The sequence below is a fragment of the Macaca thibetana genome, chromosome 6, assembly GCF_024542745.1.
Source record: "Macaca thibetana thibetana isolate TM-01 chromosome 6, ASM2454274v1, whole genome shotgun sequence".
Classification (NCBI taxonomy): Eukaryota; Metazoa; Chordata; class Mammalia; order Primates; family Cercopithecidae; genus Macaca; species Macaca thibetana.
The window spans coordinates 138,920,783-139,049,733 of NC_065583.1; the positions used below are offsets into that span (position 1 = coordinate 138,920,783).

The following is a 128,951-nucleotide window of genomic DNA, read 5'->3' on the forward strand; positions in this document are numbered from 1 at the left end:
TCTCCTTCTCCCTCTCCCTCTCCCTTCCTTCCTTCCTTCCTTCTCTCTCTCTTTTTCTTTTTTTTTGGTGTCACTCTGTCACCCAGGCTGAAGTGCAATGGTATGATCATAGCTCACTGCAGCCTCAATTTCTCAGGCTCAAGCGCTCCTCCTGCCTCAGTCTCTGGAGTAGCTGGAACTACAGGCACATATTACCACTCCTAGCTTAAAGCCTGGTAGTTTCTCGTAGGTAGGATTCATAACTAATGTATTGCCATGTCCTAGCACATAGAAGGTATGGTATGCAGAATTCTAAGATCACTCCCAACCCCTCTGGCATCCATATCCTAGAAAATCTCTTCTTCTTAAATATGAATGGGACCTGTGAATATGATGGCTGTCACTCTCTGATTAGATTACATTATATGGTTAAGGTGAAGGACTTCTGCAGCTATAATTAAGGTCCCAGATCAGTTGATCTTGAGTTACTCACAAAGGAGATTATACTGGGTGGCCCTACCTTAATCAGGGAAAAGCCCTTAAAAGAGGACTGTGCCCTTCCTGAAGGAAGACAGTCCACTGCTGGCTTTGAAGCAGTAAGCAGCTGTGTTTTAAGGGGGCCTATGGAGGGGCCCATGTGGCAAAGACCTGAGGGTGGCCTTTAGAAGTTGACAGCAGTTCCCAGCCACCGGCTAGCGAGAAAACAGGTGGCTCAGCCACATAGCCACAAGGAAGTGAATTCTACCAACAATCCAAATGAGCTTGGAAGTGGATTTTTTCCATAGTCAAGCCTCCAGATGAACACTTTAACTGTAACATATGAACAGCTGAGTAGAGGACCTGCTTCAGCCATGCCTGGACTCCTGGACTCCTGACTTGTGGAAACTGAGATAACAAACGTATATTACTTTAAGCCGGTAAGGTTGTGGTAATTTGTTATGCAACAACGCCTAATACAGTAGGCATCTTAAATGTTTGCTGAACTTACTTTAATCAGGGAAATATAATATTTAAAAGGAATATCTTCTAAAGTTTTAGCCAATTTAATGAATGTAGATATCTTAAAGAATTGCCATCTTCCTTTGGATCTTCTAGCCATGCAATCAACTTCACACACTTCCAACTTTTCATAAATACCAGCTTCTGATCATCTGGAAACAGGAAGTGAGATTCTCTCCAGCCATCATTTGGCATTCTTGGGAGATAGAATGGATAAAAATTGATGTTGAAATGAGACCACCATCATTTTTCAGTCTGCTCACCATGTACAGAGCTCAGGATGATTAGAAAATGTAAAACACATGTGAGTGGCTCAAACCCCTTTAGTTAAATCACATTTACATAGATCAGTTTTCCCAAGAGACATAAGTTAGCTGAACTTAAGCAATTAAAAAAAAAAAAAAAAAAAAACTAAAACCTTTTGCTAAAGCCAAAAAACATGGATGAGTTAAACCATATCAGATGGAATGGTTTGTTTTGAAAAGTGTTTGGTTTGTTGCCTATATACATGCATGCTTTTTTAAAAGGCAGATAGAAAAGCAGAACTTGCAAGACCTTAGCTGCTGAGGTGAAAAGTCGGTAATACTTCCACCACAGCAGTTGATATCATCGGTCTCACCAGCAGGTCACAGATTTGTTGCTTGCTTTCTATGACTTTCTTGAACCATCATAGGGACCATGGCAGACAGAGGGATGGTGAAGAGGGGTGAAAACAAAACTGGACTCAATCTCGAGCTTGGTATTCCACTGAGAGCAGGTTTTCTGGGCCTTGAAATACCACCTCAGAGGGACCTTCCTTGATATTCTGCCATGTTGAGAACAAGAACAAACTTTTTGGCCCTGGAACCTCTTCCCTCCCAGTGCCAACATGTTCAATTTCATTTGCCCTTGGCTAAATGCAGCTTCCTGTTTCTAAGAAAAGAGGCAGAAAGGGGCTTTTGAAGGCCTCACAGACAGTCTCAGAAGGCTTCATGGGCAGCAAACAACTCTTAGCAAACAATATTTTGATGAGTTAAGTGTAAACGGCTCAGAGACATATGGATTACATTTTTTGGGAAATACACATGGGCTTACAATGTAAAACTGGGTAGTGTGGGGGTGGGGTGGAGAAGGGAATGCTTGGAAAAATGTGGTTTGGGTCTTGCCAATTGCAAAATATTTGAAACAAATAATTTGAGATGTTTTGCCCAACCTACAGCGCGGTTGGATTCGCCCTTTCCATCTATTTACGTGTCATTTTCAGACTCGGCTCATATACCAATACTGGTTTGGGTCTTGAGTCGATTTTTTAAAATGCAGTTATTTTGAAAGGTCATGCCATGTGATTTCTGTGTAGCCTCTGAGCATAAAGGGTGGGGTGGTGGAGGGGAAGAACTGGGCATTTAGCAACCTCTCTGCCTGTGGGCCAAACTGCTGCTCAGCTCTTCTGGTATATTCTACTTGTGGAGGTTCCAAATCCAGGCTGTGCTAGTGAGATGCAGCAGCCTCAGTCTCCCCACCTGTAAAATAGGGACAGTAATACTTATCCCAGAACCCATGGCAATTGGGATGCTGTGTGGTGTGGAGTTGGGAGTGTGGACCCTAGAGGCATATATCTGTGCATATTCCAGCTCTGCTGCTGGTGTGAGCTTGGGCAAGTTCTTCAGCCTCCCCGCACTTTTGTTTCTTCATCTGTATAATGAGGAATATGTTAACATCCACCACATAGGGTTACCTTGAGAATTATACAGTTTAACCCAGTGCCCAGCACACAGTAAGTATTCAGCAAATGCTAACAGTGGCTCTTGTTGTTTATAATTTCTCTTGTTCTATTAAGTATATGAATATAGTAGAAAATAAGGCAAGTTCACCTCCAGGCTGGGGAGAGGAATAGCCCCTTACCCAAACTGTGAGAGTCTCCTTCAGCTTACCTTCTTTTTCTTATTGTTTCAACTTATAGATTAATTATCTAATTTTGTGACCCAAAAATAAAAGGTAGATTCCTTGGTCTAAAATTAGACTGATCTTTTCCCTATCCTAGGAAGGATCCGTTTCTCCCTTCTATTTTACCACCATCTAGCACCCAGAGACACTTGGTTTAAGAGGCCAGCTAGCTTGTACTGGAGTGTGAGGGAATTCTGAGGGCTCAGGTGGAAGGAAAGCATGAGTCCAGAGTTTCGTTGGGTTAAAGCATTGCTTCTCAACCCTTCCTGCACATTCGAATGAATTGAGAAGCATTACAAAAATCATAGAAGTGTTGTGTGTGGGGCTTGGGTATTAGTACATTTTTTAACTCTCCAGCTGCTTCTATTGTGCAGCCAGGACTGAGAACCACCCCGGCTAAGACATTCAGTGGCATTGCAGGTGCCTCCCTTGGTCGTTTCTGACTCACCCCTTTTAACTCACTGGCCCCTCGGACTCTGATTTCTGCCCTTCATGCGTGGGTGAGCTTTCCTGTGGGGCTTGCCTTGAGGTCTGCAGGAGCAAGGCCACTTCCTCTCTGAATCCTAGACACAGGCTTTGGGTCAGAACTGCCACCCATGTGGAACCGCCTTCTGCCCCTCTGCTCTGGGGGATCTTGTCTGAATCCATACCTTCTTTGCCTGCCTTATGCCTTCTAGCTACTATTCTTCTGCCCCTCCTTTCTTGATCAGCACAGTTCTGCTGCTTTCAGTCCTTTTTTCCACTAACCATTGACTGCCCTTTGCTCTGTCAAACATAGTTTTGGAGGCTGTGTAGTGTAGTGAAAGAATAGGGAATTTGAGGTTGGACCTGGGTTTAACTCTATCCTTGATTGCTGACAAGTTACTTAACCTCTCCTCATTTGTCAGCTAGGAATAATCTGACCTGGGTGAGACTGCTGTGAAGATGAACAGAGATAAAGGAGGGGTGATGGTGTGGTAGCGGTGGCCTGGTGAGAATGACCAGGAGTGATGGTGATAATGAGAATGATGATAATGGTAATGGCGGTGTTGAGGTGAGGTGAGGGTATTGATGTGGTGGTAGTGCTGATTTTGGTGGCAGGTGATGGCTATAGTGATAGGGGTGGTGGTGATGATGGTGGTGGTAGTTGTAATGGTGACTGTGGTGGTGGTGGTGATGATACTGGTGATAGCAGTAATGGTAGTGATGATGGTAATGATGGTAATGATGGTGGTTTGATGGGGGTGAACATGACAGTCGGGTGGTTGTAGTAATTATGATAATGATTTGGTGGCAGTGGTGGTGATGGTGGCAGTGGTTTAGTGGTAATAGTTCCATCAAGAAAGCAGAAGGCTGGAGGAAGCATCAGTGTTCTGATCAGAGGAACCACACGGGAAGCAGAGATAGAAGGTCTTTGCATTTGCTAAGGCCATGGGAGTAACTTGTTATATCAATTAGCATTTGATCAGGAAATCAGAGCTACTCTGTATGACATGGAATAGGGGATTAATCATAGGGATTAGACTTACCCATTATGAAAACTAGTAAAAATGTCTAGGCAAGGCTGTTGCCTCTGTATCTGGAGTTGAGTTTGACATTTCTTCAGGTCAGCAGGGCTTGCAGATGGGACAGAAAGCTGGATGGAAGCAGGAGAGCAAGAATGAACTGTACCATGTCTCTGACTCCTGCAGTGGTAACACAGTGACCTGCAGGAAAAGCCGATGCCTCTCATCACAGGGCTGGACATGCACCTGGCTCAGGGCTCTGGGCTGGAGGAGACCCAGGGAGTCAGAGATCCTGGAGCCCTGCTCCGTCAAGGTGAGGCAGCAGGTCTGAGATGCGTGTGAGCTGCCGCTGCGCTGGGTCCCTAATTAAACCTCCTGAGTGGAATGGCTACTGCTTCCCTTCTGCCTTCCAATCCTCTCACAGATTTCTCTTGTTGCCAGCTTTAATCTGGAACCGTAGAGGAAGGAACTCTGGGAAATGTGGTTCCTGCTTAGTTCTGGTGGCACAGCACAAGTCACTGCTGAGGGGTCCCCGTGTGGATTGGACGGGTTAAAAGCTTCAGCACCTGTAGTGGCCTGTGCTGTCTACTCACTCTGACATTTCAAGCCTGGAGAGGCAAGGGGGACAAGATCTGAGCTGAGGGCCACGCCAGGGAACTGGACAAGGAAGGCCTTGGCACTCTCAAGTCAGGGAATAGCCTCGCCGTTTCATCTCATCCCTGGATGCTGGAGTACATTGGTCTTCCCCTCCAACCTCTAACCACTGAAAGAGACCCTCTCTTCTACCAATCCTTGACTTTGGAATCATGGGCTGAGTAAGGCTGAAACATCTGGCCATCTTGGGGACCCTGGTATGCCCCTAGTCTCACTTTGGTGTCTCTTCAAGTCGCTGTCTTTCGTAGTGTTGACCCTACTCTCTGTTTCTAATATCTGCCTGCTACATTATCCAGCTGGACTTCTCAGGTCTCCCTGGTGACTGACCTCCTTAGACCAGGGGGCTCCCCTAGTGCCTCTAGTGCTGACAAAGTGCCACCTTGCGACAGTTTCTGCCCTTTTCCTGGTTCTCTGGCTTCTGAAGCCTTCATTTATCCACAAATAGAATTGTGATTGATGCTATTCTTACTCTTTCATTTGACAATTTTCCTCATCAGATATGCATTTAGAATTTAACTCAACTGTGTTCTCTTCTATTTTGTCAGTCACTGCTGTAACTTACATGGAATCACAGTTGGGTGGCAGGGACTGAAGTAGTTAGTTCTCACTTATTTACTGTGAAATGAGTAGTTTGAGATTCAGTCAGTAGTCAGAATGATATTCTTCACTTCCTCCTTTTCTTTATTTACTATGCTACCTGGTTTGTGAACATTTTCTCCAGCTGCAAGCAATTTACACAAACTGTAAACTCTTTATCCATTATAATCCCTGTAACTATGACTAGAGACTGGAAAATGACCAGTTGTCATTACATTCAGAAAAGCATAGAAAGGATCTCCTTACTTGTGGCCTCACACCTGATGCTTTTCAGATGGTGGATGAGTTATTAGGATGATTTGCACCTCAGTTTTCTTATCTGTAAAATGGGAAGGTTGCCTTCCATTTCATTCTGTGTTCTTTGATGCCCTGTGGGATTGCCAGGTTGCCAGAGGACTCATTGGGAATTTGGGGATGGGGAAGAGCATGTGTCTAGAGGGCCTCATCCCTCATTCAACTAGCAAAAAGCCACTTATTCTGTGTTATATATTTGGTTTCTATGATAGATTGGATTATTGGTCAGCAATAAAAATTACTCCCTTCCTTCTTCCTCTTGGAGCAAACCATAACTCCCCTGTTCTACCGACTTTGGGCTTGGCTATGTGACTAACTTTGGCCAATGAAATGTGGGAGGATGTGATGTGAATAGAGGCTTTAAATGTACTTGCATTGTTTGGCCTACCTCTCGTACTCTTCTGTTTACTGTGAGAATATGCTATAGAGAGCCACTGGTCCAAGGAGAAGGGGAGGGGTGTAGAACAGACCTAAATGCAACCTGTAGCCTGAAACAGAGCCGAGTCCAGCCTAGATTCACTTATAGTCAACCTGTTGATCTATTAGTACAAGAACACATGCTGCCATGAGCTGTTGTGTTTTGTTACACAGCTATAGCTGTCTAATACAGCTTACAAAGAGGTTTTGTCCATAATCAGATTTTTTGGTTTAAAAAAGTTTGAAAAGCACTGAGTTTGCTGAGTTTTCAGCTTTCCCATCCACTTCTATTGTCCTGTTTTTTCTCTTTGTGCATTTAGGAGAGAGAGGGAGAAAGAAAGGGTTTTGGAAACAATATAGTCTTGTAGAAAGAAAGAAAAGATAATTTTTTCTTTTGAGGAAAGAGGGATTTAGGGAGCTGGGTGGAGAGATAGGCACATTCATAGTTAAAGTATGTTTTGTTTCTTTTTTGAATCCTCAAGTAAACATTTCTCCACTGACATTGTTTTGCACTGTTACATTATTTTGTTCACTTTTGTGTTCCATTTGTACAACCTCTGAAATTCCAGGAAGAAGGTGAAAGAATAACATTGCACATAGCCCTGGGTTGTGCTGTGTTTACTTCATGATGGACCGTTCACTTAGGCTTAACCTTAAACTGACCTTTCTGATTCCAGACAAGACAGCAAAGCTTTGCTCACAGATTCAAAATCAGGGAACAGAAACAGCTGACTTCCCTGGCCAAGGATGTTTTCCATTCTCATTATTTGTGTCCTTGGTCACAAATGAGATGCTAGGGAGGTAATTTTTAGGAATTCCTGGAGTACTTTACTGCTGATGTGCATGCACAGATACCCTGGGGTCTTATGCAACTGGTACCCAACCCCAAAGTCTGGATATATTCATTGTAGGATGAAGAAAGGGAGGAAGGGAAGGAAGGCTGAGGAAGGTCTTTGGTTATTTTCAAGACCTTTTTTGCTCCAGCACTTTGCAACATGGTTTTATTTTATGCTTATAAGTTTTGAGATCATCTCAAATATAAATATAAAACCATTGATCAAAGGCCAAGAATAAGAGATATTTAGATGCCCTCTATTCCAATGAATAATTAAAGGTTACTATATCATGTGTAAAGGTATTCTCTTCAAGGATGAGCACTTTAGGTCAGATCATGGAAGCCTGGTTTTATTTATCAGAAGAGTGTCTTTCTGGGGCTTGGGAGGCCAACACGAGGCAGGCTGAGCTTTGTGTATGGCAGGAGCTGAGTATGAGGCTATCTCTGCCATCAGCCTGTGCTCAGGTTGTGTCCCTACACTGATGGCCATCAGAATTTGGGTATCAAGTGATTCACTTGCTTGTACTAGATTGAGCTCCTTTGAGGACAACAGGAACCATTAATATTTTAGAGCCAGAGGCCAGGCACAGTGGCTCATGCCTGTAATCCCAGCACTTTGGGAGGCTGAGGCAGGCAGATCACAAGGTCAGGAGATAGAGATCATCCTGGCTAACACGGTGAAACCCAATTTCTACTAAAAATACAAAAAGTTAGCTGGGTGTGGTGGCATGCACCTGTAATCCCACCTACTCGGGGGGCTGAGGTGGGAGAATCACTTGAACCTGGGAGGCAGAGGTTGCAGCGAGCAGAGATCGTGCCATTGCATTCCATCCTGGGCGACACAGTGAGATTCCATCTCAAAAAAAAAAATAATAATAATAATAAAGAACTTAGAATCTGGACTGGTATAAACCTTAATTCAAAGGCCATCTCTGCCCTGTACAAACTGTGTAACCTTGGGCAAATAACCAGTTCTTTGTTTCTTCATCTGTAAAATGGGGATAATTAGTACTTTTCTCATAGGGATACTGTGAAGAGTCAAAGATATAATGGTTGTAGAGTGCTCAGCACATAGCCTGGAATGTCGTATCTGCTCATATATGTTAGCTATCATCATCATTGCTGCTGCTGCCGTTTTTATTAATCTAGTCCTGGGAATTTATATCAGGGAAAAAAGTCAAAAAAGTTATATCTATAAAAATGTGTATTGCATCCTGTCTATAGCAGTGAGAAATTAGAAACAATCTATGTGTCTCATTCATTCAGCCAATTTAACAAATATTTTTTGAAGTCCTATTGTGTGCCAGGCACTGTATCCCACTGTTTGGGGTACATCACTGAATAAGAGAGACAAAGATCCCTGCTTTTGTGATGGAGAATGGGTAGCTAAACTATGGGGCAATAATTCAATGGAGTGTTATACAGCTATTAAAGCAATAGCAATGAAGACATGGGAAGTTGTTTGTTGTGTCATGTAAAATCAAAAAGCAGAAGAGGAAAACATAGATGCCTTAAAATATATATGTGGGTGGACAGAGACTAGAATGGAGCATTTGAAAATACAAATGGTTGTTAGAGTGATGGAATCATGTTTTTTGTTTTTCAGTAATGTTTGAAATGGTTTTACATTATGGAAGAAAATTATATATATGTACATATATATATGCATATGCATAAATAATTGAAAAAAATGAACTGGCCCTAAGAGAAGTTTCTTATGGTTTAGGAATCAAAGTAAGGCTTATAGGCAAAAGAGGAAATTGCCTAGGTAGCAAGGAAGGAAAAATTGCTATTTCAAACCAAAAATGACTGTTGCAGTTCCACTGTGCACTGGAAGCATGAAATTCATGCCAAGGATGTTAGTTCTTTGTTAAGGAAAACCTATGAAGCAGATGAGTAAAAGAGGCCCTGAAGCCTCTGGAAAGGGGAGAGTTCAGACTTAAACGTCATTGTATAATAAAGTATGGAAGATTTCCATTTTCCCTCAGCAATTTGGGGATAGAAGGGAGAAACAGAGATTCAGAGGCTGGAGAACTGGAAGAAGATGAGAAAGGAAAGAGCCAGCTAAAGAGGTTGGAAGAGATGAGGCCACAATAGCAACTTGAAGAACACTGATAACTAATACTCAATTTTAAGAGATTTCTTGTCCCAGGAGACCATATGTCTCCCCACTCTTGCCTTCCCTCAGGAGTCTCCAGGAGGACACTGTACTCCCATGGGATAGGGGCTGATATGGTTTGGATGTCCCCACCTTTGTTGAATGTAATCCCTAATGTTTGAGGTGGGGCCTGGTGGAAGGTGTTGGGATCATGGGGGTGGATCCCTCATGAATGGCTTGGGCGATCCCCTTGGTGATAAGTGAGCTCTGGCTCTGAGTTCACAGAAGATCTGGCCATTTAATAGTGTGTGGCACCTGCCCCCACCCGTCTCTGTCTTGCTCTTGGTTTCACCATGTGATGTGCAAGCTCCCACTTTGCCTTCTGCCATAAGTAAAAGCTCCCTGAGGCCTCCCTAGAAGCTAAGCAGATGCCAGCACTATGCTTCCTGTACAGCTTGCAGCACTGTGAGCCTGAATTCTTTATAAATTACTGACTCTCAGGTATTTATAGCAATGCAAGAATGACCTAATACAGGGGCTTGGGCCATTTTGTTTGGTTATTAAAAGAAGGCTGGTGTCATAGAATATTCAGGGTTCACCTACAGAGGGGGATCCGAGGGGTCAGAAGCTACCTGTTCCAAATTGACCACTTTTGGGGCCTGAAATGGCTGCATTGCCACCATTAGCAATATGATCTTTTGCAAACAGACAATCTAGGGGCCCTGATTTTTTAGGTGCAGCAAGGTCTGGGAGAAGTCTTGCTCTTCCACGAAGACCTTAAGGAGAATGATTTTGACGGATCATTGATCTGTTGAGGGAGGAGGCTGGGCAGGTTTTGATTAATGGGTGGAGAAGGGAACAGTGAGCACACAGGAGAGTGATGCTGGGGCTTGGAGACTGGGAGGCGGTGGGCAGGTGGTGGGAGGAAGCCTTCTGCAGCCTTAAGTCTTTTAGGACAACTGGGGGGTATTCTCTAGACTCTGAATCCTGCTCCCAGGAGACCCTGTGGCTATGCCCCTTTTGGGAATGGTACTTAACTTAAAGGCCTCTAGAATAGTAACCTTGTGTGGCCTTGGAGAACCAAGGTGGGGGTGGGGAGGAGCTGTCTGACCCAGGTGCAGGCTACATTTAAAAATACTAATAAAATAAATTAAAACAAAATGCTTTTTATTATCACCATGTGCCAACGGTCAGTGATAAACTACCCCTCCCTGCTGGGGCAGATGGTTTGGGCCGTCCCCATCCCCTAGTCTGGCCAGGCTATGAGATGGCAAACAGCCCAAGTAGAGGATCCAGAAGGAGCACGTGCAGGAAGAAAACCCGGATTCCTCACACTGGTAAGTAAGAGGCTTCTCAGGACTGAACTTGAAAAACATGAGCCCCACCAAGGGCAGGACAAGAAAATGCTCAGAAGACAGCTGAGCAGAGGTTAAGCAAATATTGGTGCCAAGCTGGTGGCAGCTCAGTCAGCAGACGGCTCCCATCCTTGGCGAATGCTCAGGATTAGTGTCTTTTCAGAGAAAAGAAAAGACTTAATCTGAGCTGTGGTGGGGAGAGAGGGCTAACTCCTTTTTTGTGAAAGATCACAGCCCCAGCAAGATCTTGAGATGATGTTCTAAAAACACATGGCTGTCCTGCAACCCTGGGGGCACTTCACAGGCTATGGGAAGGGAGGAAACCCAGATCCCTTCTAAATCCTAGTGTTTAGATGTGACTGAGGCCACTAAAGTTTAGACCAGCAGCATCAGCATCACATGGAAACTTGTTAGAAATGCAAATTCTCAGATCCTACCCCAGACCTACTGAATCAGAAACTCGGGGTGGGGCCCGCAATCTGTGTTTTCATCAGCCTTCCTGATGACTCTGATGCCCATAAAAGTTTGAGAGCCAAATCCAGAGTGAACTCTGGGATTTGGTTCCCTCTGAAAGGTGGCAGCGTGAACTCCCTCTGCTCTCCTCCATTCCAGGCACCCGGGGCTTTCGGGTCTGCAAAGTGCTATGATGGTGCTGTCATTGCAAAAGACACAGGCTGGCTGGGCGTGGTGTGTCATGCCTGTAATCCCAGCACTTTGGGAGGTTAGGGCGGGAGGATTGCCTGAGCCCAGGAGCTTGAGACCGTCGTGGGCAACATGGCAAGACCCTGTCTCTACAAAAAATAAAAATAAATAAAAATGCCAGGCATGGTGGTGCACACCTGTACTCCCAGCTACTGGACAGGCTGAGGGGAGACGATTGCTTGAGTCCAGGAGGTCAAGGCTGCAGTGAGTTGTGATGGCACCATCGCACTCCAGCCTGGGCGACAGAGTAAGACCCGGCCTTTTTTCTTCTTCCTCTTCTTTTTTTCTTTTTTCTTTTTTTTTTAATTTCTAGAGAAGTCTGTGAATAACATTAGTTAATTACTGGGTCTGCTGCCTGCATTGTGAAATATTCTTAGGAAAGACAATTCAATAACCCTGCTCCAGTGTCTCATTCTTCTTATGTTTGGGAAATTTAATCCAATTATTTAAGCCAATCCTTAATGTGTGGGCAAGTTCTCCAACTGTCTAACCTAAATCCCTTTTACTGTACGTGCAAACCTAGAGGGAAAATCTGTCTTAGAAATGATAACTTTCATCACAAAGTTTTTGATCCCAAAGTTCATAGAAAGAACGGGAAATAGGAGGGAAAGGGCTGCCAGAATTAACGTCCCATTAGCTGGGCCCAGGCAGCCCTGTGTTTAGTAGACACTTCTGGTCACCTGGTAAGGTCCTGGGACTGTGTCATTGCACTCTTTGGGAGGCTGTGTAGTGAGGCAGAAAGTATTTCATTTTTAAGAGGCTGGATTAAAACTTGGCTCTCCCGTGTGTGAGCTCTGTGATGCTGAGCAAGTTCTTTATCTACTCTAAGTTTGCTCATCTCAAAATTGGGGTAAACTCCCCAGAGGGTTGTACCAAATGTTGAAGGTGAGGGTGTGATGTCATTGTGCCTTAAAACCAGAAGGCAGGGGCATGTGCTGCAGAGGATGCTAGAGAGGTGGGCAGGAGCCAGATGTTGAGGGGCATCATATACCTCCCTTTACAAAGCCGTCAGCCAGAGTTATTTTGTATTTTGAACAGTTTGAATTTTACTCTAAGAACGTCCACATGTAGAGTCACCCAAATGCTTCACAGAGTAGGGAGATATTAGGTTGGTGCAGTAGTAATTGCAGTTTCTGCAAAGGAAATCTACTTTCAATTGCAAAAACCTCGGCCGGGTGCGGTGGCTTACACCTATAATCCCAGCACTTTGGGAGGCTGAGGTGGCGGATCACAAGGTCAGGAGATCGAGACCATCCTGGCTAACACGGTGAAACCCTGTCTGTACTAAAAATACAAAAAAATTAGCCGGGCGTAGTGGTGGGTGCCTGTAGTCTCAACTACTTGGGAGGCTGAGGCAGGAGAATGGCGTGAACCTGGGAGGCAGAGCTTGTAGTGAGTCAAGATTGTGCCACTGAACTCCAGCCTGGGCGACAGAGCGAGACTCCGTCTCAAAATAAACAAAAAAACCTCAATTACTTTTGCACCAACCTCATACTTCTGTAGGTTTCAACTCCTGGCATGAGGGGGTTGGTCAGCACAGTCACATCCCTTGGGCTTTTCCAGAGTCTTCCATGGCAATAGCTCCATACTTGCAAACTCATCACCACCTGCTGAAGGCCAAGGAACAATGTGGTGAGTAAAGGCAGCTCACGCTCTATGCTGAGGGTGGGTATAAAGAGTGGACACTCGTGACCAGGAGGGTTATATTTGAGAGTAAACCGTCAGGCAGAAGGCAGATGTGAGTAATCTCAGGTCACTGAGTTCAAGGCAGTTGGGAGAGGCCCATTTCTTGGCCACATATTCATTTGTCACTTCCCACTGACTGCCTGCCATGCGTCGGACATTTGTTAAGAAGACAGGGGCGGTCCTGCCCTCAGCTTGCTCACAGTCCAAGACAGCTCCAGGCTAGAGCTGGAAAATGCCTGTGCTTCTGTGTGCAAGAATGATCTGAGGAAAGTTTTTGGCCTTATGGGGTGTGCCCGCCAACCCCCTCCAAAGTTGTTCACATCTTAATTCCTAGAACCTCTGATTATGTTACTTGTCATGGCAAAAGGAGTTTTGCAGATGGATTAAGTTAAGGACCTTGAGATGGGTTGTTCATGCTGGATTATCTGAGAGGACCCCGTGAATCACAAGAGTTCTGAAAAGTGGAAAAGGAGGCAGAAGACAGTGGGAGGAAGATGGGACTATGGACAAAGAGTGATGCCTGCAAGGTTCAACCTGCTGTAACTGCCTCTGGAGATAGAGGGAGGGGGCCAAGAGGAAGGAATGCAGGTGGCCTCTAGGAGCTGGAAAGTCAAGGAAATGGATTCTCTACTAGAGCCTCCAGCAAGGAACGCCCCCCTGCTGACCCCTTGATTCTAGCCCAACAGGAACCTTGTCAGACTTCTAACCTACAGAATTGAGAGATAATACATTTGTGTTGGTTTAAGTCACTAAATTCGTGAATTTGTTGTAATTGCCCCAGGAAACTAGTAAATGAAGCTCTGGACCTGTGGTCAGACCAAGACTAGCCATTTGTCTCCAACTCCAAGAAGTGTCCTGCTGTCTCTGTACCTGAGGTCCTGGGTTGGGATGTGGGGACTGACTTCTTTGAGAGATTGGCTGCACTGAATCTCAGAAGGTCCTAGGCTGGATGTAGCAGGAAGTTCAGATTCAGGGGCAGGAGTGCTCATAGGCACTTGCAGGGATGCTCTCAGGATGCCACAGAATCCCAAGTGTCAATATGGCGGGCGGATGAAGAGATACAGCCTTGGCAAAGCTTGCCAGGTGCGACTAAGTAACAACTCAGGCAGAAGAGGAGCCTCTTGTTTGGACTTGGCCTAAATATTGTATCTTTCTTGGGTTTTGGATATCCCTTGCTGTCATAGAGACAACACAGGATTCTCTTCCAGCCAGATCACTTACAGATTGTGCAACATTGGGCAAATTACTTAACTTCTCCAAACCCTAGTTTCCTCGTTTGTAAATACGCACTTTGCTATGTTATTATGAGGAAGGTTGTTACAAAGTCTAAATAAAGCTGTGTAAAGCACCTGGCACATAATGGGACAAAGACTCTTTCTGAAGAAGGATGGTTGTAGGATTCTCTCCAGCTTAGTGGATGGTTGTAGAACCAAGTGTGAGTACCTTTCTGCTGGATAGTCAGAGTCATGGTTAGTCAGAGATTTGGGGCTGCTGGGAATGTAGCCAAGCAGGTGATCCACCCCCCAGGCACCCTTTGAAATAAGATATACAGCTGGTCTTTTCAGCCAGGTTTTAGGGAAGGGCCATGTGACAGGAAACTGCATAGCCGAAGGCATTACTGGGTCTGGGTTCTTTGGGCGTTGATGGTGGCTCTAGCAGGGAAGACAATGAGAGCAGCTTGGTGAGTCTCGGAAAACACACCCATTCCCCCAGCCAGTGACTCTGCAGGAGAACAGGTATCTTTCAGCCTCCTGCAGTCCCCCGGAAGGGCACTGCCTGGGCCTCCCCGGGCCTGATCTGTTTTCCTGACATTTTAGCATCCTTCTATAGCCAATGTACTCCGACAGGTCTGAGAGGAGGCAGAGGTCCTGAGGTCCAGCTCTGACCCTAGGCTGCTCTTTTATACCTACCACCCCAGAGTGAGCTCAGTGTGGCAGGAGCCCGCTCTGAAATTAAATGAAAGCCACCTGGAAAGGCAGCCCTGAACCTTCCCTGGCTTCCACTTCTTCCCACTTTCCTCCCCAAGCCTGTAGCCTCAGGCTGCTCAAAATTCCCTTGCTCTAGACCCTCACTCAGCAGACCCCTTCCTGGATATGTTTCTGAATAAACAAGAGTTTACAATAGAATTTTGACATCCCAGAAGACTATACTTTTCAGATCTTTCTGACCCCTCCAAGACTTGAGAATAAAGATAAGAGAATGTATGCATGAGTTCTTGTTTCCTCCTAATTCACATTTCCACTGAGTTGAATGCCTCTGTGTTTACCTTCATTTTGTTCATTAACTACAGTTCACTACCTTTCCAACTTCCCCTGAAGTTTTATCCCTCATTTGATGGCTATGTTTTACACAGAAACAAATTTTAAAAGATCATTTGTCAGGCCAGTCATGGTGGTTCATGCCTGTAATCCCAGCACTTTGGGAGGCCAAGGTGGGCAGATCACTTGAGGCCAGGAGTTTGAGACCAGCCTGGCAAACATGGTGAAACCCTGTCTCTACGAAAAATACAAAAATCAGCTAGGCATTATGTTGCGTGCCTGTAATCCCAGCTACTTGGGAGGCTTGAGGCACGAGAATCACTTGAACCCGGGAGGCAGAGGTTGCAGTGAGCTGAAATTGCACCACTGCACTCTAGCCTGGGCAAGGCTGTCTCAAAGACAACAACAACAACAACAAATAATTTGTCAGAGCTACTTTGTACACATCTTCGGCAAGTAGAGAACAATGGAACCTAGTACCTTAACAAAATTACAAATTGCTACATTCCCTAGACCTTTGGAATTGCTTCAGAATGAGAGTTTGCCATGAAATGAAACTGGGATTGCTGAGCACTGAGGGCCTATTGCTCTTGCCTACCTCACCGAAGCACTTTCTTCTCCACTAGCCACTGCTGGGTGCTAGGAAAGCAATCTGATTGTGCTAATCCAGGCGAATCCACCTTGGGATGTTTGTGCATTCATCAGGACGAATTTAAATTTGGTAAAGCATCAAATGTGAATGAGGTTTGTTTTTTTAAATTAACTTTTTTATTTGGGGGAGTTCTTTTTATTCTACATTTGTGTCCTTTGTGTACTCTTCAGGCTGTGAATTTTTAAAAGAAGGACTACAATGATCATTAGGGAAAGAATACCTATTGTATACTAGAATAAACATGAAAGAAAGTTATTTGATTGCAAACCCAAAGCATTCAAACTTTTATGAATTAATAAATTAACACTTATTAGTAATAAATGATGTTTTAGTTATGTTAATTTCTAAGAAGATAGAGGGCAACTTTTTTTGTACTAATGAATGTGCTAGGTGCTAGAGAATACAACAATGAATTAAACAGATATCCATTATTTCTCTTTAAATCTCTAGGTCTTCCACCTTTCTCACCGTTATGACAAATAATCATGCAGCTCAATGGTGCTTATGTAGAGTCTTGAGTTGGTATCAGATGAACTTTGCTTTCAATCAATGTTCTAAACTAGGGTAATTTTGCAACCCAGGGGACATTTGCAACTAGATGCTACTGGCACCTAGTGTGTAGGAACCAAGAATTCTGTGAAAAAAGAATCCCCCAACAAAGAACTTCCTGCACCAAAATGTCAATAGTTCTGAGTTTTAGAAAGCTTTCTCTAAACAATAGATTCTCCACTTTTGAGAGCTTATGTACAATGGGAAATGTTACTGACATGAGTGTGCTGAGCTTGGGCCCGGAGTGGAGGCAGGAAGATCAGAGACCCTTCCCTCTGATGTATGTGTAGCTATAGCACCAAGTTCTTTATACTGCCCTGTCATTACAGATGGTGTTCATGGTCATTTCCTGTAACTTTCAAAAGAGTGAAAACAGAAATCAATTCTGATTCTGCTATTGACTAGCTGTGTGATCTCAGGTATATAAAGTGCAAAGTTTGCAATACATGATCTGTAAGGTATTGTGTAGCATTCTCATTCTGTACCCACAGAAGCATTTGCAACACTCAAAGGCTGTCCTTCCTGTCCTCTAGGTGTTTATAATCCAAGTCTCTTGGTCTGCCAATCCTTTTCAAATCAGATTGGCCTTTCCTCTTTCTCCTACTGTTACTTGATCAGTTTCTAGGCTCATTTTTATTGTAAAAAAATAAAATCGAATTCCTAAGGCTCTGGAGTTTCAAATAACTCTTGGTAAATTAGAGCCCAATAAATATTTCATAGTTAAACCCAAAATAGCAACCTGGCTCCTCCCTAGTATTAAAGAGATTGAAAAAGTCTCCACGGTGGGAAGAGAATATCCCAGCAATTGAAGACATCTGTGGATATGGCAGTTTTACCCTCTTGGCTATATCAAAGAAACAGACTCCTAAAGTGTATTCAAGGGTACCCTGCCAATATCAGCACTTCGTCCAGATAAATTGCAAGGCCTGGAGTCGGAAGTAAAGTTTGCATTTTGAAAAGGAGAGGCTGTACGTTCCCGGTCCTATGTGTAAATAAGCACTTGAATAAATCAGGACTCAGTAATAAGCAGTGGCTAGGGTTTAATAACTGTCTCTGACTTGAATCCAAGTGTCAGGACTGGAAAAAGTTGGTTGAAACTGGTCCCTTCTGTGAAAGATAAAATGGGGGAAATAGCAATGTCCTTCTGAGAAGTTAAAAGCCTTCTTGTTTACAACTGGCCAGTGGAGACATTAATAAAGGCAGAGCTCCAAAATACCAACACATTACTAATCTTGCCCACAGAAGTTTATTCTTTTATTGTAGATTTGTTAATGGTTGGTTAGCTCTGGCACTTGAATAGTGGTCAAAGGTGGACAGAGAAGTACTGAGGCATGAAGCTAGAAGGAGAGGAGACTTTGAAAGGTACTGGATTGGGCCTGTTCCCACTGGCCTTTGCCCATCCAGAACCCATTCTCCTGCCCATCAAATTGTTTTGGGCAGGCTTCTCCCAGTCTGACCCATTCTGGAGAACTCTAAGGGAAAGCTGGCACTTGGAAACCCCAGTTTTATGAATGTCTCGGTTACAGATTTCTGGTCTTAATTACCGGGTTGGAGAAATGATGTGTGTTTTCTAAGATTAGCTTTTACACCAGCTACTGTAACTGGCTAGGCTTGAGCTCTTGCAGAAGTAACCTGGCAGCTGCAGAGAAATGGCTTTCTGTGAGGGGGCAAGGAGCCATCTGAGTGTTTGGGGAAGCCATTTACAGAAACATTTTTTTCCTTGTGTGGTTTATGTGTACTGGCTAAGGATTTTGACTTGGAAAAGAAAAAAGGTAAGTAAATGATAGCAGTCGGTCAGTTATATTTGTAAAAGTTTGGAAGTTAATGATTTAATGATCCATTCTGAGGACTGTTACAGCCCAGGATCTGTCATGACCAGATGTTTCCTTCATCCGGCAGCGTATGTTATTGAGCACCTGTGACTGTCCCTGTGCTGTGCAAACGGGACACAGTCGTGAATCACCCAACATAGTTTCTGTCCCACTATAGACCTTGTAATCTAGTCTTTGTCCAGTTGTTTTTACCTCATCTAAATTATTGCTATACAGTTATTTTAACACTTGTATCATTTATCTATTACCACAATAATACTGTGTAACAAACCACCCAGAAATGCAGTGACTGAAAGCAATGAGTATTTACTAAGGCTATGGTCTCAGGAGGGCACTTTAGGTTGGCCTGTCTAGGAAGATCTTCTGGTCTTGATTGGGCCCATTAGTATGCCTGATAGTAGCCAGGATTGGCTGACTTAGGATAGACTCAGCTGGAGGTTCTTCTGGCTTCAAATGAGTCTGGCAGTTGACTGGCTGATGAGTAGGGCAGAGTCACTGGGCCATGTGTTGCTTGTCGTCCGGTAGGCTAGCTTGGGCACGTTCACGTAGCAATCACAGACGAGCAAAAGTAGAAACACTTGAGTGCTTCCTTTTACACTTTGGCTTCTGTCGAACTTGCCCACTGGCCAAAGCAAGTTGCAAACTGAGAGTCAAAGAGTGGGGATAGATACCCTACGTTTTGATAGGTGAAGCTGCCAAGTCACATTATAAAGCCTGAAGATCCAGAGAGGGATAAAAGATCGGAGCCATTGGTGTCATCGGTCTATCACGGTACTTGATGATATGGGTGGCATTTTCTTTTTATTTGTGGAAAAGACAATTATATGTGTTTATTTAAATATATTATTGTTTTAATGAGGACTAAAGACTAATTATTGTCCTAACTAGGAAAAATAGCCAATAAATACTTTTTGAATGGATACTTTTTTTTTTTGAGATGGAGTGTTACTCTGTTGCCAGGCTGGAGTGCAGTGGCATGATCTTGGCTCACTGCAACCTCTACCTCCTGGGTTCAACCGATTCTCCTGCCTCAGCCTCCCAAGTAGCTGGGACTACAGGCACGTGCCACCACGCCCAGCTAATTTTTGTATTTTTAGTAGAGGGGGTTTCACCATGTTGGCCAGGATGGTTTCAATCTTTTGACCCCGTGATCTACCCACCTCGGCCTCCCAAAGTGCTGGAATTACAGGCGTGAGCCACCGCACCTGGCCTGAATGAATACTTTTTAATGAAGAAAAAAGTTATGGAAGAAAAAAAGGTGGCTTTAGAAAGTTTTGGGATAGTGAGTGGACTTCCTAGCTTAGTGAAAGATAATTTGTTCTAGAGAGGCATGGAGAGAGGGAAATAAGGGTAAAAGTTAGGACGGAAACAGATTGTGAAGGACCCTGACTTCCAAGCAGAGGGATCAGATCTGTTTCTTTTCATGTGAGTGACGGGAAAATATTAAAAATAATCTGAAAACAGGGATGGAAGTTGAAAGTGCCATCGGAGTTACATAATGTGAAAGTCTTGTCAATGAAAGAATCCTTGTCTGCTTGCTTGCTTTCTACATTTATTGAAACAGTGTTGTTAATGAGCGGATGGAAATGCTGTTAGGGTGGGGATTCATTTGACTCAAGAAGGGTTTACATGAAACAACCCCATCCACACCCCCAGCCCTGCCCCTGCCATTTCAATCTTCTGGTGAGTCAAATGGCTTTGCTCTTTTCTGTGACTTCTTAAATCCCGAGTGTGTGTTTCTTTGCAAGGAGGACCAGGTAAGTAAGTGTGGATAAGATGGACTGGTGATCATCTCTACTGCAGGAAAAACACTTTTAATTGCATATCTTACCACTAGCACAAGGTATATGGCTACATTATTATCTCTGTGTCTATATCTGTATAGCTATACTTATATCTAGCAAATGAGACTATGCTTAAATATTCATTAGTGTGTTTAAATTTCATACTAGTTACTTTTCAGGGTTGAAGCTCATGCTCAGTCAAACCTATTCTGGAGTTGATATTTGTAATTGATATGGAATATTTTTCTTTTATTGTTTTTTTAAATTTTGTCCCCAAACTGATAGGCAGCAAAGTTCCTTGAATGAAGCTATGGTTCTCTACCTGGGCTACATTTGAGTCATCTAGGGAACTTGGAAAAAAAAAAATCCCTGTGCCTGCAATCACTGAGGTTGGGGCCCACACATGAGGATTTTTAAAAAGTCCTAGGTGTGTGCAGCCAAGGTTAAGGACCACCGCAATGGATGCACGAACAGAATCTTAGTTTTTGAACATCCTGGTGTGAGCATTTTCTTTGTTGGGCTTTTCGCTTTCCCAGTGTGTTCTCTGCCAATGCCTCTGCACGGAAGAACCACCCTCCTCTGATTGCTAATCCTCCCTGTAGCTGTGGTTTTCCTGTGAAGCCACGACAAGCAAAACAAATTCCCTGCAACTGTGCTTTGCATTACCCTCTATTGGTTTCTGCTGCCCACCTAGTGGCTTTCCTGTGGGCCTCCACTTGTTTACCACCCAAGTGAAGCTGGGGGAGGAGCAATGCCTTGTTCTGGAAGGCCAGCACCCTGGGTGCAGTGACTGGGAGCTGATAGCCTTGCACCATGAGTCTGAATGAAAGAGACTCGTGGTGGGGCCCAAATTTCTAGGGTGTTGTGAGGAATAAACAGGACAATGCATGTGCAACCAGGGCATCAAATGAGCCGGAGGGGGTGGGGAAAAGCAGCAAGTCACATTCTTCTTCTTCAGCATGACTTTTTAAACAGGCTCTTTTCCTATTCCTGGCATAGTCCACAGGTGTCTGGTGACTTTCAGCCATTTTAGTTATGCTTTAAGGTTTTAAAAAAAACTGATATGAATTAAAATTTGGAGTTTTCTTCCAACTCAAAACTTCCAGGCTTGGGACTTGCTATGGGCGAGGGTAGGGCGTGCTTTGTTCTACGCTTTCTCTTCCTTGCTCCTTTGTTCCTCTTCTGCCCATGACTGTGCTGCTGCTGCGGGTTCTCTGTGGTTTTGGTCTGATGGTACAGCATTTGTTCTCTGGTGCTGGTACCCCCTGGGTTTCAGATAGCCAAACGCGGGCTTTCTTTCTCTTGGGGCGCTTTCATAGGTTCTTAGAATATCATCTTTCCTGAAAGGAATGTCAGGCACTGCCCACTGCCCTGTTCCCTGACTTGGGGGGTGGGGTATAGTCTCCTGCTGACCACTTACAATTCTCCTCTCCCTGCTTCTCATCCCCCCATCCTGCAGCCCATGCTTCTTGCTGCTGGGGTTACTTTGCCCACCAGAAAATTCTTTGGGATTGAATCCTTTCAAGGTGACCCAAGTATAGCTGCCTTTCACGGTGCCCACTGTTCTGGGAGGTATTTTGTATCTCTGTTCACCCCACTCTGGAAGGCAGGCTGTGCTCAAAGCTTTATATGCCCTGCTCTGGTTGCAGTGCTAAGTGGTTGTATGAGTTTCTGTTCCTTCACGGGCATCGAGCTTGGGGGCAAAATGTCACTCTCTCTTTCAGGCAGATACACCCATTCTCTAGGCTTGTGTGCAGGTGGGGACATGCGTCCCTGCTCTCAACTGAAATGAGCAGGATTCTCTAAATACCAGCTCACAATTCTCTTTGGAGAAATCTTTATTCCCCAATTTTCCCTCAAATTTTTTCCCCTTATTTATTGGCTAAAAGTAAGTGATAGACCATAGGTCACAGAAACAGCCTTTGAAACAATCCCAAACTTAAAAAAAAAAAAAAAAAGAAAAACAGTACAAAGAACTGTTTCCCCCTGTACCTTCTGAGAGTAAATTTCTAACCTGTATTCTATCACCCTAGAACACTGTAGGGAGTATAGGATATTTCCTGTGTAACCACAATATAATCATCAAAATCAGGAAATTAACATTGACACCTTGCTATCATCTCATCCTTACTACCCCATTCAAGTTTTGCAAAATTGTCCTAATAACATCCTTGGAGCACAAAGGATATATTGCAGAATCACCTACTGTATTTAGATGTCATGTCTCTTAGGTATCCTTCAGTCTGAAACATTCTTTGATTTTCATCACCTTGACTCTTTGAAGTTTACAGGCTGATTATTTTGTAGCACATCCCTCAGTTTAGATTTGTCTGATGTTTCCTCACAGTTATGTTCAGATTATGCATTTTTGGCAGTGATTATCACAGAGGTTAGGTAATGTTCTTTTCATTGCATCCTATCAAGTGGTGCAAATGTCTCTTTATGCCACTGCTGGTGGTGTTAGCTTTGATTACTTGATTAAGCTGGTATCTTCTAGGTTTTCCCACTGTAAAGCTACTCTTTCCCTGTGTAATTGATATGTATTTCATGGGGAGGTATTTTGAAACTCTATAAACATCTCATTCTGTATCAAACATTCAACTTACCTATTTATTTATATCTGTTCAGACTCATGTTTTCCTATTATACTGAATGAATTTAAATTCTTATTATTTTGATGCTCCAGTTTGTCACTGGTTTGGCCAGTGGGATCCCATTCAAGCTGGCTTCTGTATTCCTTTTGTGTGAATATGAACCCTATCATTTTATGAGCATTTCCTGCCTTTCTGGCACAATAAGAGGCTCTAAGCTCATCTGTACTTTCTGTACTCCAGCCCTTGAATCAGTCATTTCTCCAAGGAGCCCTGGTCTGTTTTAGTAGAAAGTAGTATTTAGGAGCCAATATTTGAGTGCTAGGTGTGCTTGTTGCTAGTGAGCTGTTGCTGTTCTTGGGCTCATTCAATGGTCAGAGCTAGGGGATGTATATGTGTGTGTGTGTGTATATACATATGTATATACACATGCGTTAACTTCTCTATTGAAAACTTTGAGTTCACACAAGTCTCCAGTTCTAATCCAACCCCAGGGCTCATTGAGCCTTTTCCCTGTTATATTAATTAGTTTGGCGCTGCTTAGGTGTGTTAACTCTCATAGAAGTCAGTGAACTTTCACAGTGACGCAGTAGCCAATTATATATGCTCAAATTCATGGTACATTGTGAGGCCCATCAATCATGTAGTTAATACTCACACAGGCAGTAGTAAAAGGGGGATAATGAAGAAAAGCGATGGCTTGGGAGACCACCACACTAACAGACAAGTCAAGTGGGTCTGGAGGTCCTTTTGGATGCTAGTCATGGTGTAGGGGGAGAGTGAGGTGAGATGGGTAGGGATTGGAGGGGGACATGGGTGTGGCTTTGTTGTTTTTCTCTCTCTCTACACTATCATCCCTATCGCAGAGCCTCTGTTGGCAGCTTCCAGTCAGGAGAAGGCCTCAGTGTTCTCACAGGAAGAGCCTGCAAGGATGTCTTGAAGAAAGCCGGGTCCTGGCTGCTTTTTTTTTTTTTTTTTTTGAGACAGAGTCTCGCTCTGTCGCCCAGGCTGGAGTGCAGTGGCCGGATCTCAGCTCACTGCAAGTTCCGCCTCCCAGGTTTACGCCATTCTCCTGCCTCAGCCTCCCAAGTAGCTGGGACTACAGGCGCCTGCCACCTCCGCCCCTGGCTGCTTTTATGATCCTTCCAGATGGGTCTGTTCTCATGATCTCAGCCACCTTTCACTTCCTATTTGTTCGCTGCAGGTCTTGGGTGGTATTGTGCAGCAGCAGGTGTTATCACTTCAGTCTATTACGTGTATATTTATCACTTTGAAGGGGGTAGCTTTACTGTTGGCTCAATGTTACTTGACATGAGTGACTCCATTTTAAGACATTAGGGACCAGGTACAGTATGGCTTACATCTGTAATCCCAGCACTTTGGGAGTCTGAGGCAGGTGGATCACCTGAGGTCAGGATTTTGAGACCAGCATGACCAACATGGAGAAATCCTGCCTCTACTAAAAACACAAAATTAGTCAGGCATGGTGGTGCATGCCTGTAATCCCAGCTACTTGGGAAGTTGAGGCAGGAGAATTGCTTGAACCCGAGAGGCAGAGGTTGTGGTGAGCTGAGATCGCGCCATTGCACTCCAGCCTAGGCAGTAAGAGCGAAACTCCGTCTAAAAAAAAAAAAAAAAAAGACATTAGGATCACAAATTATGATGTATCACCCCCTTTCTGTATTTGTAATTCTCTTTTCCAACAGTGAGAAACCTGGCTTCCATTATTCCTAATATATTGATTTCATCAGTGCCCTTGTATATATCTGGTGCCACCGGCTCTCCTACAGGGCCACCTTCCTCACTCTGCATGAAATCTGATGCCCCACTCTGAGCCCCTGTGGATTCCTCCATCCCCACTGCAGAACTAAACATGCTCTACCCCAGCTAATGATGTTAGGGCTGAATTGTTTAGGAAGAGAAGGAAAATACTAAGGATCTCTTAAACCAGTTTTGAGTCACCTGTTAGCAAGCCTCACCTCAATATTCTAGCATAAGGGTACTTAATCTGTCTGGTGTTTACAGACCCCAAAGATTGCATAAAATTCAGGAGATCTGCGAGCTTGGATGGGAAATAAATTACATGTTTACTTTTTCTAACTTCCCCTGAATCTTACCATTTCCTTTAATTATGAATGTAGGGAATAAACCACAGTATTAGCAGTGCCTGTGACTTTGTCAACAACAGAAGTCACACACATTTTCATATCACTTGTTGCAGAAACTATTATTTATGCGCATCACAACTTTAACGTTATGGTAGTTGTGAGATTCTTCCTTAGATCTTTTTATTGTGCTAATAAGTCTGCATATTATGATATTGCAACATTAAATTATTTTAATAATGATCTTCAACATATTTAATGTCCTTTATAATCCTATGTGTTTTGTTGCGTGCATTAAAAATAATTATCCTGAGAAGAGGTCCCCAGTCTTCACTAAATTGCCAAAGGGGTTCAAGGAAACAAACATGATTACAGCCTCTGGTTTAGCAGTTCTCTTTGGAATAGGAAGGTATTTCTCCCTATTATTTTAAAATTTGGTGCCTGAACTAGGTCAGAAAACTCCCGAATTAATCTCCTGTTAAATATTTAAACTGCTTAGCACTGTGCTTGGTATGTAGTAAGTCCTCAACAAGTGACAGATAATATCTTATTGTTTTTACAATTTCCTTGTTGCACCAAATGGAGGGAGTAGTTGCTGGCACTTGTATGTTTTTGATTCCTCTCTTGGTACTTAGAGAGTTCCCTGACAATATGCCCAGGCTGGCCTGATGGAGGGAGATGGGAGACAAGTGGACGTGAGAGGCCACCTAGAGGGGAACCAGTCAACCGTGGCGAGCCCATTCTAGACGCTCTTACTCCCAGGGGACCCTGCTGGCACAGACCCACCAGCTGAGTACAGATGCATGACCAGTCCAGCACAGATCAGCCAAGCCTGGCCCAAATCAGCAGAACCTCCTGGCTGACATGAATGTTCATTGCTATTTTTGTTAACAAGTATGATGAAAATGAAACAACTAAGATGTATTTGTCAATCACGTGAGTGACTTCTTTGCAGAATCAGATAACAGTTTTTACAAACTGAAAAAATATTTTCCTATTACATTGTGGTATTTATAATGTAAGGGTTATAAACATGACACAAAGTTTAGTCTATGTTACTAATATTGTGTCCATCACTTTCTAACACGGCAGTATCTCAAGCCCTGACGCTGATTTCTGTGGTGTAAATGGTGATAATATTCCCACTATAGCTGACTTCTGGCTACCAATGTGATGTCACAGAATGTGGAATTGTATATGATGGAAGCATTGTGTACTGAGGAGCATCTCTTCCCAGTTCCAAAAAGTTTTGAACCTTGGCACATTTTGGATTTTGGATTTTCAGATTAGGGATGCTTGACCTACATAACACAAGACACGTAAATAACATAAAAAGCATAAACAACAGATAAATATAATTAGGATGTGATAAGTGAGTATCTTTGTTTTAAATATAATTTGTAAGTTTATAGAATTTAATTTTTAATAGGAGCTGTGCTTAACAGGCTCATAAAATTGGCTTTTTAAACAATTGACTCTTGGGTGTGGTCTCTGCTGGCTCCAGCATACCCCTGGTTATATAGCATGTTGCGGCAATAGCCAAATGATAGACTGGTGAAGGAGTGGGGAGGTGGGCAAGGGAAGGGAGGAAGGCTGATGAAGGGGATGTAACTGTGCAGATTTGCTTGTGCAGAAAACTGTGACTCAGTCCTGCTGGGACCCTCTAAGAAACTCTGTGGAATGGATCTTAAATTATCTCCCTGGTAGATTGAGGGTCACTTCTGGGGTATTAACTCTCAGGCACATCTGGCCTGTTCTGCCTGTAGGCTGAACATGCTTGCGGGGCCAGAGGACACCCTCAGGCAGAGGGTGCAGGAGGTCGTTGGTGGGTATGAGAACTGTCTGCAGGAGGCTTCTGGGTGAGTTGAGGGGATATGGGTGGGCCACCCTACACCCTTCTTTCTGGGCTTCATCTCCCTCCCTCTAAAATGAGGAAGGACAGTCTCCAAGTCCCTTTTTGATCCTCTAATACAGTTTGAAGAATATTCTTGGCCCTGGAGAAGGACAGTGGGCACAACTAGAATGGAAGAATCCTGCACTTTGTATCTTTTCAGGGTGGTAGGGTAGAATGTGTCACTCTGGGCCTTGCTTTATCCTCACCCTCTCTTCCCTGAAGTGTCAAAGGAGAGGGGAGAGGAATTAAGGCCGCAGAGGTCTAATGTGGTGGCTGGTGGTCAGCCCATCCAGGGTGAATCTGCCCTTCCTCCTCCTCCGGGCCCCAGAAAGTCTGTTCTGCAAATGAGCTGTCCCGTGTCTGATTGCTGCTCCCCAGGTTGGGTTTCTAGACCTTCATGACACTCAGGTTACTGCATGGTCTGGTTCAGGGTATCACTTTCTGAGACATCCTCTCTGTAAAGCCTCTTCGACGCTCTCTCCAGAGGCTCTTGACCCAGATACTCAGAGAATACTTGGTTCTTCTTGGCAGAAAAGCAACAAAGTGAGTTGGTAAAACAGGAGGTCCAGCAGAGGACTTCCAAGGGCTTTTTATCTCTACTACTGGGACTCTATTGGTTTAACAAATATGTCAATTTATGCTGCCAAGTGGGTGTTGCCCGTCCAGGTGGCCATGTTGGAATTTATTAAAACATAAATGTAGCTATTTTTTTTTTCTTTCCGGAATTGTTTTTGTAAAGCTGGTCTATGAACCACAAAAGAGAATCATTCATATTACAACCACTTTATTTACCAGTTTTTGGTCCAGGTGGCGTTTTGATTATTTCAAAGTCTAATTCATCCACCAAGGTTGAAGGTAATAGATGCCATCCACACAATACTTTCTGTATTCTAGCTACTATGCTAAGCACATTCCATGCATTTTCTCATCCACAATCCTGTGAAGTAGTTACCATTTTTTTCTGTTTTTACAGATAGAAATGAGGTATAAAAAGTTAATAAACTTGCTCTAAGTCACATAGCTAGTAAAAGGTGAAGCTGAAATTCAAACCTAGTACTAAGACCACAGACTAGATTCTTAACTACCAATGAATTTCCTATTAATTGATCCATTCAATAATATTATGTGTCAGACACTGTTCCGGGCCTTGAGGAGTGATCAAAAAAACAAGACAGGCAAAAATTCCTGCTTTCTTGGAAGTTAAATTCTATTGGAGGAGGCAGAAATAAAGAAATAGTATACTAGATGAATATATGATATAGTAGTTAGAATGTCATTTAGAAAACAAAAGGGCAAAGTTCAGGGGATTGGATGGCTAGATGGAGGTTGAAATTGTAAATGGAGTGGCTGGCATAGACCTTATGGGTGGATAATAATAGCTTTAGGAGCAGCAGAGGAACCAAGAGAATGTGTTTGGCAGAGAAAACAGTCACCAGTGTGACTGCTTACCAAACTTCCAACAGAACCTTGGTACAGGAGTTCCATGAGAAGAAACTCTAGATTCAAACTAGCCTAAGAAAGGTCAAGAGAGGGCCTAAGGTAGGTTACAAGCTGCACATTTGGGAAGGTGGAGAAAAATGTAAACAGGAAGGAGCTGGTAGGCTTGTGAAGGTTGGATTTCTTTGATTCCATAGGCCTGCAGTAGATGAAGGTCTGTGTCAGGCAAGGGACAGAGGCAGAGTATGGCCAGAGACTGGCAGCCAAAAGTCCAGAATATAGGAAGGTGGAGCAAAAGAGGAGTCCTAGTCTTTAGACATGACACAGGGTTTAGGATCCAAGGTTTGGAGAAACAACAGTGGAGCCATCAGCAAGCAGTACATCTGGACTATGAGAGTCAAGCTGTGACTCTGGTCTCTGTCCTGGCTTTCAGGGACTTTCCTTTGGACATGGCTTAACCCATGACACAAGGCATGATACTGTAGAGCTCTTGTAGATAGTGTTACAACTCTACAATTCTTTTTTAGAAGAAGGTCAGTAAAGGCCTCCCCGGCTTATCAACCTCCCATGGTTTTCCCAGGTAGGTAAGAGATACCACCTTCTACCCAGCTGGTGGCTCAGGCTCTAAACCTAGGACTCATCCTCGATGCCTCTCTTTACCTTACCACCTATGTCCATTGCATGAGCAAAGACCTGCAACTCAACCTAGACCAATTATTGCGAAATCATCCCCTTCGTTCCACCTCCTCTGCAACACTCTCCCTGCTACCCACCAGCCCAAGTCACCATCCTCTCTCACTTGGACAACCACATGGTTTGATGCTACCCTTGTCCCTCCAACTCATTCTCCACACTGTAGCCAGACATATTTATTTGTTTTTGAGACAGAGTCTCATTCTTGTTGCCCAGGCTGGAGTGCAATGGGATGATCTCGGCTCACTGTAACCTCCGCCTCCCGGATTCAAGCAATTCTCCTGCCTCAGCCTCCTGAGTAGCTGGGATTACAGGTGTGCACCACCATGCCCAGCTAATTTTTTTGTATTTTTAGTGGAGACGGGGTTTCACCATGTTGGTCAGGCTGATCTTGAACTCCTGACCTCAGGTGATCCACATGCCTGAGCCTTCCAAAGTGCTGGGATTACAGGTGTGAGCCACCACGTGCGGCCCAGACAGATCTTTTAAAATGTAAATCAAATTTGTCACTCACCCAGTTAACCCCCGACACCCTAATGGTTCCACATCACACCTAGAATGAAGTCCAAGTTCCTGTTGACCCTTCTACTTCATTTTCTCACTCTCTACCTTCTTCTCTCTGCTCTAGCCGCATTGACCTTCTTGCCGTTCCATCTGCACTCTAAGCTTATCTAACTTACAGTGTTTAGAAAATAACAAGGAAATTTCCTTTCTAATGCCTCCTTTCCTTCATACATAATTGGTCATTAAGAAGGGTGACCATTTGACCTGATTTTCCTGGGCCAATATTAGCACTCCCTTTGACTCTCAAGGTCGTCCCAGTTTAGATAACACATTTTTTGGTCATCATATAAGAGTTTGCCATAATCTGTACGTGGCTTTCCCCTCCCTCTCTTCCTTCCTTAAACATATGTAGAGTACATACTAGGGACCCAAGATGTATTAAGTGCTGGAAGCTGGAGACACCTGAAAATAAACAAACCTGGTTATGCCCTCAAGGAAAGTTCAAACATCTGCACAAACACTGAAGAACAAAATAAAACAAAATCACAATGATGTGACCTAGACATTTTCTTTTTTTTTTTTTTTTTTTTTTTTTTTTTTTTTTGAGACGGAGTCTCACTGTGTCTCCCAGGCTGGAGTGCAGTGGCGTGATCTCGGCTCACTGCAAGCTCCGCCTCCCGGGTTCATGCCATTCTCCCGCCTCAGCCTCCCGAGTAGCTGAGACTACAGGCGCCCGCCACCACGCCGGGCTAGTTTGTATTTTTAGTAGAGACGGGGTTTCACCGTGTTAGCCAGGATAGTCTCGATCTCCTGACCTCGTGATCCACCCACCTCGGCCTCCCAAAGTGCTGGGATTACAGGCTTGAGCCACCGCGCCCGGCCGACCTAGACATTTTCTATTCTACAGACAAAATGGCTGGTTATTGGCTTAAACATTTTGCAGTTTACCCAGATGTTTGGCACCACCTAGACACTGACTTCCCTCTCCCCATCAGTTGATCTCAGCCCTCCTTTTCTTTCCTCCCTTGTTGTTCCCATTACTCAAGATTTGGCAGGTCTCATGCATGCACCATGCCAGAACTTCTTTACATGGAATATGATTAAGACCAAGGCCTCAGGTCTTTGCTGCCTTCTGACAATTCACTGCATAATTTTCTTATTCTCTGTTCCTTCCAGACCCTATTCAGCCAGGCGGGATCTAAATTAGCTTCCTAATGGCCCTTGTATTGCTGCCAAAAGTGTTTTTGATTGCTTGGCCTCCAAGTTCCTGTACCCTGACTCCTTGGTGGCGCCCTGGGGGAAGCACATGAGGCTTGCTGGCCCCTGGAGTGCTGTTTGTCTGCTGGACTCCCTGACCACAGGGTGAGGAAGGCCACCCTCCATGTGGGAGTGAGAGAGGCTCCATGTGTGGTTTTGAGCGGGGTCAGGGGTTGGGGTGAGGATCAGGAACACTCAACCTTTTTGGAGAAGCATGTCCCTGTGGTCATCTATCCCCCCCTGCTTTGTTGGGGAGGGAGTTGGTGACCCTTTGCACAGGATAGCATAAGACAACCGAAATATTACTGTACCCTATAATGGCTCCTTTTTGGCCTACACTGAATTCTTAGAACCTCACCTCTAATTTTACCTTGTATGGGTTTTATTCTTTTTTTTTTTTTTTTTTTTTTTTTTTTTTTTTTTTTTTTTTGTTGAGATGGAGTCTCGCTCTGTCGCCCAGGCTGGAGTGCAGTGGCCGGATCTCAGCTCACTGCAAGCTCCGCCTCCCGGGTTTACACCATTCTCCTGCCTCAGCCTCCCAAGTAGCTGGGACTACAGGCTCCCGCCACCTCACCCTGCTAGTTTTTTGTATTTTTTTAGTAGAGATGGGGTTTCACTGTGTTAGCCAGGATAGTCTCGATCTCCTGATCTCGTGATCTGCCCGTCTCGGCCTCCCAAAGTGCTGGGATTACAGGCTTGAGCCACCACACCCGGCTGGGTTTTATTCTTGATAAAAGATAACCTTTTAGCAAGCAAATGCATCAGGTGATAATTACATTAACTGAGCCACATATCATTGCCCATCACCTCTAGGGACATAGGACTCAAAAGACTGGCATGTGTGTGGTGAGAGTAGAGAAGATTTCAGGAGAATTCATTGATGATGGGGCTCCACTGAGCATGGGGAGTGCCTCTGGGCTGAAGGTGGGAGATTGAGTGTGTGAGGGAGGGCCCTAGGAGAAATTCAGGAGTGCAGCTGGAACAGTGGAGACGTTTAAGAACAACCACCTAGGGCATGACTAGAGTGTACCCTGCTGATGTTTACTCAGTGTGGCTGGGAAAGAGGTAGTGACACTGTCAGTGGGAAAGTCATTCTTCCCCTTGTCTCTCAAGAAACCAAGGAAGCAGAGGGTGGAGAGAACATTCTGCCCTGTGCTCAGGAGAGCTTCTGCAGGCTAAGGAGAGATGGAGAATCAGGACAACGCGGACTGCACCCCTGGCTTCAGGAGAGTGGGCATATAGAGGACACAAATCCGTCACCAGATGCAGAATTCCCCACATTTTCTCAAGGGCAGCGGGGCCATGTTTATAGAAAAGTCAGACCTTAAATCCATATCCTCTTAAGAGACTCAGTAATGTAGGGAGACAGATGACTTCCACCACGAATACAGGGGCTGTGACTTGATCCCTGGCTGCAGGAGGTACTTTATTACAAGGCATTATTGGATCCAGATGTCACACGTCCCATAGAGGCTGCCTGCATGAGACTTCCCACCAAAATCTCCCCTCTACTAGGGCAGAGAAGGGCCCTCAGGAGAAAGGATTTGGATCCATAGAGACAGTCATGCAGCCCTGGGACAGGGCTGCCTTTGGATGTCTCCAGAGGAGGATGGTTTGAGTCATGGTTCTGCAAGAGTCAGAAGAACTGCCCTTTCCCAGCAATGGCAGGTGATCTGGTGGGGAGTGGGGAAGGAGCTGAAGGTTTAGCATTTCTTTACTTGAGAAAGGAAACAAGGGGATAATAAACCATATAAATGGAAAACATGTTTCTTAAAACAAGGCTGTATGTCAGCAGCACATAGGGCTCATGAGACAAATTCTTTTGTGAGGATGAAGCTACCCAAGAGTACATGCGTGTACCGTTCACACACACGAACTGCTCCGTGCCCACAGACATGCACAGGGCCACACGGATACATCTGATATGGTTTGGATGTTTTGTTCCCTTCAAATCATATGTTGAAATGTGACTTCCAATATGGTGCCTGGTGGGAGGTGTCTGGGTGTTGTGAGAGGATCCCTTATGAATGGCTTGGTGCTATCCTCAAGGTCATGAGTGAGCTCTCTGTGAGTTCACATGAGATCTGGTTGTTTAGAAGAGCCTGGCACCTCCTCACTTTCTCTCTTGCTCCCTCTCTCGCCATGTGATATGCTGGCTTCCCTTTCTGCTGCTTCTATGGTTGTGAGCTTCCTGAGGCCTTGCCAGAAGCCAAGCAGATAGGAGTGCCATGCTTGTACAGCCTGCAGAACTGTGAGCCAAATAAACCACCTTCGTTTACAAATTACCCAGCTTCAGATATTTATGTAGCAACACAAACAGACTAATACAACCTCCTTGTACATAGACATTATAGACCACTCTTATATTAACACATGAATGTTATACCTCGACATACATAATATTGGAGTTCCTTTGCTACATAAACATGTTTATATGTATATATACATTCACACGTGTAATATGGAGACAGAAGCCAACTCCCAATTATCTACCATTATCCCCTCTTTTTATCCAACATGTTTTTCACCTGAGAATGGCTCCTTTTTCTTACCAAGTATAATTCAGCAATCATCAGTTGATCTGTGCTTATGAAATGCAATTATATTGTAATTGTCATTTACCCCCCTCCCCACAAAGTGCTAAAAATTGATTAACTGTGAAAGGAAAGAACAAAAACAACTGACCCCATGTCAACCTATATTATTCATTTTAAAGTCAGATAAAAACAAAGGTTGTAGAAATGTGTCATTTGGTTTATTTGCATCTTCTTGATGATTGGTACTAATACTTGTAGGTTGGCTGGGTTTCATTCTTCTTGTTGTTTTTTTTCCCTGGCATAGATGAACTGACTTGGGCAAGTTGGGAGTATCCTTGACCTAACAGGCAGAGTCAGTTGTGGGTCATGGCTTATAATCCTCATACCCACTTTTGCTGTGTGTGTGTCTGTATACACGCACGCGCACACACACACTATACACTCTGTTTAAATGTGTGATTTTTAGCCCTTGAAAACCTATAACAAAATTGAGGAGGATGTTTTCTCTGGTGGCAGAGTACTGTAAGGGATTCTATTAAGTCCATGAACTGGGGCTCGTGATTGAGGTTGGCACTTCATTTTTAATGCCAAAAAAGGTCTCCTTTTGGGGTGTGTATTCTATCCCTCCAGACGGTAGGAGACATAACAAGTGGGAACTCTCTGATGTGACTTCTGGAAAGGAACTTGTGATTAAGCAGTCTCTCAGGCCTCCTGAAGCCAATGAACAATTTAACCTTGTAGAACTCAGCTCCTACTAGAGTTTGGGGTTTTTACCGGTAACTGATACTTGAAAGAGAAACCCTTCCTGTCTCAACCATTTGGTTGAAAAGCTTGATCAAATGTGTTACCCTTTCTGGTAAATTCCGTGACCACACTTGGATCTTTATTATTGAGGATCCTATAGAAAGAAAGACCAATACATCTGATAAACAGAAGATGAAGCTATAGAAGAAAGGAGATTCTTCATGCAACTGGGACTTTTTCCTTTCTTCGTAAATTCCTGCTATCCATTTGCTTTCCTATTATGGTGAGGATGATGATAATGAATTTGAAGACTTCTACTACTAACACTGACACCACTAAATGTCTTCTCCGTGCCTGGCACTGTGCTGAGATCTTTTACATGCAGCACCTCAGTAAGCCTCACAACAACCCCTTTTATCGCTAAAGAAACTGAAGCTCAGAGAGGTTGAGTAACTTGCTCAGGGTCTCACAGTTAGCAGGCTGTGGAGTGCAAATCAATTCAGGTCTGTCTGACATGTGCTCTTAATTATTGGAGCTTTTGCTTCTTTTCCCAAAAGGGAGCATATTGAGGTTTTAGCAATTTAGGTTAATAGCTGCTTTATACTCTGTGTGTGTTTGTGTGTGTGTATGTGTGTATGTGTATGTGTATATATTTAGATCCATTAAATATAAGCCCAAGTATTTACTAGACTTTTTTTTACTTGCCCCATCACAGAATTAAAATACTTGAACAGAGCTACAGTAACCAAAACAGCATGGTACAGGCATTAAAAGAGACACATAGACCGAAGAAACAGAATAGAGAACATTGAAACAAATCCACCCACCTACAGTGAACTCATTTTTCACAAAGGTGCGAAGAACATACACTGGGGAAAAGACAGTTTCTTCAATAAATAGCGCTGGGAAAATGTAATATCCATATGCAGAAGAATGAAACTAGACCCCTATCTCTCACCATATACAAAAAAATCAAATAAAATGGATTAAATAATTAAATCTAAGACCTCAAACTATGAAACTACTATAAGAAATATTGGGGAAACTCACCAGGACATTGGTCTGGGCAAAGATTTCTTGAGTAATATCCCAAAAACACAGGGAACCAAAGCAAAAATGAACAAAAAGGATCATATCATGTTAAAAAATAAAAAACCCTGCACTGCAAAGAAAACAATCAACAAAGTGAAGAGACAACCCACAGAATGGGAGAAAATGTTTGCAAACTACCTGTCTGACAAGGATTAATAACCAGGATATATAAGGAGCTCAAACAACTCTATAGAAAAAAATCTAATAATCTGATTAAAAAATTGGCAAAAGATTTAAATAGACATTTCTCAAAAGACATGCAAATAGCAAACAGATATATGAAAAGGTGCTGAACATCACTGATCATCAGAGAAATGAGATGGCGTGGGCTGGCGGTCCAAGGGAAAAAAAACCCGAGAAAATGTCTGTCCTTCCAAAGAGAACACATTTACAGAAAAATCTTACCAAAGAGCAAAGCCCAGACAAGGGTTCATCCTGATGGACCTCAAGGGTCAAGGCCACTAAAGGAGACAGAACTGGCTCCAGATCAAAACTGCAATGAGATATCATCTCACCCCACTTAAAACGGCTTTTATCCAAAAGACAGGCAATAATAAATGCTGGTGAGGATGTGGAGAGAGGGGAAACCGCATACACTCTTGGTGGGAATGTAAATTAGTACAACCACTATGGAGAACAGTTTGGAGATTCCTCAAAAAACCAAAAATAGAGCTACCATATGATCCAGCAAACCTACTGCTGTCTACATACCCCAAAGAAAGGAAATCAATATATTGAAGAGAGATTTGCACTCCCATGTTTGTTGCAGCATTGTTCATAATAGGCAAGATTTGGAAGCCACCTAACTGTCCATCCACAGGTGAATGGATAAAGAAAATATGCTTATGCATAATGGAGTACTATTCAGCCATAAAAAAGAAGGCTATTCAGTCATTTGCAACAACATGGATGGAAATGGAGATCATTATATTAAGTGAACAAGTCAGGCACAGAAAGACAAATGTCGCATGTTCTCACTTATTTGTGGCATCTAAAAATCAAAATAATTGAACCCATGGAGATAGAGAGTAGAAGGATGGTTACCAGGGACTGGGCAGGGTAGTTGGTGGGGGTGGGCAGGATGGTTAATGGGTACAAAATAATTGAATAAGGCCTAGTATTAGATAGCACAACAGGGTGACTAGTCAAAAATTTAATTGCACATTTAAAAATAACAAAGTATAATTGGATTGTTTGTAACACAAGGATAAATGCTTAAGGGAATGGATACCTCATCTTTCATAATGTGATTATTAGACATTATAATCCTGTATCAAAACATCTCATGTATGCCATAAATATATATACACCTATATACCCACAAAAATTAGAAATTAAAACACAAAGCAAAATCCCTGCAAAAAATAAAATACTTGAATAGGCTGATGATTTTACATCCTCTCTCCTGATTAAAAAAAAAATCCATGCTCTTGTACCCCTTTAGTTTTTCTTTTTGTTTTGGTGTTTCCTTTCCATTAATCTCCTGAGATTTTTTGAGTCAGCAGCTTTTGCAGTGCCTGTAGTCTTTTTGCTTATGGGTGAGTTTTGGAGACTTAAAGACTACCAAGAAGATATTTAAAGCTTCTGTCAATTTCTTTGAAAATAACAGAATTTAAAAAGTAGAATTTCCCTCTGTCAGTGGCTACTTTCTAGAGGAAACCTAACCTCTGGGGATCTTTGCCAAGAATAAATGGAGGGGCTATTATTTGCTGATCATTATCCTTGAGTTCAGCCAGCCTCATCCTGTCTCCTGGCCCCGAGGTATAAATAGAGACACAGAGGAGACTGGCAGAGATCTTGCTGACAGCCCTTCCAAGCTTCCAGAAAGGATGACTCTGCCTATAGGAGTCTGTCTCATGGGTGGGCAGCTCTCTTGTTGACAAAGATTCCTTTTCAGAACAGTGGCCCCTCTGGCTCCCTCTGGCATCTGTGCATCTGTCCATCCACCTGTTTCCTTGTAGGCATTTTTTTAGGTACTATAGATGAGAAAATCAGCAAGATCTGGCTTTTACCTTCCAGGAGTTCCAGTTTACTTGAGACAGATACATAACTAGATGACAAGATGACATAACTAGATGACAAGATAACTAGATGATATAACTAGATGACAAGATGACATAACTAGATGACAATATGGAGAGTATGGATGAAGGCCATGGGAACAAAGGAGAAGGGGCTGTAGGCACTACCTGGGGGAGTCCAGGGAGGCCTCACAGAGGAGGGGGCATTTGAACTGGACCCTGAGGAACAAGAAGGCGCTTATCAGATGGCACCAGCATAGGCAAGAGACCAAATTTGCTAAACCAGCTATGGTATGTATTTGGAAAAGGATTAACAAGTGGAGGTAATTGATTCATTCTACCATCTATTTCCATACAGTTTGTAACTTATGTCATTGAATGAGAAGAGATAAGGACAATAGCGAATCCCATTCCCTGTCTAGCTTGACAGCACTGCCCTTCTTGTTGAAAGCACGATTTATTTGCCTTCCCCATCTGGCCTTCCAGGCTGAAGCACTGAACATTTCTACTCCTTTTTTTTTTTTTTAAATATACATTATTCTTTTGGAAAACTGTTTTGGGGAATGTGAAAGACAAAGCTTCCACTTCATTTATTTTCCTTAATCAAAAGCCTCTGCTGTCACTGGCAGTTCCACATTTCTTCCTCTCCAGTTTCCCCCAGAGGCACACTTGGAGATGGGAGATGGGCTGGAAGTGTCTCTTGTGCAATCCACGGAGACCGTGATTGCCTCTGCAGCCAGTTCTGACTCCTTTAGTGGCCTTGCCCCTTGAGGTCCATCAGGATGAACGCTTGTCTGGGCTTTGCTCTTTGGGAAGATTTTTCTGTAAATGTGTTCTCATTGGAAGGACAGACATTCTCTGGGCTTTTTTTTCCCTTGGACCGCCAGCCCACGCCATCCATTCTTCATCCACGATGTATTGTTTTCCATTGTGTTATCTCTGTTCCTTTGGATCCCTGATCCAGTGTCTGTGTGTGAGTAGAGAGTGAGGTGGGGGTCAGAGGGAGAGGATGGGGTTGTTTGGAATTGGGGGCCTGGACAGGAAGAAAATATAGACTTACAATATAATGAGAGTTTTGATGCCACTGACCACTAATTGTCAGTCTTCTTGGTAGGTACCCCTACTGTTAATAACTCAAAAGATCAGGCGGTTAAGCATTATTTGATTTTAAAATACTTTTTATTTATTTATTTTTTGAGACAGAGTCTCACTCTGTTGCCCAAGCTGGAGTACAGTGGTGTGATCTTAGCTCACTGCAACCTCTGCCTCCCGGGTTCAAGTGATTCTTGTGCCTCAGCCTCCTGAGTAGCTGGGATTACAAGCATGCACCACCACGTCCAGCTAATTTTTGTATTTTTAGTAGAGACGGGGTTTCATCATGTTGGCCAGGCTGGCCTGGAACCCTTGACCTCAAGTGATTCACCTGCCTCAGCCTCCCAAAGTGCTGGGATTACAGGAGTAAGCCACCACTCCCAGCTGATTTTAGAATACATTTCTTAATTGACCTTTGATTGCTTTATTGTTTGGTCAGGAACCATGAGAAATCTCAGGGTTTTAAAGAACATTAGTTCTGCTGCATTATTGTGAGGTGAGAGAATCAGGAAGCTGAAGTCAGGTGGGAGAGCTGGAAAAGGCTAGGATTGCGTATCAACCTGACCATCCCAGACACAGGCTTTATTTTGGGCAAATCATTTGGCCCAGGCTTGTTTTGCTTAGGCATTCCTTATCAAGATATTTACCAGCTCTTTGGTTAGTTGCAAGCAACAACAGCCATGCTGCCATTCTTATGAAAACACACCCTCAGGCCCTACAGGTGGTTTCCTTACTGGGTGCCAAAATGAAAATCCTATGACATAGCTCCCCTATTTTAGTAGACACAGAATGTCAGAGGGATGAATGAGCCCAGAGGCCATCTGTTCTAACCTTCTGATGTCCAGATTGTTCAATGGCTTTTCTGACGATGTATGCCAAATGGCAGAAGTAGGACTAGAACCCTGGACTTGTTCATTTTTAGCCCTGTGCTATTTCTTCTTCACTGAGCCACTTTCTGTGTATGTGAGTATTCCTTTAACAACCACCAAATTGATTGGGTTGATTCTAACCACATTATTTGAATTTCTGGTGCAGTGGTTCTCAACCCTGGCTACGCATTAGAATCAGCAAGTGTTTCAAACATACCCATGCCCAGGTATCACTCCAGAACTTGAGTCTCTGGGTGTGGGGCCCCAGTATGAATATCTTAAACAAGTTTGTGATCTAATTCTAAAATGCAGAAAGGATTAAGAACCCTTGTTCCAGTGTGGAGGAGGAAATAGAGACTTTCCTAAGAATTCTTAATTTGCTGACTGGACAACAGATTTTGCTAAGGCAAACCTAATGTCATTCCTTGACCTGAGAAGACAGTTCTCTCTAGGGGCATGTTAAAGCCTAAAGCAAGCATTGTTTTTCTTACTCCAGATTTGCAAGTGATTCAAATCTTCCCCGACTAATTTAGAAAGGAACATGGGGCTCAGAAACCCAACAGAAATACAGAGGTTTTCCTTTTTTTCAAAAGTGACTTGGAGGACCATCAGGAGCGCTAGAGATCCCATCCTTCTGTGTCCTGCTCTACCCCCACTGAAATTTGAGAGTAAATTTGTTTTATATTAGCAATAATTAATGTCAGATCCTGGATCTAGTTGTTACAATAAGCAGCTGTTTATAATAGAAACAGCTCAGGCTTTCTCATACAACCTGTTTTTTCAAAATCCTGCAAAGGTGTCTAAAGGATAACAACTAAGGTCGTCACACACACTGCCCCCCCTTCTAGGATTGTTCCTGATTCCCCCTCTTTCTCTGTTGAGGGGAAAGTGGGGGGCTTGGGGAGAGGTCACTGTGGGACATACTGGAACTGCTGCTCAAGCTGGTTTGGGACAGCACCTCTTCCCCTCAGTGACTTCACACTGGTAGCCTGAAGTTAGCCATGGTGGGAGTATTGACAGCATGGAAATCAGCAAATGCTACTCATTCAGGATTTTTTTTCCTCCTTGAAGAACATGTTGTTAAATGTTTACCGCCATACCACATGTCACAGGTATTCTCTGGGGAGTTCCCAAATAAAAGATATGAGTGTTTTTACGACGGATTATATTTAAAATTTTTCTCCAAAGAAGATTCTGGATGCCTGTGGTATTAACATCACACTTTCATAAAGTATCTAAAAGCCAGTTCAAATATTTCATGCTTAAAATCAAACATCCAGATTCCTATCTCCCCCCAGCTCCAAATATGTTCCTTCCATAGTCTTTACCAGATCAGTAAATGAGAACTTCATCCTTCCACTTATTCCAGTGAAAAATCTTGGTGTCATCTTTCACTCGTGCTCCACATGCTGTCCAGTAGCAAATCCTATTGACTTTGCCTTCAGAATACAGAACAGCCAGGACTTTCAGTTCCACCGTTGCCACTAGGTCCAAGCCACCGTCATCCCTCATCTGGGTGATTGCAATGGCCTCCTGACTGGTCTCCCTGTTTCTACTCTTGTCCCTACAAGTCTGTCTGCCACAGAGAACAGTGAGGATCATTTTCTAAGCATGTGTATCCTATTACGTTGCTCAGAACCCTCCAATGCCTTCCCATCTCAGAGTAAAAGCAAGGCTTTGCCAGACCCTGGTGATCCTTCTGATTCTATCTCCTTCTACTGTCCCCACTTGGTGTCTCTCTCTCTCACTCTCTCCCTTTCCCCTTTCACCCCCTTGGCCATACTAGTGAATTTGCTTTTTTTTTTTTTTTTTTTGCTTTTACCACTCCTAGAACATAAGCTCCAAGTGAGCAGGGCTTTGCTTTGTTTGCTGCTATATCTTCAGTGCCTAGAAGAATGCTTGGTGTATAGTAGCAATAGTTATTGAATGAATAAATGTTTGTGAGGGTGTACGCACAGTGAGTGTGCATGTGTGTGCATCACGCCATATGAAATTGACAGTATGTGACCACTTTTGACAGTGTGGAACCTCAACATTTGACAGTATGGAACAGTATGGAACCTCCAGTATGTTATTACTAGACAGTATGGAACCTCAACCATCATTTAGTTCATCTCTTCATTTTACAGATGAGCCCCTTGAGACCATGAAAGGGCAGATGACTTGCTTTAGGGACAGTTAGTGATGGGATCACATTTTCCTTTTATAAGCAAAATGTTTTTGCAAGCAGAACACCCAGATAATATCCGTGATGTTTGGGATATTGTCCTTCCCATTATGATTTTTGTCTTCATCTCTGAGAGGCTAGGAGAAACGCTTTCAAAGAGACTTTCCTCCCCTTTGGGTAGGATAATGCTTTCCGGAGCACTCAGAGAAGGCTCAGAGCTACCTCTGCATCACCATCAATAGAGTGTCCTTCTGCACCAGTTGAGTCAGGGCCAGGAAGCACCTTCTGCTTACTGCTTTGGGCCTTTGGCAAGGAAGGTTGCAGCTCAGTGACTTCAGCTGAGAAATCTGGACTTAACTATAAGACTTGAGCTAGGAACGCTTGGAGCACGCCTAGAGCCACGTGGCTTTTAAAATGCCCAAGTCCCAGCTCTGCAAGCATCCTCCTCCATGTTGGTGCCAAGACCCCTTCCTAGGAGTCATGTCTTGAGGAGAAAAGATCTCAGTGGCCCTCCTCATGAAAAAATTTGAGGGGGGAATGCTGACTTCTTTGGTGTATCTACTGTATAGTAAAATTTGAATGGTTTCATCTGATGTTTTCCAATAAATAATGTTTGATGTGAATTTATTGCTTAATAAAATTTACCAGAAGGAAGAAGAGCTGGTGGGAAGACATTTGGATTGATTTTCAAATGAATCAGGATTTAAGAGCAATTCAGGGTGAAAACTTTCATGCTGACACTAAACAATAGCAACAAAACTTGAAGTTCTTTTTCTGTGATATTGTTACTCAGAATTATCTAAAGGTTACATTTGGCTTCACCTGGAGAGCCCTTTGCCCTTGGAATTTTTTAGCTACAGACTTGCATGCTTGGGTTTGAGTAGTTATGAATAATTTTCCTTAAAAATGGATGCAAAGCCTCCTAAATGGCAGGCTCAATGTGTTGAGATACATTTCACACATTTTCTTCCTGAACATTGGATCATTGGACTTCTCAAGGCTACACCTGACATTGGGATAAGTAACCTTTCAGGTTGTCTGTACTAAAAACCCAGGGCTCTGTCTGCAGAGATGTGGAAAAGTTTTGCTAAATTCATTCGGTGCTTACAGTTGTACTAAGAGTTAGATTTTCGTAAGTCTTACTCAGTAGCCATGTCTATACCTGTGTGTGTGGCTACATAATTTCCTATCAGAGGTGCAGCAAACCACCATGGCACATGTTTACCTATGTAACAAAATTGCATATACTGCACATGTATCCAAGAACTTAAAATTACACACACATACAAACATACACACACGCGCGCACGTGCGCACCCACACACGTAAAGAATTTCCTATCGGGATTTGGTCCTCTGTAGAAGCTGGGAACATGTGTATGGCTTCACTTCCTTGGTCAACTCCCATATCCTCTGTTATGGGTTTTATCATATCTTTCTTACAGAAACTGGAAGAATTCCCAGCCTAAAATACTTCCAAAGCATGTGATCCACCTTCCTCACACTACAGTTTGAGCTTGTGAGTGCAGCTCTGGTGACTACTGCCTGGATTCAAACCTCAGCTCTGTTAGCCATTAGACTTTGGAGCAAAATCCTCTCCTTGCTCCAGTTTCCTCCTCTGTAAAATAAGAACAGTAATAATACTGCTGATCTCGCAGGGTTTTTTTGGGATTAAGTAAGCCAATAAAGGTAAAGGATTTACAACCCAACACATAGCAAACACTCAACAAATACCCTTATGATTGTACTATCCCACCATACCTACATTTAAACAGATTCCCTTGATCATCAATGACTCTCCCAGTACTATCTGCTTCTCCAAGATAATTACATGTCTGTTCAAATCATCTATTGGGTTGGATCATCCATATGGTCATGTTCTTCATCTTCATTTATATGATGGCATTTTCCTTGAGTGACACTCTTTCTGTACTTCCAGAACTTTCTGGTTCATTCAGTAACAGCCTGGAAGTACTGTCATGAACTATCTCATCACCTTCCTTCCTATTCTAAAGAACTAAGGGTTTTTAACTTCTAATTAGACAATTAACCTATTTATAAACATACCCATGGCCATGTTATCTAGCTGTAAAGCAGTTTAATTAGAGACTGCTAATTGACAAGCCCTACAAGTGTTGGACTGGTATTCTCTCAGGAAAGGTGAAGCCACATATGCTTCGTGAACTATTCCTGTCACTTATGACAGGAGGTGGGAGCAGTACACGTTAGCAACCCTAGGACCAGGTGGAGGGCACGTGGACAACCACCTAGAGAATGTCAGATCCAGTCCAAGAGGCAAAGAAAGGCCAGAGGCTCAGGATTAAGTAAGCATTAGGACATCTGAATGGAAGCCACAGAAAGCCAGGAAGTAGAGTCCCAGAACTGTACCCTTGAAACAGGAGCCCAAGGTCACTGCCTACAGGGTAGGAGTGGCAAGGCAGATATAGTGCAGGTGGTCAGTGAATGGGTGATGCAGTGAGTAATTTCTGAGACCTTGTTGGCTCAAGCCATGTTCCAAGGGCCAGGTGTGTACTTACCAGCTGCCCAATATCGAATCATTCCAGAACCACCTTTAGGTCTCGGCTTACCTGTGTAAAGGATAGATGGATATAAGCTTGTGTTATAATTCAATTATAATTAAAGTCTCCACGCACATTTGAGTCCACTGCAAACAAGAACTCAGTAAACACCCCCTCCCTGGTTTCCATGCATTGCTCTTCTCTGCTTCTCCTGCTACTACTTTGGTGTTACCTTTGCGGTCTTCTTTGCAGGCTTCTCTTCATTTCCCTTTTAAATGTTGATGTTCCTCAGAATTCTTAGTATCCTTCTCTTCTCTTCTCATTCTTCCCCTCCCTGTATAATCTTGTCTATGTTTTTTCCTGTTTCTTAAAAAACTCTATTAAATATAGTCCTGAAAGACTTAAAATGTGAAAACCAGTCTCCTACACCAACTACTCCTATCCTGTGTCTATTCTCACTCAGTGGAGATAATGATTTTTAATTATTTTGGTTGTTTCTTTTGATAGTTTGTCTCTTTATTTATATAATATTTTCTACTGTGAATTTTTTATTTATCAATTTCAGACAACTTCTGAAATTAACAAAATTCTTCTAATGTAGAGGAGGATTTCGCTGTCTTGGATCTCCCAGCACTTCCCTCCCTGATACCCCAAGATGCTTATATTTTTGTTAAACCAAATATCAGCATTTATAATATCACAACTATATTCATACTATTCACTTTAAATTCAAGTAGAGGACTATGATAATATTTACTTTCCAGTATCTTTTTTATGTCTCCTGGAGTCAATCAATAGTCACTTCTAATTCTCATGGATTCTTCAAGGTAGTTATTCATTATTCCTCTTTTTTTTTCTGAATGCTGCATAATATCTGTCACAAACCTATCAGTAGTTTTTTCTAAATGGTTGCTCATATCTGCTATATTTCAGTTCTTCCCCTTTTCCTCAGTCCCTTTCACCATAGCCCTCCCTTCTCTTACTCTGGCCAGATCCCTTGTTCTCAGAATCCATTGGCAAGGGTATTCCCAAGTTTGGTAAAGAATACCGTCTGAAAGCTTCCAAAGAAAAGGTGCACGGGAGTTAAAATTATTTGAGTCCTGTTCATCTGAAAATGTCTTTTATTTGCCTTCATAATTGATTGGAAGTTTGGATGGGTCTGAAATTCGAGAATCAAAGCCATTTTTTTCTTGGAATTTTCAAGGCATTCCTTCATGGTGTTTTAAGTTCCAGTGTGGCACTTAACAAGTCTAATGCAACTCTTTGTTTTTTTCTTATTTTTCTTTTTTAAAAAAGGCATAATCTTTTTAAAAAGGTCAAACTGTAAACCAATTAATATTAAATTATAACTTGATGGACTTTTACAGATGTATTTGCCCATGTAACCCCATTCAGATCAGCAACCCAGAAGGTTCCTTTGTGCCTGTTTCCTGTCAATATCACCCCACCCCCATCCTAGAGATAACCACTTATCTGACTTCTATCACCACAGATTAGCTTTACCTGTTCTTGAACTTCAACTATGGAGCCATACTCTTTTGTGCCTGGCTTCTTCTGCTCCATAAAGTACCTATGAGATTCATTCATATCATTGTGTGTATTAGCTGTTCATTTGTTCTTTTACCATGTACCATTCTAGAGTTTATCTGTTCTTCTCTTGATGGACATTTGGGTTGTTTCCAGGTTTTGGCTACTATGAATACAGCAGCTATGAACACCCTTGTACATGTTTTTTGGAAGACACACTCATTTCTCTCAAGTAAGTACCTGGGAGTGGAATTGCTATATGCTAGAGTCAGAGATACTATCAGAGAGTTGGGCAGTTTCTCAAAGTAGATGAGCCACTTTTCACAATGTATTAGAGTTCTGGTTGCTCCATTTCCTCCCAACATGTGGTATCACCAGCCTGTTTAATTTTAGCCATTCTTGTGGGTGAGTAGGGATGTCTCACTTAAGTTGTCATTTGCATTTTCCTAATGCGTAATTATGTTAAACACTTTTCATATGTTTACTGGGAAGTTATCCTCTTTTGTGAAGTGCCTATTCAAGTGTTTTGCCCACTAAAAATATTGACTTGTTTTTCTTATTAATTTGAAAGAACTTTTCATATATATTCTGGATGCAAGTCATTTTGATATATGTGTGGAGACTATCCTCTCATAGGCTATGATTTGCTTATTCACTTTGTTAGTGGTGAATTTAATTTTACCTAAGTCCAGTTTATTCATTTTTATGATACTGAGTGCATTTGGTGCTCTGTTTAAGAAATCTTTGGTTATGTCAAAGTCACAAAGATATTTTATGTTTTCCTCTGGAATCCTTATTTTATTACTTTTATATTTAGGTCTATAATCCACCTTCTGATATCATTATTATTTTCATTCCTTTGTATATGAAGTGCATTGTCCCCCCCCCGCCAAGAGATTGTGGTTATGTGTTTAACCTAATCTAGGTGTTTTGAAATTTCACTCTTACATGCTTTGATATAGGTCAGAATTTGGTCACTGGGTACATACTTGGAGGGTTTTTTCAATCTGAAAACTGGTTCTGCAATTCTGGAACATTTTGGGGGGGGTATTATTTCTTGATAAGTTCCTTCATCCTCTTACCCTGTTTTGTTTCTAGAATTCCTGTTAGCCTGCAGTTGGATCTCCAGGATTGATTGTCCAAGTCTTCAACCTTTTCGTCCTTGTTTTCCATCTGACTTGTGCTACACTTTCTAGAAGATTTCTTCAACATCACTGTACTTCTTTCCTATTGATTGTTTTATTAGTTATCATTTTTAATTTCCAAGAGCATTTTAGTTTCTTAAGTGTTTCTTTGGGGGGCCAGGTCAGCTCCTCTGCAAGCACTTTATATTGAGCCTTTTCATTTAAAAATCAGTTTTCCCTCAGCCACTTTCTTCTGAATGTGTTGTTCACTGCTATCTACTTTTTGTTATTGTGTGTTCACATCTTATTAAATACCTTAATATCATGCTGGTGTGGTCTTGGGAGGGAGAGGAGACATATACTTGCCATTAACCTAGAATCTCTCCCATGGTTTCTGCTCCCTCTGTTTATTCCCAAGTTAATTTTTTCCGGGCATAACCAGCTCTTAAATTCCAGATACATCAAAATTCCTGTGGGAAAAACACTACCTCCAAGTAATTACATCAATGACAAAATGCGTCATCTCTACTTACCCCCTTCTTCCTTCTGAGTTATCAGTCTCAGTAAGTGGAAGAAAAAACAAGGAGTCATTTTTAACTTCTCTTGTTTCTTTACTCTCACATTGAATTCTCTCCAAGTTCTGTTGATGCTTTCAAATGCCTCTTTTATCTGTCCCTTCCTCTTCACTCTCACTGAGTGGTTTAGTTCTGTATTATTACTCATCTATACAATTGCAATAATTTCTTTCCTAATTTCTTTGCTTCTCCTCTCCACTAATCTCTTCTAACCCATTCTCCATACTTTTCCACAGTGCCTTTCCTGACATTAGTATTTGAACTCCATGAGGGCAGGAACTTTGTCTTTATTCACCAATATATCTCCAACTCCTAAAACAGTACTTTGCTCTTAGTAGGTGTATTACTCTGTTCTCACAGTGCTAATAAAGACATACCCAAGACTGGGTAATATATAAAGGAAAGAGGTTTAATTGATTCACAGTTCCATATGGCTGGGGAGGCCTCAAAATCGTGGCGGAAGGTGAATGAGGAGCAAAGTCACGTCTTACGTGGAGGCAGGCAAGAGAGCCTGTGCAGGGCAACTCCCATTTATAAAACCATCAAATCTTGTGAGACTTACTCACATATGAGAAAAGTATGGGGGAAACTGCCCTCATGATTCAATTATCTCCACCTGGCCCCACCCTTGACACGTGGGGATTATTACAATTCAAGATGAGATTTGAGTGGTGACACAGCCAAACCATATCAGTGGGCCCTCAATAAATATTTGTCCACTAAATAGATGACCAAATAAATCTGACCCTGTCGCTTTCTTACTTGTGACCTTTCAGTGTTTTTACTCCCCTCTCTCATCACCTGCTTAATAAAAGCTGAACTCTATCATGACATGATCTAGCACTGGTCCAACTTCATTTTCTACCTCTTCCCAACTCACCTGATATATTTTCTTTTCCTATTAACACTGATTAGCACTGAATAACTTGTTCACAGAGAGCGCTATAATTTATCAGGACTGCAAGCCTTTGCATATGCTAGAGTCCCTCTGCCTGGGACACCTTCCTGTTCCTTTGCCTGACAAGTTACTATTCATTTTTAAAATTTTATCACAAGTTACTTTCCTGAAAGAGGTTCTTCTGGACGCTTGAGGCAACCTTAGGCTTTCCTTTCTTTATGATCTTATTACACATTTTGTACCTCCTTAAGTACTTTTATCATAAGTACTTTCATCAATCTCTGGTTTCACTCTACTTTTGGGTATGCAGGAAGATCATACTTTTTGTCTCTTTGAAATTATGTATAGCCATGTGGCTTTATCTGGCCAGCAAAATACAAGTGGAGTTGTTGTGCTGAAGCATACTTATAAGTGGGAGTGCAATTCTCCATTTCTTCTGCCATCTTCCAAGATAATCAGTTACATTCTATGTAATGGAGTCTCTGTTAGCCTGTGTCTCCAAATGTGGATGAAGTTGAGCAGAATCCCCGACCTGTGCATGATAGACATATAATATGAGCAAGAAACAAATCTTTATTGTTTTAAGCTATTGAGATGTTGAGATTGTTTATTACTGCAGTATAACCTAATCTATCCTGACAAACATACTTCCACATAGTCATTACCCTATCTCTTAATAATAGCAGTTTACCATTTCTTTGAGGTCAAGGCAATATTATTACACTTCTTTTTAGATTAGGCACTTAAAATATTTGTTAGTACAATGCTAGAAAAAATATTTTTGGACACCTGCGATGTGCCTGGCACTGCACTAAGGATTTTACTCATGTTATTTAATCCTCAACAACCCTATGGGTAGGCATGATTCCCATTTTACTGATAGAGAAAGAAGCTCAGAGGGGTTGAGGTGACTTTCTCAATGTCGCACCACTGGTGAGAAACAGAATCAGCCACCAACCAAGTAGTTCTGATTCTTCCGCTCACACTCATTCCGCTACACGCTGCCCTGGGAGTAACAGATGAAGTATGTGCTGTCTGCGAGGAGGTCCCATCCATGCAGACATACCTGTCCTAAACCTTGTACTGGACAACTAAACAAGCATCAAACAAATCCGAGTGTCAAGTAAGTGAATAAAAAAATTGGAAACATTTTTAGGATCTAATGGGAAATGGAGAATCCTTTCGATAACTTTTCAGTTCTTAAGGAAAAGCCAGTCACATCCTGTGTTCAGTGAGAATCCCGTCTGTGGCCCAGTATAGAAGTCAATTTCAGAGCATTGCCTGTTTCGCCCTGTTCTCGTTGGTGTGGCTGACTTCTGGAGCCATTTCCTTGGTGACATTTCTGAACATGTACTAACAATCAATGACAAGGCATGGTCACACAGTCCAGCCTCTAGCCTGGTATGGCATTCTCAGAACATATTTCCTCAAGAGTGTGTCAGCTGGGTCCTTAGGCAGCTGTTAGATGATGGGTTGAAGTAGACTGACAGTGGAATGAAGACATACTCTAAGCCTCATGGAACTGTAGCTTTGAGTACCATGACCCATTGAAGGAAAAACCTCCACTAAGGGGCTGGTACTCAGGCTAGAGAGAGCTTCCAAGAAGGAGGGAATAGCAGCCTGAGAGATAAGTGGCTGCATGCCACTAAGTGCCCCATGGAGGGTTTTCCCATGTGTGGAGGGAGTAAGTTTTGAGAGAGCATCTCAAGGGATGGCTTCCTGGTTGATGTGACCCTCAGAGTTGGGCTTGGCCCTAGAAAATTCTCATTTCCTTTTAACTGTTATTCTTGCCACTCCATTGAATTTTATTTACATTATTTGTGCATTCTTTCTACTCTGAACTTTGATAGTGTATAACATGCATTTGGTATTTTTCATGTATTATTATATTTAATATAATACATATACATATTTGGGGAAGTTGAATGTCATTTGCACAATCAGTTTATATGTTTTTTGAAGACAGAGTGGGGCTTATATACTTTGGGCAGGCATCTAGTGTGGAGCTTCACACATTTCCAGCTCTGTTATCTGACCCAATTTGTGCCACTTCTTTGGTGAAACAGCTGTTAGTGACCAACAGCATCTTTGATTCTGAGGGTATTAAGGAACCAGAATATGTAATACAATAATCCTTTGCTCATTTTTAGATCATTTAGATCCTGGTTTGAACAGCAAATTTTCCGAAGTTGTTTCCTGTGTTTTAGTAGAGTTAAGATAGCAAGGGTGTTTCAATTGTACAGGGGTTTAATTTATAGAGGTGACTGAGTGACAGCACAGACGGGTCAATGCTGTCGAAAGAAGAGTTTATTATTTCCAGTTTCCAGGAGGAGGAGACACACTCTGTCATACAGAGCCACCTGGGGAAGCACCAGGGTCAGTCAGGAGGCAGAAAGCATGAGCACAGCCTTTATCATGGTTTCTGCAGGCAAGGCAGGCAAGGCAGAGTATTTAGGATTGGCTGGTTCTGAGCTATAGTTTTGGTGGTTTCTAGTTATCTGGTACCTGGCCCTGGGGTGATTTAGGGCAGTGAAAGATTGGCTTTGTGTGTGAGAGTTGGATAAAGTAGATGGATGGGAATATGGACTTTGGATTTCTTGGTTTGCACAAGAAACGTGTGCTCAAAGACAAGTTGTTTGGTATCTGTAGGAATTAGCTAATCCTGGGAGGGGCAGTCTCCCCCCAGCCAGCAAGGTCCCCAAGATATCAAAGCATCATAAAATACACATAATAAGAAACATGATTAATACAAAAACTTATTTCTATAGAGACTGGACTAGAAAATTCTGAGAGGCTTTTCACCTGTACCAAGTCCTGGTTTACTCTTCCCAGCAATACTATGAAGTGGGTTTTATCCCCATTTTACAGAGGAAGAAACTGAACTTCCTTGCCCAAGTCAGCCAGCTGGCAGCTGAGGGATCAGGGGCTTAATCTCCAGTTCTGCCACTGCACCTTGGGGTTTATTAAACCACACAGAGAAGATAGTTTGGCTCCATCTGCTGCTTGAGGCAGCATTGACGTTAAGGCCCTTGGAATGTGAATGGCAGTAATTAGGTCTCTGAGTTTAGGACCAGGCTGAGCAAAGAAAAGGAAGTTCATATCTGGGCTAGTGCTCACAGGCCCTGCACTTCCTTTATTCAGCTGGGTGTCAGCAGGAAGGGTTGACTTTTTTATCTTAAGCTAAGCTTCCAATTTGGACATACATCACAATCCAAGGCGAGGCCTGAAACCTTGGGTGTCTGTGAATTTAACATGTTTGTAGCTGCTTGAGGCTGCTTGACAGGCCAATGTCAAGGTTATGGGGGTGGCCAGGCTGTACCCATTGACATGTGTCTGTAGCTGGACACTCAAGCCAAACCCAGTGGAGAGTGGTCCCAGGAGTGGGGAGTCAGCCCCTGGCAAGGAGTGTGGTTGGCTTGAGAGGGAGTGAGCACAGTTTGATTCTGTGTTTCTTTCCTTCCCCACATGGACAGTTCCCTCATCTTCCTGTGCATGGGTGATACACCAGAGACTTAAAACTTTGCTACCTATCTATTTTAGATTGCGTGTTGAAAGCAGAATTGCTGAAAATATAATGTTGCTTCAATGACTGCCCAGTGGCACCCTTCCATTCCAAGTAGGATGCCTTTAGGTCATGTAACAAGGGCCAGCCAAGGGAGACTGCTCTTTGGGAGCAAGACCAGCCACAATGTCCAGAGGAAAGTAGATTTGAAGTGTGTGGGGACTCTGGAGCTAGATCATGGGCCTTCTAATCTTACCATCGCCACTTCCTGACTGTGACCTCAGGCAAATGACTTAATAAGAACTAACACTTGACAGATTTGCAAAGCCCTTTACATAGAATAACTTGTCTAGTCCTCAAAATCAACTCTAAGGAAGGTGGAGTATTGCCTCCATTTACTGAAAAAGAAACTGAGGCAGAGGAGATTACATAACATGCAAAAGCCAGACCCTAATAAATGGCAGAACCAGTATTCAGATTCCTTCCTGCAGTCTGGCCTCTGTGTCCATGGCTTAACCACAACCACTACACTTTCCTATTGCACTTGAGCTTGCAGCATGTTCATTTCCTCATCTGAGAAATGCATGTTATAATAACCCTTGCTGCATGGGGTTGCCGAGGGATGTATTGGGATAGCACGTAGAACGGGTTTGACACAGACTAAGTGTTCAGTAAGTGTTAGCTTTTATTATTCATTATAAGCTGCTGTGTCCTCCGCTTTTTTGTATTGGTTGTTTTTCCTCGTGCTCCTTCTCTGGGGCCATAGAAAGTGAGAAGAACCCGAGGGCTTATATTCTTAGCTAAATTTAGAAAAAAAAATCCTAGAGCATATAGTAGCTGTATTAATGTCCACTGTACCTTCTGACCTTGGTAAACCTCTGATGGATTCTCTCCCTGCACAGTCTCACTCCCCACTGAGCCTAAGGCCTCGCACATGACAGGATAAATCAAGAGTTGTGAACATGCAGGAGCCCTGGTGGGACCTTGGGTGGCTGACCTGTGACAGCGCCTGGGCGCTGAGGAGGCTTCTTCTCTCAGCTGGGCTTATTGTTTGTGCTGTGTCTATTCCATTCTAGCCTGCCCCTACCTCTCAGTGCCACTGAAGCTTGGAGAGGCACGATGATGGTCCCCCAGGGAGGAGAAGAGCAGAAAACTTCCTCTGGGTGGATTCTGTGCAACCAAAGGAGGAGACGGGAATGGAGGCAATGAGCCTGGCTAATTTTCTAGGCTTGTTCCCGTAATCTAAGTGAACACTTTACATCTCTTAGCCCATCCCTAACCCCGACATTTTTCTCCCTTCAATTACCCTAAGCGGGTGAAACAGATTTATGTGACCACATAAAAGAGTGTAATTACACGTAAGGAAATATTCTTGTCTATAAAAGTGACTAAAAGGTAATGAGAGGGTGAAAAGTCTCCATCCATGACTTTAGAACCTTTAAAAAAATTAGTTTTCCTTAGCCAGGCATGGTGGCATGTGCCTGTAATCCCAGCTACTCAGGAGGCTGAGGCAGAAGAACTGCTTGAACCCAGAAGGCAGAGGTTGCAATTAGCTGAGATTGCACCACTGCACTCCAGCCTGGGTGACAGAGCGAGACTCTATCCCAAAAAAATCTCAAAAAAAAAAAAAAAAGTTTTCCTAATTAGAAGAATATACATACAGTTCTATTTTGAAAATATAAGAAAATATCAGTCAATTCTCCTTCCACATTCCAGAAACAATCTTCTAATATTTTGAAGTGCTTTTTAGACTTATTAAAAGTTGCACATATGAATATGTATTTTTCAAAAAATTGGGATTATTCTGTATTACAGAAATTGTCTTGCTTACATGTTATCTCGTAAGAATTCTCTCTTGTTATTAATATTTTTAGAAATACAGGAGCATGGTAAGTATGAGGGCAGATAGGTCCTGGTCTTGCATGGGTTTGCAGCATGGAGTCAGGGTAATGGATCAGGAAACCTGTGTGGAAATCATCCTTTTTCTCTTTAGCGGACTGAGGCAAATCTAGTCTATTTAATAAATCAAATTTTAAATTAAAAGATTAATGTTATTACTTAAAGAAAATAAAATCTAGAAAAAAATTAATACTGTTTGTGCAATGCATGTTTCCATGATAAAATTCCAGCATTGATTTTGGAAGGTCATTTCTGAGTGTGGGCAGGGTGGGAAAGGCAAAGGAACAGAAACGAACAGAGAAGGAAGGTTGTGAGTGTGCCTGATGGAGACCCACAAGGACCTGGGAGGTGGGAGAAGGGGGCTGGGGGTCTGATTCAAGAAGGACTGACAGCTCACTGGGCTTGAGGCATGCCCCTCAGCTGTGCAGGTAAGCTGAGAGAACGTGTGGTGACAGTCAGTGCTGGTCACCAAATATTCCAGATCTACTTCCAGGCACATGGTGGGGTGGTGGCTCCTGGCTGCCTTGTGGTTTGTATGGCCCTGTGGCATGTTCTGGCCAGTGCAGTATGAGTGGAAGTGCATGACTCTTAAGTGGAAGCTTTAAGAGCTGGTACAGGGCTTCCCATGTTCCCTCTGCCACTGTGTTTGGTAAGGCCCCAGAGGTGGCAGACATCTTTGGGTCCCAGAGCAAGGACGACACAGACCAGAGTCCATAACTGACCTGTAACAGACACCTTTCCTTTGAAGGAGGCAGCATATACTTGTGGGTTCTTACAGGGAGCTGACTTGATATAGATGGGCACTCTGGTAATGGCATTTGGTCCTGTGGACCCAAATATTAATTCAAGACAAAAGATGGAAGAGACTGAGCCTCAAAAGAGGCTAGAGCCATTGTTCACAATAGAACCCACCAGAAAGAAGGTAACCCAAGGATAATAGTGGGTTCCCAGAAGCCACAGGGAACAGACTTGATGTGGACCAAAGTGGTAATGACCACATGACTAACTGCAGACTCTGGGGTAGGACCCAAGGGAAGATTACAGAAGTGTTGGAGAAGAAATTTCAGCCTTGGGTCAGAGAGGGTGAGCTAGGGTTCTACCTGGAGTGGCTAATTTTATGTCTCATTCTGGCTATGGTGCCCAGTTCCAGTTGTTAGGTCAAACACCAGTCCAGATGTTGCTGTGAAGGTATTTTTGTAGATGTACTTAATGTATACAATCACTTCACTTTAAGTAAAGAAGATTACTCTTGATAATGTGGGTGGACCTCATCTAATCAGTTGAAGGCCGTAAGAGCGAACATGAGGGTTCCTAGGGATAATTAAAAAAAAAAATCTCTCTTTCTGTTTATATATTTTTAATTACAGAAATTAATATATAATATATATTTCTATAATTATAAATATATAACAATATATATCATATTTATGTAATTAAAAAATATTTTCTGCAACCTTCTCAATGCCTGTTTTTAGCAATGCTTCTGTTCTTATTCAGTAAACCTCTTTAAAAAAACCAAGAGATATGTGTGCATATTTTGGACACAGTCACTTGGGAAGAAATCAGGAGTCTAGCTTTTCTGAAGAGGGCCTTTGGGGAAGCAGAGCCCAGCTCCTGGAGCCTAGGGAAATAAGAGGGATGGGAGGTGTGTGCTCTGGCTACAGAATGATAAAGCCCTGCTCTAAAGAAAGAGCCACGGCCGGGCGCGGTGGCTCAAGCCTGTAATCCCAGCACTTTGGGAGGCCGAGACGGGCGGATCACAAGGTCAGGATATCGAGACCATCCTCGCTAACACGGTGAAACCCCGTCTCTACTAAAAAATGCAAAAAAACTAGCCGGGCGGGTTGGCGGGCGCCTGTAGTCCCAGCTACTCGGGAGGCTGAGGTAGGAGAATGGCGTAAACCTGGGAGGCGGAGCTTGCAGTGAGCTGAGATCCGGCCACTGCACCCCAGCCTGGGCGACAGAGCAAGACTCCGTCTCAAAAAAAAAAAAAAAAGAAAGAGCCACTTAGTTTTCCAAAAACCTCCTTTTGCCACACTTCTCATTCCCCTTAAATCATCAGATCTATTAACCAAAAGCCAAGTTGCTCTTCAGGGATTTGTTTTTCAGTTTAAAAAAGTCTTTTCCCATCCCAAAGCTGTTCCATATGTGTATCAAGGAGCTATCAACTTGAGTTCACATTCTCGTGATCACATTCCTGGGGGGACAAACCACAGGACAGAAAACAAAATATTTATGGCAATTTTCCTTGGAAATCAAGTGAAAATTTTCAGGGGACTCTGTTCTGCAAACATGTAGCAGTTGAAGGTACCGTTGGGAATTGGGTCAATTTTGTACCTGCCTCCTCTCTGGGTGCCATCTTTCTCTCAGCTCTCCTCTCAGGCCCTCCCCTTCCCTCTTCCCTAAGGCCCCCCGACATGCCCTTTTGCTCCTTCAGCTTGCTGTAATCAGCCCCTCTATACCCACCAATGTCTGGACAATCCTCTCCTCCCCCATTTCCTCCTTGAACCGTCCATCTTTTCTTGACTCTAGCCCCAAAGCCTTTGACTGGATTCATCACAGTAATGTATAAATACACCACTGCTAATGTGCTAGCTTCCTTCATCTAATTCCAGGAGTTACCTAGCGCCATTAAAAACCCTTGGTCCTTACTTACTTCCTAATGGAGATCTAGGATGGGATCTGTCGCCTCGCAAATTCCAGTCATCCACTGGTGTGCAGGAGCTACCTCCCATGGGCTTATGAGAACTGGTAGTTAAATATTCAGAAATTTTGTGAGTTGGTCATTAAACTGTTGGTCATTTGAAATTATTCATTGTGAGAATATTTGTCCCCTTGGAAATTGGTAAATACCACAAATCAGAGCTTTCTTTTTAATTCAGAGAGCGAGCTTACCAATATATCACTGCACTAACTCCTCATGGGCTATAAAGTGTCAAAGTGAAGTGTCACAAACAAATTTCACCAGCCACAGGGTGCGGGGTGTGAGTTGGAAATTGAAGTGGAAGAACTTCTTACCTCCTGTGTGGACAAGAAGTGCTTTTATCGTTTTTACCTTTTGTCTTCATTAAATTTTATGATTCCTTTTATGACTTTAATTTGTGATTATGACCTGCCATGTATTTCTTGTTTAAATAACCCTGTAATTGTTTCCTTCCCCTTTGGGAAAGATGATGTGTTTTATAATAAGAGAAATATTTTAGGAACAACGTACCACAATTAAAATTAACATATGCCAGGGTGAATCGTGGGACACCAAGGAAGACATGTTTTGGTTTATTGAATGTTAACTGGGTCTGAAGGAAACAACTGAAAGGTCAAAATGAGCCTGGAACACTTGTTTATTGAGCATCCAAAGAGAACCTCTCAGAGGTGGAGAGAGGTCAAGGCCAATTCTATTTTTTTAAGGCTTCTAGAATATAAAAAATGTGAGAAATGCCTTGTATATAGAAGGAGCCCTTTAAAAGGATGAGAGGTTGAGTTCTGGAGGAGCAGACATTCCTTTTCTAGAATCTATCATGGTTAGAACATAAAAACAGTGACTTTTTGTAGAATAACTATTGGCCTGTCTACCGCTTCCCAGACTGTGGGCTCCCTGAAGACCAAAACTATATTCCACGCCTGTAATTCCAGTCTCTGGCATAGTGCCAGGCACTGAATCAGTGCTTCCATAAATGATGGTTTAAAAAAAGAAAGGTATGAAGGTATGAATGAATGAATAGAAAGGGCAAGAGAGGACGTCATGTGGTGCTGAAGTTGGTGAGGTCTCCCATCTCCAGTCAGTGGTTCCTAGACTTTGAATTTCATAGGTGAGTGCATTTTCAAATAATTTTGAAGACTGATATAGGACTTCCAGACTTCTTATTTTGTCAAATGAGTCAATGGCTACTATCCCCTACGACTAACGTTTTATTAAGGGAAAAATATTTTAATATAAAAATTAATAATTTTCTAAGAACAGAGATAGCAACTTTCTATTGATATCTATTGATAAATATATTGATATCCATCTATATTTTATACCTTTGGATATGTCTTTGGCATATATCCATGCTGGGTATTGGAGAACTTGAATCTTGAGGCTCTCATCCAAGTCCAAAATCATTTTTAATCAGCCCTGCTTCTGATTAAAATAGCAAAGAAAAAAATTAGGTAATAATCATAGGCACCACTTATTGATTGTCTACTCATTAAGTGGATATAGATTATTCATTGTTTGGCATATGAAGCAACAAATTTGAAAGCCATCAAGGAGGTGTATGAGACTGGGCCACTCATTGAACATCTGCAAATCAAGTATGGTCTACCTTGGATTCTGAAGATATTGGTAGATGGGAGGGACAGTTCTGCTTCTTCTCTGCCCTTTGGGTTTATATGGATAAAGTCATCTTGGGTAATCTTAAATTTGAGGATTTCTGAGGGTTCTCAGGGTCAGCGTTATGCACAAAATGCACTTGGAGTTAGAGGTTAAAAACATCTTAGTCCTGGCAAAATGCCTCGGGGGCAGTGGGAGATCAGGCTGGATGGCTAAGGTCTGCTTTAACAGTGTGGAATGCTGGGTGAAGGAGAACGGACTGAAGTTCTCCATATAATTAGAAACATCAAATACTGCTTGTTGCTTTTTTTTCTTTTTTAAAAAAGGTAACATGATAAATGGAAGTCTTCCACTCTGTATAGACCCAGCTTTCTAATGGGATGGTGCCCATTTCCTTCAAATCTCAGCATGTGCATCTGGATCACCAGACCCAACTGCCAAGAATGGGATGGATTAGCTTGAATTCTTTGGCCACTGAGTTCATGCATCCTGGAGTTTAGGGCCTGAGTATAACTTCCGTGAGAGAGAGAGGATTGCTTTGAGCCTCTTACACTCAATTTTGTCTTTAAAATTTCGGGAGAATTATTTTCCAGACAATGGGTGGGACAAGCCAGTATGTTTAGTAGCCATCCCATTAAAAAAAAAAAAAAATGAAGCTTTTTGCAATAGGAACAAATGGAGTGAAATTATTTGTGTGATTTGAAGAAACTGCTTATTTCTGGGCTGGCTGATGCAAAACAATTTACATCCTCCTATGGTGATTTTATCCCCCAAGGAGAATATTACTTACCTTTACTGACAATACTTTAAAAATATTCTCATTTCAAACTCAGTATGAATAGCTGGAAATTGACATGTGGCTGTGTGATTCTCTTGGGAGTTCAGATCCCCTAGATGAAGTACAGGAGGGAAAAGATACAAAAGAATGACAGCTTTAATTTCAGTAGTGCACTCATCATGAGTGCACATCAGAATTGCACCTTGCAGAACTCTTTGTGATTTTGAATCTTAAGTTTCTCATTAGTATGATCAGTTTGATCAAGCCTACATATATTTTTAAAATTACTATTTTCTTCTATTATTCTTCAGAGCAGCAATTGGCATGTTTTATTTGAAAATTAGAATGAGTTGAGGCAGGGAGCAAAGCCCAAAGTGGGGCTTCTTTCGCCCCAAAGTGTGATGAAGATTCAATGACTAATTCTTTAAGACAGTAATGTTGAGATCTTGGCCACAGGATGGATCTCTCAAGCTGTCCTGTCAGGCAGTCCTGAGTGTAACAGGCTCAGTGACCACAGGCAAGGGTGACTTTATATACAGATAGACAGAAGGTTGTGGCCATGCAGGCAACTCTACCTGGTGCCTGGAATTCTTCATGCTCAGGAGACAGGGATTTCATGATGATGTTTGATCTAGAACACTTGACATATAATTGACCAAGCAGAGTGCAAGAGAAACCCAAGTAGAATGAGTGGAGGGCAGAGGAGAAAGACCCTGGGGACAGCATGGCCGAGAGACTGGGCAACCCTCCCCTGAGTTTTAGACACACAGGAGGACTAGCAGAGTCAGAGGAGGGAGCTGTGGGCCACCAGGAGCTCTTGTGAAAGTTACCTTCTGATTCTGCCCCTTGCAGAAAACGGCCCTGACCGCAGCCCCTCTTCCGTGATTTCTCTTGAATAGTGATTAAATGTGTTAGCCAGAAATATCATCAGATTCCTAGGTGGGTTCTGAAGTACGAGCAAAGAAGGAAAATCTGAATTGTTTTGCTAGAGGACTTCTAGAATAATCTGTTATTCTTGGTAATACACTTTTAGACTTTTCCTATAAGATGCCAAGTTTGTGATCTAGTTTTAAGTCCTTTTTAATTGACCCATCTAATAATATTCCAGGCCCAGCAACATAGCTTTCACAAAACACAGAATTCTAAAATGTTACAGAAAGAAAATTCTTAGTCATCATCTGGCCCAGAGGTTTTTGAAGTGTTTTCTTTTTTTTTTTTTCTTTTTAAAGCAGTGGAAGCTTTGCTTCAAAAAGAAACCAAATGAGAAAGTCCAACATAAAGTCATTAGAAAATGGGGCACCTGTGGTTAACCCCAGTGGTTCTTCTGAAGTAGTTGAGAAAAGAGGATGAAATGATTTGCCTAGGGAGTGATTCAGCAGCCCCCAGAATCATGGATGCTGCTGTTCAATTCAACACTGTGTTCACGGCACCATGTGGTATTAAATAGTGAACTGACAAACAGTCCAGAAGTCTGAGCTGGAGAACTGCTGGTGTGAAGGTTTAGTATGGTGTTGCTATTGTAAAGCTACAGAATATTTAGTCAGTATGTGTTTTTGTATACAGAGGAGGGAAAGATGAAACCTAGGATGGGGAGTTTTCTTGTAGACCTGATTCTGGGGACATTGAGAGGACAAGAAATGCTTTCGTATAATGGTGATGTTTCATTTTTGTTGGTTGGTACTCATAATGTTTTATACTTTTTGTACATATTAAAGAGTGTGGACAACATTGGTGTACAGTTTAAGAATAAAAGTATGAACATCCATGTATCTACCCCCACCCTGCTGAAGAATGACAATATTTCCAATAATATTGAATATCCCTCTGTGTGCCCTGGTCCTATTAAATCCTCTTGCCTCCTCTAGCCACTATGATGAATTTTGCATGTATATATATTTGCTTTTCACAATAGTTTTAACGCCATATCTGCATCTCTAATCAATCTGTTGTTTAGTTTTATCTGTATTTAACTTCACAGAAGTGGAATCACTTATCTTGCTTCTTTTGGTCAACTTCATATTCTAGAACATTTATATCATTGCAGAAAGTTCTGTTGGGCTGCATACCTCTAGATAGTTGTCTGTGATGTTCAGTGGAGATTTATCCACGATGTTGATCATTAGCATGTATTGCTGTATAATGTTCTACTGTTTGAATAACCACAATGCATTTATTCATTTTATAATTGCTGGATATTTGGTATATCCAAATATACCATTAGAGCATCCAATTAGGAATCCAATTCCATCTCCCCAGATGCTCATTTCCACTAAAATTACCTAGTTGAATCTGCATTTTTGTTTTTTTCAAGGAACGGACCAAGCTATGCTAAACAATTTCTCAGAGTTAAATAACCAACAACATACTCCAACAAAATACTTCTGTTACTCCAACAAAATACTTCTGTTAATAGTGTACCTGTCTTTTTTATCCAACAAAATACTCCAACAAAATACTTTTTTTTACTCCAACAAAATACTTCTGTTAATAGTGTACCTGTCTTCTGGTGCAAGAACTTCTGTAAGGTTTACACTCAGGAGTAGACATGCTGGGTAAAGCGTGGGAACATGTTCAAATTTTACCGGGTAATAACTAACTCCCTATTTATTTGATGTCGTGTGCTTAGAATTGGATTAACACAATCCAATTACATTAAATGCAACCCTTGGCTCTAGACACACTATCATCAGTGGAACAGGCAAGGTCGGTTGGTCTTCTTTCTTTCTTTCTTTCTTTCTTTCTTTCTTTCTTTCTTTCTTTCTTTCTTTCTTTCTTTCTTTCTTTCTTTCTTTCTTTCTTTCTTTCTTTCTTTCTTTCTTTCTTTCTTTCTTAGTGAACATACCATTCAACCAAGAATAGATCTTTACCAATTACTTAATAATTATTTGTGTCATCTTATGCTTTTGCTTCCGCAGTGGAGGTAACCACTATCCTGAATCTCATCATTTTTTCTTAAAAAAGAGTTATTTTCACATAGATGTATGTGGTAATATGTATGTGGTAATTATGATGTTAACAAATTAAGCCTTAGCAGCTTAAAATGACAATGATCACTTATTATCTTATAGTGTCTGTGGGTCAGGAATTCAGAGAAGGGACATTTGGGTTGCTTGTCTTTGCTCCACAATATCTGAGGTCTCATCTAAAGGCTTGACTGAAGCTGTAGGATCCACTGCCAAAGTGGCTTACTCACATGGCTGGCAAGGTGGGGCTGGCAAGCGCTGGCAAGTTCCTTCCTCTCCATGCGGGCCTCTCTCCATGTGGGCTTCCCCACAGGGCTATTGAGTGTCTTCATTACATGACAGTTTTATTGAGGGATTCAGCCATTATTTCTCTTAGCCTAGATTCCACTTCAGGGTGTAACATGATGCAAGTCATAACTTTTCTTCATTTTCTTGTTGAAGATATATAAAGGTCTTGAATTTTCGGTAAAATCTAAACTATTCTTGTGGTGATGATGACAGCAGTGGGTAGTTCATCCTTTTTTGCTAATAAGTGGAATGAGGGAGCCAGTTTCTCATGGTTGGTGGAGGTTACAGGGAATACTGTGGGCTCACAAATCACTGCTGCTAGCCAAGTGACACTGGCCACCAAGTTTGAACTCTGGATGAAATAAACATCAAGACATAGAGTAAGAAAGAATAACCCCCCCATGCATTCGATTAAAAAATCCCTTCTTGCACACCAGTTCAGTTGTTTCCATAAAAAACCCAATATATCAATGAATAAGATTATTTTATATGTTTAATATGCAATGTCTGAAAATCCAGGGAATATTTTGTCTTGGATTTCCAGCTTCATTCTCTAAAAACACATACATCACTTAGCCATCTGAATTAGGGATCCAGGTGCATTCCAATCCAACAAACAAATTTCCGTAAATTATTTTACAAATGTTTGAAGCCACAAGAGCCTATAAATACAGCCAAGTTGATGTTTAAAAGAAATCTCTAGGCCCCAGGAGGGTAGCTACTATGTCTTTCTAGTTCTTCATCATGCTCTCTGGTATTTAGCTTAGTGCCTGGCACATAGTAGATGCACAAAATAATTGGATTACTAAATTATTATGTACTAAAAGAGTGCCTTGGAATTTTCTTTCTATTTATGGCTATGTGTATTAAGTGGAGCTATTGGGCTTTATATCTTACTTGTCAATACCACCAATGGTTATTTAACTCTGAGAAATTGTTTAGCATAGCTTGGTCTCTTCCTTGGAAAAAACAAAAATGCAAATTCAACTAGGTAGTTTTGGTGGAAATGAGCATCTGGGGAGATGGAATTGGATTCCTAATTGGATGCTCTAAGAACGTTCGTGCTTGAATTCTTCTGGGGTGAGAGAGTATCACCCTCCAGATCTTAAGAGTTCTTAAAAGGGAGGTGTAGTATTTCAGAAACAACCCTTTCAAGCCTTAATGCCTTTCATCAAAGGCTTTTAAAGCACTTTGCCTTTAACAGGGCCCATGCCTACCTCCTGCCCAGCTTATACACATGCTTCCCTTTGAGGTCAGTGGAGGCTAATAGTGCTGAGAAAACAAGTGAGTGCATGTAGTGGTAGTAGAGGCTGCAACCTTGTCGTATTTCAGTCTTGCATGTGAGTGTGCACCTGAGACTTCAGAGAAGTCAGCAGAGGCCAGAAGGAAATTAAGCATGAGCACCAAAGAAAACCAGATGCCCAATGAAGGGACCTCAGGTCTAATAATTGGAGCCCTCTCAAAATGGAACAGTTTACCACTGGAGGTAGTGGGGTCCTCATTCTTGGAGAGACTCAAGCTGAGGCTGACTCACCACTTGGTGGCAATGCTGCAGTGGTGGGGGCGAGCAGGACCCACATGCGAGATAGGGGAACCAGTTTATGATCTATGAGAACTCTTATCCTCCATGTCTGAGTCTATAAAGTCAATTCTGCCTCTCCTTTCTGGAATGGGCCATCAGAAATCTCTGATTTACTTGGACTCTCACCTACTCACATTTCTCCTGCTACTCAAGTTTAGTGAGAAAGAGGCAAACGACTCCCATTGCCAAAAGTCTAGCTGGAATCAGATAGGAGTTCAAAAAGGAGCTTCCAGAATAGGTTTTGGGACTAGGGCATACTCACCACTGATGTTCTCAGCGAGGACCCTAAGCCCAGAGGAGTCTGAATCACCAGTGACTTGGTTGGTTTCCTACTGTGTGCTTGTCAAGGCAGGACATGGGCCTGGTAGATTTTATCATGGTTAATCAAGTCATTAACTGTCAGTGTTGAGTTTTCTTGGCCATCTGTGTCTGAATGTGTTTGCTTCAGGGGAATAACTGTGATTGCTTAGTCTAGTGAGTGGTTCTCAAACTTTTGCAGGCATAAGAATCGCCCTGAGGGCTTGTTTCAAGACAGACTGCTGGGCTCCACCCTCAGATTTTCTGATTCAGTGGGTCTGGGGTGCAGCCAGATAATTTACCTTTTTAGCAGATTTCCAGGTATATTAGTTTTCAATTACTGCTGAAACAAATTACCACAAACTCTGTGGTTTAAAACAACACAAATTTATTATTCTACAGGTCCGGAGGAGGGCAAAAGTCCAAAATGGGTCTCACCGGGCTAAAATCAAGGTGTTGGCTGGACAGAATTCCTTTCTGGAGGCTCTAGGGGAGAATCCATTTCCTTACATTTGCTGGCTTCTAGACACTGCCTGAATTCTTTGGCTCATGGCCCCTTTTCATCTTCAAAGCCAGCAAAGGCTGACTGAGTCTTTTTCAGATGCCGTCTCTCTGGTTCAGACTGTCTGCCTCCCTCTTCCTCATTTAACAATCCTTATCTTTACACTGGGCTCACCTGGATAATACAGAATACTATCTTTATTTTAAAGCAAAATTACTAATAGCCTTAATGTCATATGCAAACTTAATTCCTCCTTGTCATGTAACAATATATTCACAAATTCCAGGGATTACGATGAGGACATCTTTTGGCAAGGGTCATTATTGTGCCTGTCACACCAGGTGATACTGATGTTAAAGGTCTAGGGACCACACACTGAGGACCTCTGGTTTAGTGATATGAGGGACTGCCTAGAGGGTGCATAGTTATTGGGAGAATTGTTGTCAATAAAAGTGAGCAAGAACGTGAATGTCTTATGGAAAATTGGCATTTTGTATAGTTTAAGATTTTATCAAACTATTATGGAAAATACTACTTTGTAAAATGTTAATCCCAAGATCCTTGTGGATATCCAAACTGAAGGACCAAAGGCCAATTTCTCACGACTCTAGCACGCTGCCCTTCTGTCGTCCCCCATCAGTCTCATTCACCACCCACACCTGATTGGCTTTGCTCTTGTGATGGTCACTACCTGCCATATTGTTCTCTTGCTCTTTACCTAGTGAGACCCTGCCCCTTTGGTTTGACTCCTCTCCTGGCCATGATGCCTTCTCTGATTGCTCTACTTGAAAATTATCTTGTTTGCCAGTTTACTAGATATTCTCACACATGAAATCATTTGGTTCCCATAACAGTGCCATGAGGTGGGCAGTCTGTCCATTTCATAGAGAGAACAAGGCCACAGCAAGTTTGAATGAGCTGCTCAGGTTCACCCAGCACTCACAGGTCTGGGGACTTGGCCTGTAGTGCTGTGAGTCTGAATCCAAGCTTGTCCAGCTTGGATGAAAGATGGACATTTCAGGGGAACTCCCAGCTGGTGAGTTCCTGGTTAACTGACCAAGTCTTGGCCTCAAGTGAGCAGCATATCCTCTGGAGGACCTGACTTTCTCTTTAAGTTCTTTTCTTGTCCATCTATGTCCAAGGGCAATTCTCTCTTGTTATGGTGCTCTTTATTGGGTAGCTTAAAAAAAAAAAAAAAAAAAAAAAAAAAGAATCCTCTCGTAAATGAAACTAGAGTTCCTTGCTTAGGAGTTTAACTTGTCAAATATAAATGCTGTCATTTTAATTATTATGTGCAACTGAGATGAGCTGCTGTCGTTCACAGCTTCTTTCCTGGAGTTTTAAGGAAAGAGACTCTTGGATAATGAGAACCAGGATTTAGGAAGAAGGTTTTTTTTTTTTTTTTTAAATCAGACATTAATAGCAGTGTGTTTTCTGCGATCTGTAAACCTTGTGTACCATGACACAGGTGGTCATTTCTTTTACTTTAAAGAAAATAATCATATGGCTGAATCTGGTCTGGGTGAAAGGTTATATGATTAGATTAGGTCCATGGGATAGGAGAAGCAAGAAGAGGGGCAGAGACCTATGAAAAATTATAGCCTGAGGGTACTGATTTTGTAAAACAAATGGATGACTAGATGGTGATTCAGCCCATATTTTTTTTTAAGCAAGTATTTAATTTACTGTTGGGTGAATGGGAGGGAAAACAGTGAATGAACATGGGATTAAGACATAGACCCTTACACCTTCTAATCTTTCCTATCACCTGTCATCCCTGGAAAACTCCCTGAGCTCTCTGCATTCATTTTCTTGAGGCTGTGGATGGATAGGCTGGGACTGATGTTTACCTGCCTGTTTGGAAAGCTTGTTGGGTCAGTTCCCCTGAGTGGTCATGAGACAGTGCCCAACCCAGCAGGTGTGTCCCTAAAGTGCATCTGTCATCAGAAAGGGAATTCCTCCTTGTTGCAAATGAAGTGTGATTGCTTGTCAGGTGAGTGAGCACCCGTGAGCCCTGGGCCCCTGCCAAAACTTGTGTGGGTTTGGGCTGTTGGAAATATTGCGGGATGTAAGGGAACATTCCTCTGTTAACCCGGGGAGTGAAAATTCACTATAGTGTGATTAATACAGTGATGAAAGATGTATTTCCTTCATATTCTTAGTTGATACTTTGAACGTTCAGAAGAAATGTTAAATTCATTGATGAAAATATAAAAATTTAACAGTTCTTAATGTACTCCACCATGTCCTTAAGCACTGTCAGAACACAAAATTAACATGTTAAATCGCCTTCTGAGTAACAGCCAACAAACATCCTCAAAATAGGCTTCTTAATATTTCACTGGTTACTAAATCAAGATATTTCTAGAACAAGAGACCCAGTTTAAAGATCAATAGGGAGTAGTAACATTGTGAGATGGTGTCCTCACTCTGCCATGATGATATGATGATGATAAAGAAAATAAAATAATTCACATTTATGGAGCGTTATATACACGTATTACCACCTTTAATCCTCATGACAACCCAATGAGGTAGGTGCTATAATAGTCCTCATTATACTAATCAGGAAACTGGGGCTTAGAAAGCTTAACAAACTTGCCCAAGGTGACCCAGCTAGTGAGTTCCAAAATTGAGATTCAAACCACCAATCATTCAAGAAACAGTACCTTATTTAGTTTTCTTTATTTTATTTTTATTTTATTATTATTTTCTGAATCAGGGTCTGGCTCTGTTGCCCAGGCTGGAGTACAGTGGGGCAATCTCGGCTCACTGCAACCTTTGCTTTCCAGGCTCAAGCTATCCTCCCACCTCAGCCTTCTTAGTAGCTGGGACTACAGACGTGTGCCACCACGCCCAGCTAATTTTTGTATTTTTTGTAGAGACAGAGTTTCACCATAATACCTAGGCTGGTCTTGAACCCCTGGGCTCAAGGGATCCACCCACATTGGCCTCCCAAAGTGTTGGGATTACCGGCATGGCCACCATGCCCAGCCTTATTTAGTTTTCTTATACTGCCAGGAATCGTCACCTATTTTCTTCCTTCTTTATTTCTTTCCCTCTCTCCCTCCCTCCCTGCCCACCTCCCTCCCTCCCTCCCTCCCTCCCTCCCTCCCTCCTTTCCTTCCTTCCTTCCTTCCTTCCTTCCTTCCTTCCTTCCTTCCTTCCTTCCTTCCTTCCTTCCTTCCTTCCTTCCTTCCTTCTTTTCTTTCCCTCCCTGTCTTCCTCCCTACAGACTTTGTTCTTTTCCATGTCTATTCATTCTTTTTTTCTATTATTTGATTCTCCAGCCATTGAGTAAGCACTTGCTATGTGCTAGGCACATAGATGTTAAGTGGTAAGGATTTGAAGATGAGCAAGACTCAGATCCTATCTGCAAGAAATTTGCAAGTATCTTTGCTTCATCTCAACTTTCTCCACCTCTTCTTTCTCTTACCCCTCTCCCCCTTATTTTCATCATCATTGGCACACATAGCAGATGACTGGGGCTACTCTACCAAGACTTCTTAAGAATTTTTCCTTCCAGTGAACACTACCTGCTGAAGGTGGAAAAAGCTAGAAGGCAACTATGTCCTAGTCAGAGGAATTCTGACAGAAGAAAGGCAGACCTGAAAGGAAATAGTGCCAAAAAACAAAACAAAACAAAACAAACAAACAAAAAAACATGAGCAAGATGTAGACTGACTGACAGCCAGAGGCTTCCAAATGAGAAAGTGCAAAGCTGGTGAAGGGGAAAATGGTGTTCAGTCCATGATCATTCCCAGGGTGATAGTGATCTGCTTGTAGGTGTCTAAATGGTGTGTGCACACAGGAAAAGAGGTGATTGGGCCAAGTTCTTCAGATTAATCTACCAAAGAGATAAAGGAAAATAAGGAGGGGAGGAAAGAAAATGATTGATTGCAATTTCTAAGTAGATTTTTTTTTTTTTTTTTTTAGTAGACATTATATGTCATTTCAGACTTGGGGTCTGCTCATGAAAATCCAGGGGAGATGTCCTTGTTTGAACTACTTTTAGACATTCACTTTGCTTTTAATATCAGTTGAATGACATAGTTTATTTAAAAAACAGAATGCCCAAGGGACCTAGAAAAATTCCTCTGCAGTCATATGGGCTTCAGTGGTAGAACACAACCTGGCTGTTCCCATGTTTCATGCCATTTATTTCACGTGTCCAGAATTTAATGGAATTGGATTCCATGAGAGGTATGGCCAGACCAAGTGAAATCATGCATGGAAAAGCCCATTCTAAATGATGAAAACTTGAAGTCACTTTAAGATCCTGACACCTGAAATCTTATCCTGTTTAATTATTTTCTTAAAATTGTCTGCTATGAGCATGTATTTGTAAGTAGAAGCTTTACAAAGACTTCTAAAATGAGGGCTAAATGGGATTTCTGCATTTGTAGGTTTTTGCTTTTTAGGATTGGCTTGAACCACTGTGTTCCTGGATGCTTCTTCCAGTGCAAGGCCTCATGAGAATCCAGAAGCTTCTCATCAGCTTCTGTTCCACTGCAGGGGCTGCAGTTCTCAGATGAGAACAGAGTCCAGAAGATATCTATGTATATATACATCGATAGGGTATAATATGTATACATAGTGGGATATATATGTATCTCTCCATGTACACCTACACACACACACACACACACACACACACACACACACACACACAGAGACAGAGAGGAGAGAGGCTGGCCATGGTGGCTCACACCTGTAATCCCATCACTTTGGGAGGCTGAGGCAGATGGATCACCTGAGGTCAGGAATTCGAGACCAGCCTGGCCAACATGGTGAAAACCTGTCTCTACTAAAAGTACAAAAATTGGGCATGGTGGTGGGTGTCTGTAATCCCAGCTACTCAGGAGGCAGGAGAATCACTTGAACCTGGGAGGTAGACGTTGCAGTGAACCGAGATCGTGCCACTGCACTCTAGCCTGGGCAACAAGAGCGAGACTCCTCCATCTAGGAAAAAAAAAAAAAGGAGAGAGAGAAAGAGACAGAAGAGATTTATTAAGGAATTGGCTCATGATATCATGGTGGCCAGCAACTCTGAAACCTGTAGGGCAGGCCAGCAGGCTGGAATCTCAGGCAGGGTTTCCATGTTGAAGTTTTGAGTCAGAATTTCTTCTTTGAGGAACTTGAGTCTTTGCTCTTAAATCCTTCAGCTTATTAGATAAGGTGCAATCATAATGAAGGGTAATCTACTTCACTTAAAGTCTATTGATTGTAAATGTTAATTATGTCTACCAAATACCTTCACAGCAACATTTAGATTAGTGGTTGACCAAATAATTGGGCACCATAGCTCAGCCACTTTCACAAATGAATGAGCCATCACAGGTGTCAGGAGCCCAGGAGTTTCTGGGGATTTCATCCAGAGCAGAGGGCTGACAGGGTCTGTTTTAGAACTAAAGGCAAACCCATGTTGTGCAGTTGTGGGAGCATACCCTGCCTGATGATGACTTCTTGCCTAAATAATGCCCACTGTCATGGTGGATCAGCCTAGTTAATCCATGGAGCTTGGCCTAAAAGTGGGAGAGATGGAGCATGGGAGCTCCATTTGGCATCTTTGTCTATATTTTTAAAAGGCCCCCCTTCTTCTGAGTGGATTAATCCCCAGCCAGGATGTATGACTTGGCGAGCCCTGGACATCATCCCCCTAAAATACCTTAGCCAGGTGTCCTCGTGCAGCGAACAGCCCTCCCAGCTGTACGTGTTGGCCTTATCCAGAGAGAACCAAGCCACATTTCTTAGATGAGAACCTGAGCCTGGATATTGATGAACTTGCTGAATGGTGTGTCCTGGGTAATCTTTAATTGGGAATCCTAGATTCTAAAATTAGAGTCTGAGTGGCCTGACTACCCATGCTACATGTACCTTACTCCCTGGGTGAGGGAATCAGAGGAAGTATGCATGGGAAAAAACTGCCTATCCAAAGACTCCCTCTCCATACCTGTCAACTCACCAATTTCAGAATTAATTGGATTGTAAAATAAAAATGCCTTCTGAGAGTGTTACCTTATCATATATTTAGCAAGAATGACTTCATTCAGATGATGATGATAACAATTATTTGTAAAACATCTAGTGGTTTCAAATACTCATATTATTTGATCTCCAAAACCACAAGGACTTCATGGCTGTTTAGGGCTTACTTGAGGAAATTTACATTTCATGATTTAATGAAGCACTATTTTTGTAAGCATAATTTTTATTAAGTGAAGCAAACATACAGAAAAGTGCATAAATCATAAGTGTACAGTTCAATGAATCTTCACAAACTGAATATATCTATGTAACCCCCATCCAGATAAAGAAGTAGAATATTTCCAGTACCCCAGAAAACATCATCCTCTAAAAGCTTTGATGCTAGACTCTGCCTAAAGAGCCAGTGTCTAAAGAGATAATTCCAAAATCAGGTCTCAAGGTGAAAATGAAAAATTATAGTCAAATCTGTGGATAAGGCCAGGGTCATTAATCTTTGTTAGGCAAGTTAGGAATAAATGAAACAAGTACTAAATATTTCCTTGCCTTCATTGCTTTAAAACCTTCTCTAAACCTTAAATAATGTTTATATCCTTTGACCCAGTGATTTTGTTTTTTGGAGTCTAGCGGAGATTCAGAGATTTCGGTGGGAGACAGAAATTGGATTCAACCTAAGTACCCAGCAATGAGGGCTTGGTTAAATCTGTTTTTCACTGACTGATAGATAAATGGAATATTACACAATTGTTAAAAAATCAGAACCCATGCTTAAATGTTCATGACACAGTGAAAAGTGAAATGGAAAGATATGAGAATTGTACACATATTAGGCAATATGAATTTTATTTTTGTTAAAAATGTCTGGATCGGGCATGGTGGCTCATGCCTGTAATCCCAGCACTTTGGGAGGCCGAGGTGGGCAGAGCACAAGGTCAAGAGATGGAGACCATCCTGGCCAACATGGTGAAACCCCATCTCTACTGAAAGTACAGAAATTAGCCGGGTGTGATGGTGTGTGCCTGTAGTCCCAACTACTCAGGAGGCTGAGACAGGAGAATCACTTGAACCTGGGAGGTGGAGGTTGCAGTGAGCCGAGATGATGCCACTGCACTCCACCCTGGTGACAGAGCGAGACTCTGCCTCAAAAAAAAAAAAAAGTCTGAAAATATTAGATAGCAATACATGAAACAAATAATGGTGGTCTCTAAGTGTGAAATTAAAGGCAATTATAATTTTATTTTCATGCTATTTGTTTTACTTACTGTTTATAACTTTAGAATTTTTAAATTAGTTAAATGAGTTTGTTACTTTAATAATAAAATATTCAGAACTTCTTTATAAAACCATATTTACCTTTGATGTATGTTCACTTATTAAAAAACTCTGTTTTGTCAAAAACAAATAAAAGGCAAACAATCATCCTTATTTTCTTATCAGGAAGAGGCACAGCAATAATCTATTTTCCCAAATTCCACACCCTTGGCTGATGCTTTCAGCCTCACTTAAATTATTGCCTAGTTCTTTTGATTGCTACACAAACCTTTGAAAATAAACCGGAACAGCAAATGACATGGAGATAAACCAATGCCAGGTATTCTTGTTATCTTTGCCATTCTAAAATGCCTTAGGCACCATGAAGAAAGTATTCACTTACCTGCAGGATGGGTTTCAAAGGATGTGGGCTTCTGTTTTCTAATTTCTAATTGTTTCCACTTCTTCAAAAATTGATCATCCATACATCATATGCTTGGTAATTTTCAATCAGAACATTCTATTTCTTAATTATTTTTGTTAAATAGAAGAAAGAGTTAAATTTTTTCTTTTTCCTTTGCACTTGAAATCCATACCCAGTATATAGCCAGTGCATGCTGAGGTGTATTTGTCCACCTGTTCAAGTGTGGTGGGTGGGAAGGTCATGGACTTGGAGCTGGGTTTTGCAACTTTGCAATCTTGAGAAAGAGAGCCAACTTCTTCATACCTTTGTCTCTAGGAAATGAAAGCCCAGAGACGAGATGATTTTTAAGAGTTGAACTGAGCTGCAAGCATGTGGATCATGTAAGTGTTAACAGAGGCAGACAGAGAAGAGAGACCTGCCATGAAGTGCTATGGTGGGAGGTGTGTCAGTTCGGGGGTGGAGGAGTCCCAGGTGGCCCCAGGAGAAGAGGCCTCTGAACAAAGAAGACAATGCTTGGGTTATGGTGGAGGGGACATGGAAGGTGAGTGTTTTCTTCTTATAATTCTAGAATGGTAGGCCTCCAAGAGTCCTCAGCGATCTTCCAACCCAACAAACTCATTTGAAATATGGGAAAATGGAGTATACAACAAGTTAGAGACTTGACCAGGAAAAAGGATCCAGTTAGCAACAGAGGTGGGATTTGAACAGGTTTTCCATTTCCAACCTTGCCATTCTTTCTCCTGTCTCTATTCCAAATTGAATGACTCTCCAAGGGTACCAGTGGGAAGTAAGCTTCTTTTCCCCAAACCAGACACTTTTTCAGGTGGTACAGCCTTTCCTTAAGAGCTGTAGCTCACGAGCCAGTTTCAGATGCCAGTGTTAACTGCTTACTCCTTGGGGTCTCCTAGGCCAGTCCCGTAGTTTATTACACAGCCAGGCCAAGAGTTGGAGAGACTAGTCGCTGAGAAATATAAGATTTGAGGGATATTTTGTGGTTTAGATTTCCCTCGAAGCAGAATCTGAAATGAGGAATTGAGGGAAAGTCGTTTATTTGGTAGGTGATCCTAGGAAACACCACCTGGGAAGTGAGACAGGGAAGAGGAGGGAGGAAACCAATAAATGATGTGTTATCAAACCAGTCACCACCATGGGCAACTGGACCTCGGTTCTGCTAGGGAATTTAAGGAGACCATGTAGAACAGATACCTTAGAGCAGGGTTTCACAAACTTGGCACTGTTGATATCTGGGGCTGGATAATTGGTTTAGGGGATTGTCCTCTGTGCTGTCAGATGGTTAGTAGCATCTGGAACTGTACCCATTAGATGCAAGTCGCATCTCCTCCCCACCCCTCCTCCCACCTGTTGTGACAACCTAAAAGGTCTCTGAACATTGTCAAATGTCCCCTGGGGGAATCATTTGTGAAGGACTGAGAAACCACTGCCTTAGAGTTATCCCATTTAAGGGACAAGGATGCTGGGGCATATTTATCCTCTGACTCCCTGTCTGCCACTGGTAGCACGCTATTTCTTGGGGGCACTGACCCTCTGGAATTCATTGACCAGGCATGCTATCTTCACCAGAAGAAAAGTATTCAGGTCAAGATTTTCAGGAAAACAGCTCTTGGCATTTAGAGGAGAGTTCTGAATGTATATGAGTGGGGCAGAGAAAACACCTAAGATTGTAGTCATTTGGGGATCTGCTTTATCATTCATTGATTTAGCCATCATTTCTTCACCATTCTACAAATGTTTATTAAGGACCTACTGTGTGCTAGGTGCCAGGCACAACATAGGAGATTCAATGTCCAATGATGAGCAAAAAGTGGATACAGCTCCTGCCTTTATGCCTTTTGAAGTAATAGTCTAGAGGAGCAATGAACATTAATCAAGTAACAGAAATGAATTTTTAAATCATATAGTGATAATGCTATGATAAGCTACAAAGTACTGAAATAAGTCATAATACATTGGCTATTCTTCCAACACCCTGTCTTCAGGGCATTGGGAATTGTCATTCCCTCTATCAGGAAAATTTTTCTTACAGGTAGCAGAGCTTGGTTTTTCTCTGTATTTAGGGTGTAGTTACATGGTCCCCACTTCAGAGGAGCTTCAGAAACCACTAACTTTGACCACTTTATCTAAAATAGTGCTTGGCCCTTTCACCCTTTACTTTGTTCATTTCTTGTTCATAGCACCTGTCATACCTGACAAAGGTATTTTTATTGTTTATTTTTTGTCCCTCCCTGGCATGTCAATTGTCTCATTGCCTTTATGTTCCTACCAACTAGGTCAATGCCTGGAACTTAGTAGGTATTCAATAAATACTTGATGTATGAGTAATCGAGAGAGATTGCCTCGGTGAGGTCAGGGAAAACTTTCTTAAGGCAATAGCAATAAGCCAAGATCTAAAGACAGAAGGAATTACCTGGATGAAGGGGTTAAGGAAAAGCATTCTAGATAGCAGGAATAGCATGTGGAATGGCTCTGTGGATAGGAAGAAGCATAGAGATCCTAAATAACTAAAAGCAGGTCTGTGTACATGGAACAGAGAGAGCCTGGAGCCATTAGTTAGGATTTTAAGCTTCAGAGTGAAAACAACAGAAAGCCACTGATATGTTTTAAGCAATGGAAAGTTGTACATGGGAAGGTAGAAGAAGAGTGGAAAACACAACCAGATTTTTGTTTTAAAAAGATCATCTGGTTTCAGGGTCTGGAATGCTGGAAGGAGCCAAGAACAGACGCCATCTTGGTGATGTGTTTCATCTTCAGGACCTGAGACCCATCTGGTCAAATATTTGTGTATATATGGAAAATTTTAGGTCATTTGTTAAAAGGAGCTCATGAATATATGTCCTTGACTTCCCAGGGATGGAAAAAACTATTTTCTCCCCCAAAGAACTTCCAAATAGTGCTTCTAGCCTATGCTCCTCATCAGTGTCCATGTCTCTTGGATGACTCTAGTTTTGGTTGAGGAATGAGGAACTGTGGTTGTCTCCTTTTATTGGCTGATTCGTCTGCTGAGCTCCTAACTTCTTAGCTAATATAGGGAAACCAACCCTTGTCCTAGACCCTGGGCTTTTGTGGAGGACTGTCTTACTGTTCACAAATACTTTGCCTCTTCCATGGGAAGATAATCTATCCCTGCCTGTTGAAATTGGGCATGGACAATGACTTGCTTGGTTGTCTAATAAAATGTGAGCAGAAAGGATATGTGTCACTTCTGAGCCAAAAGTTTTCAAAGCCTTGCATGGTTGGCCATGTTTTCTCTTGCCTTTGTAGGCATGCAATAAATGTTTGTTGAAAAAAGATGAATAAAAGGAAAGAGCCCCAGTTAGGAGCTGGGTTAGCTAAGGCCTATTCCCAGAGTTTCCACTAACTAGCTGTGGCATAATCATTTTGCTACTCTACTGGCCATAAATGGTTCTTTGCTATTTTGAAATGGAGTCTCCCTCTGTCACCCAGGCTGGAGTGCAGTGGCACAGTCTCTGCTCACTGCAACCTCCACCTCCCGGGTTCAAGCGATTCTCCTGCCTCAGCCTCCCAAGTAGCTGGAATAACGGGCACACACCACCATACCTGGCTAATTTTTATATTTTTAGTAGAGACCCTGTTTCACCAAATTGGCCAGGCTGGTCTGGAATTCCTGACCTCAAGTGATCTGCCAGCCTTGGGCTCCCAAAGTGCATAAATGGTTCTTAAGATTTCTTTGCTTTTTTGAAACGGGGGAGGGTCTTGCTATGTTGCCCAGGCTAGTCTTGAACTGTCGGGTTCAGGCGATACTCCTGCCTCAGCTTTGGAGTAGTTGGGATTACAGACGTGAGCCACCATGCCCAGCTCAGGATTCTTTCATTTCTAAAACCCTGTGCAGATATTGCAAAAGTAAAGTGATGATTTTTGGATGCTTATTGGAAGTCTTGTTCATGCTGGTGAATAGGGAAAAGACTTGGGTGGGAGTAGGGAGCACTGACTGGCAAGTTATTTTGTGTTTTTAAAACAAAAATCGCTCTTCTGGGTGGTGTACTATTCCCAGATTTTCTCTGGAACATGTGTTCCATCACCTTTCTCAGACTCCCCCCACACTCCCCCTCAGGACATCAGAGGAAGGGCCCCCGAATTCATTCTTGCAGCAAAGAGCCTCAAGACTCTCCTCAGACCAGGAAATGAGGGACCTGTTCCTACAAATTGCTGTCAAAATGTATTCTTAGTATGTGTTTTGGTGACCTCAGTCCCTGGAGGCTCCTCCTGGGGGCGATAGAATGCCTTCAGAGGGGGAACTGACAGCCCTGTGTTGTGTCTGGGCTGGTGGGAGGCCATCGCTGTCTCCATTGGAGCCAGATGTTTTCCCAGTCCTTAACCTGCTGTGGTTTCTTAGCTCAACGTCTCCAGTGCGACTCTTCCACACACCCAGCGCCATCTTGTAGACGCGCTGATGTTTCCGGACCGCGGGCGCCCAGCCTGGAAGAGCGCTCCACACTGAAGTGGAAGGAAACTTCACACTTAATTCATCAAGTTCAAACTGAGCTGTGGTGAAAGGAATGGGGCGGAGTGAAAGGAACACCCACATGCCCCAGAAGACCCCAGGGCATCGCTGCCTTTCAGCTTCTTTTGCGCTTTGTGCAGCTCGTGTCACATTCCAAGGACACTCAGCTCTGCGCACATGCACAGAGGGCCGCGTCTGTCCCGGGGCGTGTTACCTAAAACCACGCGCTGACCTCCAGGTCAGGAACTCTTGAGTATTTAATCTCTCTGCAGTTCATGGCTACCTGGGTGGCCTCTGAAATATTACTTAATGTCTCTGGGTTCTGATTTCCTCAGTTGTGTGGTACCCGGTGACCTCATGATGACATTACACTACCTACGAAAAATGGCGCCATCTGAATGTTTAGTCTTTACCTAGAAGTATGAGGGGGGGTTTCTTGCCTGGGAATGATCCTGTGAAGCTGGGGTCACATTTTATCTTCTCAATTAGGGCACGGATTAGTACCACAGAAGGTCATTCGTCAAGAAAAAGGAAAGCTTCTCCCTTTCCAAAAATGAAAGTAGTGAAACTTACATTTCTCACTTTTCCCTGATTGCTCAGAACTAAATATAAAATTTAATTGGCAAGTATGTTAGCACTTCTTTTTAACATATTTTCTTTTGGTCACAATTTTTAATTTTATTAACCTTACTGATTTGACAGTCAGGGTCAAATCTAAATAAATAATAAATATTATTTATTATACAATAAATAAATTTCTGCATAGCTTGAAGGAACCTTGTGGATTGTGAAATCCAACTATGTAGTTTACAGATTAAGCAGTTAAGGTCTGCAGAGAAGGGACTGGACTAAGTGTCATCAGCTTGTTAGTTCCAAAGCTGGGTGGGAAAAGCAGTTCTTCCTTCTGATTCTTAGACAAATAATTCATTCCTCCATTCCGTAATGACCATTCTTAGAACGTGATCTTACCTGTAACAATAGGGACAAAGCAAAACAATTGTCTTTGAGTTTCAGGAACAGACTTTTTAGAATTAAATAGTTTCAGGTACATGTCATAGGGAATTCAGTTGATTTGTCCTGGTTAGAAAACACTTAGGTCACACCTATGCTTGTGACTCTAGGTTATGGGTTCTTCTGGAGTCTTCTGAACCTGCCGGGCATTTCTGACTGGATGAAAATTAACAAAAGTCCATGTTCAACCTGATGAAAATTAGCAGCAGTTCATCTTAATTTAATTGCCACAGCATGCAGCTATGAGAGTACGTATATTTTCATTCATGTATTTGAAATATTTATGGATTGTCTATTATATGACTAGTACTAGGGGTTCAATAAATTTACCCATATAATGTGTTTGTGTTAAATATTTATTATTAATATGGGTAAATGTAATATGTTTATATAGGTAAATGTAATCTATTTGGTATGTAGATACACAAATTTAGAATATATAACAGATTTGTTTCTGTATAGACATATATTTTGGAGGCATTCTGTTGTCTGGTTTCTTTATATTCCCATATGTGCTCAATTTCCATATTCCCTTTCCTGATTCATTGTTTTCCTCTAGTATTAAAGTAGAATAAAGGCAACCATGTATTGTGGAGCAGGGTGTACACAGCGCAATTTTCAAGGACTCATTTCTACCTCTGCAGCCATGCACAGCAGCCTTGCAGTTCAAATCACGAAGCTACCACTCATCTGATGACATCTTGCTGTCCTAATCTGAAAGGGTAGCTTTAGGCAAAATGAACCATCTTTTGAGGGCTGAACTTGCAAATATGTGTGTGTGTGTGTGTGTGTGTGTATACACATATATGTGTGTGTATATATATACCAATTGGATCAAAAATATGAATCAAACTAATTGGTAATTTTTTCTTCTAGAATTAGGCAAAATGACAAGACTGAATCCTCAGGAAAGATACTTAATTCTCCTTATTGGTGTTGCCTCTGAGGACATGCTGTGATGTGATGGTGTAAGAATAGCGATGTTATGTTGAAATTCTTTCAGTTCTCACTGATATGAAAATAGTTCTAAATGTATAACAAGTTTTGAACTCTAGTAGATTGAAATATATCAAGACCACAGGGTAATTAACTTCTCTATAGTTTGGAAAATTAATTGGAGAAGACACTAAGAATTTTGCAGATAATCTCTCTTAAAGTAATATTGTAAATATTTAAGTATGGTTAGCATTCTTAAGTATGGTTAGCCATACTTAAGTGTGGTTAACATAACAGTAATACATATATTTATATATCATCCTATCTCCAAGGAGCTCTTAGTAATTTACAAATTGTTTTTAAATATGGTTATAGCTCGCAGATTCTCTAGAAAGCAAGCAGGAACAAGTTCTATGAATACTACTTAATTCAAGGAGTTTGAGATTCTTTGAGTGGCAAATCCAGACTCATCCAGTGTGTCAGCATCTGAGTTAGACACTCTTGGCACCCATGTCCTTCCTGTTTTGTGGTTTTCAGTGGGAGCCTAGACTCCTATTTGATCAATCTCTTCTTTCTAGCTTGCTTCCTAAACACCACCACACCACACTCCACTACACGAAGTTCCAGGCAATGTGGAATCTGTGCTGTTTTAGTGAGAGATTGAGACCTCTTTCTGTGCTCCCAGGAAATTTTGCCAAAATTGCAAATACACAGTTCCAGGTGAATCTTTTTACAATATTTGGTGGTTAGCAAAGAATAATGTTTCACTGGATTTTTGAATTTTACCAATGAAGGGAGGTGATGGGGTGCAGTGGATTAGACACTTGCCTGTAATTCAGGAACCTGGGTTCTAGTCTTCAGCCCTGAGGCACTTATATAAGTTTTGCCTGGGAGCTGAGTTGGGAACATGAGGACCTTCCTCAGGAGATGGGGCCTCAGGAAATGACCCTGGCTTATAAGGGAAGGTGTAACTGAGTCCTTTATTGCCAGATCCTTTCTATAAAAACACAGTTTTTCTCTCTTCTCCTGTTACTATCACAGACTTTTAGAAATTTAAAATACAAGGACAGATCTAGTAATAATTGCTGCCATTCTTGAGGTCTTTACTTGTGTGCAGTCATTACTCCCTTTCATCTTACAATCTAGGTTTTAACCGTGTGACCTTGGGCAAGTTATATAACCACTCTGGTTCTCAGTTTTATCAAATATCAAAAAGGAGGGATTTGACTAGATATAGTGGTTTTCAAATTGGGCCCTGTGAATCTCTAAGGATCAGGGGAGAACCCTTAGGAATTACTGAGTGCGTCAAAGAAACAGCTACATAGGCAGGTCTCCTCAAGCTAGCAATCCCTTCCCTTACTCTCAATCACAGAAGCTTTGCTTTTTATCTGTGTCAAATAGTGGAGTTATTTGAAAAAAAAGCTTCTCATGCTAAAAAAGTTTAGCTTTACTTCTGTCAAGATAGTATAAAAAGAGACTAGATTTATCCTTCTACCTAAAACAAACACATAATATATAAAATACAGTCGTGAGCCACATAATGACATTTCAGTCAATGATGGACCACATATATGACGGTGGTCTCATAGAATATAATAGAGCTGAAAAATTCCGATGACCTGGTGACATCATTCATAATGTCATAGTACAATGTATTACTCACAGGTTTGTGTTGATGCTGATGTAAACAAACTTACTGCACTACCAGTTGCATAAAAGTCTAGCACATAAAGTTATGTAGAATACATAATACTTGATAATAAACTATGTTACTGGTTTATTGTATTATACTCATTAACTGTAAAACAGCTGGTCCTTTAGAAGGTGTTCCAGAAGAAGGCATTGTTATCATAGGAGATGACAGTTCCATGCATGTTAATTGTCCTTGAAGACTTTCTAGTGGGACAAGATGTGGAGTTTGAAGACTGTTATATTGATAATCCTGACCCTGTGTAGGCCTAGGCTAATGTGTGTTTGTGTCTTAGTTTTTAATAAAAAATTTAAAAAGTAAAAACAATACCAAAATTTTAAAGTAAATAAAGCTTATAAAATAAGAATATAAAGAAAGAAAATATTTTGGTATAGCTATACAACATTTGTGGTCTTTTTTTTTTTTTTTGAGATGGAATTTCACTCTTATCACCCAGGCTGGAGTGCAATGGCACGATCTCAGCTCACTGCAACCTCTGCCTCGCAGGTTTAAGTGATTCTCCTGCCTCAGCCTCCCGAGTAGCTGGGATTGCAGGCATGTGCCACCATGCCTGGCTAATTTTGTATTTTTAGTGGAGACAGGATTTCTCCATGTTGGTCAGGCTGGTCTTAAACTCCTGAACTCAGCTGATCCACCCACCTCAACCTCCCAAAGTGCTGGGATTACAGGCATGAGCCACCATGCCTGGCACAATGTTTGTGTTTTAAGCTACATGTTAATACAAAAGAAGTTAAAAAAATTTAAAAGTTTATGAAATAAAGTTACAACAAGCCAAGGTTAATTTATTATTAAAAATGAAAACTATTTAAAAAATAAACTTAGTGTAGCCTTGGTGCACAGTGTTTCTAAAGTCGATGGTAGTGTACAGTAGTGTCTGAGGCCTTCATGTTTACTCACCACTCACTGACTAAACCAGAGAAACTTCTTGTCATGCAATTTCCATTCATGGTAAGTGTCCTAACAGGTTTGCCCTTTTTTATCTTTATAAAGTGTTTTTATAGTACCTTTTCTATGTTAGATATGTTTAGATACATAAATACTTACCATTGTGTTACAATTGCCTGAAGTCTTTAGTACGGTGACATACTGTACAGGTTTGTAGCCTAGGAGCAATAGGTTATACCACATAGACTAGGTATGTAGTAGGCTATATTGTCTAGGTTTGTGTAAGTACACTATGATGTTTACACAATGATGAAGTCACCTGATGGCTCATTTCTCAGAAGGTATTTCCATTATCATTAAGCACTCATGACTGTAACAGTTTTCAAGACAGTGGACATTAGCCCATGCATATGAGGAAATGAACAGAGGCTAGGGAAATAACCACCCAAAAGAGTTAGAAAGAATGACAGCTGGTACTCACACTGGGCCTGGAATAGTGCCTCTTCCCACCAGTCAGACTGGAAAACCTTACAATTCATGAAGCATTGGGTAGATTACTTAGAAAAGTCTTGTCTCAGTGGAGGGAAATAGCCCTAGGCTAAACACTGCTCTAGTCCTGCCTAACAAGACTTGAAAGCAAGAACAAAAAGGACCAAACTGTTTCTTTGTAGTTTAACTGTATCTCAGAATAAAGCTTAAAATATTTATAGGAATACAGAAATGTCCAGTAACAAACATGGTGCAGTTTATAATGACTACAATCCAATAAAAAATTACCAGGCTTGCAAAAATCAGGAAAATATAACCCACAATGAGGAAAAAAATTAAAGTCAACCTATAATTTATACAGATGTTAGAATTGGTAAACAAGGACATTCATTATAACTATATTCCACATGTTTAAAAAATAAAGTAGAGACATGGAAGATATTAAAAAGAGAAAAAAAAGTTCACATCAAACTGCTAGAGGTGAAAGCTATAATGTCAAAGGTGAAAAATATGTTACATGAGATTAATGGCAATTAGACATTGCAGAAGAAAAGATTAGTGAATTTGAAGACATAGCAATAGAAACTACCAAAAGTGAAACACACAGAGAAAAAAGAATTTTAAAAAATAAGCAGAGGATCAGTGAGCTATGGGACAACTTGGAGGCCTCATATGTATGAAATTGGAGTATTATTAGAAGAGAAAAGAGAGAAGAACAGAAAGTATTTGAAGAAATAATGGCTGAAAAATTTCCATATTTGATACAGACTATAAACCCACATGTATTAGTTTCCTGTTGTTGCTATACCAAAAATGTAGTGACTTAAAACAACACAAATTCATTATCATATAGTTCTGAAGTTCAGAAGGCTGATATGGTTCTTACAAGCTAGTCAGCATGTAAGTTCAGCATAGCTACATTCCTTTTATAGGCTCTAGAGGAGAATCTGTCCTTTGCCTATCCTAGCCTTTCAAGGCTGCGTGCCATCCTTGGCTTGTGTCTGCATCGCTCTAATTTCTTTTTCTACTGTCACATCTCCTTTTCAGACTCTGACCTCTTGCCTCCCTCTTAGAAGGACCCTTGTGATTACACTGGTTTCACTAGATAAGGCTGGATACTCTTCCCATCTCAAGATCCTTAACCTAATCACACCCACAAAACTCCCTTTTGTGATGTATGGTAATGTATTCTTAGATATTATGGGTTGAAATGTGCCTCACAAAAGGATATGTTGAAGCCCTAACCTGTGGCCCTTGTGAATGTGACCTTATTTAGAAATAGGGTCTTTGCTGATATAACTAACGTAAATTAAGATGAGGCCAACCTGGAGTAAAGTGAATCCTTAATACAATATGACTGGTGTCCTTATGAGAGAGAAGGGAAACACAAAGAGAGGAGAATACCATGTGAAAACACAGATACAGACGGGAAGATGGCAGTGTGGCAGAGGTTGGAGTTATGCTGCCAAAGTCAAGGAATACCAAGTGCCACCAGAAGCTGGACGAGGCAAGGAAGGATCATACCCTAGAGGTTTCAGCGGGAGCCTAGCCCCACCAGCACCCTTGATGTTGGTAGTTCTAGCCTCCAGAACTACGAGAGTATAAATTTGAAAAAAAATTACACAAAGGCACATCAGAATTACATTGTCAAAAATCATCAATAAAGAGAAAAATCATAAGAGCAGCCAGAGAAAAGAGGCTTAAATACAGAGGAACAAAGAAGAATAACAGCTGATTTCTCATCAGTAACAATGCAAGTGATAAGACAGTGGAACATCTTTAAAGTACTGAAAAAAAAAGCTGTCAACCTTGAATTCTATACCTAGTAAAAATGCCCTTTGAAAATTGTTGGGAATTGTCCTCCAAAATCTGGCCATAAACTGTTCCCAAAACTGGCCATAAACAAAATCTCTGCAACACTGTGACATGTTCATGATGGCCATGACGCCCATGCTGGAAGGTTGTGGGTTTACCAGAATGAGGGCAAGGAACACCTGGCCCACCTAGGGCAGAAAATCGCTTAAAGGTGTTCTTAAACCACAAACAATGGCATGAGCGATCTGTGCCTTAAGGACATGCTCCTGCTGCAGATAACTAGCCAAACCCATCCCTTTATTTTGGCCCATCCCTTTGTTTCCTATAAGGAATACTTTTAGTTAATCTATAATCTATAGAAACAATGCTTATCACTGGCTTGCTGTCAGTAAATATGTGGGTAAATCTCTGTTCGAGGCTCTCAACTCTGAAGGCTGTGAGACCCCTGATTTTCCACTCCACACCTCTATATTTCTGTGTGTGTGTCTTTAATTCCTCTAGCACTGCTGGGTTAGGGTCTCCCCGACTGAGTTGGTCTCAGCAGAAAATAAAAACAAATAGACATCTTCAGATGGAAGCTGAAAGCATTCATTACCAGCAGAACTTCACAACAAGAACTGTTAAAGTCCTTCAGATGGAAAGTGATACCAGATGGATCTACACCTGGGAGTGAAGAGCACCAGTGGTAATTACATGAATAAATATGGAAGAATTTCTCCTTTATTGTTAATCTTTTCTAAAGAAAATTGTGAAAAATAATAATGCCATTACACATAAAATATGTAAAGGTAATGTGACAGCAGTAGCTCAAAGGCCAAAAGTGAAACATGGAAGTATGTCATTGTTAAGGTTCTTATGCAGTACTTGAGATGGTATAATATCACTTGAAGGTAGATTATGATAAAGAAGTACACTATATCCTAAAGCAACCACTAAAATAATAAACCAAAGATTTATAGCTAAAAATCCAATGAAGAAGGTCAAATGGAATCATAAAAAATAATTAATCCAAGATGATGGCTGTATAATAGTTGTATAGGAGAATGATCTTATACTCACAAGATATTGCTGGAGTGTTTGAGAGTGAAACTTAAGGGTACATGAAACTTACTCTCAAAGAGTTAAGGAAAATACATATGTAAAGAGAGCACACAAATTACAAAACAAATCAAGCAAAATGTGGATAGTAGGTCAATCTGGGTAAAGGTTATATGGGTGTTTTTTGTTCATTCTGGCAAATTTTCTGTAAGTTTGAAATTCTTAAAAAGAAATTACCCATTCTGGGCAAAGAACTTGGAGAGAGATTTCTCGGAAGATGATACTTGTAAGTAGCCAATGAGCATATGAAAAGATGCTCAACATCACTAATCATCAGAGAAATAAGCCATAGTGAGATATTGTCTCACACTCAATATGACTACTATCAAAAAAAAAATAGAAACTAACAAGTGTTGGTGAGGATATGGATAAACTGGAACACTTGTGCCTTGTTTGTGTGATTGTAACATGGTGCAACTACTATGGAAAACAGTATAGAGGTTCCTCAAAAAATTAAAAATATAATTACCATATGATCTATCAATTCCACTTCTGGGAATATATTCAAAGGAAATGACAGTAGAGTCTTGAAGAGATATTTGCACAGCCATGTTTATAGCTACATTATTCACAATAGCCAAGAGATGAAGAAACCTAAATAGCCATTGATAAATGAATGGATAAACAGAATGTGGCACACACATACATTAGAATATTATTCAGTCTTAAAAAGGAAGGAAATCCTGTCACATGCTGCAACATGGATGAACCTTGAGGACACTGTGCTAAGTGAAATAAACCAGTCATAAAAGGGCAAATATTGTATGATTCTACTTATATGAGGCACTAGAATAGTCAGATTATAAAAACAGAAGGTAAAATGATGGTCACCAGGATCTGGGAACAAAAGAGAGATTGTTTTTTAATGGGTTTAGAATTTCACATTTGCAAGATGAAGTTCTGGAGATCTATTTCACAACAATGTAAATATACTTAACAATACTGAGCTATACACTTAAAAATGTTTAAGATGGTAAATTTTATATTATGTGTTTTTTACCACAATACAAATTTTTAAATAAAAAAGAAATGAACCCAAGTCAGAGAAAGAAGAGTTAGTAGATAAATTGTGGTATATCCTTACAGTAAAATACTACTCATCAATAAGCAGGAATAACAATTGATACATGGAACAACATGGATAAATTTCAAAACAATCGTGCTGAGTGAAAGACCAGAAAAATAGTGTATATACTATAGTATTTAATTTATACAAAATTCTAGAAAGTACAAATTATTCAACAGTCACATAAATTAAATCAATGGTCACCTAGAAATTGACAGAGTGAGGCAGGCAGGAGTGGGAAGGAGGAACTGTAAAAGGATATAAGGAAACTTGTAGGATTATTGAATATGTTAACTCTCTTGGTTGTGCTGAGGATTTCACAGGTGTAAACATATGTCAAAACTTATCAAGTCATATACTTTAAATAGGTACAGTTTGTTGTACGTCAATTATACCTTTATAAAACTGTTCAAAAAAACCTTTTACCATTAGACTACTTGAAATATAACTTCTCTTTCTGTTCTAAACAATGAGCAAAATTTCTAATGAGAGAACTGCTGATAGTGGTGTAAATTATTATAATCCTGTAGAAAGGAATATGGCAATATGTCAAGGTCTCTAAAAATGTTTATATGCTTTGCCCCAGAATCTCATTTTTGGCAATCTGGCCTAAAGAAATAATAGAAAAGACAAAACAAGTATTATAGGTAGCCTTACAACCTCTCCCTCTCACCCCAAATCCCTAGAAATTAGAAAAATACTGCCTTTAAAATCATGTTGGAAAACAATAAAGGAGTCTCAGTTGGCCAAAAATTTGATGAATTTCAGAAAGCTGGAAAATAGTTGGGATCAGATTGAAGAAGGAAATCACAACCCAATACTCACACAGGAGAGAACATCTACAAGTGTGCAGGGCTCTAGGGATGCTTCTAGTTCAGAAATTTGTGGCTCCCAGAGGTCTGGCAAGAAGTCCCCTGGAGCAACTGACTGGGTGATTAGTTGGTGTTCTGCAGTAGAAGAATCTAGGTTCACTGACCATCTGCACCCTCCCTCTCCTCTATTTCTTTCATGCCCAGCAATCTGCAACCAATGTGTCTGCTTTTAGGTAGGAACAGTCAGTGAGCAGAGGCTAGATGGGGCCTTTGGTGACCGTGACACCAGGTGAACCAATGAGCCCAACATTAGGAGACTGACTGAATGCCTGCTCTGAGGAATAGCACATTCTGTTCCTTACCCAAATCACAGTAGACAGGCTAGGGGTCACACTGCCCTGAACGGCATGTCCTGCTGTCTCCAAGTAGGCTGAAGCCATACAGAGGTTGAAATGAAAGGAATGGAAAAACATATAAAAAGGAAAATGCTAACCAAAATAGAACAAATTTGGCAATACTATTATCAGACAAAAGGAAATTCAAGGCAGATATTATTAAGAAGGCCAAAGAAAAATGTTTCAGAGTGATAGAAGGTTATGCCAATCAAATGAGCCTTCATTATTCTGACAACATAGCTTCTAAATATAGAGAGCAAAACCACATAGAAAATATGAGGATAAATGGATAGCTCCACTATCACAATGAACTTTAACATACATGTTTTAAAAATTAATAAATCAAGTACACAAAAGATAAATACAGATGTGTGGGATTTGAATACACAATGGATAAATTTGGCATACGTATGTAGTCAACAAACAGCATCCATTTTTTTTCAAAAGCACATTAAACATTCAGAAAATGATCATATATTATAATATGTTAACAAATTTTAAAAAAGAAATCACATGGGCAACATGTCAACAAAAGTCAACTATACTCTTAGAAATTAAAAAAAAAATCACTTCTTTGTAACACTTGGGTTAAAGAGGAAATAAGAAACAATTTAGCAGGTACACCATGTTAGAACCAATGATATGGCCAGGACAGTACTTGGAGAAATATTTATTATCATAATTATATTTATCAGGAAAAACAAGGAAGACAAAAAATAAATGAACTAATCTTTGAAATCAAGACACTGGAATACATCTGAGAAAAATAAACTAAAAGAATGTGGGGTGATGGAATTAATAAAGATAAAAGTAAGAATTAATAATGCAGAAATTTAAAAATAAGTAACAGTGGAATTACTCTGTAAAACCAAAAGCCTTTTTTTTTTTTTTTTTTTTTTTTGCGAAGGCCTTTGCATTCTGGTTTTGTCTTCCAGCCTTTCCCTCTGTGTCCATCCTTCCTCCTTCCAACCCCACCCCATCAACCTCAGTTACTAATGCTGAAACGCAGTGGATATCCTTCACATCTCTGCTCAGAGGCCCTGCCTCCTGTACTTAACATATTTCATATGCTTGTAGCAGGTGGCATTTATTGGTTTATTCTATTAAATGCTACACATGCCACGTTAGGAAATGTGAATACAGCCTGCGGAACTGTACACACTAAAGATTGTGTACAAATCTCAGCAATCTGGACCCTTTCTGAACCTATTATCAAAAATCCAGTACTTATAAACAGAAGAATTCCATGGACTTTCTCATTTCTTTTTTTTTTTTTTTTTTTTTTTTTTTGAGATGGAGTCTCACTCTGTCACCCAGGCTGGAGTGCAGTGGCACAGTCTTGGCTCACTAAAACCTCCACTTCTCAGGTTCAAGCGATTCTCCTGCCTCAGCCTCCCGAGTAGCTGGGACTACAGGTGCATGCCACCACACCTGGCTAATTTTTTGTATTTTTAGTAGAGTTGGGGGTTTCACTGTGTTAGCCAAGATGGTCTCGATCTCCTGACCTCATGATCTGCCAGCCTCAGCCTCCCAAAGCTCCCCATTTCTTTTGTGGGGGAGGCCCAAGGGAGGAATGTGCATTGCTTCAGTCTGTGAAGCCCTGCCAGTGTGGCCACACGTGCTGAGGTGAGGTGGGCACTCTTGCTTTTATTTTTTTCCTAGGCATGTTGCGTCTCACCTCCACTTCTTGCTCTATAAAACAATAGGCCCTAGGAACATTCGTGAAGGTCACTGTTGCATGTGGTCACATTCCCAGCCCTTTTAGTACGAGTGAAGTACCTAACACTTCCCACTTTGATCCCACTGATGTAGGATGGGAACTTAAATTCTTACCACTTCCTCCCCCATCTGAATTAATAGTCTCATGACCTTATATCTCCAAGGTGCTGATAACTAATTAGCTAAAATGATCTGAATGTAGAATTCCTGGGTTTTAAAGGAGCGTGAGAAATAATCAAATTCACTGTCTTCAACTACTTTAAATCTGTACACTAAATTTAAACAGAGACCTTTCTCACCTCCATCTTTGGAACAGTCCTACTAGTCAGGAGGCTTTTGTAGAATTTTATTTTTTTGTAGTGTTTGTGAATAAAACAATGAGGATGTAGGAGTGCCCCTACCCTGATTCCAACGTGCTTTTCTCAGCAGGTCTGTTCTCTTGGGGGGAAATCACTGATACATAGTGCGGTATGGGAGATTGTATTTTAGTATGTAATAGAAGCACAAATGCAGTGGCTTAACCAAATAAGGCTTCACTAAAAGGCTAGGTAATAAGTAGTCTGGAGGCAGAGAAGTTGGGGGAACAACTAACCTTCCCCTTCTAACTACGGCCTGCTACTGAGAACTACCAAAAAGGACATAATAGTTGTGCATGCAAAATTGTTTAGGCCAACTTACAATGCCTTTGATAAATATTTGTTTAATGAATACATGTTTCCAATCTTTGGAAATCAGCCCTGTGGTTAGAGAGGATCTCTGAGACCTCAGTAGGCCACTAGACTGCTGATACTCCAGGAACATTTTACCATGTGGTTGGGCGTGATCTGGATACCGGATTCTCATCCTGAGTAACTTTATGTAACAGGGAATTGCTTAGAGCAGGTGTTTTACTTTAGATTCCCCTGTGAAGCAACTCTGAGATGAGGATTTCAGTGTCATTAGTTTATTTGGGAGGTCATCCCAAGAGGATAGGGAGTGGGAAGAGACAAAGAAGGGAGAAATACAAATAAAAGGAACATTAATGGTCCGTTGCCACTTACGCAGTTAGTCTTCTTTCAGGCCTTCTGAGGGTCTGGGTGGAACACACCAAGGATTGAGGTTTTCCATCAAGGAATAAGAACACCAAGGTATTCATTCACCAGCCTCCATGCCTCACTGGTTGTGAAAACCAAGTGTGCTCCTGAGTCCGGAGAAAAACCTTACACACAGAGAAATGCAGGGGCTTGAGGAAGGAAGCTTGGGCCTGTCTGGGAACTGTCCACTGAAGCTTCAAATGACCTTCAAATGGGCTGAAGGAACATGGGCAGGGCCTGACCCACAGTGAAAAAGGCTGGCTTGCTTGCAGTAGCAGAGCCTTTCCAAGATCACAGCAAGCCCATCGGCTCCCCTCCTGGCAGGGTTGTACTGGAGGGAATGAGGAGGAGGTTGGCACCCCACTCCACCCTGCTTTAGTCTTGTACTGAGACGGGTGGGAACTGGACCCCAAGGTGGGGGAGACTGAAGGGAAATAGTAGTGAAGCTCTTGGCTAGTTCGCTCTGTTTCCTTTCTGACTATGCTCCCAGTGGATTTGGGAGAGAATGTCTGCCTGTTGGGTCCTTACTACCACCACTTGTGCTTTGTGGGAAAGAGCAATTCAAGTGTGGTCTCAGAAATCTCCTGACTTTCACATGTTCTTTGAAACAGGGACGCCTGTGGCTTCACTAAATCCCAAGTGCTGCCACGGTAACTCCTTCCTCACACGTTGTGTCAGCCACAGTGAAGAGCATCAAACTTTATGGACAGCAGTGATGCAGTCCATGTGTTCAGCCTTTCCTCTCTTCAAGGAATAGCTGCTAACTTTTTATCTTAGCCTGCTATGGCCCCAGGCTATGGAAGGGCAAGAGGCCATCTTTAAAAAATACAAAATAGAAGAAATACCTCGGCAAACCAAGAAAGCTGTAGCAGTTGGCAGAGGTCAAATTATTTAAACGAATATCAGCTTCTCCATCATGAGGAAGAACTGAAAATTAAATCAGCCTAATAATAACCATTTGTTTCTCCCTCTGCACATACTGGTTGGCAAAACTTCCGTCTGCTTCCAACCAGGACATTTTATTCATTTCTGGTTGCATTCTTGTCATCCCAGTTCAATATGGATTTTTTTTTTTTTTTGGCCTGGAGCTAATTAGTTGCAGCTGATATTTACTCAGCATCAAACTTTTTGGAGATAAATACAAGTTGACTAGCCAGTTGGTGTGATGGAGTCTTTTTTTTTTCTGTGTAAGTTTGTGCCATCTTTACTATCTTCTCTTATTACGTTTTTCTGCAGAGGCTGATAAAGAAAACTCAAATCTTATAAAAATCTATCAGCATAAAAGGACAAGAGCTTTACAAGATAGATAAGAGAAAAAAAATCATTTGCCAAACCTCGGAGCAGGTTCTGAGGGAGAATGTACAGCTTTATTTCTATGGCAGGAATATATTTGCTGGATGAAAAAAAAGTCCTGCCTTGGCATCCTGGGTACTGTTTGTAGCCTACAACTTGAGGTTTTTGCACTGGGGACCGAAAAAGTTGTCAGTGTTAATAAAAATAAGTTTTCCTGAGAATGGCTTTGGTGCGCTGTGTGCAAGCATGTACTAGTCCTAGTGTTTGGTTAAAAAGAGAGTATAATATGGAATGCATTATACAGAAGAGCCAAAAATAACATCTGTCTCACAAAGAAGGGGAACGATCTCATTTCATATCTCTTATTTGACAGCCTCTTTTTTTTCTTCACTGGAAAATTATAGTTTTGTATCGTTTACAGAAATAACATTTAAACATTGCATGTGATTTTAGACTCAAATGGGATCTACTTAATACAACACACAAGCAATTAGAGAACTTCGTTGTAATCACTTCTGAAACCCCAGAAGGTTCACATCTACTGGCTGAGATGCTGCCTTCCCAGCCTCTCCCACTTCGGAAGCTTAGTGAAGGAAATCGTCGCTGCCCACATTATGTATACAGACCATCTTTACCTAGCAGTGCAGATGTTTTTGAACTTTATACTGCTACTGGTTGGGTGGATTTCTTGTTTCTCAAATAAAAATTATATTCACCAGGGATTCAAGTTTGGTGGACACAGAGGTTAAGCCCATTTGGCAGCTTATCCCACAGATCTTTTTAGAGAAGAAAGAATGATTAGAAGGAAATTCCAGTTTTCTGTTTCTAATTTTAGGTAACAGAGGAGTTACCTGTTTCAGCTGTAAGCTAAGCCCACCTAGTTACATTTTCTTTTTAACGCTTCCAAGCGTATGAAGTCATCTTCAGGTCCAAATGTGCATATGTAAAGGCAGCTATTTTGGCAAATGTCTCTTGGTAGCCTGGGTATTTTCATTAGGATTTGTCTTGCTCTTGGATCCTATTCTGTGCTTCAGCTGTTTTGATCAAATGGGCCTCCATATTTCAGAAGGAACTGGTGCTCCCTAGTATTATGACTGCTTGATGAACTGCCAACCTTCAGTTATTATAATCGTTAGTGTTTGATTGGAGATCAAAGTCTTTGATTTCAGTGCTCACATCCGTTGGTTGAATCATCTCTTGAACGCCAAGAAAGTCTATTTGAAAAAGTAACAAATCTATTGCTTAAGTAATTCTGATGGTCTACAGTGAACAATTTTGAGTTTAGAGGTGGTAGTGGTCTGGTGGTGCTGATGATGGTGTTAAAGGTGGTGGTAGAGGTGTTGATGATGGTGTAGATATAGGTGGTGATGAGAGTGGTAGTCATGGGGATGGTAGTGATAGTTGAAAGGATGGTGGTAGAAAAGGTGGTGATGGGGTGGTGAGACTAGTTTTCCAGGCTCAGTCTTTAGAGGGAGTTACATGTAAGAGGCACTGAAGGCCTGCTGTTAGTGATGATGGTCAAAATCTTACTGTTTAAAGTGTGGCCCACAGACCAGTGGCATTGGCCACCACCCAAGATTTAGTTAGAAATATAAAAGCTCAGGCTGCATCTCTGACCAAGTGAAGAAGAATATGTATTTTAACAACATTCTCAGGTGATTCGTATGCACATTAAAGTTACCAAAGCACTGGTCTAAAGGAGAAATAGCCACAAACTTACCTGTCGCCTTTGCGGCCCCATATTCCTGCCCCTCCTCCTCCCATGAGGGAATCTCAACCCTTAGCTGTATATAAGATAAGAAGGGTCAGTTTTTAGTTGACAAGTGATGGTTATGTGGCCTAAACTCCAGGGTCTCGAGTCAGCTTTAAGTATGGATTCAAAAGAAAACTGTTCATGTCCTGAAATTTAAGATTTCTCAACTAAAAGAAACATATCTTCTCTAAAGATTGCCATCATGCCTGAAGTTCTCATTGGCTTCACTTTTTAAAAGAAGCATAGGTTTTTAACAGGAGTAAGACATTTAGGTGTCACACTGAGGCACTGATTGTTATCTGATTAATAAATTAGCATAGAGTGAATCTTGGGACTGTGACATATGGGCTCCTTAGGGAAGTCTGCAAAAGGCTTGCCGATCTTACCTGATGTACAGTGGCAACCTATGGCACCATGCTCACACAGACACACAGATGCACACACGCATGCACGCATGCATGCATGCACATTCACCCAGAATAAGCACATTGGCAGAAGTTTCAGGGTAGTTAGTGGTTTGTGTATAAATTGTGTGAGGGTAGACAAAGTTGATTTTCACACATATATTATGGTTATGTGTTGCTATATATCAAACTACCACGAGACTTGGTGACTTAAAACAACAATCACTAATTTTTACTCATAAGTCTATTGCTTGGGCTGAGCTTGGTGAGGAAAGCTTGTCTCTGCTCATCACATAGTGTCAGCTATGTTGGCCCAAATGAGGCTGGAGAATATGCTTCCAAAATTGCTCTCACATGGCTGGCAGGTTTGTGCTCCGCTGGGGCTGTTCACTGTCCTTGGTTCCTCTCCAAATGGGCCCTTTGACTTAGGCTTCCTCAGAGCATGGTGGGTGAGTTCCCAGAGCAGATGTTCTAAGAGGCCTCGGTAGAATGGTAAAATTTCTGAGGATCTACCTTCTGAAACCCCAGATGTCACTTCTTTGTGATTAACATTCTTATGATAGGTTAGCTGTCCTTTTATCCCAGTGGCTGGCGCAGTTTTTGGACAGCACTAGCATGTCAATAGCTAAGGAATCTTCTCATAGCTATATGAGAATTTTTAACCTGGACTTCATCTACTTGCCCAGGTACTGTAAAATGAGAAAAAAAAAAAAAACCTGCACAAATAATGAATAAGTAGGCTAAGCTGTGGAGTGCTCTAAAAGTTACACTGGACTGTGTGGAACAGGTTAGTCTGGAGGTCAAGAGGAGAGAAAGGTCAATAAGGTCTCTGGCTCAGGTTGAGCTTACAAAGATCAGGACCCTGACAGATCAAACTATACTTGCTCTCACAAGAAAACTGCATATGAAAATAGTGAGCAATATTAGAGGTGAAGTCACAGTTCCTTATGTCTGGGAATATTCCCCAAATAACACTTTCATTAGGACCTTCCAGAACATGAAAATCTATAATGGCTTCCTATTCCCATGCCTGTCTTTCAAAGCTCCCCGTAAATAGACCTCATGATAACTGTTCCACAATATTTCCCAAAATTTTTCAACATTTTTGGCCTAAGCCAACTCCATTCTCTTCAAGATCTCGATTTATCAAAACTCCAGCATTCTTCCTTGTCTTGCTTGGCTATGCTGTTCCAACAACAACAACAACAACAACAACAACAACAACAACAACAGCAAAGTGTCTTTGACTTTTCCACCTAATCAGATCACATTTCCTCGAGGTTTAGCTTCCCTTTTCCTCCTCCCACAAAGCCTTTTCTGGCCACTCTAGCCGTTAAGGACCAATTTGTTCTTTGAACTCTCATAGTCCTACAATCAGTGCAAAGAACACTCCCAACCTTCTTCAACTTTCCATTTCCCCCACTTGGGGAAGGGTTCCCTTTTTCTCCACCACCTCTTCTCAGTATTGAACTTACTTCTGGGTCTTCTCTCTGTTAGTCCTAATCCAAACATCCTAACAAGAAACACCATTCACATGCAGGTATTCAGTGATGCGAAAGGTATATAGTGTTTTCTTTCTTAGGAATGTTTGCCTTGTAACTAGTGACTATGTCCTTGTTTCACCTAAGTCAAACCAACATATATTTATTGAGTACCTATTATGTGCAAGGCAGTGAGGAGGGCTATAGAAATGTGAAATCAGCAGTAGACATGACTTGTCCCCAAGGAACTTACATTTTAGCTGAATAGAAGAACCTAATATTTGAATGCCCTGTGTTCAAAATCGACAGTTTAGTTTTAAACTGTATTTTTTTGCTCCATGGACATTCACCGGATCTCATATCTTTTCTTCTTGAGGGCACACAGCGAGACTAACTTTCCCTACCTCTTTTGCTCCGTGGAGCAACAAAATACAAGTTTAAAACTAAACTGTTGATTTTGAACACAAGGCGTCTCATGAAGCAAGGTAGATTCACCACCAGGAAAAAACATAAGGGAAAGCTGGAAGGTTATTCTTCTGCCACCAGCCTTGTCCCTTCAAGATGCTTAGTTCTGCTTGTATAGTAGGAATGGTTGCAAGATCTCAGGGAAGCTGTGACTGAGAGATGTTTAGGGTGAAAGTGGCAGTGGTAGTGAATGGGGAAAACTGGTAAAACTTCTAACTCATTATGCTTTTGCAGATGCAATCAGATGACTGAGGAAATTATAAAGGAGATGTAAGGACATGGCAGATGTCATTGAACTTCATTTTATTTAAATAGCCAGGTTTCTTTACCATGATCATATACTTTCTCTTGATATGGTACTGCTGGTGTTTGGAGGAAACAACAATTCTGATTTTCAGAGAATGGCAATCTGGATTGAGCCATGCTCGGAAACTGCTAGCAGGCATTTCTTCCCTTCTGTTCAGCAGAGGGCAACAGAATATATGGTGGTAGGTCAGGAACTGAGGCAAGAAAAATAGTAGCACAGAGAATGGAAATAAGGGAAAACAGATTTACAGAAAATAGAAGAGGATTAATAAGCAGGGAGGCATGTGGCATACATTTAAATGAGACAGTTTTCTAGCTTTTAAGACAAATTCTACCAACTTTTTATATATACAAGGAGACCACACAGTGTTTGTTATAAAATTCAACTAGAATGTATTTCTGGAGATCCCCACTTCCTCCTGTTCCCACCCTCTCAAAGAAACAAAAAGGAAGCCAAATTTGGGGGCTGGTAGGCAACATGACTACAGAAGAATACCACTAACTGAACGGGGAACTGGAACTGTGACATTTAATTCTAGGCCAGGCTGGCTGCCAAGTCCCACAGAAAGCAAATGCACACCCAATGTTTTAGCCACAAGTTAACACTGAAACAGCCCATTAGTGATTTGTAAATCAGTATTTCTACTGGTACGGTTACTATCTCATCTGGAGCTAGGTAGAGGCAATTTTAAGGGGGCTTGAATCAGTAGTTAACTGCTGATTCATTAATTCATTCATTCCTCCAGTCACAGTCTTTTCTTTGTGCTAGAGCTGCATTCTGTATATATTTTTCTTACAGTGTTTATCACATTATATTGTTAGCTTCACCAGATCTCATTGCTTTTCTTCTTGAGGGCACACAACTAGACTAACTACCTCTTTTGCTAGAGTTCTGTCAAAAGGAATACGAGTGGATGTAGTGTATTCCACATACAGCCTGACCCATAAGAAAACCTCTCATGTAAAATTATATGTGCACTTTTCTTCCAGCTGGCTGAAATGAATATAATGCCTGATGAAATTTTTTAATTTTCTTTTTTTATAACGTCTTTATTTAGTTTCGATACTAAGGTTAGGCTGGTCTCATAAAATGAGTTGAGAAGTATTCCCTTTCCCTCTATTTTCTAAAAGAGTTTGTCTAAGACTAGAATTATTTATTCCCTAAATATTTGATAGAATTCACCAGTGAAACACTCTGGGCCTGGAGTTTTGTTTGTGAGAAGGGTTTAAATAATATATTTAATTTACTTAATAGCTACAAGGCTATTCAAAATTTTTACTTCATTTTGTGTTTTTTGATGTTTGTAGAATCTGTGGTAATAACCCTTCTTCCATTCCTGAGATTGGTTGTGTTCTTAATATAACTTTGGAAACCAAGTGCGGAAGATGTTGAAGCCACAAGATTCAATGAACCTAGGTCCTTGGATTACCTTTTGGCAAAAACCTACCAACTGATCAGAAACGCCTGCATCATTTTGTTACGTACACTAGAAATCAACATTAACTACATTAAGTCACTGAGATCTGGTGGGGGGTGGTTTGTTACAGCAGCCAGCGTGACCTGACGTATTGCGGATTGTCATTACTGCTTTATGTGTTTATATTCCCCACTAGCGAGGGCTCTTGGAGGACAAGGGGCCTGATAATCCTGCTCTTGGTTTTGTTTCAGTGCTTAGCACAATACTTGGTGAATATTAGGTTCTCAATAAATGTTACTTAAATGTAAATTAATGACTAAAATGTTTCCTATATATTTGGAATTAGAAGTTTTATTTTCCTGGAATGGATGACTCAACTCCATCCATTGGATGGAAAGCTCTGAACACTCAGTATTGGATTACTTAATCTTTTTCTTTCTCCATTCCCTTTCCCTGCTTTTCTCCTCCCTTCTCATTACTTTCTTTGTTTTTCCTTTATTCAGAACTACATCTGTGTATTATCATCAGGTACCTTTTACTAAGCTAAAATCTCTTCAATTCAGATCCCACTGAAAAGGAATTCAGGATAATAGACATGAGCTGGGCTTATGTTTACTTTTGCTTTCTTATCAAACCATACAGACACAAATGTCAAACAACCAAACTATAACCATAACACTCAGAACTCTATGCAAATGCTATATAAAAATGGAACTCAGGGAGAGACATTGAGATTATTTGAAAGAACAAACTTTTAAAGGATTCTTCCAGTGACATCAGTTTAATCCTGTTGCATATAAACAATAGACTAATTACAAATTATATTTAAAGTAGTTATCAGGACCATATTTTGCTACACCTTAGTATATATTCCTATAAAATTATTCCTTCAATAATATTTTCTAATTCAGACATTCACTGAATTGGATCAGTCCTCTTAAACAAGATAGCATTGGTGAGGGGCCCCCTGCACTAAGTGGGGTGTTAACAAAAGTGGTGCAAATCACGCACTCTGGACTCAGCCTCTTGCCACCATTGCTTCTTTGCCATAACCTAAAAAACATGACCAGCCTAGCTGCTAAAAGACTGTGAAAGACCCATGGAAAAGATTCAGGTTCTTTGAGGCCATCCAAGAAGAGTCAGCCTCCAGCCACCCTGCCAGGTGACCCCAGACACAAAAGTGAGCAAAGACATGATGGAGCTGAGCAAGGCCCACATCAGAAGAACTACCCAGCTGACTCATAGACTAATGAGAAATAGTAAATTGTTGTTGTTTTAAGCCACTATGCTTTGGTATGTTTTGTTACATAGCAATAGCTAACTGATACAACTTCAATTGCAATAATAACTTTCACTACTTGTGATTCCCCATTTGAGTGCACATTCAGGCTTTTCAGCATAGTGGTTTAGGTTCTAGGCTCTGGAGCCAACTACCTGAGATTCAAACCCCAATTTTGAGCTCTCTTAACTTAATAATAGTGCCTGGCAACTAGGAAGCACTGTAAGCACGTTAAATAAAACGCTCTGTTGCCAGTTCTGTGGCAAGTGTATACACAAGTGATCTCTCTCTAGCCCTTCAGTAACTCAGTGAAGGGTTACTGAAGCCCTTCAGTAACTCAGTCATAGATCATATGACCCCTATTTAGTAGATATGAATACCAAGGCTCAGAGAAGCTAAGTAACTTGCATAATATCACAGTTAGTAAGTGACAGAGCCAAGTTTATGAACCCAGAGCTGACCATGTTTATAATCACTCTATTACACGGCCATAGCATCTTTGCCATTTTTTCCTTCTTTTGGAGATTTTGTCCCAAGTTGAAATTTTGCCTCAAGTAAATTTAAAAAAATAAATTCAGAAATATAAATAATATTAGCAGGGCAGGAAAGGATGTAGTGGAGAAAAAAAATGTGGCCTGCGTCAAGTCCTGGGTATCTCCTGTTACCTGCTAAAGGTACTTTCACATTAAAATCCTGTGTATATGCATCAGTTTGGTCATGAGAAATGAAGATAAAGGGAAACTGTAATGGCTAAATCTCATTTATTTAATATAGTAAACATGTTATTAAACCAGACTTATTATTGGGTATGAGGATAAAGTTGGGGAAAAAAACCTAACTGAACTTACAGCATTTGCTATGGATTTATTTTTCAAAGAAATGTAGTTTTATTAGGTAAAGAATATTTCCATGGCAAAAATTGTTGTTTATAAATCCTACTGAGCAAATATAAGATAATAAGTTATATTTAGCCTTTACCTCTTCCCTATTCCCTGCTAAAGTATATGGAATTATAATATAATAAATTGCTTAAACCCAGCCTCTAGTTTTTTTCATTGTTAAGTTCCTTGGAAAGACAACAATGATAGAATGAATCCTAAATTCTGAATTCTAGGATCCGTTTTACTGAGATTTTACAATTCCTTCATTCATCCGGATTTTCCCATCCAACTGGTTGATAATTGTCACCAACAAGCAACAAAACGAACATGTTAAGCTTGCCCCTTTCTGATACACATGGTAACAAGTCATTAAAAAGCCCAAAAACCCACTGGAGTCAATTCTTTGGGAGCAGACTTTGAAAAAAGTGGCCTGCATAACACGTAGCCTGGGTAATATGCCTCTACACTTCGGATTCTGTTCTGAATGTACTTTTCAAAGTGTTCAGTTTCTGTTTTCTTTTACTCTATCCAGTAAAGGAGAACCAAACTGCCATTTAACAGTTCATGCCTGGAACCAATCTTAAATGACCCAGGTTTTTCTGTCTTTTATCATGTACATCAGAATCATACCATGCCTCCACCAAACGTCTGAGAGCTATAATCCACCGCAGGAGCACAAGACCAGTAACTTCACGTGTGCAGTGACAAACGTCTCTGCTAAGATTGACGGACAGCCTTCTATGTTGGGAGCTTCCTTGCTGAGAATCGGCTGTTGTTGCATGTACCCAAAGCCCCATGCCTGGGGATAGGCTAGTGGCCAAGTCCAGACTCATGGACAGACAATTATTATCCCAGTAAAGTAACTTCAAAGATAGAGTGGAATTCTGTGGCTGTGAGATCACCGTAGATCTGAGTGCAACTTTTGCAGCATTTCATTAGTTTTCCCCTGGAATAGTCCAGGAAGTGGCATGCATGAGGCTTTCTGGCTCACAGATTTGCTATGCTTCTGGCTGAAAAAAAATATGAAATCTTAAGAAATATGTTTATTGTGCCCATATCTTAAGAAGTTTTTACTTGATCTTGGCAGGGCGAACACTGTTTGAACAATTGAAAACATCTTTTTTAACTGTTTCCAGAAAGCAGTTGCAAACACCCTGAAGTAAGGTTACATACTTACAATTCAGCTCTAAGCCTCAATTAAGGCAGTTGTTGTATAGCGTTTGTTGCCTCTAACAGCCTGACCCCATAATAATATTATACAGTATCCTGAGATAATGAGAAGAATGCCTAACATCTGCTTATACTCAGAGAACAAAGCAGAAATGGAAAGATGCATCCGGCAACACTTACAAAACATTGCCTTTACTTGCTGGAGACATAGGGTGGATTTTCCCAAGGATTATTTTTCTGCCATCCAGGGACAATGGCATAATGTTCAGAAAAAGCTTAACATAGGCCACTTGGGCCGGGGGCTCAGCAAGATTGACGTCATGAAGGGAACCATTTCTGAACTCCTCCAGAATAGTTAAAGATTATATTTTTAAGTTAGTTTATTAAAATAAGAGGAGCTGGTTTCAAGAGAGTGGAGAATACTCACTTGGATCTTTGTTCCAGTCTTCCCTAACCTCTAATGCTGTCCTCTGCAACCAAGTGATGGGGAATGATGGTGTTATGCCCTTCTGATACTTTTAGCAACAGACTCACTTGGAAAGAAGTTTAAGGTGGACTTGCTTTATGCTGTGCTCTGCTCTCCTGGGGTCATACATTTTAGGAACAAGAGTCATCATTCTCATTATTCCTTAAGTAGGAACTTGAGATATATTGAAGAGAAATAACCTGCAAATGGAAACACAGCAGGTAGGAGAAGGAACAGCAGAAATGAAACTCAATGTGTATGTTTCCTGGCTTGTTAGGCAATTCTGTAGGAAAAAAACATGGTTGGCTTATCCAACTGAGAAAGAGGGAACAGTAATTGACTATAGTGGACACTCATTGGTTGATTTTACAGTACTTTCTAGTTTTACCCTTTCTCTTTCCTAACAGAACTCTGAATTTCCTTCCTTGCAACTTACTTCGTCTTGTCCTGATCTGGATACTTCTGGAAGCAAATCTGACACATGGATTCAAGTAAAAGTAGTTTATTTGGCAGAAATACTGGTGGGGATTAGGAAAGTGAGACAGGGAGAGGAGAAAGTCAATAAAGAGTGTGTGCTATGGTCTGAATATTTGCGTACTTCCAAAATTCATATGTGAAAATCCTAACTCCCAAGGGGTTGGTGTTAGGAGGTAGGCCTTTGGGAGGTGATTAGGTCATGATGGTGGAGTCCTCATAAATGGGGTTAGTGCCCTTATAAAAGAGGCCCCAGAATGTGAGGACACAGCAAGAGGACGGCTGTCTATGAGGAAGCAGGTCCTCGCGAGACACTGGATCCACCCATGCCTTGGTCTTCTCAAACTCTAGAACTTTGAAAAATAAAATTCTATTGTTTAGAATCCACCCAGTCTTTGATATTTTGATCTAGCAGTCTGAACGGACTTAGTGTGTTAACCAACCTCTATGAGCAACTGGAACTCAGAGCCCCTGGGGAAACTCTGGAATACTCTGTAGAACATACCTCAGAGTTATCCCAGCTGAAGAGTAAGATTGCTGAAATATTTATGTCTGTTAAGCATTAGCTGAGGACTGCCTCAGAGGGCATTGGTTCTGGAACTTCTAGCTTGTCCTGTTCATGGGCCAAACATGTTGCTTGGGTGAGCAAATTGAGTGCAGTGAGGATGTGTGTGGGCACCAGCAGCTACTGCTGCAGTGCTCGACTCCTCCCCCATCCCAAGGGGCTGACTTTGATTGGCTTAAAGCAATCAGCTCAGTCCATCCCCTTGAACACTGCCACTGATTTGTTATTTGGGCATGTGACTCAAATCAGTCTCTATCAGGAAGGACACTCAAATCCCAGACTTTAAGTGGTCTTCCAAAAGTCATCTCTGTCTTCCCCATTAGATATGAAGATGCATGGAGGCTTGGAAATCGCTAGTGGCCATCTTGGAAACACATTAGAAGCACCACATGAGCCTGCTGACTCGTAGCCAAAACTGGAGATACAGAAATGGTCCCAATCATAGAATTTGAGCTTTGTTTCCCAGGGCTGTTGTAACACAGTACCCAAAACTAGGTGGCTTAAAACAATAGGCATTTATTGTCTCACAGTTGTGGAGGCAGGGGGTTGTCAGAACCATGCTCTCTCTGACGGCCTAGGAGAGACCTTCTTGCCTCTTCCAACTTCTGGTGCTTGCTGGCGATCCTTGGAGTTTCTTGGCTTGTAGATGTATCGTTCTAATCATATGGCTGTCTTCTGCTGGTGCATCTTCAAGTTGTCTTCCTTCTGTGTCTGTCTGTCTCTGTGTCCATGTTTCCACTTTTTTTTTTTTTTTTTTTTTTTTTGAGACAGAGTCTTGCTCTGTCACCCAGGCTGGAGTGCTGTGGCGCGATCTTGGCTCACTGCAACCTCTGACTCCTGGGTTCAAGCAATTCTCATGCCTCAGCCTCCTGAGTTGCTGGGATTACAGGCGCGTGCCACCACACCCAGCTGATTTATTTTGTATTTTACTAGAGACGGGGTTTCACTGTGTTGCCCAGGCTGGTCTCGAACTCCTCAGCTCAGGCAATCCACCTGCCTCGGCCTCTCAAAGTGCTAGGATTATAGGCGTGAGCCACCGCACCTGGCCTCATGTTTCCACTTTTTATAAGGACACCAATCAGATTGAATTAGGGTCCACCCTAATGACTTCATTTTACCTTGATCACCTCCATCAAGACCTCACTTCCAGAAAAGGTCACCTTATGAAGTATTAAAAGGTAGGACTTCAACAAATGTGTTTTGGGGACAAAATTCAACCCATCACAGAAGCCAAAACTATTTAACCATGGTAGGAGAGCAAATCTATTTTTGGTTTAAAGGCATTTTGGTGGAGACTTCCCATTGCCTGCAGTGACATCTTGCATACCAATTCCTTGACCTTTGCTTATGAATGAAGCAAAACAAAAAAACCCGAAGCAAGTGAGGCACTTTTTTGCTGAGAGTTCCCGTGGCTGGCATCATCAGAATGTGGGAGCAAGCACTAGAGTCAGCATATGTATTGCTAAGGTACTCAGTAAAGGTTTTAAAAAGAGCCTCCTTTCATTCATTGACTCAACAGGTATTTCCTGAAATCCTCTCCTCCCCATGTGTCAGGAACTGTTCTAGGCACTGGGAATACAACACTAATCAAAAAAGACACACTGCCCTTCCCTCAGGAAACTTAAATTCTGGTAGGGGAGACAGATAATAGACAAGAGAAATCAGTGAAATGTAGAGTATATTAGATAATGCTACAGGAATAGGAAATATCAGGGAGACCTGGAATTTTAAATAGTGTGGGTAAAGTAGGCCTCACTGGGAAGATGAAATTGCTTTCAAATGTCATCCCAAAGGAAGTGATGTAGTTATTCATGTAGGTGAGTCTTAATGGGAACATGGTATCCATTCTGGGTCTAACTGGATGCATAAAATGGGTGAAAAGCGAGAAAAGCTTATTCATAGAGGAGAGGCTCTCTGTCTCCTCTACGGGCTTATAAGTAGCAGCTTTTATGTTTGGAAGGGAATTTGGTTTATTTTCACTTGGTCCATCTGGGCCAGCTAGAAAACTCTACAAATCACTGCATCTATAGAAAACTAGTCATGGTAAAGGTTGAATCCAATTCATAGCCAATGACAGGCTAAATGTGGCTTTAAAAGCTGAGACAATCCTTGCCAGCTCTTACGAGTATTCTGTCTGACTTCGGGGTTTCAGTACTGTGAAAATGGATGAGAGGGACCAAGTCTGTAATGTCCCCTGAGGTTAATTATTTTTAACAGCAAAATATTGACTTTCTAAAACACCCAAATATACAAGATGTGACTTGTATGAAGTGTGTGAAGGCCCAAGACTGATCCCGTAAGTACCCCATGAAAATAAATTGTACAGCTTCTAGTTGTAGCCTCGCAAGTTCTTAGGGATGGACAACTGATATTGTACAATGTTTAGACCTAGTTGAAGATGCTATTTACAATAAGGACTCTTCATGCTCCAAAATGATGTCAAGAATGACAATTTGTCACTTTGCCAGTTTGTACTATGTAGTACAAATTTTTTATGCAATTCCAAATTAAAACAGCAGCCATTAGTTAAGTAAAACAAACCATTTACTGCAGTGCAGTTGGTAAACATGGTTATATTCTACTACATTATTGCTGCTGGATAGTAGCTACATGAATTGTAAGTGTAAGTTTCACATTGTGGTTGTAATGATAAATGCTTGGACACTTGAATAGGAAACTTAAAAATGTCCCCTCTGTAGGCAAAGTTAAGTTAGAGGAATTTGCAATTGATGTAAGTTGTTAGGTAGGGTTTAAGTTCATACCTTAAAAAAAAAGATGAGAGAGGACCCCAAACTCAGAAGCATAAACAAAAGACAAATGTATGTTTTTTCTTTTTTCTTTCTTTTTTTTTTTTTTTTTTGAGGCAGGGTCTCATTCTGTCACCAATGCTGGAGTGCAGTGTTGCCATCTTGGCTCACTGCAACCTCCACTTCCTGGGCTAAAGCCATCCTCCCACCTCAGTCTCCTGAGTAGCTGGGACTACAGACACATACAATAAACCCAGCAAATTTTTGTATTTTTTTGTAGAGACAGAGTTTTGTCATGTTTGTCAGGCTCTTCTCCAACTCTTGGGCTCAAGTGTTCTGCCAGCCTTGGCTTCCCAAAGTGCTGGGATTATAGGTGTGAGCCACTGTGGCTGGTGACAAAGGTTTTTCTGATGTAACAGTCTATAGACAGATGAGCAGTCCAGAGTGGAGATGTGGCCCTGCTCCCTAAGTTTACCCAGGAACTAGATTTCTTTTGTTTTGTGGTTCTGCCATGCCTTAGGTTGCTGTCCTCATCTCCCTTGTTGAAGCTGGCTCACCACCGTTTTGTTTACTTTGCAGCCTTTAGGAAGGGGGAAATAGCAAATGGAAAAGAAGCTTCCTTTTTAATGACACGACCTGGAAGCTGCAAATATGTCTTCAACTCACATCCAATTGGCCAGAGCCTAGCCACAAGAGAAGCTGGAAACATCTCTAGCTGTGTGGCCATGTTCTGGGGCTTCTGCACTCTCTCTCATGAGAAGGAATGAGATTGGAACTACAAGGCCTGATAAAATTTGGAAGTCATCATTTACTCAACAATCACCAGGTACCCAGGGCCTGCTGTTTCCTCATAGTCTTATAGTCCAGTTGGAAAGATAGACAATTGAATAGAAATTAAAAATAAAGTGTGAAGATGTTGTATTGGGGAAACAAAGTACTGTAAGAACACAGGGCAGGAGAACCTAACCTTATCTAGTGATGAAAGGACCTGCAAGGCCTTCCTGGGGGCATTGATGCTGTGCTGAGACTTCTGTGAAAGGTATTGTTTGGGTAAAAAGTGGAAATTTTCAAAGGGTGAGGATCAGAGACGCTGTGTTTTCTAAGAAATCTTCCAAAGACAGAAGTCATTTTACATGGCTGCTGCAAGAAATGTTACCCCAAGGCAGGAGCAAAGGGAAAGCTATGTAGAATTTATCCAGAAAGGAAGAACGATTACTGAGCTGGAAAGAAATTTTCTTGGCACCAGTCTTATAGCAAAGTATAGAGTCATGATGAGCCCCAGATTCTGGTCATCTACAGTGATTTGAAACATGGACTTGGTTATTGTTTGGCTGCAAGCACCAATACATCAATCAAGCTTTTCAACAAGAATGAGAATATTCCTATAATTCTCCATGAATCGCGTCTTTTGGAGAGGTAGGAAGTGGTAGGGACCACATCTGTTTGGTCGTTTGGCAACAGAGTATTAGCTCTCCTAGTGTTTATCTGGTGTCTTTTTACTAAACTATGTTGTAAGTTTGAGTCATGATGAAATCTATTTTATTTGGAGAGTGGCTTTTGAGAATGAATAGCAAATTGTCTCAGGCAAAATACATGATGAGGAAAAAAATATTGTAAGATAATGATTGGGTAGGAGTAGAGGAACTTACTTGAATGTTTCTTGCTAGTTTGGAACAAAACATCTAATCTTTTCCTACTTTGAAACAGGGTATCTCCCTTTTGGTGTAAATATTTTATTAGGTTTTGGTTAAAGGATGGATTCTGAGCTACTGCATAATTTTAATTTGAGCTTTCTTAAGATTATTCATGTACAAGCACTTATTGAGTGCCTGCCTTGGTTAAGTGCTGCTAGGTATTGCTGGGAGTGGCAGGCCCTGGGTGTTGTTAGACACTAGGTGTTAAGGCTCTGAAGTTGAAAAAGGCAAGCCCGGTTCAGACAAAATAGAGACAGTGCTGGAAATTGAAGCACATTACACTTCAGCTTTACTTCTGAAATGCTGTATGTCTTTGGCTAGTTATTCATCCTTTCTCCTGTAAAATTCTTTCTGTGTAATAAGAATGATCATAGTATTATCCTTTCCCTTTTCCCGCTTCATTTCTACTCTGTGGCCAAATTCCACCATTTCCACTTCTATCACTGTGGCTAGGGTATCATTCATATTTGACAAAACCAAGTATAAAACACCAAGAGTTTCCATTCTAAGACCGTTTTGAGAAGAATGACTCAAATTATTTAATGGAAGGAGAGGTAACTTCTCCATCACAGACGTTTTATAGTTTTTTTGTTCATTTGTTTTGTTTTGTTGTGTTTTTGAGATGGAGCCTTACTCTGTCATCCAGGCTGGAGTGCAGTGGTGTGATCTTGGTTCACTGCAAACTTCACCTCCTGGGTTCAAGCAATTCTCCTGCCTCAGCCTCCCGAGTAGCTGGGACTACAGGTGCCTGCATCACACCTGGCTAATTTTTGTATTTTTAGTAAAGACAAGGTTTCACTATGTTGGCCAGGCTGGTCTTGAACTCCTGACCTCAAATGATCCACCTGCCTTGGTCTCCCAAAGTGCTGGGTTTACAGGCATGAGCCACCACACCCTGCTAGTTACTGTGTTTTTGTTGTTGTTGTTGTTTGTTTGTTTGTTCTTTTGAGATGGAGTTTCACTCTTGTTGCCCAAGCTGGAGTGCAGTGGCATGATCTCGGCTCACTGCAGCCTCTGCCCCCTGGGTTCAAGCAATTCTCTGCCTCAGTCTCCCAAGTAGGTGGACTTACAGGTGCCCGCCACCACACCCAGCTAGACCCTTCACGTTTTTACTCAAAAGATACCAACTTAGGTATTTCTTGGAGTTCAGTGTCAAACTGAGGCCATTTCCGTTGTCACACACATCAGACACATGCTAAGTAGAAGAATGGAATGTAGGAAGGTAATTTCTTCCAGCATCTGACAGGAGTAGTGACATGGAGTGGGTCTCAATGTTCATGATGATTATATGCTAGGCACTGTGTTGCATCTATTACCCCATTTTGTATAATGAACCACCCAACAGTCAAGCATTATTATTCCCATTATATGGATGAGGAGGTTGAGGGCCAGAGAGTCTATGTACCAGCTGATCAAGTGCAGAGCAGGATCCAAACCCACATTTCCACATCTCTGAACTCCAATGTCCATGCTGCCTCTCCTCAAAGTGTTTTTCCTTGAACCACTGAAATCCAGACACCTCATTAGCTTGGTCGGGTTAGCCCTGTTCCTTTTAGGAATTCAGAGTGGGTAAATTTAGGAATTTGGATGAGTAAACTTCTCCAAGGCTGGGGCAAAAAGAGACAGGTTGAGCTGAGAAAGGAAGTTGGCTGGAATACTATTGCTTAAGCTGCTGTCTTACTGGCAAGAACAGACCACTTTTGTTTAGCAAAATGATTGGAGTTCATCACCCTGTCTTTTCTTTAGGTGGGACTTAAAGACACTAATAAAACATTTTCTTTTTAAAAAATTTCTGGGGTTTTCAAAACTTGTTCCAAATTTATGTCCTGACTAGGTGTCCAGAGAACGTGCGTGATCACCTTACACAGAACAGAAGTTGTTCTTGCCCTGTACACTGTGTTATAGTAGTCTTTCTCATTAACTGTGGGCTTCCAGAAGGCAGGGAGTGGAACTTATTCCCTGAGAAATTCCCAGAATTCAGTGCAGTACTTGGCACATGGCTCAGTGAATGTCCACGGAAATTAACTAGTATCCTAATGTTTGTTGTTCATAATGAAAGGAATCCATTTTAAATTCAAACAGAGAAATGCCAATCAAGTCATTTCCAACTGTTTCTGTTCCTGGGGTAGTGTGAGTTTAGTTAAGTTTTAGTTTCACCCGTAGGGCTGTTATTGTCTTTGTGCCATATCCCACCTTCTTTAGGGGAAAGCCCTTCAGCTGTGAACACTGATTCCACAGGTACAACCCCTGGTGGTCCACCAAAGAATCTGACAAATGGGTAGTAACATTTGTAACATGTCCATTTTATCTGTGAATATAACTGTCAACTTTTTCAAGTGAGAAAGGAAATTTGGAGAGAAATTAGGGGAAGCCTGTAATAATCTTGAAATAGATTAAGTTTGGAGAACTGTTTGGAAAATGGTTAAGTTTTCACTAGCACAGGAAGAGCAGAAAGCAGCACATGAATGAGGACAGCTGTTCTGTGGGTCTGAGAGGGGCTATTTGCATTTTTGCTGTTAGGGTAGCCATGGCCTTTTTACTAATGTTGGTAATGCTCTGGTGGTTAGCTTCAATGATTTTCTTTATTGTGACTTGCAGATCAATCTCCTGCATGGTTGTTCCATTTAACCTGTATTCCCTAGGTTATTTCTTAAAGCAATTTATTGAACATTATCCTAAATTGAACTGCATTTACTATCCCTTGGCCCAATTACCTAAATGGTCCACATCCATTTGATTTTGATTGTCTGCTCTCTTGCCATTTGCTTTCCCTCTAATTTTACTATCAGTTGCAAAAGAGACTGTTTAGTTCCGCAGTCCCTTCTTTCCCAAACCACTCTCTGTTTGAGCAGTGTAATTCATAAAGAAAGCTCTTCTAATTTGCAAAGTCCTAGTTCTTCCATATGAATATGGTTTATTTCAACAATTCAATTCTACAAAGATTTATGGAGTGCCTACTTTGTGATAGAACTTAGTTAAGAGCTATCCGCTTGCTCCGTGTCCTCTTTGGAGTGAGTTTGTGAGGCAAAGGTCTCTGATCTCTGATCAGGGTGTCTCAGCTCTGGATCCTGTCAGATGGTTTTTCAGCAGCAGTTTTGACTCCTCTGGGTTCCTTTCAACACTCCTCTCACAGTGCACAGCAAATGTCCCCCAGGTTAGTTGACTGTAATCTTTGTGTGTTCATATATGTGTTAACTTCCAATTCATGAGCAAGCCTACTCCTCCAGGTGTTTCCCCTGTCCTTAGAATGGTTTCTACTCTTTGTCTAATGATATTTGTATAATATGCATGGTCCTGGTTCATGTCCTGAATTATTTTTAAAAATTAGTATCAGTACGATTTGTCATTTCCCATTCTTAGGATTTTCTCTTTAAACTTTTGAACTCAAGCAAGATCCACCATCTTCCTACATTTCTCCTAACCTTTGTAAACCAGCACTGTGTTTTTATTGGCCTTCAAACTTGTTTAAGTAGAACTAGTGGTGAGAATGGAAATGATTTTCTCTGGGAAACCTGATTATTTATACTGCATGAGTAAAGACATCTTTGAACAGGGTTCCCTTTTGGTCTTTTACGATTTCCACCCTGGTGTGAAAGTGACACTGTGTTAAGCTTTCCCATTATTTGCTAATTCCCTTCTCCGTCTTCTGAGGTCTGTGCTGCTGTCCCCATTTTCCAAGGAGCCCATGGAGAGCCCAGTTGCAGGTAGAGTTCTCTCTTGAGGTGTTCGGCTCTACCGAGTCCCAGTCAGCACAGACAGGATTTGACCTGTTCTCATGAGGTGGAGGAAAGATGTAGTCTGAAGCCACTTAGTCGCTCAGTGGCTGAAAACCCAGAAATTCCAGATTTGGGGATATTTTCCCTGATTACTCAACCATACCCTAGTTCAAGCCAAGGGTTATATTTTGAGTGACAGCGATTTGATTCAACCATGACATCGAACAGGAGATTGAATTACCAGGGTGTTGAGTTTACTGAAGGGAGAGACAAAACAAGGTAGAAAAATAGTGGCAATGGAAAGAGGCAGAATTTGGTGGCAAATGGAAGGAAATGGAATTAGTCTGCTATCTGAAAGAGCTGAGAGGGTGAGGATTATTCTCATGAGCCCATGAAGTGTTTTTGTAAAAACCATGCGCAATTTGGGTTCTCTGTGAAATGCTTTCTGTGTCATGGCAAAAATAAGGCCCTGTTTCTTAGTCAAAAAGAAAGACAATGACACGTTAAAAAAGAAACAAACCTGTATGTTTGAAAATATGACCTTTGGTCTTAGAAATGCTTTTCCTTTTCTTTCTTTTTGGATTTGTTCTATAGTAAATGAAAGAGCAGGGTTTGATTACCTTCCTTCTATCCCTGCTCCCTTTTCTGGTAGTGTCTGGATTCTGCTAGACTCTCTTACTGGAGTGAGGACACAGCCATTTGGCACATAACTGGAGGAAATATGACTTTTTTTTTTTGTTTGCAACTGTATTGTATTCCAAAAGGAAATGTGGTTCTATTAAAAGTTTGCTATAATCTTAAGTGTCTGGGCTCTGATACAACTGTGCACTCATAAAGAATGGGTCAAACAGTCTTTTGAACATTAGGTGCTAAATGTTCTCTTTATAGAATATGCTGATTTTCTCCATTTGAGATTCAAAACTTTGTGTAAAAATGTGCTTCTCCACCGAAGGATGGCTTTTTTCTCTCTTGAGAATTAAAGAGGAATATCTAATGTAAACACTTAGTCCAGTGTGAATAATTTTATCCTTGGCCATAACACACTTTTGAAATAGGTTCATGTGAAGGTTTAAAGTTAATTTCGTGTGTAAAATACGTTTCAGAACTTCCCAACCCTCATGTCAGGTACAGTATATTTGACAATAAGAGATCAATTTTCTCTATTCACTCTGTCAACTAAATACATTTCCCCTTCAATCTATTTGTTTCAATAGAATGAGACTGGCTACTTTTGGCACTTGGCATTCGTTATAGTAGCTTGTATTTTTTCCAGATGACTTTAGTGTATATGTCAGCAGAACGTTCATAGAGCTATTTTTTTTTAAAGCAGAATTTAGTTTAACTCTTTTATACAGAAGAAAATAAAGCCATATGGAAAGATTTCATTTTTCAAATATACTTTTAGAGGACAGAAATTTTAAATTCTGCTTTTGTAGAAAGCAGGTTGAGTTTGTTTCATGTCATTTTCACTGTTGATTCTGAGTTTGCATTCAGAGCATTGCACTGACTCTTGGCTTCACATCTTGCTCAACATGTCTCTTGCCCTTATGTTTAGGCAGACGTGAAGAGGAAGGGGGACTTGGGCAGATATTTCAGACAGCCAGGCAAAGTCAGACATTCTTGGAAACTGATGCAATCTAGGTTTCAGAAGCGATCGTAAAGCCCCAAAGACCTTTATCTGTTCCACAGTGGTGCACCGGGGAGGACTCCAGCCAAACAATGGCATCTGTGGTGGATTGACACTTAAAGGCCAGCTAAAGTGGGAAACACTTTCCCAAGATAGCTGGACTGCCTTCACTTGGAGATCTGACCACTTTGTAGAATTTGAAGAAAACTCTCATGGAATCACGGAATAAAGATGTCAGCCAAAAGCCCTATATATGTGTGCAACAATCTGCTGTTTGAAAAACAAAAATCCTATGCAATGTGGCTTGCAAACTACACTTTGCTTGAGAAAGATAATGATTATAACTAGAAATACATTTGGGTCCCTTTAAAATACCAAGCACAGTACTCATTTATCAATGTGTGAATGTTGATTGCAATTAACCATGATTAGGTCATATGTCTTCTCACCTCCAGCATGGGCTGGAGCAGGTTGGAGATTTTGAGAACACCTGTGATAGATGGAAGCCCCAAGGGGAAAAACAGATTCTAAAGGGAAAGGCCAGTTTTAAAAACATAGCTTAAAAAGGGGAACTTTAGGTGGTATTTTCTTTACCAGTAAGCTGCTCCTGGCTATTCCAATGAGAAGAGAGCAGTGGCTTGGATACTATGGAAAAAGCTGGGTAAGCATATTCAAAATTGTGCATTTCTTAACAAAGTGATTGGCAACAAGTGTAGATTAAAATGAAAGATTCAATAAAAATTGAATTGAAAGCAGCTGTAAAGTTATTAAAAATCAAACAAGAAGGGACAGTATATGCTTGTTTTTAGCTGTTTCATTTTTTTTGTTCTGGATTCTTTTAATGTTGGTAATATCTAGTGGCTCCTAAATTACGACCTTGAGCTTTCCATCTTATTGTTGTAAATAAAATTAAAATATTTTGATATGTCAGAGTGTGTTTTCCTTTGGTATTTTTAGTATCTAATGTAGTATATTTTAAATTGCAGGTTGTAAGTGATTAGTAAGTAGGAGAATCTAACTTAGTGGCTTGTGACCAATATTTTTTCTTAACATTTTATTGAAGTATAACATACATACAGAAAAGTGCACATGCAATTTGATGCATTTTCATGAACTGAACACATCCCTGTAACCAGCATCCAGATCAAGAAACACCACTTCCCTAGAAGCCCCCTCATGGCTCCTTTAAATCACTATCCCTCCAAAAATAACTCACTGGCCTGACTTCTAACAGGATAGATTAGTTTTGGCTACTTTTGAACTTTATATAAATAGAATCATACGCTATGAACTCCTTTGTGTCTGACATGATGCATGGGATTCATCCATATTATTGCAAACAATTGTAGCACTCCACTGTGTGAACATACCAACATTTATTTATCTGTTCTCCTGTTGATGAGCCTTTGGATAGTTTCCAGTATTTGGCCTCATGAACATTGCTTCTGTTCATATTGCTTCTGTAAACATTCTAAAGCCCAGTGGTGGACACATGCACTTATTTCTCTTGAGTATGTACCTAAGAGTGAAATTGCTGGGTCATAGGATGTAGTATATTCAGCTTTAGTAGATGCTGGAAAATAATTTCCCAAAGTGCTTGTATCAATTCAGAGTAAAATATGATAGAATAAATAGAAATAGAATAGAACTGAATGAAATGGAAAATAAAATGGAATGTCACATGCTATAGTGGTAACTGTTGTTTCTTCAAATCCTTTTTTCATTTATAGATATTTATGTTTGTTGATCGTAGTATGAAATATACTCCTTTTAGAAGTTTTCTTTGTGTCCAATGTATTACACTTTTCTTCCTCTTACTACTTCATTTCAGTTTCCCCTGGAAAATGTCCTGGAAATGCATGGAATGAAAAATGGATGACTGGGTAATGGTTACCCAACAATGTTAAAAAAAAAAAGAAATATACCCCTTTTTCTGAGTTGCCATAAAAAAAGCTTAAAAAATACTTGTCTAATTTTAAGACTCAAGTCCAGACAATTATATTGACTATATTGCTTTAATGAGCAAATTGTCCTGGTGTCAGTGAGTAATAGAAAAGGTATAGTTAAGAGTTGGGAAATTATAAGCTCTTTTAGGATCTGGACCAACTTTCAACATGAATAATGTTTTAAAACATACTGTGATAAGAGCTACACAAAGAAATGAAAGCATAAGGTCAAATAGTCATTTGATATTTTGAGACAGTCAAAACAGCAACGTGGATAATCTCATGCTGATATTTCCCATCCTGGGTATGGAGAATGCTTGTGGAGGGTCCCTTAAAAACCTTTCCTCACACTTAGCACACTTAGCTCTCCTAGTTCCCCAACCAGGGAAATCAACCCCTCTTCAAGTCCAAGGCAAAGAGATGATTCCATCATAATAAGGAAAATGGATACGTCACATACAAAACATATATGTCCGAGTTTCCTGATTGACCATCTAAAATGGTTGGGACTCAATAAAGAATGTAACAGACATCATAAGAGAGGCTATAGTAGAGCTGACTGTCTGAGGTCATATCCTGGCCCCACTACTTACTACCAGTGTTTCCTGATTTCCCCTCCCTTCCCTTCTCCTTCCCTCCTTCTGCTGTCTTTCTTCCTTCCTTCCTTCCTTCCTTCCTTCCTTCCTTCCTTCCTTCCTTCCTTCCTTCCTTCCTTCCCTCTCTCCCTCCTTCCTTCCTTCCTTCTTTCCTTCCTTCCTTCCTTCCTTCCTTCTTCCTTCCTTCCTTCCTTCCTTCCTTCCTTCCTTCCTTCCTTCCTTCCTTCCTTCCTTCCTTCCTTCCTTCTTCCCTCCCCTTTCTTTTCTTTTCTTTTCTTTATTTTTCTTTCTGTTCTGAGTATAAGGGTGGCACCTATTGCATAGTATAGTTCTATCTTTTAGGCTTGTAGTTCTATTAAAAGTGTAAATCGGATCATGTCATTCCCTTCCTTAATAACCTTCAATGTTCCCATTGCCTTTATGAAGACATCTTCCTGTGGCTTAGAAGGCCATGTGCCTTCTGGCCTCTCCTAACCTCTCCGGGCCTGTTTACTGCCATTGCCCTTACTTTGAGCCATATTGAACTCTCTTTGGTTCTCTGAATGTGCCAGTATCACTTTACTTTTATGGACTTACCATGGGCTGTTTCCTTTCTGTATTTCGTGCCTGGCCAATTTCTGCTCATTTTTCAGGATGACATGTTCTCCAGAAAGCTTTTGCAAAGTGTGACTCATTTGCCCTCGCTCCCATGGATTCCTGTTCTTTTCTAAATATGCTGTCTTGTATTTGCTTGTTTAATTTTCTTCCCCACTGGATGTAGGCCCTGAAGGAGCAAGGACAATGTCTTTTTCATTCATCTTTGAATCTTTAAAACAGTGTTCATCAAGACAATCATGAAACACAGGAGTAGTCTCTGAAGGGCAAAATTGCAGAAGGCTTTTTATTTTTGTCTTTCTACCTATCTATTGATATCAGTTTTTCTGCAGTGAGCATGCATTACCACTATTATAAAATTATGAAAGTTTAAAATGAGTTAAATATCAAAATGTAAAATAAAAAAACTCAGATAACTGTAGGAAATTCACATTAGTGAATCTGTTATCTGTGACTGGTGTTTAAAGAGTGGTAGAATTCAGGGCCCCTGACTGCCCCCAGGTCCAATCCTATATTTGTTAATAGGACTTAGGGTGTGGTATTATAGGGTTCAGCCTTCTAAGGGCAGGTGGAATCAGAGAGGAAATAAATGTAGTTCAAGAGGAACAGGATCATTTAGGAGAGACAGATGGGACCAGCTGTGAAAGTTCTTTGGAAAACTGGGAGAAAAATAAAAGGGTTCCAAGTAGAATAAATGTAAGAGCTGCAGAACCAGGAAATATGAGAAAAGGCAGGAGGAATAAGAAGCACAAAGCATATTAGAGAAAAAAGGGCTAAAGGAAAGAGAAAGAAAGTAAGAAAGGAATTGGGCTTAGTAAGGGAAAATATATATCAGAAAGATATTTTAGGGGGCAAGTCAGGAAGGAACAGAAAGCAGGAATGTCCACATGCCCTACTCAGAGAAGCCTATCTGGCCTCCTGCTGGTAGCAGATCTGCCTCATCCAGCCCTCCAGGTGCAGCCATCATAGCCACAGGGTCCTGCAGGGATCTCTGAAAAGTCCCCTTGGGTCCCTCTTTTCTTCCGGAGGTTTTGTCTTCCTAACTTAAGTGCACTGGGCCTCTGGTGTGAGCCATTTATTTACGTTTGAAATGTGAGTGTTCAATGTGAACTTTCCCTCCCCTGCTGTATCTGTGTGCCTGGGACAAAAGACATGACTGAGCTGTCAGTGCTCTGAAGTATGCAGCCTGCCTGGAGGTCAGGTCACAAAGCAAAGCTGCTTAAAACGTACGGGGTTCCTCTCCGGAGACAGCTCAGAGTCCATGCAGCATTTGTCAGCTGGGCTCAAGATGGAATTGAGGACGGAAAGAAACATCCAGACGAACACTCTATGAATGGAAGGGCTCCATAAAGTGTTTTAAACTGGTGTGAAGTCAGATTTGAAGTGTGGAGGTCGCAGGGTAAGCTCTCTTTTCCCTGGAGCCTAAGTCATTCTCTGGCAGATTTTCAGAAAACGAGTTGTGGTAGGTACAAAATGGCTGCAATGAGACTCACTGGCCGTGAATCAGCCTGCTAGTTTACCCAGGTGAAGACTATAGATCAGGGTTTGAAGGTTGGTTTTTAACTCAAGCACTGACTCCGACTGATTGACAGAGGCTCTCTGGGCCTCTGTTTTGAGAATGATTCTAGGCCAAAGTCCAGTAGTGATCATGTTTCCTTGGGCTTAAGAGGGGCTAGTGGTCATACTGTATCACTTATTTTCTAATCCTGCCATAGATTATACTTTTAACCATGAATAATTGGTCTTAGAAATGTATAATCTTGGCCATTGTCTAGTGAGTCCATCTAATAAAACTGATCTTGAAGTCGAAAGGGCTAAGGCAGGAGGTGGTTAAATAGCCTCAGTGATGCCTGGGGAAGAACTTAGTCTTCATGAGATCATGAAATTCAATATATGGAACAACATGGGCTGAAGGATGGGAACTTGCTTTACGTTGTGGACTTGAATTTATTTATGAGGCCATAGAGATTGTTATTGAATTTGGTTGTTAAATTTGTAAACAGTTACAGAAAGTAAGGTTAGGCAGAGCTTGGTTGGCCCCTTAGCTTCAAGAACTCATCCTTTTTTGCCTCTGGCATAGATTTCAGAGAACTTTTCACTTTTTGGTGGTGTTCTGTCATTGGACTAATTCATATATAGTGTTACATTCTCCAGTTCAGAGTTCGAGTGTAATGTTTGATGACCCGTTGTGAAAACTATTCATTTTGCAGATCCACATGCTCAGATGATAAATATGGAGGGTCATTCAGTCTCTGTCTTTGGGAAACTGTTACAGTCTTGTAGAAATTGCATTGGTTTGGGAGTGAGATAGTTCTAGCCTCAAGTCTGGACTCTGCCACACTAGAACATCTTTGACAAGTTATTTAACCTCATAGTTAAATATATAGATTTATTTTAAACCTATAAAATGAAGATAATAATGCCTTCTCATGCAATTGTGAATGTTATCTGTTAGGGTTCTTAACTGCAGATAACAGACTTTGCTTTAGCTAATTTAAGCAGAAAGAGATACATGCTCATAGATCATTGGAAATGCAGAAGGAATGGTCTCTAGGCTTGGCTTCCAAAATTTACACTGCAGAACTGGCCTGCTAGGCAAGTTGCTGCCACAGCGAGCCCCATAGCAGGTTGCCTCTGCCCTGATCAGAAACTGAGAAATCAAAAGCTGTCCTTGCTGTTGCCAGTCCTGGAAGAGCCAAATGCCTCCACCTTCATGCTTACCAAAACATTTGGACCCACCTGAGTGGCCTCCACTTCTCATTGTGCACTTCCTTTCTTCTCCCACCCTCAGTCCTGTTATGCTTTTCTTCAAAAAGTTATGGTCATTTCTACGAAGATGACCTCTAGATGCCTTGCACTTGGTCCTTGTTTCTTTTGCTGCTACTTTGCTTTTCTCCTGCTCCTACTCATTACAATTGTTTAACCTTAAAGACACAACTCAAGTTTTACTGTTCCAAGCTTTATAGAATTAAGTTATCTCTCTCTCCTTTACATTTTAAAATGATAAATTGTCTGATTACCTTTATTTCTTCTGGTATTGTCTTTGCCTGTTATCTTAAAATTTTATTCTGTAGTTTTAAAATGCATTTTGAGCTGCTCTCCTCAACTAAACCGTAAATTTCTTGATAGTAAGGATATATATAAAATTTGGTGGTCTCTATGGTACTTAGCACACGGTATGTACTTAACAAATATTGGTTGCTAACAAGCCAACTGGAAGGTTAGCTGTTAGCATACTTGGAGCTGGCTCCATTTGGAACTGTGGTGGATGCTGTGATGAGCCATCCAGGTTTCCCTTTGGGATTTATTCCTCCAGCTATTTTACCTCAAGTTGGGACAACTCTGAAACGATCAACCCAGATTCAGAGGCCCCTCAGGGGTTGGCTAAGGTGTTTGCTGAGACTGCATCAGCTCAACTTCTTCTTCTCAATCCTGCTTCTGTTTCTTTCCTTCATCAGGTGCTAATCTCAATAGCACTTGCTAGTAAACTTTCTTCATGCTAATCTCAGGGTGCTTTCTTGGGAATTCAACCTGCAACAGGAACTTTGTGGTAAGATAAAAATAATGAATAGTTTTAAGGTTATGAGGTTGGTTAGATGTGTTTGGGAAAATAAAAAGAAGTAGTTCAAGTTCTAGCAAGGTTTTTTACACCTCATATTTGAAATCGGAGCCATGTAATTATTATTATCGTTTGCAAATGAAGATCCTAAACCAAATTAATGACTAAAGTGTGTCTTTGCATGCAGGTAGGATTTATCACCTTATTCAAAGTGATGTGTGAATCCACAAATAGATCTGTGTTCATATGTATATCTTATTTATTATATGTTTGTCTTGCATGATGAAAAACTGAATAAATCATAATGTTAATAAAAGACTGTTACTTGAGTTTTCCAAATGAGCATAGAAACAAATGAGGTGAACTAAAAATAAAAATAGAACAAATTTGTTTAAAAGTTGAATTTTTGAAGACTTAGTACCAATTTAATATATAAATTGTTTTATTAATTTATTGTTTTACTGTGAGGATTATGCATTTTGGAAGATATTAACTGTTATTTTGTAACAATTCTATTTACAAAATGAGACCATATTTATTATGGAATTTGTAATTATACTACATGTATAACATGGCTGTCTTTCCGCCTCCCCTCCCCTAAATCAGTCATATAGTTAAAAGCAATTCTAGATTTCATCCAGTGAGTCTATGTCTCTTAGTTTACATATAAGGATAAAAGAGATGAAAAATCATGTCTAGAGTCAAGATCCATCTATCAGCCAAGGCAGGCACCTAATGCAGGATCCTCTAATTCCTCTCATTGTGTGTGGTAGTCCCTTCCCTACAGGGGATTATCTATGTAAATCATCTCTCACTCAGTGTTGAAGGATGGTTTCTCTTACTCACATTTTTTCTTATACCATGCTAAACGATTTGGCGCATTCACAGATCAGAGCATCTGAATTCCAGAAAAATTACAAAAACCCAAGCAAGTTTAATTCGGTCAAGAGATTGATTTTTTTTGGTTTCCCTGGTGCCCAGCAGGTGAGTGGACAGAAAGATTTACTTCTCAAATTAGATTCTACCTAGTATGATGGCACATGGCTGCTTGATAGGAACACATATGTAGAAGATGAGGGCGGGGTCATATCCTTCTCTACCTTAGGGATAATTAAGTCCAACTCAAAGGCTCAAGAATGAAAGGAAGTCTACTCCCCATAAATCAGCTTTATACATCATCCTTGCTTGCCTACAGAAATCCCTGAACCTTAGGCTTATTCTTCTCACTTGAGGTTGGGAAAATGTTGATTGGCCTTGGGCTTGTGGGGCTGTGTTTCTATATTTATTTACAAACTTGGAATCATTCTTAGACTTCCAGCAGGACAGAAGTAAAGTATGTCTATCAAATTAGCCTGGAACCAAAGACTGAGCCAGTGTTAAGTACTGTAAGTGTTGATTTAGCTTTTATTTGGCTAATTTGCTTCTCTTAGATAAAAAAAAGATCATACAAAGCAGAGTAAATGTTTTGGCTATATTTGGTTGCCTTTATGAATCAAATCTACCAGGACAGAAGGAACTTGTTCTGCTACTTTTAGAAAGGTGAGGGCTTGCCAGAGCTGTTTTCCTACAATCTGTGTACCAAAAAGAAAAAAAAAAAAAAATGGATAAACCTGATCTATAACCACGAAAAGAAAAGGAAAAGATGGAAGTAATGTATGTGAAATCCATTGTAAGAATAAACCTGATATTCGACTTCAATGGAGTTTCAGGTATCAGTACCTAAATTTCTTTGTCGGGGTTATAACACAATTTGGAAAAGTAGTTTTGGGGCTCTCTGTGACTTCCTCAACCCCAAACAGATCTTGCTTAAAATTGTTATGCATTAGATGATAGAAGTTTGGTTTCCAGATCTTGATCGTCTAGCAATAACTACCTTATTAAGTACAATTATTTCTTTTAGGTGAAATAAAATGTCAGCTTGAAATTGTGCAGTTGCAACCTGTCTTGGGAAGAGCTCATTCCCTAGTTCTCACGCAATGATGTTTATAGTTCTTCTCATTTCCCAACAGTTATTGATTACTGGCAGATAGATTCTTCTTGACATGCCAGCCAGAGTATATACATGTCTACATATTCTTTCTGCCAGATGCAGTCTTCAAAGTTCTAATTTTTACCAGTAATACCCCATTATATTCAAAAATTATCATTATACATGGTGGGGTTTTGTGCTTATACTTGTAAACCTCGATGTTGTACAAATTCCTTTTTTCTGAGGCCGCTTCTATATTAGTACCACTACTATTACTACAATGGCCATTCATTGAATGTTAGCCATTGGCTAGACTCTGTGATAGAGGCTTTGCATATACTACATTTAATCCTTTCTGTACCATTGCAAGTTAGGTATATTATACCCATTTTATATATGAACAAATTGAGGCTAGGAGGAGTGAAATAACTTACCTGGGGTCCTGCAGCTGGTTTCTAACAGACTTGGGATGCAAAGTCAGTTCTGTCTGGGTTCAAAGCTCTTGATCTTTCATTTTTTTTTTCACTAGGAAAATATACTCATGTGATGCAAATAATTTGGAGATGAATTAACCTGCCCATTTTCCATATAATAGCTTCATACAGAAACATCCTACTCTTTTTTCTTTATTATAAATGCTGAGTCACCCCCTTTGCCCATAGAACCTAACATGGTAGTTGTAATGCTTAAATTGCAAGCTGTCTATGGTAGCGATAAACAGCGCCTGGGTTTGAATCCTCTCTCAGCCACTTAGGGGCCATGTGACCCAGGTAAGTCATTCATCTTGGTCCCACAGGAAGCTCTGCAGCAGAAATTCCACGTTAGATTTGTCCTGCTGAGAAGCAAGGGGATTGGGCGTTCATGCTGTCTCCTGACTCAGTCACTGGTTAACAGTCAGGAGATGGGGTGAAGAAGAGAAGATGCAAATGCCTGGCACTTTAAGCTCTCTGCACATGTGGCAGAGTGATGTGCTTGTGTTAGCCACAAAAGCACCAAGACACTGAGGAAGGCGGGTCACACTGAACTGGCAAATCGGGTCTGAGGGTTCTGGCCAGAGTGTAGGCAGAGTTCTTGCAGTGCGGGAACCATTTCGCTCTTCATCTACTGCACTGCACACATGTCCTGTGCTGTTGGGATGGCTGCTCTGTGCCCAGAGCCGTGATTCCTGCCATGTTTGAGGGCACGTGGGATCCCTTTCTCCCTGCCTCCTTTTTCTCCTCTTGAAGCCTGGTGCTGGGACACTGAGTATTGAAAGGGGTATGGTAAAATCCCTGCCATTTGTAGCACTCACCATCTCATGAAGATACAATTGTACACAATTGGCTAAAATAATTCCTAAAGACAAGGAAACTGGGGCCATAAAGAAGTAAAAACACTGTGCTATGGGAGCACAAGAGAAGTAGAGGATTCAGCTGAGGGCTATGAGGGAAGGCTTCCTGGAAGTGGTGGCATGTCTGCTAAGCCTTGAAGGATAAATATCACCGAGATTTTGCGATGAGAAAGAAAAGGGGAGGGCACTGCAGATTGAAGGAACAGCATGAGCAAATACTGTAAGGAGTAAAGCGTGCAGTTTGCTCAGGGGCTAATGGATGTTCCACTGGTTAGCTGGGATACCTTGGAGGGACACAGGAGAAGCAGGGCCTTGGCACTATGGTGGCTTTTCCATCGGGACAGTTGTGTCCATAGTGGCCAGGTTCAGCAGCATGGTGCTGTTAATGCTGTGTCTTTGTCTTCTCACCCCAAATGTGTCCTTTGGTAAAGTGTCCTCCTGAATGACTGTATGTAACAAGAGGTTCAAATGGAAGTTTTTATTGAGGCCCAACGACAATAGAAATAACATTCTAAACTGAAGCATAACACCATGATTTACAAAACAGGTAGTAAAAAAACTTAGACCCTTAAGTCCTTCACCTATATTGAGTGTATAAAAGGGTTGAGGAGAGGAAAACCTAAGAGGATTTGTGGGGAACGTTTTGGGGAGAGTGGATTCCAACCCAAATGTGCTCCCCCTAGAGGAGTTCTTCCTCATTGACTTCAAGCGAAGAGAGAGGGGCTTCCAGGATACTACTCTGGAGCTGTGTGTCTCTTTGAGCTTAGGGGATGCAGTCAATACTCATGTCTGACTTCACTTGGAAAGCCCAAAAGGTGAAAGATGGACTGGCTAGTTGCTCTGAGCCGAGGCGTGAAGGGGAGATGGCCGTGGTGGCGGGCTTGTCGGGCACTTTCAGGGCTGTCAGGCAGATGACTGGTGTTGCACCAAGAGATAGCTGGCACTGGGTCTCCTTATCTGGCAGGGCCTCATAGAAAGACCCCTGCAGAGGGAAGCTGGAGGTACAGTGGGAGTTCTCAGGGCTGAGGAGGGAATAGGCTGCCAACTGGAAGAGAAATGCATTCTTCTGGTAGCAGATATGTAGCTACAGAGCATCTCCAAAGAACCCAGAAGAATGTCCATGAGAAAGGCGTCCTTCTTAGACATCTACTTGGCCCATAGAGTGACAACGCTGAAGTATCACAATAATATCCATCAAGTAAGAGTGTACCTGCTCTACTTCCTTTACTTCTGCAGGAGTTCTAATTCGGAGGGCTCGGGATGCACATTTAGCCAGCTAAGAAAGGAAGAAGAAAAGTACTGAGCTATGGAAGAGGGAAGAAATTCTTTAGTCCATGTACTATCCTTAGGTTTCTTGCCTATAGCAGGTCCTAGCTTGGTAAGGTAGGGGTAAACGGTGGAGGGAAGAAGTCTTAACTTTGTAGCAAGACAGAAGTTCACATGGGTTTGGACATTGAAAATAATGGAGTGAAGTCAGGCATGGTGGCTCACACCTGTAATCCCAACACTTTGGGAGGCTGAGATGGGAGGATTACTTGAGGTCAGGAGTTCGAGACCAGCCTGGCCAATATGGTGAAATCCCATCTTTAATAAAAATACAAAAATTAGCCAGGCATGGTGGTACACGCCTGTAATTCCAGCTACTTGGGAGGCTGAAGCATGAGAATTGCTTGAACGTGGAAGCGAAGGTTGCAGTGAGCCAAGATTGAGCCACTGCACTCCAGCCTGGGTGACAGAATGAGGCTCTGTCTCACACACAAAAAAAAAAAAAAAAAAAAAAAGGAAAAAAAAAAGAAGATAATGAATTGAGTGCATTCATATTTTCTAAAGGTTATTATAAGGTCACGAGACTGCCCAAATTTTCGTCCAGTACTGTCTACCAATTAAATCTCACTGAGCAAGTTGTTTTATGGCTAAATACCATGAGTTATGCTTGTTTAATGTAATGGTCACATTGCTAATTAGTCTTAAAATTGTTTCCGTGGGAAAAACTCATCCAGCTTCCCAAAGATGGAATACAGCACATGGACACTCCCTCATGTTAGGTAATACCATGATGGTTACATGTATGCCAGACAATGAGTTAATAATTTTGATTTAAGAACCAAATAAGTGATTTCCAGACTCCTAGGATCTCCCCTAACGTAGAGCAAAATGAGATACTGTCTTCAGTGGTCTGCTTAAAGTGACACCAGCATCAGATCTGTGGAATCTTGCCCCCAAGGCCCAGACCCTCACCTTTTTGTCTTCATGGCAAGCCACAGACCCTCAGTTGGGTTCCTTAACAGAGACATGATTTTTTCCCCCCAGTGGGGTTTTGCTGGGCCTCTAAGACTTGAATAAAAGGCAACCCAGATGCTAATGCTCAAAGAGTGACTACATTGGCTGAGATCTTCAAAGAACTACGTGCTAAGCATTTCTCAAAGAACCTGCATATTCTATTCAATTCCGCATAAGTTTTGTGGAACAAGCTTTCTTTTAAACTGGGATTGACAAACTTCGGTCCATGGGCCAAATCCAACCATCTGTGTTTTTCTGTGGCCTGTGAGCTGGTAATGGTTTATTAAAATTTTAAATGTTTAGGGGAAAAACCAAAAAAAGAATAATACTTTGTGACATGTGAAAACTATGAAATTCACATTTCGGAGTACATGAATAAAGTTTTATTGGAACACAGCCACACTCCTTCGTTTATATCTTGTCTGTGGATACAATGAGAGTTAAATACTGGCAACCGAGACCAAATGGCCTGCAAAGCATAAACTGTTTACTCTCTGGCCGTTTATGGAAAAAAGTTTGCCAATTCCTGATCTAAACTATTATACTACCTTCTATTTATGACTTTATTTTGATCCAAGAAGGTTCTCTTTTCCATATATTAACCATTTTACTATGAACTCATACATTGTATAGTGATGGGGTTGCTGGTTTAGACAATGAATCTTCCCCTTCTAGTTGATTTCAGTGTAATGTAATGGGCAAAGCATTCGACAGCGTTAGGACACCTGGGGTTTAGGCTTGGTTCGTTCTGTCATTAGCTAAGAGATGCTAGGCAAGTCATTTCACCTTTTTGGGCTTTGAGAAATGAACTATTTCACAGGTTTTCAACCTGTGCTTGGAGGATCCTAGTTTACCTTTGAGTCTTTTCAGGATCAAATGGACAGAGGGCTCCCACTACCCCACTACTGATCTTCAACCAGAGTCCCCACAGTTGTGTGGATTTTACATATTGGACATTTGCATAAGATTTTAATGGTTACAAAGATTTGACAGCTAAGAATTTTTTGAAAAGCCACAAAAACAGATCATCCCCAAGGTCCCTCATAGTCCCATGAGACGAAGAGGAAGGAAGAGCTTTTGGGATATGATACTACTCAGAGGTTTAAGCCATGGGCAGGAGATGCTGACCTTCAAATTCTAAATTCAGCTTGTTGGCATATTATGTAATAGTCCACCTGTTTTGCTTTTCCCATCTGGATAGCAGAAGTGGTACATAACTGGGTTCTCTAAGACATATGGTAGTTATGGCAGTATACACTATTTGAAAAAGAAATGGTGGCCTAGCTAGCTTATTTCAGTTTTCTCCTTACTAAAAACTCACAGACGTAGATTCCACCAAGAAAGCTGAAAGGTAAGGAGCATCTTATTTATTTTATGTTAACCCTGGGGATTGACAGGGCTAAAAACAATTTGAACTCTGTATTGATTTTATACGCTCGAGGGTTGACCATTATGGTTTTGACTGGTGAAGTTCATTAGAAAGCCTAAAAAGGGTAAATATAATAAGCCATCATTTTCCTTACTCCCTAATGTTGACATGACTGGATATTTTTAGATGCATTATCTTTGGGTTGATAAACATTTTCAGTTATTATCTTAAGAAGGCAAGCTTAACAGAATTTTCAGCCCACATTCCCTGTGTTTTATGCCCATTTGCAAATGACCGTTCATCCGCCCACTTGAAATGATTAATGATAGAAGGCAAGCAAATTGCTTAAGATACAGATTTGATTTATTTTTTACTAAATATTGCCTAATGGCTGGTACATTGGGGAGATAATGTTGAAAGTTTTTCTTCAGTCAAATTTTGGAAGTACGAGTGAGCGAAAAGAGGTAGAAGAGATGTTGAAAAGAACAATAGAAGAGTCCATTAAATTTTATTTAGATAGCCACGCTCAATTTATTCAATAAAAGTTTATTGACCACCACCATCTCTCACGCAAAGTGGAGGGTATGACAATGAATTAGGCAAAGATCTGCTTTCGGGGGACCTACTGTCTGGAGAGGAGGTCAGAGGCAAAGAGGAGATCCTCTCTACTTAACTCAGACGATCCACCAACTATTAGTGATTTGAAGCCCAGTTGGTAGAACTGGACTTAACTAAATGGAACTTAACTTAATGGAAGCATTGCATGAAAGGTTAATTCTCTCCCATCTTTTCTAATTTTCTTCCCCAAATTCTATTTTGGACAGTTTGATTTATGTTTCAAATCTTCAGATAGTAGATTTGAAGAGGCTCTATGGGCTTACAATCCCATCCGTTCAGCATGAGGTTTGGAACAGTGTCTGCAATGTAACATTTGGGAATAGAACTGTGGAAGCTCTGAATCCAAATCTTCTAACTCTGAGATTTTGCTGTGAGAGTTCCCAGGGAAAGCCTGGAGTCCTACCCTTCGTCTGCAGTTGAGGCTGAACTGCTGGCTCTGCCCCCAATCACTCTGTCACTCTTGGCCAATCACTTAAGTTCCTTCTCAGGTTTGTGGAGGGGGTTGGGAGTAGTGCTTTTTCTATACACTCTTCCTCACAGCCTTGTTTTGGTATTTCCCTGGCAGATAGCTCTTAACCACTTGACTTTCACTGGACACTTCCATGAAGCAGGTGATCAAGATCGAAAAGGCATGGTGGAACGAAGTATCCCAAGATTTACAGTCACAGTGGGGTGGCTGGAGGGATGTAGGGTGTATTTCAAAGCCTGTTCAATCTCCTGAGTTGGGAACTTTGAAAGGAACTTGGACTTTGGAGGGTTCAAATTTGTTAGTTCTTGGCCAAGCACAACTTTCCATTCCTAAGAAAGATGTCTATAAAAAGGCCATTTGGACTTCAAAGAGATGATATTTTGATGCATTAAGTGTACATATGAATCAGAAACATGTGGATTAAATTTCCCACTCAAACACGTGGCCTTGAAAATTTCAGGGGAAAAAGTTTGGCAAAGTGTGCCTGGGATTTGGCTAAAGATGGAGCTTTTTTATGTTTGGGAAGTTTTATCTTCTTCCACATGCCCCCCTGTGATGTGACTGACATAGTCCTAATGTAAACCCAGAGGGTGGCAGGAAAAAATTGCCTCTGACAAATACATATTGAGTTTACCAAAGGGGAGGAGGATATAGACCTTCATTAAAAGGGTCACTGAAGTTTACAAAAACCCCAAACCCAATCAAATAATGTTTTCCTGGAATAAGGGCATGGGAAAACAAGACACCAATTACACTGGCGGCAAGTGCTGTGGGACAGCTGACTCTGTTTTAATGACTAGTGTCCTGCCCTTTCAGTCTAAGGCCACCATCAATATTAGTGGGTCCTTTGCTAGACACCCCTTAAAGAGCTCAAGAGGAAAACCAGCCTTTCTGAGCTTGGCTACCTTCTCAGCTTGGCACTGGTCTCTGCACAAACTTTGGTTGTAGTGTTTATCTACAGTTCACTATAGGATTCACTATCTAAAGTTCACTATCTAGAGGATGCCTCCTTGGGTTCCTCTAGAAGAGACTGTCTGCGTGCAAGAGAGGCTAGAACACTGCACCAATCAGTGTCAGGGGAGCTCTCCAAAGTGAATGAATGATCACCTTCCATTCAAATACAAAAGGGTACCCCATCTGTCCTTGAGATGAGTATGGAGCCCAAATCATTGTTTGGTTCAAGGTTAGGCACAGCATTTTTTCTTTTTTTTTGTTCTACAATAATGTATTTTTTTCTCTGAGTATAAATAATTCTCGCTAATTGTAGAAAACTTGAAAAAACACAGGACTGTATAAAAATCATGATACTCCAATAACTCAGGCATTATTAACATGGACATTTTTTCATGCCATTAAGTATTTTTCGAAACATGACTTTTAACAGCCCTTTCCAATTCCACCATACAGCTGTCTCAGAATCTATTCAACCAATCTCCTATTGTCAATGTTTAGTTTGTTTCCTTTATTTTTTTATTATGATAATGTGGCGATAAACATTCCTGAATATAAATCAGTGTTCCCATCTCTGATTATTTCCTTAAGGTAGATTCCTAGCAGGAAGATTTCTGATTTAGCATGTGTGAACATTTTTATACATTATGCCAAATAGGGTTCCAGGAAGGTTGCATTAATTTATGCTCCCACCTGCAGAGTACTTCAGGGTCTCATCCATTCTTTGAAGCCATTACAGTGTTAGGGGACACCCTCTTTATTCATGAACAGCCTCACAGATGGGGATATTTGTGAATCTTTGCCCTGCCGAGCCCTCCAGTAAGCATGGCAGTGACCATGGATGCTAACCACTGAGTCATGGAGGAGGTGAGAGCCTTGAAGAGCATTTAGAAGGACCTTGGTGGCTTTAGGACATATTGGCTAAATTTTTCTTCTCCCCTAGCCCAGCAGGGCTCAAATTATCCCCTCTCTGAGTTGTCTAAGAACCTGCGTGGCTGCTTCCCTGGGGGCTTCCTTGGTTGGAGGCTCTTTTCTAAGCGTATCTCTTATCCCAAAGATAAGAGAATCACGCCTTTAACTTCCCAATCCAAAGGGGCCAAATGGGAGCTAAGATCTGGGACAGTTAGGCAGGATATAGCCCAAAGCCAAGAAGTTGTTCTCTGCATTGGCCAGGGAGGATTACCCACTCACTGATTACCAGTTTAGACCTGACCAAACTGTGTTATCTCACCAATTTTTCCTGGCTTCAAAAACCAGTGGGTCTTAGCATCAGGGGATTGGCACTCCATAGGTGTTATCCTGTCTCCCCAATTAAGTGGGGGCTGCCTTCGGGGATCTGTGATCCCAGCCCAATGGCTCTCTCCCTATACCATTTAGGCTCCTGTGTCATCTTCTCTCTTCTCTCATGGCTACTTTATGTTAGGAATGCAAATTAGCACTAATATTAGGTTAAGTAACCCGTACTTTGGGAGAGCAAATTTTCTGTTAAGCAAACCAACAATTAACAAGTTTCAAAGTCAAACACACAGATTTCACAGTCATTTTGTTGAATTATCCATGACCAAAATAATAATAATAATAAATCCACTCTCTTTGTTAATTTAGTACTTATAGTGTAATAGTAGAGTCTGTGGAAACATAAAAACAATACTTTTAAAACATTTTAAAACCTAAAAACAAAACAAAAGAAAAAAGAAACCCTAAGTAAGACATTTTCATTTACTTTAGGCCACATAGCATCCTGACAGGCATAATTAATGATATAATTTCCTGAGTGTCCATAGGACCTGTTTTTTTAAAAAAGCATATAACACATATAACAAAAAACCAAACAGGTAATTAAAGTGCTTCCCATTTTTAACGAGTAGACCCTTCAGAAACCTGGCAGGCAGCATCCGGGCCCCACCTCCCACTCTTTATTAACTGACATGTCAAAGAAAAAAGCCATATCATTTTTATGTTCCCATGGCGCAGAAACTAATTTGGGGTATTTTAGGCCAGGGAGATTTATAGATCAGCATCAGAAACTTCTCTCGGGTTCCTGGGAGAGTAGTAACATTCCAGAGTTGGATGGATTTAGTAGCCGCCCCGTTTAAAATACGGGGTCCTGTCAAGCCTATGGGTATCCCTGAGTAACCTTCTATTATGGCCCAGCTGTTCCTTAAAAGAAGTCATGGAAAATGTCAGGGCACTGTGGCGGGTCTGCCCTCCTTTGCGGGGTCACCTTGGGGAGTGAAGGTTGAGCAGCATTTCTACAGGAGGGTTTCTGAGGTTCACAGGAACATTGCCTGCCAAATGCTATTGATGATAGCCCTCAAGGTTGAACATTTAGTAGAAAGGAAGAGAAAGAGGACCTGGAAATCAGCATTGTGGGGTAAACAGCAGTGCTTCAGAGCAGTCTTTTCAGGGAGACTTGGGAAGGAGGAAATTGATGTTTCAGAGCACAAGTGAAAAAATGATATAAGGTTAAATCAAGAATTTATTTGTTTAAATTTTTGGTGTTAAGAACAAA

At 41.2% G+C, this 128,951-nt stretch overlaps 1 long non-coding RNA gene across 4 annotated transcripts; it reads left to right on the forward strand.

Annotated features, from left to right (window-relative positions):
• Positions 1–11,516: 11,516 nt before the first annotated feature.
• LOC126956290 (uncharacterized) lies at positions 11,517–87,502 on the forward strand. 4 transcript variants are annotated; one of them, XR_007726283.1, is made up of 5 exons: positions 11,517–14,704; positions 15,908–16,025; positions 16,812–16,901; positions 71,845–76,247; positions 77,131–87,502. It is a non-coding gene; the product is annotated as an uncharacterized LOC126956290 (long non-coding RNA). The 4 variants fall into 4 exon arrangements; XR_007726284.1 differs by lacking the exon at positions 11,517–14,704 and having other exon boundaries at positions 14,719–16,025; positions 71,845–71,909; positions 72,098–76,247; XR_007726281.1 differs by lacking the exon at positions 11,517–14,704 and having other exon boundaries at positions 14,719–16,025.
• The last annotated feature ends 41,449 nt before the right edge of the window (positions 87,503–128,951 follow it).